Source organism: Phyllobates terribilis, unplaced genomic scaffold (assembly GCF_046119375.1).
Source record: "Phyllobates terribilis strain yellow unplaced genomic scaffold, ASM4611937v1 Scaffold_2__4_contigs__length_985480577, whole genome shotgun sequence".
In the NCBI taxonomy this organism is placed as follows: domain Eukaryota; kingdom Metazoa; phylum Chordata; class Amphibia; order Anura; family Dendrobatidae; genus Phyllobates; species Phyllobates terribilis.
In genome coordinates this window covers 455,139,225-455,283,403 of record NW_027362762.1, presented here as the reverse complement: position 1 = coordinate 455,283,403, position 144,179 = coordinate 455,139,225, and the positions used below count along the sequence as shown (strand labels likewise).

General features: G+C 45.7%; 2 protein-coding genes across 3 annotated transcripts; one reads left to right on the top strand and one right to left on the bottom strand.

Moving 5' to 3' along the window:
* Positions 1–34,155: 34,155 nt before the first annotated feature.
* On the top strand, positions 34,156–50,477 carry HPCA (hippocalcin). Its single transcript, XM_073665654.1, has 4 exons — positions 34,156–34,405; positions 45,996–46,376; positions 47,655–47,760; positions 49,071–50,477. The coding sequence occupies exons 2-4, from the start codon at positions 45,999–46,001 to the stop codon at positions 49,166–49,168; spliced, it is 582 nt and encodes a 193-aa protein (XP_073521755.1). The 5' UTR covers positions 34,156–34,405; positions 45,996–45,998; the 3' UTR covers positions 49,169–50,477.
* Positions 49,893–141,879, bottom strand: TMEM54 (transmembrane protein 54). Of its 2 annotated transcripts, XM_073665652.1 has the most exons (6): positions 141,746–141,879; positions 93,357–93,550; positions 59,878–59,937; positions 59,543–59,731; positions 59,291–59,419; positions 49,893–52,288 (listed from the first exon to the last, which is right to left on the bottom strand). In XM_073665652.1, the coding sequence occupies exons 1-6, from the start codon at positions 141,756–141,758 to the stop codon at positions 52,208–52,210; spliced, it is 666 nt and encodes a 221-aa protein (XP_073521753.1). In that variant the 5' UTR covers positions 141,759–141,879; the 3' UTR covers positions 49,893–52,207. The 2 variants fall into 2 exon arrangements, with proteins under 2 accessions (XP_073521753.1, XP_073521754.1); XM_073665653.1 differs by lacking the exon at positions 93,357–93,550 and having other exon boundaries at positions 141,746–141,870.
* Positions 141,880–144,179: the final 2,300 nt, after the last annotated feature.

The following is a 144,179-nucleotide window of genomic DNA, read 5'->3' as shown; positions in this document are numbered from 1 at the left end:
TTGTACCCCTTGCCAGCCTTGTAACCCTCCACGATCTTGTCTCTGATGGCCTTGGAATGCTCCTTTGTCTTTCCCATGTTGACCATGTCTGAGTGCTGTTCACAAGTTTGGGGAGGGTCTTAAATAGTCAGAAAAGGCTGGCAAAAGAGATCTTTAATCCACACATGTGAAGCTCATTATTCTTGGTGCCTGAACTACTTCTTAATACTTTTGGGGGACCAAACAGAATTCTTGTGGTTTGAGGGGTTGAATAATAAATGACACTCTGAATTAACTTTTAACGTTTTTAAAAAAACAAAAAAACAAAAACAAAATTTGCTGCAGTGCATTTCCCACTTCCAGGCTGATCTACAGTACAAATGTCACAATGCCAAGTTAATTCCGCATGTGTCAACCAGCTAAATCTGCAGGGGGTTGAATACTACTTGTAGGCACTGTATATACCAGGATGGAGGACATTTATATATACCAGGATGGCGCCAGGGTGAGTGACATATATACCAGGATGGAGGACATGTATCATATACCAGGATGGGGCTGGATGAGTGACCTATATACCAGGATGGGGGACATATATACTAGGATGGCCCAGGATGGGGGACATATATACCAGGAAGGAGCCCAAGAAGGGGAACATTACAAGATGGGTGAGGGGGTGCAACTTGTATGTCCTTTTAGGATTTAGAACGCTACAAGAGCCCATACATCAGACCAACATGCAGATGTGGGGTCAGGTCCAAATCTTGCACTGGGGCCTATCGGACTGTAGTTACACCACTGTCTGTCAGTCTGCACCCCCATGGTCCCCACAGTCTGCACTCCCCATGTACCCCTGTTCCCTCATTGCCTCTCACAAGTGACCCCATCTCCTCCATCTTATCCTTTAACTTACTACTGCTTCTAGCTGGCAAAACTCTGTGGCTCCTCCCCTCAAGTCACATGGTCATGACATCATTGTAGGTCTTGTACCACTCTGATGTATTTTATTCAGTTTGGGCTGCATGCTCGCATATTAAATTTCCCCTCACTTCTTAATAAAATGCCAGTTTTGCTACATGGCCCAGAGAAGGGAAAGGGGGTTTAAACATTTTTTTTTTCCTTCCCGATCGCACTGCCTCCCACAACCTGCTGCCGTAGGCATCCACCCTCCAATGCCGAGTGGCTAACATGGCCCTGTGTGTCGTGTCATTGCAGTCTATGGCCCCCTTGACAATCTTGCTGAATCTCATCTGAATGTGAAACACAGTGTGAACAGGGCCCTGATTGCCTAAAGACCTGTCTTGAAGCCATTCTTCAGTGTCACTCTATTGTTAACCGAGATCAGCATCACCTTGGTTTAAAATTTTATCACAGGGGCTTACTGTGGCCGGCAGTATTCAAGGCAACACTCTTGGCACTAGTATTGAGTGCTCAAAAGATTAAAATGAGTTCAGAAGTGGCAGAATTGTTGCTACAATTTACAGTAAAATACATGTAAAGGCCCCGTCACAATAAGCGAGATTGCTAGCGAGATCGCTGTTGAGTCACAAGTTTTGTGACGCAACAGCGACTTCAGCAGCGATCTCGCTACGTTTGACACGTAGCAGCGATCAGGCCCCTGCTGTGAGATCGCTGGTCGTGTCGGAATGGTCTGGACATTTCTTTGATCGTTGAGGTCCCGCTGGGTAGCATGCATCGGTGTGTTTGACACCTTACCAACGACCTTGTTGACAACTCTGACACAGAAAAACATAGGCGTGCATCGTTATACAGATCCTTACGGGTCGCCGCATCGTTGCTGCGTCGTTGGGAAGATCTGACTGATTGACATCTCACCAGCGACCACATAACGACGCAGCAATGATCCCTGACAGGTCATATCGTTGTCAGGATCGCTGTAGTGTCGCTTAGTGTGACGGGGCCTTAAATGGGGTTTCCGACAATCCATCCATATGTAGCAGAAAATATCTGCATGTCATTCAGGACATGCTACTTTAATGGCGGCGGACAATGGCTACCGCGTTCCTGCCCCTGAAGACACCAATCGCATTGTATTGTAGTGTAAACTATATCCTGCGTCTTTTGGTATATATTGTTTCATGTGATGTTTGGCTGTATAACGTGTATATTAGGATGACAGTCAAAAAAAATTTGTGCAAACTTTTAGGTCTCACCCTTGGGAATAATTCCATTTGGTGTGATTGTAACACAGGGCTGGCTCCAGGTTTTTGCAGGCCCTGGGCAAAAGAGTCTCAGTGGACCCCTTTAACACATACACGATTCATTATTGTAACGGGTCTGGGAGGTGGAACCTCTGAGCAACTATACAAAGGGGCAGTCCTTGTAAGGAAGCGGGTGGCTCCCAGGGAAGGCGGGCAGGTAGTCACGGCAAGTGACAGGGACAGTCTCTGGGTAGAAGGGGCAGGAAGTCACGGCAAGTGACGGGGACAGTCTCTAGGTAGAAGGGGCAGGAAGTCACGGCAAGTGACGGGGACAGTCTCTAGACAGGCGGATGGTCACGGCAAGTGACAGCAGGGTAAGAGTATCTAGACGGGCAGGTGGTCACGACAAGTGACAGCAGGGAAAGAGTCTCTAGACGGGCAGGTGGTCACGGCAAGTGACAGCAGGGAAGAGTCTCTAGATTGGCTAGCCGGCAGGTAGCAGGTGAGCGCTCCCAGGTGAGCGGGCAAGAGTCTCTGGACAGGCAGGTGGTCACGGCAAGTGACGGCAGAGCCTCCAGGTAGGCTAGCAGGCAGGTAGCAGGTGAGCGCTCCCAGGTGAGCGGGCAAGAGTCTCTGGACAGGCAGGTGGTCACAGCGAGTGACGGCTAAGCCTCCAGGTAGGCTAGCAGGTAGGTAGCAGGTAAGCGCTCCCAGGTGAGCGAGTAAGAGTCTCTGGACAGGCAGCTGGTCACAGCGAGTGGCGGCTAAGCCTCCAGGTAGGCTAGCAGGTAGGTAGCAGGTAAGCGCTCCCAGGTGAGCGAGTAAGAGTCTCTGGACAGGCAGGCAGGTATCAGGCAGGTATCTGGCAGGTAAGGGGAACGGCGTCCCTGTCTGGCAGGAGGCAGGGACGCCGACGCTACAATTATGCACAGATACCGCAGAGAAATCTAGATATAGTACAATGCCAAAGATTTGAATTGTTACATTACATAGTGATATCTATTGTAAATTCTACAATAGCTCAGAAACCTGCAAATCCCCGCAGCGCACAGTGCAGACCGGACAATATAGTCCTCTATACAGTATTATGGGCCCAATATATTGCTTCATACAAAATAATGGACTCCATATAATGCTCCATATAGAATAATGGACCCAATATAATGCTCCATACAGGATACTGGCCCCCATAAAATGCTCCATGCAGAATACTGGCCCCTACATAACACTCTATACAGAATACTGGCCCCCTTATACTGCTCCATACAGAATACTGCCCCCCTTATAATGCTCCATACAGAATACTGCCTCCCTTATAATGCTCCATACGGAATACTGGCCCCCATATAATGCTCTATACAGAATACTGGCCCCCATCTAATGCTCCATACAGAATACTGGCCCCCATTTAATGCTCCATACAGAATACTGGCCCCCATATAATGCCCAATGCAAGCTGGGCCCCCATATAATGCCCCAAGCAGGCTGGGCCCCCATATAATGCCCCATGCAGGCTGTGCCCCCATATAATGCTTCATGCAGGCTGTGCCTCCATATAATGCCCCATGCAGGCTGGGCCCCCATATAATGCCCCATGTAGGCAGGGCCCCCATATAATGCCTCATGCCTCCTGGACCCCCATATAATGTCCCATGCCTCCTGGGCCCCCATATAATGCCCCATACCTTCTGAGCCCCCATATAATGCCCCATGCTGGTGTCTCGCCCAGGGGGATATAGGGGACTCGGTACCCGGGCCTTTTACCTTGTTTAGGATGTCACGGCAGTCGGCTCCCGGGCCCGTACCCTGGGGTCTCTCTTGAAAAAGGGGTCTTTTTGGTCTGTAACAGTTTTTGTCTCGTGACGCCACCTGTGGTTTCTGGTAAGGGGTACCAGCGCTGCTGCAGACCTCCGGGGCAGGTGTTAGGGCAGCTGGGTTGGTGCGGCTCTCCATAGGCAGAGCACAGCCCCAGGGCAGTGTAGGTGCAGATGGTGATGCTGGGCGTTGAAGTGCAGAAGAGATGGCGCAGCAGGAGTAACTGACAGAGACAGGAGATTCACTTCAGTACCTTTACTGGTGCAGATGTCAGGTACGGTCCAGGGTACTTGGCAGGAAGGGTGCACTTCAGGACTCTCCCTAGTGAGCGGGTATAAGGCCTCCTGGTCCGTTTCTCCCTCTCTAAGCTCCTGGCCAGCCTGCAACTGGGCCTAGCTTCGGTGTTGTGTTGTTCTCTCACCTGTCGCTTGGCAGTAGGACCTTTCTCTGGCAACCACTATCCCTGGACTCTGGGGCCTTCGTGATTCCTAGTCCTTTTAAGGGTTTAGCTTCAGGTCGACCAGGGATCTGTAATCCTCCTGGTATGCCGGTAATCCCTACTGGGTGTAGAGGACCATGTAGGCGCGGACCTAGTGTCCGGTTTGTATCCTGGGGTGAGCCTGTGATGCTCATCTGCCCCCTTAACTCCTCTCTCCTCTCCTCTTTTCCTCCGGCCACACTCGGGGCCCTCAGAACACAGCAGCTCACGTGCTGCTTCTTCACTGGTCTAAGTGCCAGCACACTCTCTCTCTGACTGAGAGACTGAATGCCTAACTCCATCCTCCAGTATATATATCCCTAACAGAGCTCCCTCTGGTGGTCTGAGGTGGAAGCGTGGAGGTGTCTGTTTGTAGTGAGGGCCTCTTGTGGAGAAGTCTGTCCATGCACCCTTTTGGGTCCTGTGGTACCTGTAGTAGCAGGGTGCCACACAGACGCCCCATATAATGCCCTATGCAGGTGCCCCATACAATGCCCCATGCCTCCATACATAAAAAAAAAAAAAAAAAAAATCAAATACTCACTTCACCTCACCTGCTGCCACTGCTCTCATCGCTGCCGCTGCTCCGGACTCCTCAGCTGCGTCGCCGTCTTCCCGCTCTGCGCTGTGACTGCTCAGTAGAGGGCGCAGTGGAAAGACATCATCGTGCCCTCTGACCTGAGAAGTCACAGTGCAGCAGCCGTGGAAGATGCAGGACCTGCTGCGGAGGCACGGGGAGAGGTAAGTATTGTGCCGAGGCGTCCCACGGGTCCCATAGCGCGCCAAGGTGCACGACATCGAGTGGGCCCCCCCCCGCCTGCTTAGGGCCCCGGCACTTGCCCTGGTGCTAATGCGGGGCCTGTTGAAACATACACAAAATTTCATAACATTACAACACTGTTTACTGGTGGCTCAATCATCACAAAACTAACAATTATTTGTAATAAATGTCTTCCAGCAAAGTAAATGTACAATTTATACAATTTCACTTTTTTTAACGAAGCATGCTTTATTTGGTTCAGGATAGTCATGCGATGCTTCTCCACACACTGAAGAATAGACTGTTTCTGGTCTTCTTGAGTGCTCAGTGACAAATTGAATGTACTCATGAGTGCAATGCAGCGTTCAGCGGCATCATTCACGATTTTCAATCCGGCGATTTTTGAGGATGCATCGATGTAACTTACATTGGTGTGCCACAGACAAGGATCTTGATGAAGAAAATGTTGGTTTATTTCCAGTGCAATGAACAGTTTTTTTTGTGTTGGACGACATGAAGTGATGAAGCTTCTTGTGTGACACAAGGTCTTCGGCAAGCTGCATGCGAGTTGAGCAGACATCGTTGCCTTCATTCTGCAGACCCAGTACCATCTCAACCTTTTCTGCGGTTGGAACCTCACTGTCAAAAAAGCCAGACCCACCATGTGAAGAAATAGCAGCAGAGAGACCCCAGCAGAATCCCACCGCTGCCACCAATGATGAGAAATGGCAGCAGAGAAACCCCGCAAAATCCCGCCGCTGCCACCACTTGTGATGGATCCACACCCCGCCACCCGCCTGACGTCACTATTACGTCAGACGGATGACGTGATACGGATCGGCCCTTTGCACCAACATGACGTTCCGCACCCCCTCGAGGACGCGTAAGGTCAGATTGGTACAGTTCTACACTGTCCACATGGGTACAGGAAGGCATCAGAGAGTGAGAAGAGGTGGCCCACTCAGTCACTGACATGGCACCACACTCGCTCACACCCCTGATGGGCTGATAGGCTCCTTCACTAGCTCCAGTGAAGCAGAGCCTGGTCGGCCTGTGAGAGCTGAAACCAGTTTCTATTAGATATAACGGAATTATATCGGGCTATAAACCAGCCCGGTAGCGTGTTTGCTGGACCGAACAATGGACATGAGAGTTCGTGGATCGAGATAAAAGAGCAGCCCAAGGTTAAATTATATATTTAATCGCCTTAGTGGCACACTAGACAATACACTATCTACATAAGGGTTATACATACACAATGGTCAGAGTTGCAAACACAATAGTAGGGGTTTGACATGGGATTATCTTGAATATTCTTCACAAACCATAATCTCACTGAGGGACTACAGGTGTTTGTTGAAAGTTTTTATTCCTGCCTCAGAAACAGGGGTGTTGATTCCTTTGTATGCTATGAGTTCTTGCTGTAATGTCAAGTTATTTTGCGGCAAATTGGCTGGAATCTAACAGAGATACCAAGCCTTCAAGTATAAGCGGACAGTAAAAGTGCAAAATTGGCGGAGATTTTTTAACTCTGTCAAAGTCAAACGAAATTGGTGACGAAACATGAAGATCTTCAGAGCGTATATCACTTTAGCCATCCATCGGGCCCGATGGTAGGCATCTGGAGTGTTGATGTGTACTTCTGGGCTTGCTGACGAACCAAGGAACAGGAGTGCCAATGTTAACAATTCCTTGTAATCAACTCTTGGATGGCATTGTGCAAGTTAGTTGGTGCAACAGTGAACTAGACACTGCCCTAGGTCAGTTGAAACTATAACATCTTTCATTCTAGCTGAAAACTTGGTTTTATCCAGTTAATTCCAGGCCGTCGAAAATCTCTCTAACAACTTTATATTGCTGATGCCCGTCACAATTTATCAAACACGTTTGCAATAATTAACTCGAAAGAAGCTTTGATTGCATTTGTGCAATCTCTCGATGCCAGTGACGAGCCTGTCTGACTCCCTATTCAACATGAGACTGTCTGGATCATGGCCAAGAGACTGAGAAGCAGCAGCAAGCAGGTAGGTTGCTTTTCTATCACTGGCATTAGTTCTGTCTAGAGCTGCAGCAACTTCCAGAGTCAAAATGTTGACAGGTCTCACCGACTTACGTTTCTGGGGACTAAAATGCCCTTCGCCCCCATCGCTATCATTGTCGGAAGCGCCATTGACGCTGCAACTGCTACTACTACTGCAAACTTTCTCTGACTGTAATTGGCTCATAAATCTTCTTTCCTCAACCTTGGCCTGCTTTCGGTCTAATTGGTCCCATGCTTCCACGATGACCTTTTTCTCTTTGAGAAAGCAAGAAGTCATGGTCTTCCTGAAGTTTTATAAGTTTCATGGCATCAGTATGAGCGACATCAAACAAATCATCAAGTTTATTAACTAATTCCTTACTTGTGCTTTGGTTCGCAGTTTAGCATTCTTCTTAACACTCTTCCATTGACCAAACAAACTCTTCACCTTACTGATCTTGTGATATTGTTGCCTTGCCGCGATTCTCGCTTTTACCCAGAACCAACGTACTTTGTTGGCTGCGACCGCTGCGCCAGTAGCACTGGTACATGTTGGTTGCGATTCTGTACAGTGCAGGAAATAAAACCTGGCCAACACCTGCTGATTCGACGGCAGCTTAGAACCGGTAATACAGCCTGCTGTTCCCCCAATTAACCATATTTCTCTAACATTGCAATTTGAAGACACCATTTTTTCTGAAAACAGTGACTAAACCTGTGGGAGGCCTAAATAGCAAACATAAAACCACACTTCATTAAAGTTTGATACGTTGCTGATAGGGATGAGCGAATCCCTGTGTATTCGGCTGTGCACCTTCTCCTTCGCCATTAGCAACAGGGATTGGCTGCCCTGTACTCAGCCTTTCAACAAATTTTATTGTCCGGGACAGTGAATGGAGCGTGAGTGTGCGCTACTGCTCATGTTCATGTTCGCCCTCCGCTCCATTCACTTCCAGTGTGGGCTGTACAGTGGCCGAAATCACATACATAGGAATTCGCTCATCCCTAGTTGATGCAAATCACCCTAGTATCTAAGCATCTATGCTTGCAAATTACTATGATAAATGAGTGAATTTCAGGCAACCATTTAATTAGACAGTAAAAGACACATGGGAGTGGTGTAGGCTGCTGCGTAAATATTTAGAGAATAGACTTACCTAAAACAGTGAATAATACTGAATGTTGTCTGTAATTTGGCAAGTTTACTTTGAAACAGGAAATAAAAGCTAATATTAATAATATTAAATATTCTTTACAAATTACAAATAAGTAAATTGGAGAAAGTTTCAAGGAGCGGTGGGGTCCCTTATTGCTGCTCTATATAAAAACTACCCAAATCCTATTTTAACGGATATTAAGTGTTCAAGGGCTGACATTGAGCCACCTTTTAAATACAAGAAAAAAAAGAAACAATTTTTTAAAGGATATTACAGATAATAATAATAATCTTTATTTATATAGCGCCAACATATTCCGCAGCGCTTAACAGATCATTATGTGTAACAATTATGGGGTGAGACTTTGAATAAAACTAATTTTTATTTATTCTATAGAATACATTGTCACCCTAGTATATACTGTATAATGTATTGTGACACAGTGTGATAAGCATTGACAGTATAATGTAATGTATAGTGTATAAGTAATGTAAAGGTAATGCCTACTGCTGGTAGTGTACAGTGACGCGCCCCCTGGGCCAGTGCTGTTAGGGGATACCCGGAACCGGATCAGATGGGGGTTGTAGTCTCCGAGTGGCGGCGACCCGGTCCGTGCCCAGGGTGTCAAACTCAGTGTGTGGCAGTCTTTACAGATGTTATTGGTGTTCTTAATGTCGACTACGCCACCCGTTGATTTGAGGTCAAAAGGCCGCCGCTGCAGAAGGGTCCGCTGAGGCTGGTGGTGTGTGTGCAGCTGTGATAGTATAACCCCCAACGGGAGGGGTATTAGCCTCAGGGGGTCAGATGTAGAGGATGGTGGTTGTGAAGGTGCAGGATGAATCAGCAAGAAGACTCAGAGTCGGGCTGTGCAGTTCAGGGGTTTTTACTTACGGGTGTTCTTATGGTCACTCTGGCCTGAAGCGACCACCCGAGCCGTGCTGCGTCCACCAGGTCCTGGACTCGGCCAACCCCCAAGTAATTCTGGAGCGTGGTCCTGAGCTCCCTTTCTGACTTTCCCTCTCTTCTGGCCGTTCTCACTAGGGATCCACTTATGTCCGGCTCCCTCGGGTCTCTTGGTGGGTACACCTCTTCTGGGTTCCCTGACCCTATACTTGGTATGCCTTGCTAGTGGATTTAGTGAGGGTCGTGGCAGATCCTGCCCACAACCTCCGGTCTCTGGCTAAGGTGTGCTTTTCTCTCTGCCAGCTTGGGATCCGGTACCCTGGGTGCCAACCCTTCACCCTGCTGTTTGTATTCTGGGGTCTTGGGGTTCCTTCTTCTTCTCTCTGGGTCCTTCTGACTCCTCTCTCTCTCTCTCTCAGACTTGGCCTTGGAGCTGGGCCCAGCCGGAACCACAACTCCCTGTCAGCCCTTCTGGATGAGCTTCTCTGCTCTGCTCCTCTGACTCTACAAAGGCTGACTCACTCTACAAAAGACCCTATCCTAAGATGGTGCCCACCTTATATACTCCCTCTATGTGTGAGCTCAGGTGACCAGCACCCAATGAGCTCCTAGCATTACCCAGACTGCTCCCCCTATCTGCCCCTACACTACTGGGATATTCCACCCCCCTCCCACTCCAGCCAGGGACAGACACTATCGTACCTGCACATATACTGGTGGGAGTACTGTCGATCTGTCCCCCGGAAATGGGATGTATGTAGTGCATGCAGCTATCTGAGCTCAGTTCCACACTCCATCCTTACCCGGGAGTGGAATACCACACCTCTGGCTTGAGGTGTAATACCCCTGCAGCAGCCGAGTCCTCAGGGTGCTACATTCCCCCCTGGTAAACCACAGCACGTCCTCGGGCTGTAAGAGAATAAAAACATCCACAAACATACAATTTTTTTCATAAAACATAAACATATAAAACAATATATATTATCAGCATAAACTTTTCATATAAAGCTTTTCATAAACAACACTCTTGTTCCTCCGGCCACGGTGCAACTTGTGACCGACAGTCTCTTGTAGTAAAAACAACAGTTTCCTATAAAACCGGTAGGGGGCGCCTTAAAAAGCGCAACTATATACAAGGGAAGGTGGCCGCTCTCAGTCCTCGACCAGTGGGGAAAAGGGATGGCTGCTCACAGTCCTCAGCCTGTGGGGAGATGGGACACACTGGAACAGTTCAATTTGCTGGTCCCAACGGGGACTATATTTTAACTTAGCAGCATGGCATATACCCTGACGGGTAACTATGTACAGTCTCTTTACCATACTTTAATGACGGCGTACTCCTGCTCCTCCTTCAGACCCGTCCGGATCCTCTTGCTCCTCTTCACACCGTAGCTCCTCCTCCGTCAGCCGGTGTACATGGAGGGCGTAGGGTCCTTTGGCACACTTGTGCCGGGTGAACGTGACCTCGTCCCCTACATATAGGTCACGACCTCTGTGTCCCTCCGGCAGATGGGACTCCACGTCTCTGCGGGTGACAAAGACGTCGCCGGGGGTGTGATGATCCCTGATGAAACCCCAACCGTGCTGCAGTTGGAATTTAATTACAGTCCCGGTGGCACGGGGACCGTGGGCTGCACGGGGGTTCCTCCTGGTCCGGCTCTTCTGCTCTGCACTCTGTTCCTGCAGCCGCTGCTCTCGGACCCGCCTCTCTCTTCGCTCGCGGTCAAAGACCTCTAACTGCTGCCGGCAGCACTCCGCACGCTCAGCTGCGGCTGCCCGAGTCTCTTGGGTGAATCCCATGAGGTCGCCTCCGGTGGGGTCCCACGCAAACTGCGCTTCCTCCAACGAGAGTGGGGTGATCTTAACGGGCTTCGGAACCGGAATCAGGGGCTCATCTAGGGGTCTTTCTTTCCGGAGTCGGGGATGGTGGAACTCCGGTGGCCACACAAAGGGCTGCCCATCCGGGCACGTGTGCTGGGCAAACAAGTCTTCACCCAGGTGCGGCACGGTGGACGTTGAGGGCGCGGTGGTGGTAGCGGCGCCCGGGTTCACTAGGCCTTGCGACCAGGCTTGGGGCACCCTGAAGGTAAAGGGCACCGTGAAGACGGCGGCGCCCGGGGTTACTTGGCCCAGCGACCATGCCGGTGGCTCAGTGGAGGTAGAGGGATCTGTTGGTACTGCGGCGCCCGGGGGTACTAGACCTTGCGACCAGGCCGGTGGTGTTTCCTGCTTTGCCGCGCTCAGGGTTGAGGCGCGTGACGTCACAGGGGTCGCGGCCGCGGCTTCTGCTTGAGGCCTTGTCTGGAGCGGTGACGATGCAGCGACGGGCACGGCAGGGGGAATTTCGGGCTCTGCGACGGGGAGCTGGGGCAGGCACGCGGTTTCTCGGCTCGGGGTAGTGACGTCCCCTTTACCTGCCTCCATCTGTCCAGCTCCCTTCTCGGCGCCGTCTCCGGCCTTCACTCCTCCTGCACCATCCTCAGAGGCGGTCTGTCTCCTCGTCTCGGGTGGCGTGCTTCGCTGGCGGGTTCCAGCCTGCTGGGCCATCTCTCTGCTCCATGCGGCCAGGACGTCCCGCTGCACTCGGGCCATCCTCTGAGCCAAGCCCTCCAGTGCGGTCTGTGCATGCTCCCGGTCTCGGGGGAGCTGTGCCAGGATCTCCACTAAGCCTAGTGGGGTTGTTGCTTGCAACAGGCTCCTGACCACTGGGTCGGTGCTGCCTGCCTCTCCTTCCATCTCCGGGTACGACTTCTCCGGAGTCCTCTCCAGACTTCTTGTCTCCGGGTGCGCTCTCTCCAGACTCCTCCAGGCTGCACCCATCTTCTCCGTTTCGTTCTGTCTCCGCCCACATTGAAGGTGGTCCCGGGGCAACTTTGTGATTGTCAGTTCCAGGGGCAGTTCTCTCACGCTGATGGACATCTCCAGCATCACAGTCTCTGTTGGTGGGGGCGGTTTCCGCTTTTGGCGCCATTCCTTGACCTGGCCCACGATGGGAGGTGACCTCTTGCCACCCTCTGGCACGCCCATAATGGCGTCCGCTCTTCCAAGGCGGGAAATCTTCTGGAAATGGCGGGAATCGTCTCCCAGTGGCGGGAAACTCCGTGGATGGCGGGAAAAAGCTGCAGATGGCGGGCAACCGGCGGGAAACGATCCGTGATGGCGTCCCATGGCGGGGACCCTCTGGAACCGGTGGGAGACTTCTTCTTAAGGTAAATTTGAACTTCTCTTCAGGCACGCAGTACCCGGTGGTTGTGGGCACGAAATCCTGCCGACTACGCCAAAGTTGACGCGCCCCCTGGGCCAGTGCTGTTAGGGGATACCCGGAACCGGATCAGATGGGGGTTGTAGTCTCCGAGTGGCGGCGACCCGGTCCGTGCCCAGGGTGTCAAACTCAGTGTGTGGCAGTCTTTACAGATGTTATTGGTGTTCTTAATGTCGACTACGCCACCCGTTGATTTGCGGTCAAAAGGCCGCCGCTGCAGAAGGGTCCGCTGAGGCTGGTGGTGTGTGTGCAGCTGTGATAGTATAACCCCCAACGGGAGGGGTATTAGCCTCAGGGGGTCAGATGTAGAGGATGGTGGTTGTGAAGGTGCAGGATGAATCAGCAAGAAGACTCAGAGTCGGGCTGTGCAGTTCAGGGGTTTTTACTTACGGGTGTTCTTATGGTCACTCTGGCCTGAAGCGACCACCCGAGCCGTGCTGCGTCCACCAAGTCCTGGACTCGGCCAACCCCCAAGTAATTCTGGAGCGTGGTCCTGAGCTCCCTTTCTGACTTTCCCTCTCTTCTGGCCGTTCTCACTAGGGATCCACTTATGTCCGGCTCCCTCGGGTCTCTTGGTGGGTACACCTCTTCTGGGTTCCCTGACCCTATACTTGGTATGCCTTGCTAGTGGATTTAGTGAGGGTCGTGGCAGATCCTGCCCACAACCTCCGGTCTCTGGCTAAGGTGTGCTTTTCTCTCTGCCAGCTTGGGATCCGGTACCCTGGGTGCCAACCCTTCACCCTGCTGTTTGTATTCTGGGGTCTTGGGGTTCCTTCTTCTTCTCTCTGGGTCCTTCTGACTCCTCTCTCTCTCTCTCTCAGACTTGGCCTTGGAGCTGGGCCCAGCCGGAACCACAACTCCCTGTCAGCCCTTCTGGATGAGCTTCTCTGCTCTGCTCCTCTGACTCTACAAAGGCTGACTCACTCTACAAAAGACCCTATCCTAAGATGGTGCCCACCTTATATACTCCCTCTATGTGTGAGCTCAGGTGACCAGCACCCAATGAGCTCCTAGCATTACCCAGACTGCTCCCCCTATCTGCCCCTACACTACTGGGATGTTCCACCCCCCTCCCACTCCAGCCAGGGACAGACACTATCGTACCTGCACATATACTGGTGGGAGTACCGTCGATCTGTCCCCCGGAAATGGGATGTATGTAGTGCATGCAGCTATCTGAGCTCAGTTCCACACTCCATCCTTACCCGGGAGTGGAATACCACACCTCTGGCTTGAGGTGTAATACCCCTGCAGCAGCCGAGTCCTCAGGGTGCTACAACAGCATAGGGTAAGACTAAGGCTGTGTGCCCACGATGCGTTTTTGGTGCGTTTTATGGTGCGTATTTGCAGCGCGTAAACGCTCCAGAAACGCATTGCATACCTTATTCCATGACTTCCTATGACTTTCTGCAATTTCTGTGCACATGGTCAGGATTTTTTCTGCGCAGATTTTACTCGCAGAAAAAATACGGACATGACCAATTCTTGTGCGTTTCTGCATGCGTATTTGCCTATACAATGCATTGGAAAAACGCATGGAAAATATGCATGCAAATATGCGTCAAATACCGTCAAAAACGCATGTAAAAACAGCATGCGTTTTTCTGCCAAGGAGATGCAGAAATGCTCAGGAAAATTTCTGCTTCATTTCTGCATCGTGGGCACTAAGCCTAATACACAGGTTAGGACTTAGGATACAAGATAGGTAGGATAAGATAGTGACTGTAGTAATATAATGACATTAGGGTAAGGATAGTGTTAATGTTCAGGACTAGCACATAGTCGGAGGGTCTTAGTGTTAGGGCAAGTGACTGCTTCCTGTGGATAGTGTAACAATGCTACTCACTTGGGAGCGAAATGAGGTATCACAGGAACCGTTTCTATATAAAAGTCCAGCTGGTTTATTGCAGTACTCATAAACCACATCACAGGAAACTAAAATACTGCCTTTGTCCGGCACAAAGTAAAACATAAAGCAAAAAAGTCCATATAATCGGGCTAGATAAGCTGGCCTGGCTTAGATTGCAGCTTCTTAGTCCTTTAGCAACGGCACTCATTCCAGGAGATCTGCACACCTTCATACACACAGACATGTGTGAGACAAACAGGTCTCATTTTACAATGTGAACCACACCCAGGGGTGGAGATATGGTGAGCAGCCATTCAGCTGCTCATAATCAACCTGTCATGGCTGATTAACCCCTTTAAGTCCTATATGTACGAAAGCATTACTCCAGGTTTATCTCCCATCCACTATATATTTATTAGCCACCGTACAATAGTTAGATAGAGACAAGTTCAAGTTGAAGCAGGAAATGTCTATGAGCAGTGCTGCCATTTGGGTGAACTAATAAGAGAAAAGGAGACTAAGGACAAGGGATTAGCGTGACCTGGAACTCACTGGAGAGACAGTGTAGCCTTCCACCTTAAAGGCACGGATAGGACGACGTGTGAAAAAAAACCTAAGCTTGCAAAACGCCTATGGTAACTGACCTAAACAGGACTGAGTTTGTGGGACTAGTGGGTGCTCCCGAGCGGTACACCCAGGGCGCCAGTAGTGGAAGAAACAAGATGTGGAACCGCTGAATACGTAGAGAGACTTGCTAATCAGGACTGTGGTGACAACCTAGGCTGTGAGGCAGTAGGACGAAACAGAGTGTTTCACCGGCCCTGGAACAGACTACAGAGGAAGAAAACGATGTGTGTGAAAATGCTTTCATTGTGAAGGAAAAGTCCATAAGACTTTGCATCCGCTATCCCTTGTGCATAACCCTCATCAAGTTTTCGTTCAGAAAAGACTGTGTTCTCCTCTATTGAATTTTAACGCCTATGGTCCTGACCGGCCCACACCATCAGCCACAGGTGACTTAAACGGGTGCAAGGCCCCCACAGCACCAGCACCCAGTCAGGGCCAATTCTTTCCATCAGTCACAGGCGACTTACACGGGTGCAAGGCCCCCACAGCACCAGCACCAACACCCAGTCAGGGCCCATTCTTTTCTGTAAAGCTCCAGGGTGCCATGGAACAGCAGCTTGTCCACGACTACCGCCCTCAGGCACTTTACAAGTTGGTTGGATGCGAGTTCCTCACATGGAGAAAGCGGGGTGAAAAAGACCCGTGGTGCAGAGGAGAAAGCACCGGAATACATGGGGTCCAAGATGGACGGTCTAAGATGGCACTGAGCAAAGACTGTAAGTTGGTGATGAGTGGCGTGAAACAACAAGATGGAACCTGCCCATCATGGAAGCAAAATGGCCCAAAGTGGTATCCAGCCCTTCATCATACATCTACCGAGGGGAGTGCCACAACCAGAAGTGCCTGCCCACAGCAGGGAGCGACTGCCGTCACAGAGTGAAGTGGAAACAGAAGACCCACCCAGTGAGGTGTGGCCCGAGGAAAAGGGCAGGGACATTCGAGAACCAGGATGGTGAGTCAGGGCAGACTCCACCTAGTGAAAGACGGGGCCAAGATGGGCCTCAGGAGGCAGAAGGGACAGCGCCATTTGTAGAAAGTATGATGGAGAGAGAGCAGCAGAACATGGAGAGGCGTGGATCAGTCCTGGAGAGAGATGGCCAGTAGTACTGTGTACCATTCCACGGGGGACCAGGAAGGTCTGAGTTGAGGCGGTGGCTGGCTCAGCAGTCGGAGGAGGTGTGGCCGGGTGGAATGGGGAAGCAGGAGGTCCAGGAACCAGAGCCCGAACCTAGAGTGAAAGCAGCCGTTTCTGTTTGGCCGAGGCCCTGCAGCAGGGCAGAGCGGTTGAAGCCCTTGCCTGCACAGTGGACCATGAGTACCTCGCAGCCCCCCAAAGAGATGCCCGTTCAGGTGGTGGCCCTGCTACCACGGCCGCAGATGTATGTAGAGGAAGAACCCCTTGCCCTGGACTTAAGGCGAAGTGGGTGGCGGGAGTCATCTGAGGGAAGAAACGGAGATAAGAGTGGGTGCAGGCCCAGCTGGACCTTCCCAGAGGTGGTGCGTTCAGCAACCGGGTAACTCACGGCACGGTGAGGCACTTTGACCCCCGAAGGGGTTACGCTTCATTCAGGAAGCGAAGACCAGGGACCGGTGGAACGTCATCGCCAGCTCCCTGTGCTTTGGACCCACTCTGCAGCAAGGAGAGTGGGTCCAGTTCGTGAAAGAAAATGGGCCATGGCATGGTTTTCCATAGGGCTGGAAGGTGGGGACCCACAGACGACCGCCGAACCTCTGCAGGAAATTCCCAAAGCCAGAGCCCCTACATCCTCGACCCCTACAGGACATGCCAGGAACAGCAGTGGAGAGACCACCTCCAGCAGCTCGGCCTCCACTGCAGGCACGAAGGCCTGTCGGAGATGGCAGATTCTCCGGCCACAGTGTATGTGTCCCTAGGGACATATTTGGCCTGCTATATGGGAAGGTCTGAGGAAAGAGAGACCCCGGTCTAAGAGCGGCCGCACAGCAAAGTAGGTGGCCGGAGGTGAGGAGTCTGCCCTGTGAAGCCCTGGTTGTGCTTTTTGCAGTATAGGAAATGGGAACTGTTCTGTGCTCCTGTGGACTGTAGGTAAAAGACTCATCGTGTAACTTGGACTACTGCCATTGGCTGTGAGCGGCCGAAGATTTTGTGTGGTTCCCCCTCCCCCCCTCCGTTTTGTTTTGTGCATCCCCCTGCTGGATTATGGGACTGTGAACTGTTAAAGGGTCCCAAACCCTTTTTGTCCCTATGGACTTTGCACCTTGTTCCATGAACTTTGCCCCAAGGGACTGTGAGTCTGCAACATAGGCAACATTGTGCAAATAAAGGGACTGTTGTTCATGAAGGGGGAGGGGAAACGAACAACCTGATGTTTCAGCCGGGTCAGGACTTTATGAACTATGGTCCTGGATTGCTGGAGCTGCTGATGTGTTGGCCTGTGGGGCCTCTTTTTAAAAGAACTTGGACACTTTCCTCTGGGTAAAAGGACTCATGTTTGGGGGGAGGAAGGATGGACCACCCGATGTCCCAACCAAGTTAAAGCTAAATTGACTGTGCCCATGAACTGATAGGCTGTGACTAATTTGACCTGCTGATCCTCCAGGCTCTGTTTGGAAAAAGGATCCTGAATTCTAAGTTCTGGGGTCCCAACCTAGTGTGACCGGGGTCAGTGCTGACTGGTAAAGAAAAGGACTCTATATACCCCTGAAAGAAGATACCGTTATTTTATGTGTTTTGCGTTGCATTGGTGTCTTCCAGGTTCCTGAATGGTTGAGGACGACTATTGTTAAAGAGAGGAGGAATGTAAGGGTGGCGGACAATGTCTGTCGCTTTCTTGCCCCTGAAGACACCAATCAGGTTGTATTGTAGTGTACACTATGTCTTGTGTCTTTTGGTATATAATGTGTCATGTGACATTTGCCTGTATAATGAGTATATAATGTATTGTGACATACAGTGTGATAAGAATTGACAGTATAATGTAATGTATAAGTAATGTAAAGGTAAAGCCTAGTGCTAGTAGTTTACAGCATAGGGTAAGACATAGGTTAGGACTTGGATACAAGATAAATAGGATAAGATAGTGACTGTAGTAAGGAAGTGACATTAGGATAAGGATAGTGTTAATGTTCAGGACTAGCCCATAGTGGGAAGGCAAGTGACTGCTTCAAGTGAATAGTTAGATAGGGACAAGTTCAAGTTGAAATAGGAAGTGTCTGTGAGCAGTGCTGCCGTTTTGATGAACTACTAAGAGAAAAGGAGACTAAGGGACAAGGGATTAATGAGACCTGGAACTGACTGAAGAGACAGTGTGGCCTTCTACCTTAAAGGGATCCTTGGATAGGATGACGTGTGACAAGAAACTTTGAGCTTGCAAAACGCCGAAGGTAACAGACCTAAACAGGACTGAGTTTGCGGGACTAGTGGGTGGCCCCGAGCGGTAGATCCAGGGCATCAGTAGTAGAAGAAACAGGATGTGGAACCGCTGAGCAGGTAGAGAAACTTGCTGATCAGGTCTGTGGTGACAAGCTAGGCTGTGACTGACGCACCCCTGGGCCTTCGTCGCGCGGCATCGCGCGCACGGGAGCTTACCCGGAGCCGGATCTGTTGAGGGTTGTAGTCTCGTGGCGGTGACCCGGTCCGTGCCCAGGGAGTCAAACTGAGCGGCGATGTATTAGCGGTAGATGTTGGACGACTACGCCACCCGTTGAATGCAGCGAAGGAGCTGCCGCTGCAGGGCAGACCGCTGAGGCCGGTGGTAGGATTGTGCAGCGTGATAGTATCACCCCCAACGGGAGGGGTATGGCCTCAGGGCAGCCGACGTGGATGATGGGGGTAGCAGGAATCACTCAGAGACGATGCGGTGTAATTCAGGGTCTTTACTGGTGATAAAGATAGACCCTCCCGGAGTACTGGCTAGCGATCGGGGCCTGGTCAGTCCTTGAGCAGATGGGATCTCCCCTGGCCAGGCGGAGTTGTAGGCCTCCCAAACTGACTGTACTCTTCTGGTTACCTTGCTAGAGGCGGGTATAAGTAGCCCACGTCCCTGAGTGTACCGTGTGGTGCTCACCCGTATGGCCGGTGACTCGGGGCCTTCTAGTGGCGTCCGCTCCACGACGGCGGTGCTGGTCCCACGCGTGTGACCGTGCCTTCGGGTTTCTTGGCCAGAGGACCTGAAATCCCCTGCCGGGCGGTTTCTGCTGCTGGGTAAAGATTAGTCCCCACAGCCTCGGACTCCGGGTCCGGTGATAGCTTCTCAGTCAGGGCGAGCTCTGCAGCTGCCAGCCCCTGACACCTTATAGCACTGCTCCCACAGAGCTCCTGATGTTCTTTTTCTAGATCTGCTTCTCTTCTCTGTCTCTACTTCTTCTCTACTCTCTAACCCTGCCTCAGCCCTAGGTTTATATAGGGGAAGTTCTTCCCCTCCCAGGACTGGGCAGGAGGTGTGGCATGCACAGGATCCCTGACCAAGAGACCTCCCACCTGCTCTCAGACATAACATTGCTGTTACTGTGGAAACCAGACCCCTGGGGTGCCACATTCCCCCCTAGTGAAATTTAGTACTCCGGGACTAAACATATTTTTAGAAAAACATAACAAGGTATAAACAATAATAATACAATAAGAAAACACATAAAGATGGTTACGGCGTGTCCGCAACCGGGTGCAGTCTTTGAAGAAAACAAAGGTGTCCATTTCACCAAAACAGGGAGACGTAACCAGGTAGGGGTCTGTCCTGCCCCGAGTCCTTAACAGTCTTTTAGTCCATTCCTGGGTTACGCTCCAACCAATTGTACAAGGATTCCCGGTAAATCCACCAAGGACTCCTAAAAATAACTAGAAACACATAATTATTTACAAGTAACAGACAGGTGACCACAAATAAAACAATTTAAACACTTCAAATCCTCCAACGTGCGGGTAACTGGCCTCTAGTGGCCCTAGTGGACCTACGGAGTTGACTGTCTGGCCCTGAACTACAGGGTGTAGGAGCTGTCAAGGGTAAACTGGGCAGCTGTCTACGGGCTCTTTGGCTCACTAGGGGTACGGCAGGCTCACTATGAGCAGAGGGTTGATCCTCCTGTTCTGCTTGTGTGGAGTCTGCTGCCTCCTGGACCGGCTGCTCTTCCAGCTCTACCTGTTGCTCCGTAGGCACTTGGGATGCTGGTTGGAGGAACGTGAGGACGGGTACCACAACTGCACCATTGACTTGAGTCCAGGATCGAGGGAAGTCTCCGAGCACAGTACTAACCATATCTTCCCTTTCCTCTACGGGTCGAGGGTCTTCTTGCTCTCCTTCTGGGTTCCGTAGCTGTTCGGGACACTTCTTCAGGTGATCCCGGGATACAATGGCTGTGGTTTCCCCTCCGTCTTTACTGATGGTACAAACCTTTGGGTTGTCGTGGCTTGAGGGCAGTACGGTGTACGGGTCCTTCTCCCACTGGTCGTCCAACTTGTGGAGCCGTCTCTTCCTCTTCAAGACCTGCTCTCCGGGTACCAGGGGAACAGCGGGAGCATACTGGTTGTAATTTTTCTCTTGTCTTTCCCTAGCGAGACAGAGACTTCGCTCCACGCTCTCCTGTACTTTCCGGTACTGCTGCTGCCTCTCTGTGTCCCAGTCTGCTTCCGGTGAAGTGTCCTCGGGTGTCAGGACTCCCATCTCCAGGTCAACAGGTAGCTTACCAGGCCTTGCCCTCATTAGGTAAGCCGGGGTACAGTTGGTGGAACCTACAGGGATGTAGTTATATAGGTCCACCAGGTCGGGCAGCTTCTCAGGCCACAGACTGCGTTCTTCCAGGGGCAACGTTTTCAGAAGATCCATTACCACCTGGTTCATTTTCTCACAAAGTCCATTAGTTTGCGGATGATAGGGTGTCGTCCTTATCTTCCGGCAGCCATACAGATTGCAGAATTCCTGGAAGACCTCCGCTTCAAAGGCAGGTCCCTGGTCCGTCAGCACTTGGTCCGGGTACCCGTGTGGACGGCAGAAGTGCTGCTGGAAGGCTCTAGCTGCTGTTTGAGCTGTTAAGTCCTTAACGGGGACGACAACCAAGAACCGGGAGTAATGATCCACAATGGTTAACGCGTAGACGTAGCCACTTCTGCTTGGGGTCAGTTTTACATGATCCAAGGCTACCAGTTCCAACGGCTGCTTGGTGACAATGGACTGAAGGGGGGTCTTCTGGCTGGCACGGTCCTTCCTTCTTAGGTTGCACGGGCCACAGTCTCTGCACCACCTCTCGATGGTTCCCCTCATGCCTACCCAGTGGAACCGCCCGCGCAGCAGGAACTCCAGCTTCTTCCATCCGAAGTGTCCAGCCCCGTCGTGGTATGCCTCCATCACCATGGCTGCGTCTCTTCGTGGCACCACTACTTGCCAGATTAGTTCATGCGTCCGGGAGTTAACCATTCTGCGGCACAACTTCCCCTTGTAAAGGAACAGTCGACTCTTCTCAGCCCACAGTTGTTTGGCTTCCTCCGGAGCGTCTGGGTCAAGGCGGGCATCTGGCTGAGTGAGCATCTCCTTCACCAGTCGGACGGCAGGGTCACTGTCTTGCGTTTCCTCCCAGTTGTAGTGAGGCAAGGGGTTAAACGTAGCGGCTTGCTTACTCCTTACCCGATGGGAATACTGGATAGTCCCATGACGGTGGAACGCGGGGAGTTCGACTTCTTCCAATCCCTCTGGATCTTCTCCTACGTCCGGTAGGTTTGGCATCCTGGACAGGGCGTCCGCGTTGGTATTGGAGCGTCCTGCCCGGTATTTGATTGTGAACTCGTAATTGGACAGACGGGCCATCCATCTCTGCTCTAGGGCACCGAGTCTTGCCGTGTCCAGGTGTGTCAACGGGTTGTTATCCGTGTACACGGTGAACCGGGAAGAAGCGAGGTAGTGCTTAAAGCGTTCGGTGACTGCCCACACCACTGCCAGGAACTCTAGCTTAAATGAGCTGTAATTCTCAGGGTTTCTTTCGGTGGGTCGCAGTTTTCGACTGGCGTAAGCGATTACTCGTTCTTTCCCCTGCTGGATCTGGGACAGTACGGCTCCTAGCCCGATGTTACTTGCGTCGGTGTAGAGGATAAAGGGCTGGCTGTAATCAGGGTACGCCAGGATTTCATCCCCCGTGAGGGCCATCTTCAGCTGGCGGAAGGACTCTTCTTCTAACTTCTCCCATTTGAAGGGCGGCTTCTGGTTCTTGGCCTTCCGGGACTGGCCTATCAGGAGGTCCTGCATAGGAGCTGCCTTTTTGGTGAAACCGGGGATGAATCTGCGGTAATAGCCTACCAACCCGAGGAACTGCCGCACTTCCTTTACACTGGAGGGACTTGGCCATTCCTTAATTGCGGTGATCTTATCAGGGTCGGGAGCCACTCCGTCAGCGCTCACCACGTGTCCCAGGTACTGCACCTTTGGTTTTAGGAGGTGACACTTGGAGGGTTTTACCTTTAGGCCGTAGTTTGCCAGAGCTTCGAACACTTCCGCCAGGTGTTTCAGGTGGTCCTCATAAGTCTTGGAATATACGATGACATCGTCCAGGTACAACAGGACCGTCTCGAAGTTTCTGTGGCCCAGACAGCACTCCATTAATCGTTGAAAGGTTCCTGGTGCGTTACAGAGTCCGAACGGCATGCAGGTAAACTCGCTAAGTCCCATCGGGGTGGTGAATGCGGTCTTCTCCCGGTCCGCCTCTGCTACAGGAACCTGCCAGTACCCGCTAGTGAGATCCAAGGTAGAGAAGAAGTTAGCAGATCTTAAAGCAGCCAAAGACTCCTCTATCCTTGGTAAGGGGTACGCATCCTTGTGTGTGATACGGTTGATTTTCCGGTAATCTACACACATCCTCATGGTGTTGTCTTTCTTTTTGACTAAGACTAGTGGAGCTGCCCAGGGGCTACAGCTATCCCTGATCACCCCAGCCTCCTTCATGTCCCTAAGCATCCCCTTGGCGTGTTGGTAGTGTGCAGCGGGTACGGGTCGATACCTCTCTTTTATGGGAAGATGGTCTCCCGTGGGGATGTGGTGTTCTACCCCCTTGACTCGCCCGAAGTCTAACGGGTGTTTACTAAACACTCTCTCGTACTCTTGAACCACCCGATAGACTCCCTGTCTCTGGTGTGAGGGAGTGGAGTCAGTACCCAAATGTAGTTGCTGACACCAGTCCTCCATTGTTTCCTTAGAGCCGTTACTTTCCTCCGGGAAGATGGAGGCAAGGGTTCTACGGACTGTATGGAATTTTGATTAATGGTATACAATTTGGCTAGCGTGGCATACCGGGGCAGGTACACTTCCCTCTTCCCGATATTTATTATGCGAACGGGCACCCTCCCATGGCGTACATTGACCACCCCCCGTGCTGTCAAAATGGTGGGCCTACTGTCTGAGTAAACTGGTTCTACCATTGCCTGGTAATCTCTACCTCTCAGACCAATAGCTGCCCGGCACCAAATCATCATTTCACTTTTTGGGGGCATGGCAATAGGAAAAGGGTCACACATTCTTACGCTACCAATCTCACCACCGGAGAGTTCTATCTGTTGCCGTCGCATCAGTGCCCGGATCTCTTTCTGGAGCACTCGCTGCTGGCCGGAGCTGGTGTTCTTGGCAACCTGCTCTAAAAGGAAAATCACCTCTGCAAGACAATTTTCAATTACATTAGTTCCTAGAGTTATCTTTGGGTGACTCTCGCGCTTGTCAATGTCTACAATGATCAGTCCCTGTGCCGCCAATTCGACTCTACCGATTTTAATGGTCACCTCTTTAAATCCAATCTGTGGCACGGGCTGACCATTGCTGGCGATGATACTCAAGTCGTCGTCAGGGTAGCGGGTGATATCCGAGTCATTCCAGTACTGCTTGAAGAGCACGTACGGGATAGTGGTAACCTGTGACCCGGTGTCCAGTAGGGCACTCATGGGGATGCCATCCAGTACCACGGGCAAGACTGGACGTCCTCCCACATATTTGTCGCGCCAGTTCGATGGGCCTGATGATCTTTTTCCTGGGGTTTGGCCCTCTACCCCAGGTTGTGCCAGTTTAAAGGACAGTACCTTGCCATATGTTCGGGTTGATTGCAGCGGCGGCAGATGGGTTGTCCGTCCTCGTTGTATCGGTCGCTGGGTCTTCCTCTGGCCGGTGGGGTCCTCCTTGGTCGACGCCACGGGATGTCCTCCGGTCCGGATGCCAGCTGGATCTTCCCTGGAGTGGAAACCTGTAAAGACTGCACAGTTCGGGTTAGCGCGGCAACGCTCTTGGACCTGATGGTGCAGGTCTGGAGCCGGGTCATTGTTCAAAGCCTGCGCATCAGCTCCCACAGGCCCTGCCGACAAGGGTGCCGCCTCCTGGTGGTAAGTGGTAGTGGGGCGTCTGTGGGTTACAACGCCACCTGGTGCCGGTTCTCGGAGCACCCGGATGGCTCTGTCCTTGAACTGTGCAAATCCCAGATGAGGGTCCTGTAAGGCCATTGCCCGCAACTGGGTTCGGTGGGCATTGCAATATAAACCCTCTATAAATTGTTCAGTCAACAGCCTGTCCTCGTGTCCCACGCCGTCAGGGTCGGTCTGCTTAATGGCTCTCAGGGCCTCTTGTAGGTTCAGGGCATAGTCCCTTATACTCTCGTGTGCTCGCTGCTTGCACCCGTAGAATCCAAGCTTGATCTCGGCTGAGGTGCGGGTATCAAAGGTGTCCCTCAGCCGGGTTAGTATCCCTGCAACAGTCCTTCCCCCAGGTGGCCAGGACTTTACCTCCCTTTGGGCTGCCCCGGTTAATTGGGCCACCAGGATGCTCACTTTTTGCTCTTCTGTGAGGGGATACACCTGGAAGAGGCTATCCAGCTTTTCTCTAAAGTCATGCAGGGTATGTGACTCCCCTGAGTACTGGGGTAGCCAGGCCGCTCCCGGGATATAGGGCATGGTGAAAGGCATGACTGCAGCAGCGGTGGCGCTGGCGGGGGTTGAGGCAGTGAAGCTCTCCTCCGTATCCGACATCTTCCTCCCCCCTAGTGGACCGTGGCCTACCTTGCGATGATCCTCTTCCGTAGGCCGCGGCTCCGCAGTGGATCGTCAGGGTTGAGGGCCTTCCGTCGCGCTCCTGTGACGTCGGCGTCTGCTGGGCTCCTTCCAGGACCTTACGCAACGTCCGGACGTGAGGCGGGGCTTCAGTTCTCGCGCGCTTTCGGAGTCCACGCCCCTCTTCTTCCCGCGCGGCGTCTTCAAGATGGCGTCGGATGGCGGGAAAACTTCGCGGATGGCGGGAAGAAGACAGAAGATGGCGCCGGATGGCGGGAATCTTCACCACTGGTAAGTTTGAACAGTCTTTTTCAGGCACGCAGTACGCGGTGGTTGCGGGCACGAGATCCTGCCGACTACGCCAAAAGTTGACGCACCCCTGGGCCTTCGTCGCGCGGCATCGCGCGCACGGGAGCTTACCCGGAGCCGGATCTGTTGAGGGTTGTAGTCTCGTGGCGGTGACCCGGTCCGTGCCCAGGGAGTCAAACTGAGCGGCGATGTATTAGCGGTAGATGTTGGACGACTACGCCACCCGTTGAATGCAGCGAAGGAGCTGCCGTGGCAGGGCAGACCGCTGAGGCCGGTGGTAGGATTGTGCAGCGTGATAGTATCACCCCCAACGGGAGGGGTATGGCCTCAGGGCAGCCGACGTGGATGATGGGGGTAGCAGGAATCACTCAGAGACGATGCGGTGTAATTCAGGGTCTTTACTGGTGATAAAGATAGACCCTCCCGGAGTACTGGCTAGCGATCGGGGCCTGGTCAGTCCTTGAGCAGATGGGATCTCCCCTGGCCAGGTGGAGTTGTAGGCCTCCCAAACTGACTGTACTCTTCTGGCTACCTTGCTAGAGGCGGGTATAAGTAGCCCACGTCCCTGAGTGTACCGTGTGGTGCTCACCCGTATGGCCGGTGACTCGGGGCCTTCTAGTGGCGTCCGCTCCACGACGGCGGTGCTGGTCCCACGCGTGTGACCGTGCCTTCGGGTTTCTTGGCCAGAGGACCTGAAATCCCCTGCCGGGCGGTTTCTGCTGCTGGGTAAAGATTAGTCCCCACAGCCTCGGACTCCGGGTCCGGTGATAGCTTCTCAGTCAGGGCGAGCTCTGCAGCTGCCAGCCCCTGACTCCTTATAGCACTGCTCCCACAGAGCTCCTGATGTTCTTTTTCTAGATCTGCTTCTCTTCTCTGTCTCTACTTCTTCTCTACTCTCTAACCCTGCCTCAGCCCTAAGTTTATATAGGGGAAGTTCTTTCCCTCCCAGGACTGGGCAGGAGGTGTGGCATGCACAGGATCCCTGACCAAGAGACCTCCCACCTGCTCTCAGACATAACATTGCTGTTACTGTGGAAACCAGACCCCTGGGGTGCCACATGACGAAGTATGGCAAAACAGTGTGTACACCGGCACTGGAGTAGACTACAGAGGAAGGAAACGATGTGTGTGAAAATGCTTTCACTGTGAAGGAAACGTCCATAAGACTTTGTATACGCTATCCCTTGTGCATAACCCTTATCAAGTTTCCGTTCAGTAAAGATTGTATTTTAGAACGGAGGTATCCTCTATTGAATTTAACACCTATAGTCCTGACCGGCCCACACCATCGGCCACAGGCGGCCTGCATGGGAGCAAGGCCCCCACATCCAGCCAGGGCTCATTCTTTTCTGTAAAGTGCCAGGGTGACATGGAGCAGCAGCTCGCCCATGACTACCGCACTTTGGCACGTTACACTACAAATTTCCAAAATCAATAGAATGCGTATTCTGTGGAACAGCTGAGGATTATCAATGCAAAGAGTCAGGAGCGGACACAGACAGATGAGGACTGTTGTACAAGAACAATACATGGTCCAATGCCTCATCATAATGCACAAATCCACCAGCTTTGGAGTTGGAATGGGGCCTTCTTACCTCTTTGACCCCTATGCGGCTGCATATACTGCAACCATGGTGTATCCAGCCCCGCAAAGAGTTCATTCAGCTGCAAACCTTGTCAAAATCCACATGTAACACATACAGATTTTGCAGCTGATTTGCAGGAAAATCAACAGATGCAAATTATTAGCCATGTCTGGCCAAACCCAAAGGGCATGTTCTCATATGGAAGATTTGTAGCAGAAAGCAGAGACTGTCTCATACATGCGAAACGGGTTATTTTTGTGTCCTAGGTATGAGTTTTTGCAAACCGAATTCAGATGGATTGGACAGTTATAGAAAAGTCTGCACTAAAGCGTTGTGGGTGCACAATTGCTGTACTGTTATGGGGGCACTGTTGTGAGGCTACCCTTACTAATGAAGACCTGATATGTGTGGTCAAAGCTTGATTGTAAAATAAATAATAGCCTCCCCTAAGCTTTCTTCAGCAATCTTTACAGTGCTGAATGCCCACAAATGTTCGAATAAGGGTATGCGCCTAAACCTTCTTAAAATACATTACTTGTTTTACTTATGGCATTTTAAAAAGCAATATAGGGATTCCTATGGGAAACGCCACAAAAAAGTGCCATTCTTAGGGCATGTTGTGTTTTTAAAAAAAATCATGACCCTAAAAAAGCTATCAAAACATGATGGGCCTTATTTATCAAAACTGTCTAAAAATGAAGCTGCCTTCATTTCTCATAGCAACCAATCAGAGCTTAACTTTCATTTATTTAACTGCTCTTAAACAATGAAAGCTAAGCTCTGATTGGTTGCTATGGGCAAACTCTTAGCTTTGATACAAGAAATGAGACCTAATGTATAAAGTGCCTTTATATTGCTCTATGGATTTATGAAAGCACCACTCCAGCGTTTTTCAGCACTGAAGTGGCTCTTTAAGTGTAAGCCCACTGTCCCCGATCATATATTCACCCTCCAGCGTCTTTTCAGCACCACTGTAGGACCCGTGGCGCCATTTTGTAATCTTGTCTATGAGAGCCAGAACGAGGCCAGAACGAGGCCAGAACGAGGCTCTCACAGACTTGTATTGAAAAGAAACCTCTGCGCAGCTCCATGAAACACTGGTGCAAAAGGCGGGTCACTTTTTGTCTGGAGCCAGACAGGAGCGATGCTGGAAATGGATGAAGGTGGCGGAAGGTGAGTATAAGCCAGGGGGCAGGGGAATTACATTTAGGCCACGTTCACACGATCAGTATTTGGTGAGTTTTTTACCTCAGTATTTGTAAGCCAAAACCAGGAGTGGGTGATAAATACAGAAGTGGTGACGAGTTTCTATTATACTTTTCCTCTGATTGTTCCACTCCTGGTTTTGGCTTACAGATACTGAGGTAAAATACTGACCAAATACTGAATGTGTAAATGTGGCCTTAACCGGTTCCCGACCGCCCACTGTAGATAAACGTCGGCGCTTGCCGGGCTCTGTGCAGCGCCGACGTTTAAAAACGGTGGGTGGTCTCGCAGCGCTCAGGACCCCCAGGGTCCTGCAAGCGCTGCGATTCCGGTGCAGAGCATTAGCTCTGACAGGGAACATCATCGGGACCTGATTAGCCCTTAGCTGTCTTCTATATGCTGTGATCTATAGTGATCGCGGCATATAGGAGACAGCAGGAGGAGAGGGGGTCGTCAACTTACCTCTCCGAAGACCTCCGAGTCCTTCCAGGACCTGGGGTTGCTATGGCAGCTGGAGGTCACATGACCGCCTCCAGCTCTGCCATATATGGTGTCCTGTGTGGCTCAGCTGCAGCTGTAGCCAGACAGGAGACTCTGACTGAAACAGTCAGGGAAGATCTCATGTAATGTAATATATGTCTATTACATTACATGAGATCAGAGATCAGAAAAATAAAAATTAATGTCCCATACAGGGACTAAGAAAAAATGTGAAAAAAAGTAAAAAAAAAGTTTTTAAACTATTAATAAAAAAATCACAAAATAAATAAAAATAAATAAATAAAATATTAAACCAATAAATCCGTATATTTTTACAAAACCAAAAAAAGTACACATATTTGGTATCGCCGCGTCTGAAACAACCCGAGCTATAAAACTGTCACACTAATTAACTCCTTCTGTGCACACCGTAATAAAAATAAATAAAAAACGGAGCAAAAAAATATGCTTTTTCATCATATTGCCAAACAAAAAGTGGAAAAAAATGCGATCAAAAAACAAAATAGAAATAAAAATGGTACCACTGAAAACGTCATCTTGTTACGCAAAAAAAAAGCCGCCATACAGCTTCATCAGCCGAAAAATAAAAAAGTTATAGCGCTCAGAATAAAGCAATGCAAAAAAAATATTTTTTTCTATAAAATAGTTTTATTGTGTAAAAGCGCCAAAACATAAAAAAAATACAGTAAGTGTAGTATCGCTGTAAACGTACTGACCCGAAGAATAACGCTGCCTGATCACTTTTACCACACGCAGAACGGCATAAAAAAAAAACTCAAAAAACAATTCCTGAATTGTTTGTTTTTGTTAATTTTACCTCCCAAAAAACGGAATAGAAAGCGATCAAAAAATGTCACGTCCCCAAAAATGGTACCAATAAAAATGTCAACTCGTCCCGCAAAAAACAAGCCGTCACATGACTCTGTCGGCCGAAATATGGAAAAATTATAGCTCTCAAAATATGGTGATGCAAAAACTAGATTTTGCAAAAAAAGCGTCTTTTAGTGTGTGACAGCTGTCAGTCATAAAAACCCGATATCAATCTGGTATCTCTGTAATCACACCGACCCGAAGAATAAAGTAATCTAATCAGTTATATCACACTAGGAACGGCGTAAAAAATAAATAAAACCAATTCTTCACCTGCTACTGATTTGTTTATTATGTCCCCAAAGATCCCAGTAAGGCTCTGCCCACATTTATCCTGTGCTCTGCGCTGAGCACTTACACCAGAGTTTCCGTGTAAATCTCTGAAATACATGATTCAGCCGGAACCCATGACGGAAGATTCCCTGTAATGAGACAGATATAGGCCACTGTGGACGCCGTCTAGCCTGGGATCCCACGGTGTCATTTGTTTTAGGCGTGCATAAAAGTGCGGTTGGCCACAGTTTTGTGCACTTCTGAAAAAAAGGACACCGCTACACAGAGGCCAGACGGTGTCCAGAGTAACTCTGCTGCCTCATTACAGTGAATGGATCCTGCAGGGGTTTCATCTGAATTACATCACTTGGAAATTTAGATGGAAACCCCGATGTAAGTGCTCAGCCTAGAGCGCCGGATAAATGTTACGTAAAATGTTCCCAATAAAAGCTTCAACTCAGTCCTCAAAAAAAGCTAGTCCCCACTCAGGTCCGTCATCTGTTAAAAATATAAGGGACTTCCAAGTTACTGGTAGCAGAAAGGCTCTGGAAAAGCAAAATGACCCTTGCCCCCCAAAAGAAATTCAGAAAATTTTGTGCTCCCAAATCCAAATGCCTATTCTACAATAATTTGTTCTCCAATTGTCAAATAGCACTCCGTCCCCCCCAGATCTCACCGTATGGCTAAGCGGTACGATACAGCCACATATGGGGTATTGACACTTTTAGAAGAAATTGTGTGACACATTTCGGCACCATTTTTACCCATTGCCCTGTGTGAAAATGTAAAATCTGAGGGTAAAACATTTTTTTGTGGTAAAAATATAATTATGATTTTTTCACTGCCCAATGGTATAAATTTAAAAATTAAAAAATACTCACTACTTCCCTAGATGAATTCCTTGAGAGGTGTAGTTTACAAAATGGGGTCACTTGTGGGGGTTTCTGCTGTTTTGGCATGTCAGCGACTCTTCAAATGTGACATGGTGTCTGCTGCCTATCCCAGCCAACATAGCGCTCCTTTCTCTTCCGAACCCTGCCGTACACCAAAGCAGTGGTTTTCCCCCACATATGGGGTATCGGCGTACTCAGGAGAAATTGTACAACAAATTTCATGGTGCAATTTCTCCGGTTATCCTTATGATAATGCAAAATTAGGGGATGAAAAACATTTTTTATGGGAAAAATGTGAAAATTTTATTTTCACGGCTCAATATTATAAACTTCTGTGAAGCAGCTGGGGGTGCAAGGTGCTCACCACACATCTAGATAAGTTCCCTAAGGGGTCTAGTTTCCAAAATGGTGGCACTTGTGGGGGGTTTCCGCTGTTTAGACACATTAGGGGCTCCACAAATGTGACATGGCGTCTGCTAATTATTCAAACAAATTTTACATTCAAAAAGTCAAATGGCGCTCCTTCCCTTTCAAACCCTGCCATGCGCCCAAACAGTAATTTGCCTCCACATATGGGGTATCAGCGTGTTCAGGAGAAATTGCACAACAAATTTCATGGTGCAATTTATCCTATTACCCTTATGATAATGCAAAATTAAGGGATGAAAAACGGTTTTGTGGGAAAAATGTGAAAATTTTATTTTTACGGCTCAATATTATAAACTTCTGTGAAGCAGCTGGGGGTGCAAGGTGCTCACCACACATCTAGATAAGTTCCCTAAGGGGTCTAGTTTCCAAAATGGTGTCACTTGTGGGGGGTTTCCACTGTTTAGGCACATCGGAGCTCTCCAAACGCAACATGGCGTCTGCTAATTATTCAGACAAATTTTACATTCAAAAAGTCTAATGGCGCTCCTTCCCTTCCGAACCCTGCAGTGCGCCCAAACAGTGGTTTTCCCTCACATATGGGGTATCAGCACGCTCAAGAGAAATTGCACAAAAAAATTTGGGGTCCATTTTTTCCTGTTACCCCTGTGAAAATAAAAAAATTGGGTCTAAAGTAACATTTTTGTGAAAAAAGTTAAATGTTAATTTTTTTTTTCCACATTCCAAAAATTCCTGTGAAGCACCTGAAGGGTTAATAAAGTTCTTGAATGTGGTTTTGAGCACCTTGAGGGGTGCAGTTTTTAGAATGGTGTCACTTTTGGGTATTTTCTGTCATAAAGACCCCTCAAAGTGACTTCAAATATGATGTGGTCCCTAAAAAAATGTTTTTGTAAATTTTGTTGGAAAAATGAGAAATCGCTGGTCAACTTTTAACCCTTATAGCTCCCTAACAAAAAAAAATTTTGGTTCCAAAATTGTGCTGATGTAAAGTAGACATGTGGGAAATGTTATTTATTAACTCTTTTGTGTGACATATCTCTCTGATTTAAGGGCATGAAAATTCAAAGTTTGAAAATTGCAAAATTTTCTAAATTTTCGCCAAATTTCCAATTTTTTCACAAATAAACGCAAGTTATATGGAAGAAATTTTACCACTATCATGAAGTACAATATGTCATGAAAAAACAGTCTCAGAATCAGGGGAATACGTTGAAGCGTTCCAGAGTAATTACTTCATAAAGTGACAGTGGTCAGAATTGAAAAAATTGGCCCGGTCACGAAGGCAAAAACAGGCTCTGGCGCGAAGTGGTTAAAGTAACACCTGACTGCATAAGGCAACTGAGTTAAATCGCCATGTTTCTCTGAAAAACACATTGTGATACAACATAAAAAACAGACTGTTTTTCATCAGAGTGCCATTTTATATTTGTTTTTGGTCGTCGTGGTTGCTTTTACCATTCATGGGTCATCTACTTTTCTCATATGCAAAAAAAAACAAAAAACTAATGCCACGGCCCCACTATCAGTATTCGGTCAGTATTTTTTCTCAAGAGTGGGAGCCAAAACCAGGAGTGGGTGATACCCAATTAAAAAAACTCTGTACGCCTTTGGCCGTTTTTACAAATAGTATAAATGCTGCAGCTTTTCCTCGTGCTTTTTATTCGCATATTTCCTGCAGATGTCTGCACCAAAATATGCAATTCCAGTCTTCTCTCACTGTTATTTAGAGGTTTTATGCTTTTTTTCCTTTTACTTCTCTTTGAAGTAGTGTTTTTAAAGCTTTTTTTAGTACAGAAAAGCTTTGATCCTGCACATAAACGCGCAACTGCGTTTTTTCAGGATCACCATACAAGCCTATTGAGAAAAAAAAGCATGTAAGATGTTCAACAGCGTCTTTAAAAGCATAGTGGGCATGAGTTTACATGACATCACATCCACTTTCCTCGCACGGTTAGAAGCTGCAGATTTTCTATACACTAAAAGGAAAGCAGTATTTATGCTGCTTGTGACTACTGAATCAATTGAAACAGAAAAAAAAGCCCCATACACAAAAAATCAATCCTTTTTTTCCAAGGGTTTTTTTTGTTGTAAGTTTTTTCAGACTGAAAAAATCTATGTTTAAAAAACTTTGTGTGAACATATCCTTATGGTGTGTTTACACACAGACCCTGATTCATCAGATTGATGACACCAGCATTAAATCACCTTGAAAAGTTGCAATATTTTTGCGCAGCGCGGAGTTACTCAGAAATGTTTTCAAGCCAGTTTCGCCCAAATGGGCAGAGCTAAGGAAGAATGAGGACGTGATGCCACAACTTGCCTAATTTATGACAACCTGCGTACCTTACACCAGAAATCTTACTTTAGTCCCTGACTGGAGTAGGATGTGTAGCCAAGGTGCAAGTTACTTTTCAGACGCGCCACACATATTTCAGACGCCTTTCATTACCGGTCTGGATGAATCGAGACTTGACATATTTTGCTGAGTTTTTTGAACAGGAAATTCTCCAAATTTATCCGCAAAACTGTGAATTTGCCTTATTGGGCTACGTTCCCACTATGAGTTTTTGGTGATTTTATTACGCTGCGTATTCTCGAAAAAATGCCAGTAACCTATTTTATTTAAGAGGTGCAGAAAATCAGCAACATCAAAAACTCACCGTGGGAACGTAGCCCTAGAAATCAATTGTTGAGTTTTTGAAGCAATTTTTCAGGATTTAAGCTTTAAATTCAAAAGCCAAGTGTGAACATAACCTTAGCCAGCAGTGGTCTCTGCAAGTACAGTGTAAGGCCTGAAGCTAGTGTGGATGTGCACAAAGTCCCTTGGAAACCTCCAGCCATCATGTACAGTGAGTAACCTGGCGCTTCTACATGAGCAGAACGGTATCTGTGCATCATTCTCTGATCTTACTGAAGCCTCATTCAGTTTGTGCTGAGATCTGGACTGAACCACGTCCCGCATAGGGGGGTGCACTATTTGATATTTATTATTCTGCTTGGTTTATGGTTCCGAAGTCATGACTATTTTACTCACTGTACATAATACATTTCTATAGACTCCAGTAAATGCGGTCAAGTCCTAAAGCCTGTATATAGGATATTGGTGTGGTGGATTGAACACGCGTCCCCCCTTCTCCTCGGCTGTGAGCTGTGCCGGCTCCCGGCTGCTCTGTGTAAGCTGTACAATCCGCTCAGCTGCTCCAGGGAGAAGCACACACTCACATATACCGGGGGTGCTCTACCGGACTCGCTCACCTGGGAAGCACAAGCGGCGGTTACCGGCCTCTCACACCCACCGAGAGCGGGGGCATAGCCGTTATAGAGCAGGCAGCATACCCTGGGGCGCTGGAAGATTACATCTTCATCCGAGGACAGGACACAGGGATAAGGTAAGGCATGGGTACTGTCAGTGTATGTATGTCACGTTGTTATGTGTCCCTGGCAGTGCCATGGATCGTATCATGACGTGTCAGCATGGGTATATATGGAAACTTCTTGTATACCGGCTAGATCCATTCATACATAGGATCCTCAGGTTACTATGAAGAACACTGAGCCCTCCATTGGTCTGTATTGCATGTAGAGATGGTTTGTGACTTGTGCATATATTATATAATGGGAATTATGTAATAAGGCATCATTAGACATGGGCACAGCCTGCCATGGCTCCGCATCCTGGTAAAAGTCTGGATCCTGTGCCTGGTACATGTGGAGCAGCTCCACTCATGGTCTTCTTCATCACCTCTACATGGTACCCACTCACATGGGGGCATCTTAAGGGTTACCAGGGTAATTCCATGCCCAGTCTTTTGTGCAACCCCTACCAAACAGGAGAGTCGGCTCTTTGGGCTCCCCCTGGTACTCCCTCTCCCTAAGGGGTCACATCTGCTGAGTTTGGTGTCCAGAGATACTCCGCACATGCCAGCTGTGCTGAACAGCTGTACCAGACCCTGGGATAATCCGAGATCAGCCAGCCGGTAATGAATTCCCATCACACACAGGGAGGAGGTGACATGCCTGTGTTCAACACAAATATACACCAGGGTATCAGGATCAGCACTGGCCATAAAGCAAGAATAGATGACTGTATACATATGGGAGCCTTCTAGGTCATAGTATATTATTATACATTGTCCATGCGGGGATGTCTTCAGAGAGGTAATTACGCTTCCTGAAATAAAGTGGTTGGCACCTTTGGGGACAGTTTTTCCTTAGTTAAATGCTTGTATTTTTGGCTAAAATTGGGTTCCATGAAAGCTTTTGTACCATTTGCCTTCTACAGCCTCTGTGTTTCACTGCCTATTGCTGGCTGCAGAATGAGTTTTCTGAGAGTCTGTAAGTGAACTCATTCTGACAGTCCAATATTTGTCTTTTTTTGAATTCTGACCACAGATCACATCAAGGTTGAATGTGCAGGGAAACAAAGCCTGTGAAAGCAAAGCAATGCAACATTTTTAATGAAACCAAATCGCAAAAATAAATTTTAGCCCAAAATATATGCATTTTAGTTTAAAAAATTGTCCCTAGAGGTGGATAAACCATATATACTCTAATTTAGCAATGAGCATCCGAACATCGTAATTCCCAGTTACTAACTTCTCCATTAATAACTGGGGCAAATTAATGAAGCTGCCCATATGTAGACGTTTCCATTTTCCACATCCCTGTTTGTACCACCAGCGTTATCAAGTTGTCACATCTGGACATGCATGGTCAACGAATAAGCAAATGTAGAATAAAAAATGACAATAACTTACAATTACCCATTGCTTCACTGCCCCCATAAAATATATAGCCCTAGGCATGAGCCTATGTGACAAATAAGACTGGATGGCTGAGATTGTGTTCGCCTCCCCCTGCTGCAATGACCAGACTTCTGGCATGTAATTGATTTCTACACCATTTCCAAAGTAAACAAGGTTTCCATAGGAATACACTTTATTTTTATTTTTGTAGGAATTAGAAAATAATTTCACAGATCGTATCTGGACAAAGCCTAGTTTCTAATGCTACAGACATTTACCACTGGCTCCTAACCCTGAGATCTTCCTACATGGATGAATCAGAAACTACAAAAATAAGCGATTATAATCGCTACTGTCATTCTCTATTAATACTGACAAAGTGGGAAATCATAATGCATTTTACGCCAAAAATATCACAAATTTTATTTGCGCAACATGTAGTTGCATGCAACTGGCTGCAGATTCCTTATACAGTAGCTCCAAGTACGCACACACACAAAGATTTTTTCTTTGCATGAGAACCTGTAAGAAAATAATCAGAACATGCTCCGTTACGTCCCATATAAGAATACACAGCTTCAATCAATGTTTACAGTGCTGAAAAGATGCACTCTATTTTCTTTCTTGGTCCATAATAAAGACCTGTAGCGACTTTGAGGGAAACTTGTCAAGACTTGCGTTTGCCAGTTTTGATCCAGAGTTTGCTGGATTAAGATGTGCCAAGTCAATTAAAGAGGTTGCCCACTCCTTTAGTATTGATGATCTATCCTTAGGATGGTGCAGAGAGATATACAGCACTCCTAATGCATGTAGATGTGCCCAAGTAGGGATCCAGCCCATAATCAATGTAGATATAGATTTAGGCAATCTCTATAGTTTGACGTTTTCGGTACTACAATTGGACACCTTCATCAGAACTGATTGCCACTGGAAGCTGGAGTCACTGCCTAGGATAGCGCGCGCACTCAGAGAGCGCCATCCCGCAGTGACGTGCGTCGCAGACCCGAGCACTATCCTAGGCAGTGACTCCAGCTTCCAGCGGCAATCAGTTCTGATGAAGGTCCAATTGTAGTACCGAAAACATCACGTTATTATTATAATAATAATATAGAGATTGCCTAAATAAACATACTTTTTCATTCACTGCAACCTTTGTGAGTGCCAAGTTATATCTATCCTTAGATCAGACATTAATGACCTATCCTATCTGGGTCCGACGCCCCGCCGATCAGCTGTTATCGGTTGTGCTCTTTTGCGGAGCTGGCCGTCTTCTGATAATGGCCGAAGCTTGGTACTACACATCTGCCTCCTATTCAAATCAATAGGAGGCGGATGTGCAGTACCCTGTGGCAGCCACTTTCAGAAAGACGGCCAGCTCTGCAAGAGAGCACAACTGCAACCGATAACAGCTGATGTGCGGGGTGTCGGACCCCGATAGATCAAACATTAATGACCTATCCAAATGAGAGGTCATCAATGCTAAAGTAGTGGACAACCTCTTTAAGTTGTGTATTAATTTGGCGCATTATTCAGGTGCTGTGCATCAGAAAATGCTTCAGTCGTGAACTGGAGTACTTTTCTGCTATAATTTACCCCATTTTTGTGGCGTAAATGATAGTGGACCTATTGGGCTGTGTTAGGCTGTGCGCCCATGATGCGTTTTTCAAGCGTTTACACTGCGGAAACGCTTTGGTAACGCTTGGTAAACCTTCCCCCATGGTCTCCAATGCAATTCCGCACTTTCAATGCCCATGCTGCGTATTTTTCCGCAGCGTTTATGCTATGCTCAAAAATACGCAGCATGTCCATTAATTTTGCGGACACGCAGCGTAATCGCGCCATTGACTTGCATTAGAACGCGCCAATTCCGCAAGACTGAATCTGTACTTGCGTAATTGGCGCGTTCTCATGTGCGGATGGTACCCAAGTCTGGAGGAGAGAAGACTCTCATCCATACCTGGGTACCATAGAATCTTTAAAAAAAAGAATTTAAAATAAAAAATAAAGATTATACTCACCTTCCGATGTCCTCCCGGTGTTTTGTCCACGCCATCCGGTCTCTTGCAATGCTCGCGCTGTTGTGAAGGACCTGCCATGACGTCACTGAGTCATATGACCCATCACATGACTCAATGACGTCACCGCAGGTCCTTCACACCACCGCGAGCATTGCAAGAGACCGGACAGAGCAGACAAAACACCGGGAGGACATCAGAAGGTGAGTATAATCTTTATTTTTTATTTTTTACCATTCTTATTCTTTTTTTTAACTATTACTTGGTCACACTATATAAATCCATGCCGGTTGCATGGATTTATATAGTGTGACCAACTTGTCAAGTACTTTTCCAAGTGATGCTCAAAATCGCTTGGAAAACTGCTTGAAAAAACGCATGCGAAAACGCATGTAAAAACGCTGAAAAAAACGCTTTTCTCTGGCAGAAAAAACGCATGTAAATCTGCATGGGTTTTTTTCTGCCAGCTCTGCATCAAATCTGCTACATGGGCACATAGCTAGGCCATACCCTCTACTTAAGATCCAATCACTTTTCAAAAAGATGGCGGAGCTGTTGTAAAAACATGAATGAGTTGGAAAAAAATATTGCTTATCTGGGTGTTGTACAAAAAGTTGCAAGTTTTAAACGCTAGTTTTCTGCTGTCAAATTCTTAATGGGATGTTCTCGAGTTTAAAAGTTATCCCGTATCAATAGAATAGAGCATAACTTTCCGATTGCTGGGTCCGACCGCCATGGCTCCCAGTGATCCCTGGAATTGGTGCTCTGAAGAACCCCGGATGAATGGATCGGATGTTGATCATGCACACTATCGCTCCATTCATTCTTAGGCTATGTGCCCACGATGCAGAAATGCTCCTTTTTTTTTCCTGAGCATTTCTGCATCTCCCTGCCAGGGACATACGGATGTGAAGCGTTCTTCACATGCATTTCCACATGCGGGTTGACAAGCGCTTTCCAAGCGATTTTAGCATCACATGGAAAGTGCTTGACAACTTGGTCACACTATATGAATCCATGCAAACGGCATGGATTTATATAGTGTGACCCCAAAGAATGTCAAAAAAAAAAAAAATAAAAATCTATACTTCCCTTCCGATGGCCCCCGGTGTCTTGCTTCGCTCCGTTCTGGCTTGCCGGCAGCTCGCGATACACTACACTGAAGGACCTGCCGTCACATGACTAAATGACGCCAGCGCAGGTCCTTCAGTCCACCGCGAGTTGCCGGCAAGTGAAGACAAGGAGACCGGGGACAAGGTAATATAATATTTATTTTTTATTTTATTATTTTTTTCACAGGTTCTATGGTACCCGGGTCCGGAGGAGAGTCTCCTCTTCTCCAGACCCGGGTACCATCCGCACATTGAAATGCATGGAATGCGCATCTACAGATGCAGTGATGCGGAATCCATGCGTTCCAATGCAAGTCAATGGCGGCGAAAACGCAGCGCTTCCGAAAAATAATTGGTAGTGCTGCGTTTTTTTCCGCAATGATAACCCACAGCGGAAATTTCCGCAGCATGTGCACAGCACATGCGGATTATCATTGGGGAACATGGCAGGCCTTCTACCATGCGTTTTTTAAGCGTTTCTGCAGCGTTTTTGCCGCTACGGAAACGCTTAAAAAATGCATTGTGGGCACACAGCCTTAATGGGATCGCCGGAGATTGCTGAGCGAAGAATGAACTAGATCGAATGGAGAAGCAGTGCGTGTGATCGACCTGCGCTCCACTCAGCCGGGGCTCTTCAAAGGATCGGTGGGGGCCTTAGCAATCAGACCTCTAATGACTGGAAAGTTATCCCTTATCCTAAGGCTGTGTGCCCACGATGCATTTTTTAAGCGTTTCCGCAGCGGCAAAAACGCTGCAGAAACTCTTAAAAAACGCATGGTAGAAGGCTGCCGGCAAGCCAGGACGGAGCGAAGCAAGACTCCGGGGGCCATCAAAAGGGAAGTATATAGTTATTTTTTACCATTTTATACGGTCACACTATATAAATCCATGCCGGTTGCATGGATTTATATAGTGTGACCAAGTTGTCAAGCACTTTCCAAGTGATGATAAAATCGCTTGGAAAGCGCTTGACAACCCGCATGCAGAAATGCATGTGAAGAACGCTTCACATCCATGTACAATCCACATGCGTTTTTTCTGCCAGGGAGATGCAAAAACGCTCAGGAAAAAATCCGGAGCATTTCTGCATCGTGGGCACATAGCCTAACTCTCAAATTTTAGAATGCCCCTCATGTCCAGTCCTAGAGAGAATTATTCACCCAGCAGGGGCAGTCAGTGCCATACAGGCCTGGCCTGTAGTCATTTGTCCACTGCTGTCCTATGTGAAAAGACATATGTCTGCTTCATGTCAGGGCCTCCCACTGTTCATGGTAATTGCTGGATGCAGGATCTGTGCTTTCTTTAATAAATTGTGCTGAGAATTTCCTCTGTAATCTGTTTGCCTGGATTAGATAGGCCAGTATCCACTGTGTTGTCTCCTGATTTCAGAGCTGTCATGCAGCAGAATACTATTTCTTCCATCATGGGCAGATGGGAAAGAACCTAATTTCATACTCAATTCAGTGGGTTTTAAGTGTGAAGACAATGCTCATAGCAACCAGATTCATCCAGGGTAGGAAAAGAAAACTGTAATCTAGTGAGTTATTAAGACGACAGCTCCACATTCCTGTAATTCTGCTTTTTACAAATGATTTATGTAGTGATTCATTTAGTAAATGGGTCATTGAGTTTACAATATTTTTTTTTAAATGTAGCATATGTAGTATAAGACACCTCACCTAAGTACATTGAACAATTCTTTAGGTCCCGAAATGTGATGGATAAGCCTGCTGAAGAAAAATGTCTATTAGATTTTTTGGACCTACAAAGTGGTTATGGCTTATTCTAACATAGGTGGTATATATGGATAGGTCCTTATTTTTATAATGTATAGAATGACCTAAAATCTGCCTTTTTTTACATTTTTTTTTAGATGTAAGTAGTTAAAAATTGCACTTTATGATAATCAACATTAAAAGACAACATTTAGGACATTTAATCTTCGTTTAAAAGGGGTTTCCTTTACTTTTATATTAATGACCTATCCTTAGGGGGGTCTGAATCCCACCAATTAGTTGTTACCAGCTCCAGCATCTGCTGGATGTAAACAGTGTATGGAACGGAAAACCACAGCCCCACACACTGTTTAGTGGTCACTCCCAGGTACAGCATACTCCTATTATTTGAAAAGGAGCTGATCTGCAGTACCCAGGAGCGGCCACTAAACTGTGTATGGAGCTGCGGTGTTCTGCTCCAGATGCTGTTGGAGCTGATAAGAATTGATTGGTGGGGGTGTTGGTTGTCAGACCCCTCTGACCTGATATTTTTGATCTATCCCAAGCCAAGGATAGGTCACTACCATTATAAGTCATAACGGTAGTGAAAATCCTCTATAAATGTGAATAGTAGGTGTCTTATACCCAGTATTATAATTAGAGTTTTATATAGATCCAAAATTAAGAAAAATAGGCACAGTTAGCAGCTACTTCTTCTTGATAAAGAGGAAAACCTTCTGAATTTTTTCACTTAATTTTCAATTTTTTTTTGCCTTATTTGTATCTGACATCCACGTTGACAAAGATTAACATGTTCAGAATATAAAGGGAATCCATCAGTAGGTTTTTTGCTATGTAATCTGAATGATGTAAAGATAGAGACTCTGATTCCAGTGATGTATCACTTAGTTTACTGGGTGCAGCAGTTGAGAATAGAATGAGTTTTTTTCTCTACTGTAAATCTAGCACAGCTCAGAATGCTGAGCTGTATATAATGTCTCCCACATCACTGATTGTTAGTTTTCGGTGTACATTGTGTATTAGGGTATGTGCACACGATCAGTAAACGCTACTGATTGGACGTGCAAACCGCAGCGTTCTACATTACAAGCAAAATGGATGGGATTTCAAGAAATCCCATGCCCACTATGCGTCTCTGTGCACCTGTGCATCACCCACGGACATGTGGTGCGTCTTTCCAGACTGCAGCATGTCAATTTGCGGCTCCGTGACTAGCGACTCCGTAAGAGAAATTAGATCAGTGCAATGTATTGATTGCGGTGAATCCACATGGTTCAATGAACACATGCGGATTCACCTGCTTGCAGCGCTTTGGACGCAGCATAAAGTATGTTGCGTTCAAAGCGCTGACAGCACGGATCATGTGCATATACCCTTAACAGAAAGTTGCTAATGAGTGATGGGGGTGAAGTTGGACCAGGAGGCACACGACATCTAGTCCTGTAGTGATAATCTCCTGCTGATAAAACAGTGATTTTATTGAAACAGCAACACACAGCCTAGTAAGTGACACGTCTCTGGAATCAGAGTCTCAGCTCCTACATCATGCTGCTCTCAGATTACACAGCTAAAACCTGCTGACAGATTCCCTTTAAAGGGAACCTATGATTAGATTCATACTGCCCGAACCATGGGCCTATTGAATCAGAGCCTGGTTGCGCAATTGCAGCAAGGTGTGTTTATTCTGAAATTATGCACTTTTTCAGAGAAAGCATCATTTTAAAAGCCGGCCAGGGACTATAGGGAGAGAATTGACTAGTTTGATGAGGTTCCCGGAACATCAGGAATCAGGTCTCTTTCTATAATCCCTGGCAGGATTTTCAAATTATGTTTTCTCTAAAAACCTGCAGCGTTTTAGAGTAAAACATACCGGATTCTCCATTCCAGTTAACTGACAGTTCTCTCCCATGTGTGTACATTGAGATAGACCTGTCAATCAATAGGGGAGAAGAGAATCCAACTGGGTAGCTCATCAGACTAGTCTCGTCTCTGTCTAAAGTTTTTGGCTGATTTTTCAAACCATGTTTTCTCTCTAGCGAAGCAGAGTGTAAGTAAAATACATACCTAGCTGCCAGGGTTTGATTCACGCTGCCTGTGGTTTGGGCAGCAGGAGTCTAGTGATAGATTCCCTTTACTAACCCGCCTCTGTCCTGATCATCTACCTATCCTATGAGCATCACACAAACTCTGAGACCAGTTATGGTCTGCAATGTTTACCTTTTCAGTATGTTTTTGAGGAATAGAAGGCAAGCAGCATATAGGCTCGATGAATGGGTTTACTTGGTCAGAATACTTGTATGATTTTATTCTAATTAACAATTATCAAATGGTTCTTGTCTATAGAAAAGTATAAGTTGAAAACTGTAAGTAAATTTAAAAAAAAAAGTAAAAAAAAAAAGTTTCGGCTGTGGGTCCCCCATCTGCCAGTAACCATGGGCGCTTTATTTGGCCCTACAATTACATCCCCCAATGTCTTTAGTGCTTTCAAAATCATTTTCAGGTTTCATTCTAAGGGCTCTTTCACACGTCCATGTTTCCAGTACGTGTGGTGACAGTTTTCACATGTACTGGAGACACATACACACGCAGACCCATTTAAATCTATGGGTCTGCGCACATGTCAGTGTGTTTCCACGGACCGTGTGTCCGTGTGCTCCACACGTTGACATGTCCGTTTTTTTTTTTGCAGATGCACGGTGCGCAAAAGTGTTTCATGCTGAACACACACGGATGACATCCGTGTGTCATCAGTGTGACATGTACCGGCACTTGGGAATCAGCGCTACAGTTAGCGCTGTTCCCAAGCGCCGGGTGCTGAACACTGCTTTCACCATGGTTCCCTGCCGGCGATGTGATCAGCACCAGCAGGGACAATGAAGAGGGTTGTAGTAGTCTGCTCCCACAGTAAGTAGTTGTAGTAGTTTGCTCCTTGTGTAAAAATAAGAATAAAAATAAAATCCATATACTTACCTGTCCGAAGATGTCCCCTGCTGTAATCCATGCGACCGATCAGCAGAGGAGCCGGGGAGAATGAGCCGCTCCAGCGAGCAGAGCTCAGGAGTGGTGTACTGTCACTCACTGAGCTTAGCACAGCTCCGGAGCCACTCGCTGGAGCGAGTCATTCTCCCCGGCTCCTCAGCGTCGGCGGTCAAAGGATTATAGCGGGGGACACTTAGGACAGGTGAGTATGTGGATTTTAATATTTTAATCTTATTTTTACACAGGGACACTGCAGGAGCAGACACTACTACTCTTATCATTGTCCCTGCTGGTGCTGATCGCAGCGCCAGCAGGAACCACGATGAGTGCAATGTTCAGCACCTGGCGCTTGGGAACAGCGCGAACTGTAGCGCTGATTCCCAGGCGCCGGTCCGTGTGATCCTGATGCAGCACACGGTTGCCACACGTGTGACCTACACAGACACACGGAACACGGATATCTCCGGTATTAGTTTTTCCAGTGCCGGAAATATACGGACGTGTGAAACCGGCCTTAGTGTATTAAAGGGCTTGTCCAGGTTTATCACAAAAGTTTATCATGAGACGTTCATGTCCTCTCTGTTTACCTCCATTGAGTGAAGCCATGCATGTCTAGTCGGAATGTGGCCAGGAGTATTCATATCGCGTACTTGCAGTCACATGACCGCTCAGTCTCGCTGCCGACATCGGAAAATCCTCACAGCACATTCTGCACACATTGTGAGGATTCACAAGTATGCAGTCACATAGGGTCTTTCGTGACAAACCTGGACAAACCCTTTAATTAGGTCCCAAAAAATGCCTTGAACCAGATGCCAGTGATGCCATATTGTGTGGATAGGCTATCACTATTCTCGGCAGCTGAAGTCCAGTTTACACTGGGCGATGTGCTGCTGAGAATGATGATTGTGCAGAAAAACAGATCATTTCACCCGGCAAATAACTGTTTTGCTCATCTGCAGGGTGATCGGCAGCCTGTCTAGACTGCATGAGTATGGTGAAAGGACTGTTCTTAGGAACCCTTGTTTATGATAATCATGTAGTGTAAATAAGATGGGCCTTCAGGCTTTGATGCTCATGTGGCAACGTTAACCAATTTTTTTTATCTTGTATCTTTTTTTTTAGATCTGAATACATTCAGGGTTCGTTTTTTTTGTCTTTTTGTACACTAAAAATACATTAAAAAACAAAGTAAAATGCAATCCATGTAAATATGTTTTATATTTTGGAGTCATGCGGCAGATTTGTTGGACTTTCTCCAGAGAGTTTTCTTTTACAATGCAAAGGATGAATGCTGCTGCAAATCTGCTTCTATGGCCACATTCACACGTTCAGTATTTGATCAGTATTTTACCTTAGTATTTGTAAGCCAAAACCAGGAGTGGAACAATCAGAGGAAAAGTATAATAGAAACACATCACCACTTCTGTATTTATCACCACTTCTGTATTTATCACCCACTCTTGTTTTTTTTTTTTTGTTACAAATATTGATGTGAAATATGGAACAAACTACTGCCGCATGGCCTAACAAATGCAGATTTTGTCCCGTGGCATCTGAAATGAAGGCTGCATACAGTAGTTCATACACAGTCCTTTCCTTCAAAAAAAGGAACATGGCTTATAGGCCTGCAGTTCCAAAATGAATGGTGTATTCAGATGAATTTCTACTTCTAGCTTTAGCTTACCGGAGATAAATCACCAAGTTATCAACCATATGCTGGGAACATTGAACGTTTTTTCACTTCATAAATCTGGTACAATTTTTAATGCTGAAAATGAGTATTATGGCTTTTAGATGTTTCCTATCAGCTTTTACTTGTAAGATGACAGTCAGATCTCTACGGACTATGCGGAGATTTACTGTGAGATTGCAAGTCTCCTTACTTAATTATGGCCTTGAGTCTTTCATTTGTCTCAGCGGAGTGAGGTACAGATGTTCCTCCTTACAGAAGACTAATAAGTCATTCTTTACCCTTCTGTGGGTTAATGATGATTGTTAAAAATGGAACGAAAGTATCTGCGATGCTTTAAAGGCAAGCCCCTTAGGAGGTCAGAAGGAGAGACTGATATAACCTTCTTGATCCATGGCCAAGAATCCATAGGACATCAGTGATTTCTACCTGTGTCCTCCCTGCAAATGAGCTACTTACCTTGGGACCTGTCTGTTTGTGCTGCAAACCTCCGCAGTCTCTAAGAGACAGCTGAGCCTTCTTCTTGGCATCCAGGAGTGGTTTTGTGGAATTGTATGGCTCCTGTGCAACATAAGACGATATGACTAGTAGACGGCACAATGAAGTGTGGCTATTGTATAATAATGACTTATGTAGACTCCTCTTTATCCTTTGTAATATTTTTTATTAATATAATATTTGTCTTTGCGTTTTGACCAGGCGATGGGGAAGCAGAACAGCAAGCTCCGTCCAGAGATGCTGCAGGACCTGCGGGAGAATACAGAATTCTCAGATCACGAGCTGCAGGAGTGGTATAAAGGCTTCTTGAAGGACTGTCCATCTGGCATTCTCAATGTGGAAGAGTTCAAGAAGATCTACGCTAATTTCTTCCCATATGGAGATGCCTCTAAATTTGCTGAGCATGTTTTCCGCACATTTGACACAAATGGTGACGGGACTATAGATTTCAGGGAGTTCATCATTGCACTGAGTGTGACCTCAAGGGGGAAACTGGAGCAGAAACTTAAGTGGGCATTCAGTATGTATGACCTAGATGGCAATGGCTACATCAGCCGGGAGGAAATGTTGGAGATAGTACAGGTAAATGGAGATTGAAAATGCATTTTCTAGATAGAGAATAGTTAAAATGCGATACTATGGTATGATTCATATATGAAGTGTTATTTACAGACGGGTATGCACAGACTTGGCTCTGCTTTGAGCGTATACCTGCTGCAGAATATGATGGCTCTAAATAAGTAAGCAGTAAGCATAATAAATGTATAATACCAAGTTTTGTTCATTTTCAGAATAGTAGAAACATTATTTTGTATTTTTCTATTTATATAATATTTTTTATTGATTAATTTATACATGTCTATGAAAAATTGAAGCTATTTGTGGTCCATCAGCTGTTCTGTAGAGAACATCCTGCATTCACAAAGTATACTAAGCAGACAGCCTACACCGATGAACTTATATACCATCCTTACTAAACTCTTAGATGCTTCCATGCAGCATATTGTCCTATAGTAATCCATGCAGCCCCAGGACAATAAATTCTATATACATGGCAATAGTAAACAGGTATATCCTTTTTATTCTATCCTTTACTATGTAATGATAATCAGAAAGGATGGGACAAGCCTTTAAATATAGATTGTGTTCTGTGATGTTAGGAAATAACCCTGCAGGAAAATGGCCTGATTTTCCCTGGCTGCTGATCAGTCAATCGATTGGATAAGATGATTGCATGCTTTATGTAGCATGCTTATCAGTGGCATTATTGTTGCAGGAATGCATACAGGGATAGGGCACGATTTAGGATGTAACATACGTAAAAAAGTCCTCCTATGCAAATGTAAATATTCCCATTAAGGCTGGGTCCACCTTTGTAATTGCACAGCATCTGTGGTGTGCCCGCCATGCGTTCATACCATGTCGACATGTTTTTTAAAATAACTGCAGGTAATAACAGTTCATTGATAATTGTGGCATAGTTATGCAGCGAAACCATCATTCACCATATGGCCATTAACAGTGATAGACTTGCTGTAAACCACATTGATGGAGCACATTCATGGTGCAACCGCAGCTTGTGTATGTATGCTTTTTTATTTATGTGTATATATATATATATATATATATATATATATATATATATATATATATATATATATATATATATATAGCATACATATGTATGTACATTGTAGACCCTATATGTATTGCACGAGGCGCCAGTTTACCGTGTCCGTCTGTTGGTCACAGTATGTATTCATGATTCACTGCTCATGGATTTATTGTATAACCCTCAGCCTAAGCTTTTGGTCTAGCTTATAACATTATGTGCGATTCCTTTCTGACTTCTGTTCATAGGCAATTTACAAGATGGTTTCTTCTGTAATGAAAATGCCAGAGGATGAGTCCACACCAGAGAAACGCACAGAGAAAATATTCAGACAGATGGACACAAATAATGATGGTACGTTGGAAGCATAGAGCAGCCCTTTATCCCAGCTACACAGAGAATGACCTGTCATGTCTGTGACAGCGTGCTTTACATAATGCCTGCTTCACTTTGTATGTGTTCAGAAGCAAATGAGCAATGTTTTCCTATTTCTCTCGTGCCTGGGAAAGAGCATAACTTATTGATCTCCACCACACATGCCATATGCTGCCTCCAGTGTCAGGCTTGCGCCAGAGCAGCTTCTTTTGGCACAGGAACTATGGAAATAGACAGCAGCTGAGCAACAGTAAGTACAACTGGCTGACATCCAGTGTCTGCAAACATGTGCAACACTTGAGCTATTGGGTGATGCGATCTTGTTACTAGGTCACTTGACTTTTGGAAGTGATGTCAAAATGGAACAGTATTTACTTGCACCTCTGGGTTGTTTTATAAGGGGCTAGGAATACATTTTTAGCGCATTGACATTGATATCTGGCATAATGTTATTATGTTTCATATCCAGTACCTTGAAAAAGTATTCATACCCCGTGAACTTTTCCACATTTCTTCACATTACACCCACAAACTGAAATTTATTTAATTTGGATTTTATGTGATATGCCAGCACAAAGTAGCAAGTATTTGTGAAGTGTAAAGGAAATTATACATGGTTTTCTAATTATTTTAGAAACATAAGTCTGAAAATTGTGACATGCGTTCATATTCAACACCCTGAAGGTTGGTATCCCTAAATAAAATTCTGAGTGACCAATTACCTCCAGAAGTCACATAATTAGTAAATTGAGTCCACCTGTGTGTAATTTATTCTCAGTATAACTACATCTGTTCTGTGAAGGTGTCAGAGGTTTGTTTGAAAACATTAGGGATCAAACGGCATCATGAAAACCAAGGAACACACCAGACAGGTCAGGGATAAAGTTGTGGAGAAGAGTAAAGCAGGGTTAGGTTATAAAAAATAGCCCAAGCTCTGAACATCTCACGGAGCACCGTTCAATCAATCATCCAAACAACGAAGGAGTATGGCACAAGCAAGGAGAGTACTAATTAGAGAAGCAGCCAAGAGGCCCATGGTCACTCTGGAGGAGCTGCAGAGATCCACAGCTACTTTGAGACAATATTTCACATAAAATCCCAATAAAATACAATTAAGTTTGTGGATGCAACGGGGAAAAATGTTTAAAATGTCAGTGTATGAAAACTTTTTCGAGGCACTGTAGGTGTAATTCCAGGAAAACACTCTGATTTGCCAATTTTGTATTCTTTGTCTATAGCCAGCTCTTTTCAGCTTCACCCCAATATGGTATCTGCTCATTTCTTTCCAGGTAAACTATCCTTGGAGGAGTTTATTAAAGGTGCCAAGAGTGATCCATCTATCGTACGATTACTGCAATGTGATCCCAGCACAGCCTCACAGTTCTGAACCTCGTTGCAGCTTGGGAAACCTTCATTTCTTCCAGTGGCCGTGCCTCGCCTCTGCATAGCGGCATGTCCCAGAATCCTTTTGGGCATTAGATGGACTTGAATGCACTGCCAACCAATCAGCCCACTTCCTACCCCTTAATTTATTTATTACTCTAAATCTTGTATTATGTTTATTATATGGAGTAACCATGGGTTGCATGGAGAATTTGGGCACAAAAGTGGATGGGTGGGGAGGGCATTTTTAGGTGTGAAATGGGACCAGAGACACCTTGAAAGTTTAGATATGCTACAAAATAGGGTAACTGGCAGTTTTTCTGCTGTGATGGAAACAAGGTGGACTATGTGAAATGAGCAATAGTGGGTAATGGATGCACTAAAGCAGGGAGTTACTATGCACGCTACATTTAATATATTTATTAGGGGAAGGGAGGGTAAGTTATTAGTTTCCTATTTTGTCTAGATTTGCACTTTGCTATGTCTCCTTCCTCTCATTAGAGGGAGTGTGGTTTAACTAGTGTCCTTCTGTTCTGGGTAGATTATCTGTGAATAATAATTTGATCCCACTTCATTTTTCTACAGAATCCTCTCCATTAAAACATGCCATTGTTCACTGTAAACTCATTTGGAGGAGTTAATAATACGGATTTCTATTGTGCATATAATATAAAATTAGAAACCATACATACTAGGATGTAAAGACAATACATACACAAGCCTAAAGGTATATTTAAAGTTTAATTTATTACAGTTTTAAGTAACTGTAGGTTCTAAACATAAAAAAGTGTATGATGAAGCCAAATGACTGAAGTCTCCAAGAATTGTTTAATATTATATCAGCACCGTACTTTTTCACAATAATTGGGCCACTTGATGGCGCCAGCTTACATGCCATAAGCAAATGTGAACAAAAGGCAACATTTCATACCTGTATTTATGAAGGTAACTGAACAGTGAATGAGTATATTCTTGTAAATGTCATCTAAATTTACTAATTGTTACCATTATTCTCACCACAGTGTTGCAGATTTGTTAACTCTTTTGTACTCAGCTAAAATAGCCAAGAATATTGAGGCGTTATAATGTACTGTTGCTCTTATAAGACAACCCTAAAATGGTTGTCCCTCAAACAAAAGTGATGCTTAACCAATAGATAATGCAAAATTAAGCATTTCCTCAATATGATGTGGTTAAAATAAATGTTGCTGTTCTAAGATAAACTTATAATGGTGCCCAAGATGCAGCCTGTGTAGCTGCCTGTGGCTAACTATTGAGGTGCTTTAGCGACTGGTCATGCATGCTCTTTATATTGATTAGACAGAAGTCAGTACGGGGAGGGAGGATAAGTGAATATTCTCTACTGATGCTGCTGGCAGGGACTGTTGCATACTGCTTATTGATGTTATGTTGATCCCGGCCTGTTCAGTTCATCTAAGTAGCTATAGCAAATGTCCTTTAAGCTCACTGCAATAAATCACACCAGTGCAGCACGAGCTCATGTGCCAGGTCATATGTGTTGTTTTCACCGTTTATATGTCCAGCCACTGAGCTTGTACTGCACTAGTGTGATTTATTGAGGTGAGCTCAAAGCTCTTCTGCTATAGCATACATGATCACTATTTAGATTAAAGGAGCAGGCTGAAAGGAGAAGCGTGTACAAATCAGCCTTTAGAAAAGCCACTGCCAGTGGTATCAGTACAGATGATTCCCATATCCTACTTCCCTTTGCTAACTTCTTTGAGTCCAATAGAAACTGCATGCGTAAAGACTCGAGCATCTGTATGGTTGGGCATAGGCAGGAGCACCATTAAAAGTTTATCAAAGCATAGCAACATTTTCTTTTCAAACAAATCCAATTGTGAAAGTTCTTAATTTTGTATTATTTACTATTATCTACTGATTAAACAGCACTTTTATTTGTGAGGATGTCCATTTTAATTTTTTATACAACACCCAGGCACAATAGCAAGAGAAACAAAACTGCTACTCAAGTTGCCAATTCTGTTGCGATGTTTCCGAGGTCCCCTGCAGGTCTATTTTCTGTTTTTCTTGATATACAGGAAATGACTATTCAAGTTGACCCACCTTAACCTGTGATTGGCTGAGGGTCATTTCTTGTGTGTCGAGAGACACAAGGAAGTGGAGACCAATGGGGACTTGGTAAGCCTTGAAATCAGAGCTACAGATAATTGGTGAGCTGAATACCACTTGTTTTTGTTTCTTTTGTTAATCTTACGTTTTTTTAAGAATTTAGGCGGACAAACAATTTTCCAATTTTAGATTTAAATATAGTGAATACAAAAAAAATTCCAGGTAGTCACTTTATTTTGGTAAGTGGAATTTGATGACTTTGGTTTGGCACCATTGGTTCAGATGATTATTTATTAATTATTTTTTTTATTTCTACTGAGAGTAATAAAACATGATTGCCATTATACCTCTCTGTAACCATACTTTGATTATAGCAGTTGTCCTACTGCACAAAAACAATATATTATCCATGACTTGGATAATGGACAATACAGTAGGTCGGTTATAATTCTTATAATAATATGCTTGCAGGAGAATTGTTTGTTCTGTTACTGTACATAATGTTCTATTAAAGCAATTTCCTTTATCACAATAATAGCTCAAGAACTGGGGGGAGCACAGTTATCTATTTTATGAGAAATAGAAATAAAGTCTTGTATCCATGTACCAAATTCTATCCTCAACTTGTATACATTTTTGTGTTTGGAAGCATACACATATTCATATATATTTACATATAGTATTGCTCCAGCATACCATATTCTTAAAACATCCTGGAGCCTAACATAATATTCACTGTACATCATCGTGGAACGTGAAATGAAAGTCCAATCCACTTACAATATTTGCATCCAAAATAGGGGTCCATACACTACAGATCAGCAGTCATTTCTCCAAGTTTGACCGTCCTTTCAGAAGTATGTCTTCCTATATAACTAGTAGAGTTACTGTGTGTCGAATAACACAATTGGCAAACCTAATCACTAGCTATCTTTCAGTCTTTGTAACGCTACAACCAATCACTGTGGCTGCCAAGCATTTCCTCCTCTGCAGCGACACTTCTTTCTTTTAGGGGTATCTGGATTCTGACCTACAAGTTATAAAGTTATACATTTTAGAAGACAATAAACATTCTTAAATAGGTCCTCTAACCCCTTTACCCACCCAAGCCTGTTTACACCTTCCTAACCAAACCAAATTTTACAATTCTGACCAGCGTCACTTTATGATGTAATAACTCTGGAACGATTCAACATATCCCAGTGATTCTGAGATTGTTTTTTTTGATAGTGGTAAATTTTGGTTGATCTGATTTGCGTATATTTATGAAAATATCGAAAATTTGACAGAAATATGAAAATTTTGCAATTTTCAAACTTTTAATTTTTATGCCCTCACACCAGATAGTTAACCCACACAAAATAGTTCATAAATAACATTTAGCACATAACTACTTTACATCAGCATCATTTTTTTAAACCATTTTTTTATGTTGGGAAGTTAGAAGGGTTAAAAGTCAATCAGCAATTTTTCATTTTTCCAACAAAATTTACAAAACCAATTTTTTTTAGGGACCACAACACATTTGAAGTGCCATTGAGGGCCTATGTGACAGACAATACCCAAAAGTAACACCATTTTAAAAACTGCACCCCTCAAGGTTCTCAAAAACAGATTCAAGAAGTTTCTTAACCCTTTAGTTCCTTCACAGGAATTTAAAAAATGTGGAAAGAAAAAAATGAAAATTAAGATTTTTCCCACAAAAATGTTGCTTTAGCCCAATTTTTTTTTCACAAGGGTAAAAGAAGAAAATGGACTGTACAATTTGTTGCGCAATTTCTTCAGAGTACACCGATACCCTATACGTGGTGGAAAACTATTGTTTGGCTGTGTGCCCACGATGCGTTTTTAAGCATTTCCGCAGCAGCACTTCCGCTGCAGAAACTCTTAAAAAACGCTTGGTAGAAGGCTGCCATGTTCCCCAATGATAATCCGCATGTGCTGTGCACATGCTGCGGAAATTTCCACTGCGGATTATCATTGCGGAAAAAAACGCAGCACTACCAATTATTTTGCGGAAGCGCTGCGTTTTCACCGCCATTGACTTGCATTGGAACGCATGGAGTCCGCATCACTGCATCTGTAGATGCGCATTCCATGAGTTTCAATGTGCGGATGGTACCCAGGTTTGGAGAAGAGGAGACTCTCCTCCAGACCCGGGTACCATAGAACCTGTAAAAAAAAGAATAAAATAAAAAATAAATATTATACTCACCTTCTGATGGCCCCCGGTGTGCTTGTCTTCACTTGCCGGCAGATCGCGGTGGACTGAAGGACCTGTGCTGACGTCATTTAGTCATGTGATGGCAGGTCCTTCAGTGTACTGCGAGCTGACAGCAAGCCAGGACGGATCGAATAAAGACTCCGGGGGCCATCAGAAGGTAAGCATATATATATTTTTTTTTTATTTTACGATTCTTTACGGTCACACTATATAAATCCATGCTGTTTGCATGGATTTATATAGTGTGACCAAGTTGTCAAGCACTTTCCAAGTGATTCTAAAATCGCTTGGAAAGCGCTTGTCAACCCGCATGCGGAAATGCAAGTGAAGAACGCTTCACATCCGCTTGTCCCTGGCAGGAAAAACACATGTACAATCCGCAGGGAGATGCAGAAACACTCAGGAAAAAATCCGGAGCATTTCTGCATCGTGGGCACATAGACTTTAGGTGCACGGCAGGGTTCGGAAGGGAAGGATCACCATTTGACTTTTGGAGTGCAAAATTGGCTGGAATAGATAGCAGATGCCATGTCATACTTGCAGAGCCCCTGATGTGCCTTAACAGTGGAAACCCCCTACAAGTGACCCCATTTTGGAAACTACACCCCTCAAGGAACTTATCTAGACTTGTAATGAGCACTTTGAACCCACAGGGGCTTCACAGAAATGTATAACTTTGAGCCGTGAAAATGAAATATTTTTTTTCCCCACAAAAATGTTGCTTTAGCCCCAAATTTTTCTTTTTCACAAGGGTGACAGGAGAAAATGGACTATAAAATTTGTTGTGCAATTTCTCCCCGAGTACACCGATACCCCATATGTAGCGGAAAACGACTGGATGCATGGAAGGGAAGGAGTGCCAATTGAATTCTGGGGTGCAATTTGGGCTAAAATAGATTGCGGATGCCATGTCACATTTGAAGAGGCCCTGACATGCTAAAACAGCAGAAACCCCCACAAGTGACCCCATTTTGGAAACTACACCTCTAGAGGAATTCATCTACGGATGTATTAAGCATTTTTAACCCTCAGGCGATTCACACAATTGTATAATATTGGGCTGAGCAAATGGAAAATTACCATTGTTTCCACAAAAATGTTGCTTTAGCCCCAAGTTTTTAATTTTCATAAGGGGTAATAGGAGAAAATGAACAGTACAATTTGTTGCACAATTTCTACTGAGTATGCCAATACCCCATATCTGATCGAAAACTACTTCTGAGGCACAGTGCAAAGCTAAGATGGGAAGGAGCGCCATATTAGAGTTCAGATTTTACTAGTATGGTTTTAAGTTTCCATGTGGCACCTCAGAAGCTTTGCCAATGTGACAACAGCAGAACCCCTCTGTAAGTGACCTCATTTTACAAATTACAACCCCCAATGAATTAATCTAGAGGTGCAGTGAGCATGTTGACACCACATGTACCTCAGAAATGTATACCATTGGGCGGTAAAGATAGAATAATTACATTTTTACCACAAAAATGTTGTTTTAGCCCTAACTTTTTATTTTTTATAAGGGCTAATAGGAAAAAATGAACAGCTGTTGTGCAATTTCTCTTGAGTGCGCCAATACCCTACATGTAATTGGTAAATACTTTACAGGCACAAGCTCTGAAGGGAAGGAGCGCCACATTGTAGTGCAGATTTTGTTGTGATGGTTTGCGGGTGCTATGACTGCTGGAAGAGCGAGAAACAGCAGATTCCCTGTAAGTGACCCAATTTTACAAACTACACCTCTCAATGAATTCATCTAGGGGTGCATTGATCATATTGACACCACGGGTATGTCATAGAATTTTATACCATTGGGCAGTGAAGAAAAAATAATTACATTTTTACCCCCATATTTTACATTTTCACACAGGGAAATAGGTAAAAAATAGCACCAAAATTTGTCACACAATTTCCGCTGAACGTGGTAATACCCCATATGTGGCTGTACAGTACTGCTTAACCACACCGCAAGACTCTGGAGGGAAGGAGCGCTATTTGACTCTTGGAGAACAAATTTTCATAGAATAATATGCGGACTCCATATACAGAGCCCCTAAGTGCCAGAAGAGCAGAATTCCCCTCTCAAGTGACCCCATTTTGGAAATTACACCCCTCTGGGAATTTATCTACAGGTGTAGTGACGATTTTGACTCCAACCATGTTTTCCAGTGCGATACAACATTTATATCATTTATTTATGTTTTGCCGCTTTTCGTTCACACACGTGATTTTTCTGCTGCTAACTTTTCTCTGGCAGGAAAACAGCTGCGTTTTGGTGCGCTTTTTGGTGCGTTTTTTTGACCACCCATTACTTCCTATGGGTGAAAAAACGCTGCAAATAAGCAGCAAAAACGCAGGTGCGTTTTCTACTGCAAAAACGCTGAAAGAAGTGACATGCTCTATTTTCCAAAACACAACCAAGTCACAAAATACGCAACAAAAAAAAAAACAATGTGTGTGAACAGAGAATTCTGGTTTCTCATAGACTTTGCTGGTACTGCAAAACGCAGCTGAAAATTTGCATAAAATATGCTGCAAAACCCAATGTGTGTGAACATAGCCTAACACAATAAAAAAATATTTTATAGAAAAAAGAATTGGCTTTGCATCACTATATTCTGAGAGCTATAACTTTTTTTTTTTTATAGATTTTTAAACTTTTTCAGTTTTATAGATCAGGTCGTTCCGGACATTGCAATACCAAATATGTGTACTTTTTTCATTTATTTTAGTTTTTACATTTAGATACGTATTTATGAATATAATATTTTTTTTTATTTTTTTTTTATTTTTTTGTGATTTTTTAAAAAAATATTTTTACGATTTTTTAAAAAGATATTTTTGCAATTTTTTTTTTTTTTTTTTACTTTTTTACTTAGTCCCTCTATGGGACTTTAAATTTTATACTCTGATCACTAGAAACATAGCAAAAAGGCAGTGGTATTTACCAGCCAAGGTCTCAAGAAAAATGCACAAACAGAATGCAGCAGACCGCTTTATTAGAAGGTGGTAAGATAGGTGCAGAATACTGATGAACAACAACTCTCAACCCATGGAGGGGGTGATTGCCTCGCATTAGAACTGCACACAGATGAAGCTTGCAATAGGGCACAAGTCACACACATGTAGCACAGTGCCTAGCCAGCAGCCTATTACACTCTCCTATTAGTCGATTAGGCGGGCAGCCCAGCACCCTATCAGTGCATCACATTGTAACCTCCAGCACGGCAATGCATTATACCTGTCAGTTTTACACTGATAGACAGGCCACCGTAGCTGGCAGACCCGATCTCGGCCCCCTCCCTCTCCCAGCCTCCTAAATGTTGCAATCAATATTGATTGCAGCATTTAAGGGGTTAAACAGCTCCTATGCCACGCACAATCACCATGATGGCTTTCTTACCTGGCCGGGGCTCGGTTATCACAGGTACTATGCCATGCACGATCGCCATTAATTACCCATGCGTCATTGGTCGGGAACCCCTACCCCCTACCCGACCATGACGTATAGGTACATACAATGTCTGGAAATTATGGGAAATACAAGATTGATAGACATGTTGATAATAAGGAAATGATGAAAAAATAGATACAAAATTTTCAAAACATCTTGATTTAATAATAATATATATTTTCTTTTATAGCGCCAACTGATTTATTCAGTATCGAGTATGATCTCCACGTGTGGAAAAAATGCATTTACACGTCTTGGCATACTATCAATGAGGTTATTAATGGTTGTCTGAGGCATGTTCTGCTCACTGAATGCACTCGGACACACAAACTATCAAGATCCACTGCTGGCAGCTCCATTTGCAATTGCCGACGATGTTTCAGATGTGCTTGATGTGAGACAAGTCTAGAGTCACAGAGGGCCATGTTAGCATGTTTAGGCCACACAAGTTGCTCATAGTAGTGCGAATAACAAGTGGCCTGGTATTGTCGTGTTGAAAAATTGCTCTTGGGACACTTTCACGTTCCCTCATGAAGACCTCTTCATGGCGTTGCCCTTGTGGTCTCCAGACCAATCTCCAACTATCATAGTGACCAAAACAAAAGTGTGACTCATTGCTAAATAGGATACACCTCCATTGCAGTCTCCAATGCCATCCTGCTCTGTACCATGACAACCTTTGAAAGCAGTCACATGAGGTCAATGGGACCTCTGTATCTGGTCTGATAGCTGATCTGATAGTTTGTGTAGACATTGACTCTTTAGGCTTGGTATGTGACGTTTAATTTCACTTGCAATGCAGAGTAGATCACTATGCTCCTATCTTTGAATTTGACAAGACCATCAAGAGGCCTTCATGATGGAAGGTCATACCCGTCCTACTCCCAGAATTATGAAGTGGGGTGGCATAATGTACGGTAGCTGGACCCCTACAAGTCTTCATTCTAGGTACACTAATTGTGGCATTACACTGATTTGGTCATGGAGCCAGTAGTACGGACATTTCTCAAATGTCCCATGAGCCATTTCTCATCACTACAACACAAGGCCACATGTTGCTGGTGTCTCCTATTGAGCACATCTGAGACATCATTGGTCAGCAATTGCAAAGGGAGCTGCCAGCAATGGATCTGATGATTTACTTGCCCAAATGCATTCAGCATGGCAGAACAGTCCTCCGACAACAAGTAATAACCTTACTGATAACAAACCAATCATGTGAAGCTAAGCTCACACGGGTGTATAAAAAATCGTCGTAGTTACATTCAGAAAAAATGGGTGTTTTTAATTTAAATTGTCAACTGTATGCAGTCCATAAAGGATCCATTTTTATACTTATAAATTTACAAAAGCAAAAACAGTATATTAAAGAATTAAATTGTAACGTAAAAAATTAATGCTATATGGTGTAGGGGTTCACTTTCTCGGGTAGACACTTAGAACATGAAGCCACAGGGTTTTTATCTCAAAAACTGATTAATGTTTATTTCCACTGGTTGTACAGTACCGAAAACAAAACCATAAACATAAAATCCCTAGCGTTGTCCAGGCACTAACTAAACAATACAGACCCTGGCTACTCATACATGGCTGAGCTAGTCTTAGTTTGGTCACACGAAACAGCTATCGTCCATACCACTGATACTTGCAGTTTGGTGCACATGGCCTGTGCAGTCTCTTCTCAGAGAGATTCTGGCTTGTCTCTCTCCACCTCCAACACAACCCACTCTGCTCAGCTTCCCCCAGCTTACTGACCAGTGAACACATGGCCTGGTTCTAGTCATAGCTATCCAGAAGCAACTATTCAAGAACTGTAGTGCTATGATTTAACCCTAGCCTGCCTACCTTTCCTACATTGGTTGATCCTTACGGGATGCAATTTTTTTGCGCCCTCATAGACTTGAATAGGCAAATCTCATCCGACATACAGGAGAAACTATTGCATGCTAGGATTTTTTTTTCTTGTTTTTTCTTGCGCAGACTGTCACTGAAAAAAATGCACATCTGAACAGCCCAATTAAGTAACATTGGTCTGAATGTTGTCCGTTTTTTCACAGGCAGCACTCGGACCAAAAATACAGTCATGTGAACTTGGCCTAAGACCGCGTATTTCTGCGCTAGGTGATCTTACTCGATCCTGAATAAATCATATACTTTGTAAATTTTATCTCCATTTTTTTATCATTTGCATATCATTAACACATTGATTGCCCAAACCTAAAACTGGCGTTGGCAGCAAATGTAGATACCATTTATGGCACCATTTACATTGCCATGGACACAGTTCATTACATTGTCAGGCCGGGAGTTGTTCCTTTTTTTTTTTTTGAGGATGCGATTCTTAATATATCACTTACTTTCTTTCTCTTCTTGTGACACAGATGCACATCCATCAGCTGGAGTACTATAAAGTAGCAGCGTGCACTGAACACCATTTCTGCGGCATCCAGTATTATAGAGATCACCCAGAGACATAATGTAGTGCTCTGTAAGATAAAACAATGGGATCATACATAATATCTCCCTGCACCACGGTTTTATAGGAGATGACCTACTCTACTGCAATCTGTGATCAACATATAGTAATACAGCTGTGCTCCATCACTTACATAGATTCGTGTAGGATCAAAGGGGCATTCATGTGATATCTGTATCAGCTGCAGGTTGGAGAATGTACAAGTAGACAGCAGAGTACGTCCTTCATTGGCCACAGTGATTATAACAGACACAGTAAGGCCTACCGTACAAGCTGCACAGACTACTGCATTAATTATACTCAGAGTCACAGCTGCCCAGCGCTGCAAAAATAAGCACAATGTCAGTAAGTAAGGACACCATTACTGTATGATGTATAATGAAATATTAAACACAGAAGACATTTAATCCCATTAATCCTTCATTCCCAACCTCAAATAGTACCCATACGTCATATGTTCTTTCTCACCAAAGAAGTGTGTGCTAGATACCGCGAGAGAACGATGGCCACTATTCCACAGGATATGCTCTGAGGAAGGAAGGTACAATAATTACTAAGTATCACGGCTGCAAAACAACTCAAGTCACATATTATACTAACAAGTACTAGATCTATTATCGGTATCAACCCATAACTGTGTCAAATAAATCTCAATTATTGGTAAATACAAAATATGGGTTCTAAAGTGGTAAATCACAATAGGTTTCTGTATTAATGAGGACTGTAATACATTTATTTAATTTCCACAGTTTCATAAAGCATACATGGAAACAAAACTAAAATAAAGAATTATGTGGAATGTATAAATGGTTTTGGAGCACGGGTGGGCAATTCATTTTCCCAATGGGCAACCTGAGATACTGTACCGTGACTACTGTGGAGGGCTGAACCAACCGGCCAAACTTATTATTATTGTTTTATTCTAATGTTATCACTTAATATTGAGCAGAATCAAGTCTGTTGACTAGTAATTACTGCTAATACACATTACTGTAGGGCTTATTATAAGTTGTATGCTTACTAGGGTTGAGCGAGTATGTTCTGTCCGAGTATGCTCGGCCGAGCTCAGAGTATTTACAGCTGCTCGGTGATATGGTTAAATCGCTCTCGTGTGCATGATTTGCAACTGTTTGACAGCTTTATTACATGTGAGGAATGTCAAGAAATAGACATTCCTCACATGTAATAAAGCTGTCAAACAGTTGCAAATCATGCACACGGGAGCGATTTAACCATATCACCGAGCAGCTGTAAATACTCGGAGCTCGCCCAAGCATACTCGGCGAAAGGGTTAATAGAACATACTCGCTCAACACTGATGCTTCCCTGTAGAAGCTAATCAAATCCATATAATTTACTGCTTTTTATAAAGTTTATATAAAGCAGTAAATCATACGGCTTCTGTTATTCGGCCCTTGTATTTTGAACAACAGCTCTCAACACAATATGATGCCCCACAGTCCCCACATAGTATGATGTCACCATACAGCCCTCCTACATAGTATGACGTCCCCATAAAGACTCACCACACAGTACTATGTCCCCACAGCCCCACATGCAGAATGATGTCCTCACACAGCTCCCTTACACAGTATGACCTCACTACACAGCCCCAATACACATTATTATGTCCACACACCGCCCTGTTGCACAGTATTATGTCCCCACACAGCTCCCCATTCATAATGTCCCAACACAGCCCTTAAATCTTTGGAGGTCTGTTGTTGTTTAGTTGTCTCACTCTCATCTACTGAGCTTTTACTGTTCATGTATGCATTTTTTAACTGCAATCTGTAGCTAACTAAGGAAGCGGTCACCACTAATTTTGACCTCTATCACTTTTATTTAATATTGCCATCCACTCTGGTTTAGTTGCTCGTTACCGCAGGTTTACACAAGTGCAGCTAATAGTATTTTTGGTTATCTTTTTAGCATGGTGGTGAATTATTTATATTTATTTATTAGTATTGCGCTGTGTACTACTGGCATGATGTAGTAACATCACCGCATCTGTTGCGCTTTCAGACACAATAGTGAAATAGGGGCTGACGGCTTCCTGTTCCAACTTTCCGTTCACTGGTATAAGCATCCTAAAGATGCAGATATACATGAAAGTGAGACGCTGGACAGAGGGCGGCTGCGTGGTGCGCGACGCCACTGCATAAAGTCTTTTGGCTGCCCCGGTCCGCATTAGAATAGCTAAAAGGCCACACGTTGCCCAGGTCTTGTTTGGAGGGTTGTATAATAGGCTTACACAATATGTTCAATTAAAAGGGTTTTCCGGGCTCTAGCTAAACTTCTGCAATAACTCTGACTGTTGATTGCTGAATTCTGACAGCATACAATGTGCACATCACATTGTCACTCTTAGGCCACGGCCGAACTATCAGTATTCGGTCAGTATTTTTTCTCAGGAGTGGGAGCCAAAACCAGGAGTGGAACAATCAGAGAAAAGGTATAATAGAAACAAGTCACCAATTCTGCATTTATCACCCACTCCTGATTTTGGCTCCCACTGCTGAGAAAAAATACTGACCGAATACTGACCAAAGACTGATAGTGGGGCCATGGCCTTACCCTGTATTTCCATTGCGAGAGGGGCAGTCATATGACTGCATGTATGTGATTTCTGCATGCGACGTGCGCTTCTCTCAATGTTCTAGTGAAATTGCAGTAAAATCTAGTAGGCACATGACCGCAACTATGCAAATCATACTCGGGCTGGGAATACAGGTGAAGCGTGACAGTGTGCACATTGCACACTGTTGCAGTTCAGCTATCTGTAGTCACATAGAGTGACTGCAGAAATGTGTCTAGAGCCTAGAAAACCTCTTCAACCCAACATGGCACATCTAATATATTATTACAAACTTTCATTTTACTTTATACATTTGTCACACTGAGGGAAATCTAGCCATTTTTCACATGCATAACTAGTGCTGATACATCAGGTCACATAATCACAGCCTTTTTAAAGGGAATCAATTAGGATTAACCCTCCTAAGCCATCTATATGGGCATATAGGTCATAGGAAGCAGAATAAAATGATATCTTGATATCCGTTATTCCAGAGAAATCCACAGTTTTCTTAATATATAAATGAGCAGTTAAGATCCATGGGCCGGACACAGATCTCCTAGAGAATCTGCCTCCAGGGCTTATTTTAAATGAAAGGTGTTACCAGTGTGAGACATGTAGATTGAGAGAGCAGACTGTCAGTCATTACATGTCTTACACAAGTAATGCCCCCCTTAATTTAAAATAAACTCTGGAGGCAGATTCTCAGGGAGATCTTCGTCCCACCCACAGATCTTAAGATCTCATTTAAATATTAAGAAATACACATCAGATGTCTGGAATGAAACATCACATTGATATTTGCAATGTATCATTTTATTCAACTTTCTATGACCAGCATGAGCATGTGGACAACTTAGGAGGGTTGATCCTACTGACAGATTCTCTTTAATAAAGGAAGAAATATGTTTTATATTTGGCGTGAAATTCTGCAGTTAATAATGTGCAGGCTAGGTGATAACTTATTGACCGAGGACCGACACCTAAAGACAGAACAGGGATTTTTTATCCCTGATGGGACACTTTTATCCTCGTTAAAACAGAACCACATTGCACAGCGCTTGGCAGTCCCATGGTGAATAAATGGAGCAGCAGTCGAGTATGCGTACTGCCTCTCCATTGTTTTCACCAGTTCAACCCCTTCAATGTACTTATATACATTTTTAGTGGCTTTTCAAACTACGTTTTTCAGGATCACATAAATGCTACCACTAGAGGGCATTTGCATAAGACAAAACCTTGAACTATAGTAAAGCTGCTGAGCTTTAAAAAAAATAGGGTAAATGTGCTGCTGTAGAAAAAAGATGGGCACACACACTGAAGTTGTGAACATCATACAAAACAGAATATAAAAAATATATATATGTTACTGTAAAAGTCAGAAGGCCGGTAAAACCTAGGATTTACCGGTCAATCTGGACATTTACCGAGGCCGTCGGTAAAGCTCAAAATGAAAAGTAAAATTGGACTTTTACCTGTGAAGTCTTGGTAAATGTTAACATTTACTGTCGAGCGTGGTAAAAGTCAGAAATATCAGGTGTGAAGATGGAACATCTGACTTTAACAAAGCGCAGTTGGTAAATGTGCACAGTGTAACATACCTGGCGGCGTCCTTGCATGGTGGTCCATCTCCCACTGTGCAAGAGCGCGCACTTGATCTCCAGTCCAGAATGTCTCTCTGGCTTCCCTCCTTGCTGTCTGTTTGTCTGTTTTGGCTGCATAGGGCGACGCCCGCTGAACTTCCTGTTTCTTGTACCTGCTGCGGACACGCCCCTGTTGCACCTTCAGCCTATTGCTGTCCATCTTTGGGTATTTATACCACCTTCTTCCTCAAGATGGCGCCTGAGCATTGTGTCCTGTCAGTTGGCTTTTTTGTCTCTGACATGCCAGGTCCTATCCTGTTTTCCTGCCTGTTTTCCAGTTCTGTGTCTGAACTGTGGTCTGTTCTTGTGAACACGCTTCTTGCCTGTTCTTTCGCCTTCTAGGGGCTGTATTCCTAGATCTGCCTGTCTGTGCCTTGCGGTATCTGTTCCCGTCTGAACAGAGTCCTGTTTGTGTCTCTGCCTTTCGGTATCTGTTCCCGTCTGAACAGAGTCCTGTTTGTGTCCCTGCCTTGCGGTATCTGTTCCTGTCTGAACTGAGTCCTGTCTATGTCTCCTGCCTTGCGGTATCAGTTCCCGTGTCTGAACTGAGTCCTGTCTGTGTACTCTTGCCTGCTGCCTTTCCTGGAGGCTGTATTTCCAGGCCTGTCTGAACACGCTCCTAGCCTGTTCCTCCCGCCTTCTAGGGGCCGATTACCTAGATCCGTTCCTGTATCTTGTCTGTCCTGTCTGAACACGCTCCTTGCCTGTTCGTTCCGCCTCTCTGGGGGCCGTATTCCCAGACCCGCTCCTGTATCCCGCTGCAGTGTCGGTCTCTTCCGTACACTCAGTTCCAGTCTGAACTCTCTCCTATCCTTTACCTGTTTTGCCTCTATGTCCGTTCCTTTCCTTTTTCTGCAGAGTCTGAACTCGTACCTAACTCCTGCTTGTTGTCTCTGTACTCCCGTTTGTGAGTTTGTGGTCCACGTGCTACTTCACTGCAAGTACCCTGTGGGTATCTGGCTCTGCCTTTCCCTTCCTGTCTGTTCCGTGTGAACAGAGCCCTGTCCGTCCTGCTCTGACTCCTTGCTCCGCTCTGACCCTTTTGCTCTCTGCTCCGGCAGTCCTGTCCTGCCCTGCTTCTGCTCTCTGCTCCGGCAGTCCTGTCCTGCCCTGCTTCTGCTCGCTGCTCCGGCAGTCCTGTCCTGCCCTGCTTCTGCTCGCTGCTCCGGCAGTCCTGTCCTGCCCTGCTTCTGCTCGCTGCTCCGGCAGTCCTGTCCTGCCCTGCTTCTGCTCGCTGCTCCGGCAGTCCTGTCCTGCCCTGCTTCTGCCCGCTGCTCCGGCAGTCCTGTCCTGCCCTGCTTGTGCTCGCTGCTCCTGCAGCCCCGTCCTGCTCTGTTCTTGCGCTCGCTGCTCCTGCAGCCCCGTCCTGCTCTGTTCTTGCCCACCGCTTCGGGCGTTCCCTCTCTGCTGTGGTTGTCTACCGCATCTGCGGTTCTGTGACCCAGTCTGTACTGGGTCTTAACCTTTCTGTGCTCCAGCCCGTCCTTTCGGCCAGTACCTCCCTGCCTGCATACTCGCCTGTATCCACCCATCTGCATACCTGCCGTGTTTGCTTACATCCACCAGTCTGTGCCAGCCTAACCTGCCTGTTCCAGTAATCCCAGTGTGGGTCAACCCCCGTGTCCGGAGTTTGACCTGGAGTAGCACCTGGTCCCTCTGCCCGGTTTCTCCCTGGTGCACTGGCGTCGTATGCCGTCGTGCCACCTTGGTCGGATCGGCCAGATACTTAGTCACGCCCCTCCAGGCACTCTCCGGTCCATGGTCCAGTGGAACCACAACACCCGCACACGCCAGTCAGTCCGGGCGTGTGCATAACAGCATGCTCAGGCCATGGTTCCCGTTGAGCCCCACGGCCTTCGCTCTCTGAGAAGTTTTCCAGCGAATACATGCATTAAAAATAAATAAATAATTTTTTTTTTTTCTCAGCTGAGTTCCAGGCTAATTACGCACCCGTCCAGATGGATCTATCTGCTCTCGTTCCTGCGGATCCGCCACGTTACTATGGGGATCCAAGACAAAGTCGTGCATTTGTGGAGCAATGCATGCTACACTTCAAGTTCTACCCTCTATGTTTTCCCACCGATCGGGTTAAGGTGGCATTCATTATGTCTTACCTGGCGGGTGATGCCTTGGAATGGATCAACCCCCTATATGAAACACAGGATCCGATCCTCCTGGACCTAATGGCCTTCCTGGTGGCCTTTCTAATGGTCTTCGATGATCCTAACCCGGAGGCTCCTGCTGAAGCTTCACCTCCCAATGTCCCGGAGCAGCCCCGATGGGTAATGTGTGTGGGTAGCGCAATAGTCCTCCAGCCCAATGAGACTACTGCCCACCCAGAATCCTCACAGGGTGACTACGCTTTCCGGAATACTTCTCCCAACCTCAAGAGGCAGTCCAGACGTGCTAGACGTAGAGGCAAGCCGTCACGCCAGGGTCTGTCCTCCCTGAGACCTCCTGACCCCAACCTTGAAGTCCCTACTGAAGCTTCATCTCCCTGTATCCCAGAGAAGCCCCAACGGGTAATGTGCGTGGGTAGTGCTCCGGTTCTCCTGCCCGAAGAGACTTCTGCCCATCCAGACTCCACACAGGAGAACTTCCTGCACCCGGCATCAGATGCTTCACCCACTTTAACCGGTGTGCATGTCCAAGGATGCTCCAAAGCTGTGGTTACCTCTGAGTCTGTGCACCTCTACTACCTGGCGGAGAACCCCCTGTTGTCTCCTGAATCCTCCGGGATACCACTCGATGACAAATGGAGAGAGACTTCTCTACACTTGGTACTCGATACTTTGTCCGCTTCGTCCTGTGAGCCTGACAATGGGTACCCCAAAGTGGTAGTTACCCCCGAGTCTCTACACCCCTCCGACCAGGCGGAGGACCTCCAGTTGTCTCCAGAACCCTTCGGGGTGCTACCTGGTAGCGAAAGGACAGAGACTCTCCTATACTCTGTACCTGATACCTCGCTCGCTTCGTCCAGTGAGTCCGACCTTGTGTACTCTGAAGCAGAGGTTACCCTTGAGTCTCTACACCCCTCCGACCAGGCGGAGGACCTCCAGTTGTCTCCAGAACCCTTCGGGGTGCCACCTGGTGGTGAATGGACAGAGACTTTCCTATATCCTGGATCTGATACCTCGCTTGCTTCGTCCAGTGAGCTTGACAAGATGTACCTCGAAGCAGAGATTACCCCCAAGTCTCTGTCCCCCTCCAACCCGGTGAAGGACTTCCAGTTGTCTCCTGTAGCCTCTGGGGTGCCACCTGAAAATATGTGGAGAGAGACTTCCTTGTGTGCTGTTCCTGGTACTCCACCCGTTTCGTCTGTTGCTAAGGATGGCTGGATAGGAGGTAGCATCCTAGCTAACCAGATGAGATCAATTTTTCCTGTGGACAGTGGAAGTGATCTCCTTGAAGTGAACGACTGGTCCTCGAATTCCCTGCGGAAGATTCTGGCAGGCCTGAAGAAGAGGGGGCGTAAGGGGGGGGGGTACTGTAACATACCTGGCGGCGTCCTTGCATGGTGGTCCATCTCCCACTGTGCAAGAGCGCGCACTTGATCTCCAGTCCAGAATGTCTCTCTGGCTTCCCTCCTTGCTGTCTGTTTGTCTGTTTTGGCTGCATAGGGCGACGCCCGCTGAACTTCCTGTTTCTTGTACCTGCTGCGGACACGCCCCTGTTGCACCTTCAGCCTATTGCTGTCCATCTTTGGGTATTTATACCACCTTCTTCCTCAAGATGGCGCCTGAGCATTGTGTCCTGTCAGTTGGCTTTTTTGTCTCTGACATGCCAGGTCCTATCCTGTTTTCCTGCCTGTTTTCCAGTTCTGTGTCTGAACTGTGGTCTGTTCTTGTGAACACGCTTCTTGCCTGTTCTTTCGCCTTCTAGGGGCTGTATTCCTAGATCTGCCTGTCTGTGCCTTGCGGTATCTGTTCCCGTCTGAACAGAGTCCTGTTTGTGTCTCTGCCTTTCGGTATCTGTTCCCGTCTGAACAGAGTCCTGTTTGTGTCCCTGCCTTGCGGTATCTGTTCCTGTCTGAACTGAGTCCTGTCTATGTCTCCTGCCTTGCGGTATCAGTTCCCGTGTCTGAACTGAGTCCTGTCTGTGTACTCTTGCCTGCTGCCTTTCCTGGAGGCTGTATTTCCAGGCCTGTCTGAACACGCTCCTAGCCTGTTCCTCCCGCCTTCTAGGGGCCGATTACCTAGATCCGTTCCTGTATCTTGTCTGTCCTGTCTGAACACGCTCCTTGCCTGTTCGTTCCGCCTCTCTGGGGGCCGTATTCCCAGACCCGCTCCTGTATCCCGCTGCAGTGTCGGTCTCTTCCGTACACTCAGTTCCAGTCTGAACTCTCTCCTATCCTTTACCTGTTTTGCCTCTATGTCCGTTCCTTTCCTTTTTCTGCAGAGTCTGAACTCGTACCTAACTCCTGCTTGTTGTCTCTGTACTCCCGTTTGTGAGTTTGTGGTCCACGTGCTACTTCACTGCAAGTACCCTGTGGGTATCTGGCTCTGCCTTTCCCTTCCTGTCTGTTCCATGTGAACAGAGCCCTGTCCGTCCTGCTCTGACTCCTTGCTCCGCTCTGACCCTTTTGCTCTCTGCTCCGGCAGTCCTGTCCTGCCCTGCTTCTGCTCGCTGCTCCGGCAGTCCTGTCCTGCCCTGCTTCTGCTCGCTGCTCCGGCAGTCCTGTCCTGCCCTGCTTCTGCTCGCTGCTCCGGCAGTCCTGTCCTGCCCTGCTTCTGCCCGCTGCTCCGGCAGTCCTGTCCTGCCCTGCTTCTGCCCGCTGCTCCGGCAGTCCTGTCCTGCCCTGCTTCTGCCCGCTGCTCCGGCAGTCCTGTCCTGCCCTGCTTCTGCCCGCTGCTCCGGCAGTCCTGTCCTGCCCTGCTTCTGCCCGCTGCTCCGGCAGTCCTGTCCTGCCCTGCTTCTGCCCGCTGCTCCGGCAGTCCTGTCCTGCCCTGCTTCTGCCCGCTGCTCCGGCAGTCCTGTCCTGCCCTGCTTCTGCCCGCTGCTCCGACAGTCCTGTCCTGCCCTGCTTGTGCTCGCTGCTCCTGCAGCCCCGTCCTGCTCTGTTCTTGCCCACCGCTTCGGGCGTTCCCTCTCTGCTGTGGTTGTCTACCGCATCTGCGGTTCTGTGACCCAGTCTGTACTGGGTCTTAACCTTTCTGTGCTCCAGCCCGTCCTTTCGGCCAGTACCTCCCTGCCTGCATACTCGCCTGTATCCACCCATCTGCATACCTGCCGTGTTTGCTTACATCCACCAGTCTGTGCCAGCCTAACCTGCCTGTTCCAGTAATCCCAGTGTGGGTCAACCCCCGTGTCCGGAGTTTGACCTGGAGTAGCACCTGGTCCCTCTGCCCGGTTTCTCCCTGGTGCACTGGCGTCGTATGCCGTCGTGCCACCTTGGTCGGATCGGCCAGATACTTAGTCACGCCCCTCCAGGCACTCTCCGGTCCATGGTCCAGTGGAACCACAACACCCGCACACGCCAGTCAGTCCGGGCGTGTGCATAACAGCATGCTCAGGCCATGGTTCCCGTTGAGCCCCACGGCCTTCGCTCTCTGAGAAGTTTTCCAGCGAATACATGCATTAAAAATAAATAAATAATTTTTTTTTTTTCTCAGCTGAGTTCCAGGCTAATTACGCACCCGTCCAGATGGATCTATCTGCTCTCGTTCCTGCGGATCCGCCACGTTACTATGGGGATCCAAGACAAAGTCGTGCATTTGTGGAGCAATGCATGCTACACTTCAAGTTCTACCCTCTATGTTTTCCCACCGATCGGGTTAAGGTGGCATTCATTATGTCTTACCTGGCGGGTGATGCCTTGGAATGGATCAACCCCCTATATGAAACACAGGATCCGATCCTCCTGGACCTAATGGCCTTCCTGGTGGCCTTTCTAATGGTCTTCGATGATCCTAACCCGGAGGCTCCTGCTGAAGCTTCACCTCCCAATGTCCCGGAGCAGCCCCGATGGGTAATGTGTGTGGGTAGCGCAATAGTCCTCCAGCCCAATGAGACTACTGCCCACCCAGAATCCTCACAGGGTGACTACGCTTTCCGGAATACTTCTCCCAACCTCAAGAGGCAGTCCAGACGTGCTAGACGTAGAGGCAAGCCGTCACGCCAGGGTCTGTCCTCCCTGAGACCTCCTGACCCCAACCTTGAAGTACCTACTGAAGCTTCATCTCCCTGTATCCCAGAGAAGCCCCAACGGGTAATGTGCGTGGGTAGTGCTCCGGTTCTCCTGCCCGAAGAGACTTCTGCCCATCCAGACTCCACACAGGAGAACTTCCTGCACCCGGCATCAGATGCTTCACCCACTTTAACCGGTGTGCATGTCCAAGGATGCTCCAAAGCTGTGGTTACCTCTGAGTCTGTGCACCTCTACTACCTGGCGGAGAACCCCCTGTTGTCTCCTGAATCCTCCGGGATACCACTCGATGACAAATGGAGAGAGACTTCTCTACACTTGGTACTCGATACTTTGTCCGCTTCGTCCTGTGAGCCTGACAATGGGTACCCCAAAGTGGTAGTTACCCCTGAGTCTCTACACCCCTCCGACCAGGCGGAGGACCTCCAGTTGTCTCCAGAACCCTTCGGGGTGCTACCTGGTAGCGAAAGGACAGAGACTCTCCTATACTCTGTACCTGATACCTCGCTCGCTTCGTCCAGTGAGTCCGACCTTGTGTACTCTGAAGCAGAGGTTACCCTTGAGTCTCTACACCCCTCCGACCAGGCGGAGGACCTCCAGTTGTCTCCAGAACCCTTCGGGGTGCCACCTGGTGGTGAATGGACAGAGACTTTCCTATATCCTGGATCTGATACCTCGCTTGCTTCGTCCAGTGAGCTTGACAAGATGTACCTCGAAGCAGAGATTACCCCCAAGTCTCTGTCCCCCTGCAACCCGGTGAAGGACTTCCAGTTGTCTCCTGTAGCCTCTGGGGTGCCACCTGAAAATATGTGGAGAGAGACTTCCTTGTGTGCTGTTCCTGGTACTCCACCCGTTTCGTCTGTTGCTAAGGATGGCTGGATAGGAGGTAGCATCCTAGCTAACCAGATGAGATCAATTTTTCCTGTGGACAGTGGAAGTGATCTCCTTGAAGTGAACGACTGGTCCTCGAATTCCCTGCGGAAGATTCTGGCAGGCCTGAAGAAGAGGGGGCGTAAGGGGGGGGGTACTGTAACATACCTGGCGGCGTCCTTGCATGGTGGTCCATCTCCCACTGTGCAAGAGCGCGCACTTGATCTCCAGTCCAGAATGTCTCTCTGGCTTCCCTCCTTGCTGTCTGTTTGTCTGTTTTGGCTGCATAGGGCGACGCCCGCTGAACTTCCTGTTTCTTGTACCTGCTGCGGACACGCCCCTGTTGCACCTTCAGCCTATTGCTGTCCATCTTTGGGTATTTATACCACCTTCTTCCTCAAGATGGCGCCTGAGCATTGTGTCCTGTCAGTTGGCTTTTTTGTCTCTGACATGCCAGGTCCTATCCTGTTTTCCTGCCTGTTTTCCAGTTCTGTGTCTGAACTGTGGTCTGTTCTTGTGAACACGCTTCTTGCCTGTTCTTTCGCCTTCTAGGGGCTGTATTCCTAGATCTGCCTGTCTGTGCCTTGCGGTATCTGTTCCCGTCTGAACAGAGTCCTGTTTGTGTCTCTGCCTTTCGGTATCTGTTCCCGTCTGAACAGAGTCCTGTTTGTGTCCCTGCCTTGCGGTATCTGTTCCTGTCTGAACTGAGTCCTGTCTATGTCTCCTGCCTTGCGGTATCTGTTCCTGTCTGAACTGAGTCCTGTCTGTGTACTCTTGCCTGCTGCCTTTCCTGGAGGCTGTATTTCCAGGCCTGTCTGAACACGCTCCTAGCCTGTTCCTCCCGCCTTCTAGGGGCCGATTACCTAGATCCGTTCCTGTATCTTGTCTGTCCTGTCTGAACACGCTCCTTGCCTGTTCGTTCCGCCTCTCTGGGGGCCGTATTCCCAGACCCGCTCCTGTATCCCGCTGCAGTGTCGGTCTCTTCCGTACACTCAGTTCCAGTCTGAACTCTCTCCTATCCTTTACCTGTTTTGCCTCTATGTCCGTTCCTTTCCTTTTTCTGCAGAGTCTGAACTCGTACCTAACTCCTGCTTGTTGTCTCTGTACTCCCGTTTGTGAGTTTGTGGTCCACGTGCTACTTCACTGCAAGTACCCTGTGGGTATCTGGCTCTGCCTTTCCCTTCCTGTCTGTTCCGTGTGAACAGAGCCCTGTCCGTCCTGCTCTGACTCCTTGCTCACTGCTCCGGCAGCCTTGCTCCGCTCTGACCCTTTTGCTCTCTGCTCCGGCAGTCCTGTCCTGCCCTGCTTCTGCTCGCTGCTCCGGCAGTCCTGTCCTGCCCTGCTTCTGCTCGCTGCTCCGGCAGTCCTGTCCTGCCCTGCTTCTGCTCGCTGCTCCGGCAGTCCTGTCCTGCCCTGCTTCTGCCCGCTGCTCCGGCAGTCCTGTCCTGCCCTGCTTCTGCCCGCTGCTCCGGCAGTCCTGTCCTGCCCTGCTTCTGCCCGCTGCTCCGGCAGTCCTGTCCTGCCCTGCTTGTGCTCGCTGCTCCTGCAGCCCCGTCCTGCTCTGTTCTTGCCCACCGCTTCGGGCGTTCCCTCTCTGCTGTGGTTGTCTACCGCATCTGCGGTTCTGTGACCCAGTCTGTACTGGGTCTTAACCTTTCTGTGCTCCAGCCCGTCCTTTCGGCCAGTACCTCCCTGCCTGCATACTCGCCTGTATCCACCCATCTGCATACCTGCCGTGTTTGCTTACATCCACCAGTCTGTGCCAGCCTAACCTGCCTGTTCCAGTAATCCCAGTGTGGGTCAACCCCCGTGTCCGGAGTTTGACCTGGAGTAGCACCTGGTCCCTCTGCCCGGTTTCTCCCTGGTGCACTGGCGTCGTATGCCGTCGTGCCACCTTGGTCGGATCGGCCAGATACTTAGTCACGCCCCTCCAGGCACTCTCCGGTCCATGGTCCAGTGGAACCACAACACCCGCACACGCCAGTCAGTCCGGGCGTGTGCATAACACACAGTTGGTAAATGTGCACATTTACCACGGCTTCTTGGTAAATGTAGCTGAGAAGGGTGTAATAAAAAGTGCAAGCCACCGCGGGAAAGGTGTCTGATTAGGCAGATAAGGCGAGGAAATGGAGGACACAGTGGGAAAGGTGTCTGATTAGGCAGATACGGCAAGGAAATGGAGGACACAGTGCTCAAAGTTTTTATAAATGTAATAAGAGTAAATGGGGAAAATATGGTAATAACAATGAACAAAATCTGCTACCCTGTAAGGTATCTGCTACCCTGTAACATATGTACGTTCTATATATACAGATGTCAATCCTGACTATCCTTAACTCAAAGTTACTTTTACCAACACATGCTGGTAGTTAATTTTACCAACACATGCTGGTAAATGTAAAGATTTACCAATTCGCCCAGGTAAAAGTCCAAAATCATTCGTTTATATGGAATACATCTGACTTTTACCAACGCTGTTGAGAAATGTTAAGATTTACCAAGACTTCACAGGTAAAAGTCCAATTTTACTTTTCATTTTGAGCTTTACCCGACGGCCTCGGTAAATGTCCAGATTGACCGGTAAATCCTAGGTTTTACCGGCCTTCTGACTTTTACAGTAACATATATATCTCAAAGTTCTATGTATCGAACATATCAATATATGTGTGGAGGAAACTTGATGGGTACAACTATAAAAGGTAATCATATAGTCATACACTGGAATATGGAGATATATAATACATATCACAACAAATAAAAGATAATGGCTAAAAGTGGCCAATGGAATTCATGACATATTGATATGTTTGATACATATAACTTTGAGATTTATACATTTTTTTATATTCTGTTTTTATGATGTTCAAAAATTCAGTGTGTTCACCTGTCGTTTTTCTACATTTCCACTGCACACCAACTCTTGTTCCTAATAAAGTTTTTTTTATTGTTATTGTACATTGTCCATGTAATTATTTGACCCCTATCAGAGTATAACAATGGGGCAGAGTTTATCAATACAGTCTAATTCTTAAACCGGCCATGCATATTAGATGGTTTTCGGTCTCCCATGCACAAGAGTTTCCTCTATGAGAAAGTCGCTGGCTGACACGTCGGTCGGCAGCTTATCTCTGGGAGAACAATGAGATCGGCAGTCTGAAATCGAACATGCTTGATTCATATCTTCCCGATCATCAGTCAGCCGACGCTCCCATACACATTAGACTGTCGACCAAACTGATGTTATCGGAGGATTCAGTCGACATTAGTCTAACGTGTATAGTGTCCTTTAGACAGTGCACACTTAGACTAAACAGTCCTTAAATGCGTCCTAAGGGCTCTTTCACATGTCCGTGTTTCCAGTACGTGTGGTGACAGTTTCCACATGTACTGGAGTCACATACACACGCAGACCCATTCAAATCTATGGGTCTGCGCACATGTCAGTGTGTTTTCACGGACTGTGTGTCCGTGTGCTCCACACGCTGACATGTCCATTTCTTTGGCGGAAGCACGGTCCACAAAAGTGTCTCACGCTGAACACACACAGATGACATCCGTGTGTCATCAGTGTGACACGTACCGGTGCCTGGGAATCAGCTCTACAGTTAGCGCTGTTCCCAATCGCCGGGTGCTGAACGCTGCCCTCATCATTGTCCCCTGCCGGCACTGTGATCGGCACCAGCAGGGACAATGATGAGAGTAGTAGTGTCTGCTTCCGCAGTGTCCACCTGCAGAAATAAGAATAAAATAAAAAATCCTTATACTCACCTGTCCTAAGTGTCCCCCTGCTGTAATCCATGCGACCGATCAGCAGAGGAGCCGGAGAGAATGAGTCACTCCAGCGAGCGGCCCCGGAGCTGCGTTCAGAGAGTGACAGGACACCACTCGCTGAGCGCAGCTCCAGGGCTCGTTTGCTGGAGCATCTAATTCTCCCCGGCTCCTCTGCTGATCGGTCGCATGGATTACAGCAGGGGTCACTTAGGACAAGTGAGTATATGGATTTTTTATTTATTCTTATTTTTACAGTGGACACTGTGGGAGGAGACACTACTACCCTCATCAATGTCCCTGTTGGTGCTGAACGCAGTGCCGGCAGGGAACCATCATAAGACCAGCGTTCAGCACCCGGCACATGGGAACAGCGCTAACTATACCGCTGATTCCCAGGCACCGGTATTTGTGATCTTGATGCGGCACACGGGTGTCACACATGTTTTTTACGGACGTGTGAAACTGGCCTAAGACAGTATAGTCTACATTTCCAGCATTTTTAGTTGGCTTATTTTGTGCCAGAAATGTAGGCCCCAATTTTAGTGCGTTGTTTCGCACGTAGTATCACACTTTAGGCCACACCACTCTTCCTGTAAACCACACCATTTTTCATTAGCAAGGTCATGCCCTCTTGTCTGACAAGTCATAAAAAGTGTCTCAAACACGTAATAAATATGATGCTAGTCATGAAACTCATTTTTTGTGCAAATTACATCAGAATTCTGGTACAGTTAGCTAGCTAAATCTCCTCAGATATGCTTTCATCTAGCAACACTAATATATTAAAACCTATTTATAGACACATGTAGGTTTATTGGTTTCTACTTGCCCCCTGAAGCCTTTGTTCCCTGTTTTATAAAATAGGGACTGATAACATTAGAGGGCAATGCTCATATTGATTTTTTCTCTGCGAGACGGGAAAGTATAACTTGCTCCGATTTTTATTTATCTAGTCTAACAAGCTTTTCAATTGCAAAAATGGCCCTTGACATCTGATGTAATTTTTTGCTAGGTTTTGATGAAAACAAGGAAGGAGATGGTTAACTGTAGCTAGTAATCAATAAACAATGTTCTATGGCATAATATCACTCTATAATGTGATTATGCTGATTGTTGCAATCACTAAAAATACACAATGACATAGTATATAAAAAATAAAAATCTATAAAGAGAACGTTTCACCAAATTTTCATGTTGAACTGGACACAGGATGTAATAGTGGCTGTAGAGCGGAATAAACTTTTTTATTTTTTATTTTGCCTCTCTGTTGCAGAGATATTAAGAATCAAAGTATTTGGCATGTAATGAGTTAACTTTTTTAAAGTCCAAAAAGGGGGTTTATGAGATAGTTTTCACTGGAGGTGTGTACCTCTTCCCCCTGCATGATCATCACCAATCACAAGCAGGTAACAACACACTAGAGAAAGAAGAACACGCCCCCACCATAGCTTAGAGCAGATTTCTCAGTGTGTGAGATGTAATCACACTTATGTCTGCTGTACTCAGCGCAGGCCCACAAAGTAGCAGTCTGTTCTGGGCTTCTCCTGAGTGAGACATAGTACACTGCTCAAAAAAATAAAGGGAACACTCAAATAACACATCCTAGATCTGAATGAATTAAATATTCTCATTGAATACTTTGTTCTGTACAAAGTTGAATGTGCTGACAACAAAATCACACAAAAATCATCAATGGAAAGCAAATTTATTAACCAATGGAGGCCTGGATTTGGAGTCACCCACAAAATTAAAGTGGAAAAACACACTACAGGCTGATCCAACTTTGATGTAATGTCCTTAAAACAAGTCAAAATGAGGCTCAGTATTGTGTGTGGCCTCCACATGCCTGTATGACCTCCCTAAAACGACTGGGCATGCTCTTGATGAGGTTGTGGATGGTCTCCTGTGGGATCTCCTCCCAGACCTGGACTAAAGCATCCGCCAACTCCTGGACAGTCTGTGGTGCAATGTGACGTTGGTGGATGGAGCCAGACTTGATGTCCCAGATGTGCTCAGGTCTGGGGAACGGGCGGGCCAGTCCATAGCTTCAATGCCAAACCGGTCATGCTGAAGGATGTTGCAGGCAGCAGATCGCTCTCCACGGCGTCTCCAGACTCTGTCACATGTGCTCAGTGTGAACCTGCTTTCATCTGTGAAGAGCACAGGGCGCCAGTGGCGACTTTGCAAATCCTGGCTGTGAGCACAACCCCCCATCTGTGGACGTAGGGCCCTCATACCACCGTCATGGAGTCGGTTTCTAACCGTTTGTGCAGACACATGCACATTTGTGGCCTGTTGGAGGTCATTTTGCAGGGCTCTGGCAGTGCTCCTCCTGTTCCTCCTTGCACAAAGGCGGAGGTAGCGGTCCTGCTGCTGGGTTGTTGCCCTCCTACAGCCCCCTCCACGTTTCCTGGTGTACTGGCCTGTCTCCTGGTAGAACCTCCAGCCTCTGGACACTACGCTGACAGACACAGCAAACCTTCTTGCCACAGCTGGCATTGATGTGCCATCCTGGATGAGCGCACTACCTGAGCAACTTCTGTGGGTTGTAGAGTCCGTCTCATGCTACCACGAGTGTGAAAGCACAACCAACATTCAAAAGTGACCAAAACATCAGCCAGAAAGCATTGGTACTGAGATGTGGTCTGTGGTCCCCACCTGCAGAACCACTCCTTTATTGAGTGTGTCTTGATAATTGCTATTAATTTCCATCTATTGTCTATTCCATTTGCACAACAGCATGTGAAATTGATTGTCAATCAGTGTTGCTTCCTAAGTGGACAGTTTGATTTCACAGAAGTTTGATTTACTTGGAGTTATATTCTGTTTAAATGTTCCCTTTATTTTTTGAGCAGTGTATTACTCTGCTCTGATCTTACTGCAGAGTGATTACAAGTTGAGCACAGTAGACATAAGTGTGATTGTTGACACCTTTCTGGACAGAAAGTGTGGGCAGAGGGGCAGGTCAGCAAAGGTGACAATGCTATGAGAGGAGAGCTAATAGAAAGGTTTGTAATGTGACAGAGAAACTCAGCTGTGCTGCCCCTTCTCCACAGGGACCAAATCTGAAAGCTGTTCATCTGCGCTATCTCATCATGCATGAGGTTAGACCAAGGTAAGAAACCTAAGCTATGGTTGAGGAATGTTCTTCTTTCCTTTGAGTGCTGCTGCTTGCTTATGATTGCTCAGTATGATAGGAGAAGTTCAGTGCCTTCAAAAAAATATTCATACCTCGAAAACTTTTCCGCATTTTTTCATGTTATACCAACAAGCTAAAATTTATTTATTATAATTTTATGTGATATACTGGGGGGCTTGGCGAGCTGTCATGCACTTCCCAAGAAGACACCATTGACTTAATGTTGAAATATGTCTTATTAGCGTTAAGTTATTATAAAAAGAAGTTATCCCTTTGGCCGTGGTCTGTGTGAGGTTCCTGCAGGGTTAACTGCAAGGCTGGCCCCTAATGGGAGGCGGATTCCTAGGGGGAACCAGTGGGGAGTTTTTAGGGCTATAGGAACTAAGTGGGAGTTAGTGTTGGAGAGGAGGTGAAAGGGAGAGCACAGGTGGACCAGTGCTGGAATATACAAGGCTCAACATGAAGAGGAACTAGCTACAGAGGCGGCAGGACATCACAGGCAAGTGGGAACCCCCTGCAAGGTAAAGGCTTACAAGTCCGGAAGTCAGACAGGCCAGCAGAAAGGGAACCTTAAGGGAAAAGGTGGCACCCTGCTGTGCATTCTGATACGGGGAGCAAGGACTGTATGAGCGGCCCCTGGGACTAGACTAAGCAAAGAAACAGGGTAAGAGGTTTATAGTGACACAACTTGACCCGTATGACCTACAACCAGGAAAATGCAGGCATTCCAAGTGTCACCCTATTCCTTCGCTGTACCTGTTACCAGGAACAAAATGCTAACTGTAACTCTGGGGAAGGAGCCAGTGTATTGTATAAAAGGCAATGGAGAATGCATAACCTGTTTGTCACATATTAACTAGGGGCTGTGGACATTACCTGATCCCTCGAACTAGGGGCACCCTAGTCTATCCCTGTCCCCCGGATGGTGGAGACGCCTACCTATCTATGCTCCTAACTTAATCCTTATCTGTCCCCCCCCCCTCCCCCCACCAAGGGAGGTGAGGGGCTGAAGTGTATAGGAAAACACTAACCAGATAGACAGGGATAAGAGAAAACTAAAATCCTACAAATACACTCACAAAAAAACAGAGTGGGAAACAGAGGAGGTATAGGAAGGGGAAACCAAATGTGAGAGGATAAGGATAAACATGCAAACCAACTCCACTCAGCAATCTCAAAAAACCTCTCCAACCACCAACTCCAAACACTGAACTTTCTCCTTCACCACCAAACCAGGAAATAGCACTATCACTGGCAACTCCCAAGTGCCTGTGGCAAGCATATATATCAGAGGGGTGTGGCCAACAGAGAACAGATGAGACAATTCAGGGTGGAGAGCTCCAGATCCACTGAACTGATTAACCCTTGCCATGGTAGAGCAAACTTGAAAAAAACCCGCACTGTTTAATACGATGGTGAAGCAGTTTGTGTAACCAGAGGCTGCAATCTTCTAGCCCTCTCTGTCTCGGTATCCCCGTGATACTGTTACTCTCTGTTCACCAGTTTGGCCATACATAAAAAGGACATTGTTTGTAAAAGCTGGTTTGGCTTCCTGATTGAAAGGGTTAAAGGGAACGGTACTGCACCAAGTGTATCAGAATTTGAAGTAATGTCACACATCCACACTCTCAGTACTCAACTTTCTGTAAGTGGCCCCGGCGTCAAAAAGGTGGCTCACTCACACGACTATAGCACTGGGCCCAGTTACAATACCCGTTCAAATCGCCATTACAGCTATGTGTTTAGTTAAGAGTCCAAAATCCTGCTAACAGGTCTTCTTTAAATTGATTATCCACAGTGTTGTTTCATGGTCCAAAATTCTGTGCTGATTAATTCTTCAGTATACCTTTATAGGCTTCGCTGCTTCACTTTTCTTATGCAGGGTTCCAAATTCTCTGCTAAGATATAGTTAAAGAGAACCTAGTGACAAGTTTTTGCTCCTATTTAATTCCCGTTTCCCTCCTGAGTATTTCATTTTTTTTAATGCGCCAGAAGTATGGGTGTTTTTATTTAGTGCTAATGTTTATTGGCTTTACCAAAGAATGTTGGAAGCGTATGGTGGTTTTAAATGCTAAACAATAAAAAAACAGTACACTCAGGAGAGCAGGGAGCCAAAACTGGCCACCTTTAACTTGGTGACAGGTCCTCTTTAAATGATTAATGCCTGCAACCACTAGAAAGAGCTTTCTGTATACTGTTTATACATTGAATAATATAATATGCATTGAGCTCCCTCTAGGGGTGGCTGCAGGTAAACATATGTTTATCATTTAAAGTGAACTTGTCAACATGAAAATACAGTCCAATCATCCAATCTGCAGGCAGTAATTTAGAGAGCAGGGGGAGCTGAGCAGGTTGATATATAGTTTTATAGGAAAAGATTAAATATAACGTGTTTTATTTATTAAATCCACGCTCATTCTGGGCCTTTCATTCAAGTGATTGATCCTAATCAGTAACTGACAACCCGGGGCATAAGGATTGGGGTTGCAGAGAATGGTATTATTACTGGAAGGGCCCAGGACGGGGGACATCATTACTGGAAGGGGCCCAGGATGGTGGAAATTATTGGAAGGGGCCCAGGATGGGGGACATTATTACAGGAAGAGGTGAACACCCATTTCTCTATATGATATAGAATGCTACAACGGACCATACATCTGACCAACATGCAGGTAGGGGTCCTGGCCCAAATTTTGCACCAAGGCCCATCAGACTCTAGCTACACCACTGCTAACAGCCTTCCATGTATGTGTGTACACAGAAATAACTGTCAGTCACTAGATAGGACCACCTACTTAACTAAAAAGCCCAGAATTAGCAGAGATATAAATTAATAAAATACAGGTTGCAAAGAATAATTTCCTAAACATACATACATACATACATTTCTGCTCAGTTTTACGAGATCTAGAACATGCTGCCTGCAGATCGGACTACATTTTCAATATCACAGGTTCCCTTTCACTATGGCTACGTAAAGGATTTAGAGCCCTGAATCTGAAACTTACATAAAGATAGACAAGAAATTAATCAGATTTTTTTTTTTGGTACCAAAAAAAAATTATATTCAAGGTTGAATATTCATTTTGAGGACAGCCTTCTGTAAAAAAAAATAAATAAAAATAACCTCCTTTTCCTAGCCATCATTACAATAGCGCTAGCCCCTATCAAATTATCCAAATTGACCAAACCCAAAATCGTTTGTTATGTTTAGGGACACATAATAAAGAAAAACACCCATAGACAATGATGCCATAGCACTAACTGCTATACATTTATGCAAATTGGACTTTTAAAGTAGACCTATCACCTCCACACATAATATGATATATTACAGTAAGGAGACTATAGATATAAATTAACATGAAATAAATTACCTTTGGAAGAATTACTTGTGTTATGAAATAAGTTATGGGAGCGGCCATCTTGGGATTGGCTGCTCAGCGTGCTGTGTTCTGAGACACGCCCCCAGAGGCTGGTTGCTAGGCAGCGCCTCTGGTCAGCAGCAGTATAGTGACCCTAAGAGCTAATTTATCAAATGGTTGTAATAGAAAGGGGGACAATCTATATAAAGGGGTCTCCTGCCTATATATACTGTGTGTAGAGCCAGAGAGAAGGCTACAGCGTAACCACAGCATGTATCACCCATATCTGCTAATAAAAATCCACATTTACATCTCCTGGCTAAAAATGGAGCAAGTTGAATAATAGAGTTGAAGCAGCGCTCAGTGGAAATAAGTGAAAAAGGCTGAATTCATCCAGATCAGATGGGGGAATAAAGTCTGTATCACTTATTTTCAGTGAAGAGCTGCTTCCATTCTTATTTTTTTCTAATTTGAAGGTTTGGGGCTGGTCGCAATCTCATTTAAAGATTTTTCTGTATTTTCATGACTATGAAAATTGTACATTCACACTGAAGGCATCAAAACTATGAATTAACACATGTGGAATTATATACTTAACAAAAAAGTGTGAAACTGAAAATATGTCTTATATTCTAGGTTCTTCAAAGTAGCCACCTTTTGCTTTGATGACTGCTTTGCACACTCTTGGCATTCTCTTGATGAGCTTCAAGAGGTTGTCACCGGAAATGGTCTTCCAACAATCTTGAAGGAGTTCCCAGAGATGCTTAGCACTTCTTGGTCCTTTTGCCTTCACTCTGCGGTCCAGCTCACCCCAAACCATCTCGATTGGGTTCAGGTCTGGTGACTGTGGAGGCCAGGTCATCTGGCGTAGCACCCCATCACTCTCCTTCTTGGTCAAATAGCCCTTACACAGCCTGGAGGTGTGTTTGGGGTCATTGTCCTGTTGAAAAATAAATGATGGTCCAACTAAACGCAAACCGGATGGAATAGCATGCCGCTGCAAGATGCTATAGTAGCCATGCTGGTTCAGTATGCCTTCAATTTTGAATAAATCCCCAACAGTGTCACCAGCAAAGCACCCCCACACCATCACACCTCCTCCTCCATGCTTCACGGTGGGAACCAGGCATGTAGAATCCATCCGTTCATCTTTTCTGCGTCGCACAAAGACATGGTGGTTGGAACCAAAGATCTCAAATTTGGACTCATCAGACCAAAGCACAGATTTCCACTGGTCTAATGTCCATTCCTTGTATTCTTTAGCCCAAACAAGTCTCTTCTGCTTGTTGCCTGTCCTTAGCAGTGGTTTCCTAGCAGTTATTTTACCATGAAGGCCTGCTGCACAAAGTCTCCTCTTAACAGTTGTTGTAGAGATGTGTCTGCTGCTAGAACTCTGTGTGGCATTGACCTGGTCTCTAATCTGAGCTGCTGTTAACCTGCGATTTCTGAGGCTGGTGACTTGGATAAACTTATCCTCAGAAGCAGAGGTGACTCTTGGTCTTCCTTTCCTGGGGCGGTCCTCATGTGAGCCAGTTTCTTTGTAGCGCTTGATGGTTTTTGCAACTGCACGTGGGGACACTTTCAAAGTTTGCCCAATTTTTCGCACTGACTGACCTTCATTTCTTAAAGTAATGATGGCCACTCGTTTTTCTTTACTTAACTGCTTTTTTCTTGCCATAATACAAATTCTAACAGTCTATTCAGTAGGACTATCAGCTGTGTATCCACCTGACTTCTGCACAACACAACTGATGGTCCCAACCCCATTTATAAGGCAAGAAATCCCACTTATTAAACCTGACAGGGCACACCTGTGAAGTGAAAATCATTTCCGGTGACTACCTCTTGAAGCTCATCAAGAGAATGCCAAGAGTGTGCAAAGCAGTCATTAAAGCAAAAGGTGGCTACTTTGAAGAACCTAGAATATAAGACATATTTTCAGTTGTTTCACACTTTTTTGTTAAGTATTTAATTCCATATGTGTTAATTTATAGTTTTGATGCCTTCAGTGTGAATGTACAATTTTCAAAGTCATGAAAATACAGAAAAATCTTTATATGAGGTGTGTCCAAACTTTTGGTCTGTACTGTATATGTCATAGAGAGAGAGAAATACAAATATACCTGTATACTATATATTATACAGGTATGTTTGTATATGTATCTCTTTCTATAGAGAAGAGAGCTATAGGTACACAAATATATCTATGTAATATAGTACTATACAGTGCCCACAAGTAGTATTCAACCCCCTGCAGATTTAGCTGGTTTGATAAGATGCAAATAAGTTAGAGCCTTCAAACTGCAAACGAGAGTAGGTTTTATGAACAGAAGCATAAATCTTACAAACCAAAAAGTTATGTTGCTCAGTTGAATTTTATTAAATTTTAAACATAAAAGTGTGGGTCAATTATCATACAACCCCTATGTTTAATATTTTGTGGAATAACCCTTGTTTGCAATTACAGCTAATAATCATCTTTTATAAGACCTGATCAGGCCGGCACAGGTCTGTGGAGTTATCTTGGCCCACTCCTCCATGCAGATCTTCTCCAAGTTATCTAGGTTCTTTGGGTGTCTCATGTGGACTTTATTCTTGAGCTCCTTCCACAAGTTTTCAATTGGGTTAAGGTCAGGAGACTGACTAGGCCGCTCCAACACCTTGACTTTTTCCCTATTGAACCAGGCCTTGGTTTTCTTGGCTGTGTGCTTTGGGTCGTTGTCTTGTTGGAAGATGAAATTACGACCCATCTTAAGATCCTTGATGGAGGAGCGGAGGTTCTTGGCCAAAATCTCCAGGTAGGCCGTGCTATCCATCTTCCCATGGATGCGGACCAGATGGCCAGGCCCCTTGGCAGAGAAACAGCCCCACAGCATGATGCTGCCACCACCATGCTTGACTGTAGGGATGGTATTCTTGGGGTCGTATGCAGTGCCATCCAGTCTCCAAACGTCACGTGTGTGGTTGGCACCAAAGATCTCGATCTTGGTCTCATCAGACCATAGAACCTTGAACCAGTCTGTCTCAGAGTCCTCCAAGTGATCATGAGCAAACTGTAGACGAGCCTTGACATGACGCTTTGAAAGTAAAGGTACCTTACGGGCTCGTCTGGAACGGAGACCATTGCGGTGGAGTACGTTACTTATGGTATTGACTGAAACCAATGTCCCCACTGCCATGAGATCTTCCCGGAGCTCCTTCCTTGTTGTCCTTGGGTTAGCCTTGACTCTTCGGACAAGCCTGGCCTCGGCACGGGAGGACACTTTCAAAGGCTGTTCTGGCCGTGGAAGGCTAACAGTAGTTCCATAAGCCTTCCACTTACGGATGATGCTCCCAACAGTGGAGACAGGTAGGCCCAACTCCTTGGAAAGCCTTGCCAGCCTTGTGACCCTCCACGATCTTGTCTCTGATGGCCTTGGAATGCTCCTTTGTCTTTCCCATGTTGACCATGTCTGAGTGCTGTTCACAAGTTTGGGGAGGGTCTTAAATAGTCAGAAAAGGCTGGCAAAAGAGATCTTTAATCCACACATGTGAAGCTCATTATTCTTGGTGCCTGAACTACTTCTTAATACTTTAGGGGGACCAAACAGAATTCTTGTGGTTTGAGGGGTTGAATAATAAATGACACTCTGAATTAACTTTTTACGTTTTAAAAAAAAAATAAAAAAAAAAACAAAAACAAAATTTGCTGCAGTGCATTTCCCACTTCCAGGCTGATCTACAGTACAAATGTCACAATGCCAAGTTAATTCCGCATGTGTCAACCAGCTAAATCTGCAGGGGGTTGAATACTACTTGTAGGCACTGTATATATTACACAGGTACATATACACCTGTCTATGACATACACGTGTGTGTGTGTGTGTGTGTGTGGGTGGGTGTGTGTGTGTGTTCACACTGTGCGGCGGTAATGAGGCAGTGACCCAAGGAAAGTTCAACTTAAATGTCTTTATTTGCAGAACTTATAACTTAAATGCAAATGGTGTCCTCCAGATCACAGCCGGGTGTTCCAAACAGTCCATATAAACTGGTTGCCATGGGCGACAGCTATGCAGTCTTGCTCTGAGGTGCGTCAGTTGCTTTGACTTTACCAAGCCTGCCATGCACAGAGCCTCCCGCTCTGCAGGCTTGCAAATAAACCACTGACACACCCAAACCTTTGCTGCAGGTTTTTAAACGAAAACTGTGGACATGAGCCACATGCAAGACCCGGGCTGGAGGCAGTGGACCGCCCCACTGCCATCCTGTAGTCTGCTCCAAGAATAAAAGCCCATGCCAGGTTTTACTAAATCTGCCTTGGTCAAATAGCTTGACCAAGTCCAAACTTACTTTTATTCTGCACTGCAACCACAGCTGTGCCTGTGATTGCAATGCACTCCAGCGGGTTCAATATGTTTCTATGCGAATTCTGGGGGATAAATACCGTCCCTCGCATATAATTCCCCTCACTGCCTCACAATATATATACACACACACATACTACATACAGATATATAAAAATACACACACTGCACATATATATACACTTGCACTGCACACATGCAGTAAAGACCAAAAGTTTGGACACACCTTCTCATTTAAAGATTTTTCTGTATTTTCATGACTATGAAATTGTACATTCACACTGAAGGCATCAAAACTATGAATTAACACATGTGGAATTATATACTTAACAAAAAAGTGTGAAACAACTGAAAATATGTCTTATAGTCTAGGTTCTTCAAAGTAGCCACCTTTTGCTTTGATGACTGCTTTGCACACTCTCGGCATTCTCTTGATGAGCTTCAAGAGGTAGTCACCGGAAATGGTCTTCCAACAATCTTGAAGGAGTTCCCAGAGATGCTTAGCACTTGTTGGTCCTTTTGCCTTCACTCTGCGGTCCAGCTCACCCCAAACCATCTCGATTGGGTTCAGGTCTGGTGACTGTGGAGGCCAGGTCATCTGGCGTAGCACCCCATCACTCTCCTTCTTGGTCAAATAGCCCTTACACAGCCTGGAGGTGTCTTTGGGGTCACTGTCCTGTTGAAAAATAAATGATGGTCCAACTAAACGCAAACCGGATGGAATAGCATGCCGCTGCAAGATGATGTGGTAGCCATGCTGGTTCAGTATGCCTTCAATTTTGAATAAATCCCCAACAGTGTCACCAGCAAAGCACCCCCACACCTTCACACCTCCTCCTCCATGCTTCACGGTGGCAACCAGGCATGTAGAGTCCATCCGTTCACCTTTTCTGCGTCGCACAAAGACACGGTGGTTGGAACCAAAGATCTCAAATTTGGACTCATCAGACCAAAGCACAGATTTCCACTGGTCTAATGTCCATTCCTTGTGTTCTTTAGCCCAAACAAGTCTCTTCTGCTTGTTGCCTGTCCTTAGCAGTGGTTTCCTAGCAGCTATTTTGCCATGAAGACCTGCTGCACAAAGTCTCCTCTTAACAGTTGTTGTAGAGTTGTGTCTGCTGCTAGAACTATGTGTGGCATTGACCTGGTCTCTAATCTGAGCTGCTGTTAACCTGCGATTTCTGAGGCTAGTGACTCGGATAAACTTATCCTCAGAAGCAGAGGTGACTCTTGGTCTTCCTTTCCTGGGGCGGTCCTCATATGAGCCAGTTTCTTTGTAGCGCTTGATGGTTTTTGCAACTGCACTTGGGGACACTTTCAAAGTTTGCCCAATTTTTCGGACTGACTGACCTTCATTTCTTAAAGTAATGAAGGCCACTCGTTTTTCTTTACTTAGAATTTGTATTATGGCAAGAAAAAAGCAGCTAACAGTCTATTCAGTAGGACTATCAGTTGTGTATCCACCTGACTTCTGCACAACACAACTGATGGTCCCAACCCCATTTATAAGGCAAGAAATCCCACTTATTAAACCTGACAGGGCACACCTGTGAAGTGAAAACCATTTCCGGTGACTACCTCTTGAAGCTCATCAAGAGAATGCCGAGAGTGTGCAAAGCAGTCATCAAAGCAAAAGGTGGCTACTTTGAAGAACCTAGAATATAAGACATATTTCAGTTGTTTCACACTTTTTTTGTTAAGTATATAATTCCACATGTGTTAATTCATGGTTTTGATGCCTTCAGTGTGAATGTACAATTTTAATAGTCATGAAAATACAGAAAAATCTTTAAATGAGGTGTGTCCAAACTTTTGGTCTGTACTGTATATACACACACACACACACACACACACACACACACACACACACACTGCATATGTTTACATACAGTTCTCAAATGCACCGTACACTCATGCATGCACTTTTTCACATATATGCAGACATTTCACACATATATACATACACACTGACCATAAGAAATAGATAACACCCCTCTTTTCTGGCACATATCTTCTTTCAGCGGTTAGTTTTTGTTGCTGAAAATATTTTTCTCCTCCTAAGGTGCTTGTGGTGACAGTGGAGAGGGGCACGATCACTACTCCAGCAGGCTTCAGTGCTGGACAGGGTGGGCAGGGGAACCAGGAGGTGAAGGAGCAACCACAAGAGCAGCCTCCAGCTCACTGCCTGGTGAGTTATGGAGCACCATCAGCACAGACCCAGAGCTGCATGTTGGACATCCAGCTCAGTCACAGTGCCTGGGCTCAGACAGGCAGACTGCACTGCATCATAGGAGAGTGAGGTCAGCACAGCAGATAAGTCGGGGAATTCCCCACCCTGGCCTGGAGGTGACTTGAGGCTCATGCCCAGTAAGGGAGTTTTTCTACCACTTGGTATATGCCTTGTTTAGAATGTTTTGGTCAAATTCTAAATGTTATTACATCTGCATTTAATTTAATTTAAATAATAAACAATTTAGTGATAGGTCCTCTTTAACATTAATAAATGTCATAAAAAATGTTTTAGTAATACACATAAAGGAAATGTTCCCATACCTGTAATACTTGGAATATTCATATGCTAGCTTTTCATGTTACACCTGACCTTCAGTGTATTGATCTCCAGTTAAGTCCAGAAATATTTGGACAGTGACCCAAATGTTGGCACTTTAGCGGTTTACCAAAACAGATTCAATATGGGCTTGAAGTACAGACTCTCAGATTTAAATTGTGGGTATTCACATTCTAATTGGAGTAAGAGTTTAGGAATTAGGGCAGCACGGTGGCTCAGTGGTTAGCACTGCAGCCTCGTAGCGCTGGGGTCAAATCCCACCAAGGACATCATCTGCAAGGAGTTTTTATGTTCTCCCCATGTTTGCGTGGGTTTCTTCCGGGTTCTAGATAGGGATACTGATAAGGAATCTAGATTGTGAGCCTTAACGGGGACAGTGCCGATAATGTCTGTAAAGTGCAGTGGAATTAATGGCGCTATATAAGTGAATAAAATAAATAAATTACAGCTCTTTAATATGTAGCTGCCTCTTTTTAAAGGGACCAAAAGTAATTAGACAATTATCTCAAAAATTCTTTAATGGCTTCACGAGTTGTTCCCTCATTAATCCAACATCAATTAAGCAGGTAAAAGGTCTGGAGCTGATTCCAGGTGTGGCATTTGCATTTGAAAGCTGTTACTGTGAATCCACAAAGGAGCTCTTAATGGAAGAGAAACAGACCATTATAAAGCTGAAAAAAAAAAATAAGAAATCCATCAGAGAGACAGCAGAAATTTTAGGAGTGGGAAAATCAACAGCTTGGTACATTCTGCAAAAAAAAAAGTGTGCACTAGTGAGCTTGGGAATTCAAAAAGGCCTGGACGTCCACAAGACGACAATGGTGGTTGATCGCAGAATCCTTTCCATGTTGAATGAAAACCCCTCTACAAAATCCACACAAGTGAAGAACACTCTTCAGCAAGTATGTGTTTCAGTATCTAAATCTACCATAAAAATAAGACTTCATGAGAGCAAATACAGAGGGTTCACCACAAGGTGCCAACCATTAATCAGACTTAAAAATAGAAACGCCAAATAAGACTTTGCCAAATAACATCTAAAGAAGCCAGCCCAGTTCTGGAAAAGTATTCTTTGGACAGATGAAAAAAAGATCAACCTGTACCAGAATGATGGGAAGAAGAAAATATGGAGAAGGCTTGGAATGGCACAAGATCCAAAGCACACCACATCTTCTGTAAAACATGGTGGAGGCAGTGCGATGGCATGGGCATGCATGGCTTCCAATGGCACCGGGTCACTAGTGTTTATTGATGATGTGACTGAAGACAGAAGCAGCCGGATGAATTCTGAAGTGTACAGGGCTATACTTTCTGGTCAAATTCAACCAAATGCAGCAAGGTTGATTGGATGGCGCTTCACAGTACAGATGGATAATGACCCAAAACATACTGTGAAAGCAATCCAAAAATAAAGATAGTAAAAAGCTGCACTCACCATTTCGTTAAATAAAAAGTCCTTTATTTCATCATGCAGATAAAATCTGTGGAAAGCAGGGAGAAGGAATGGACAACAGCTATTTCACGCTTAGGTTAGAGCTTCTGCGGGTCCATGTGATCCAAGACGGAAACCGTTGGCATAGCCGTTGGCAGTTATCTGGGCATTGTGGATTTGTGGCTCATAGGCAGTGATTACAGTTATGAAAAATTATGCATCTTCTTCCGCTGCTAGCGCCGGCACTGAAAATGTATGTTTCATCAATATTGGATTTATGCAAATTTTGATATTAAATATTTCCTTTCAGAGACATTAAGTCTGACCTGCCTTATTGTAGCATTTTCGATGCAGGAAAATAAAAGTGTTACTTGAATCCAACCTGCATCTCTTGCGGACAAAACGGCTTCCACTGCCCTGTTTATATATAAACACATGTACCCTTTTATTGTCCAACTCTTTGAAAGAGTTCTCCTGTCTATTTTAAATCTCTTTGTCAATGCACCAAAAGACATCCTCCTTGGCACTTGGCTTCTAAAGGAAATCCCGCATTTTAATTTCCTACTTCTTTATGCCCATTATAAGTCTGTTTCTAAGAGTGTCAGCTGGATTGCCAGCTCTTGTCTTACTGGAAATCTGTGTGATAAGAAAAAGGAGGGGGGGGGTGAGTGACTTCAGGGATTTTTAATATTTTCTATTACAACCTTTGTTTGAGAACCACAGTGCATGCTGGGATACTTAATCGAAGTGTTATCAGGGAACAGAGGCCTGAAACGAAGTGCCCTCAGTAACGCTAATTTCAGTGCTGGGCTAGTCACTGCTCTGTCCCTGCTAACTGTGCGATGTGCACAATCACAGCATGCACCCTTTGTTGCCGGCTTAAATCTGCAGTAACGAGCCGGCAACAGAGTGGTGTCAGAGTACCCGACATGCAGAGACCAGCGCCACCCAAGAAAGTGACGTCAGTGGTCTCTGCAAGCCGGGTATTGTGACACCGCTCTGTTGCTGGCTTGTTACTGCAGATTTAAGCCGGCAACAAAGGGTGCACGCTGTGATTGTGCACATCGCACAGTTAGCAGGGACAAAGTGGGGACTAGCCCAGCCCCTGAAATCAGCATCACTGACAACGTTTCATTTCAGGGAGAAGGCTGAGGCAGTGGACGCAGCCTCGGGCCCCTGATGACACTTCATTTGAGTATCCCAGCATGCGTTGAAATTCTCAAACGAAGTGTCATCAGTAAGGAAATAGGGAAAAAAATAGAAAAGTATATTAGAAAATAGTTTAGATTATGGCATTAAATAGATAGGGGTTTAGAGTGAAAATAACTTTGCCTTTGGACCTCCCCTTTAAGGCAGAAAGATCCTCAAACAAGCTACAACTGAGTTCAGCTGAAGTAAAGACTTGGCTAAGCATCAAAAGGGAGGAAACCCAGCGTTTGGTGATGTCCATGGCTTCCAGACCTCAGACATTCATTGCCTACAAAGTATTAAAAATAAACAGTTTATTTATGATAAAGTTAATTTGTCCAATTACTTTTGAAACCCTGAGATAAGGTGCTTCGTAGAACAACGGTTGCAATTCCTAAATGTTTCACAGGATATTTTTGTTCAACCCCTTTAATTAAAGCTGAAAGTCTACACTGCAATTGCATCTCAGTTGTTTCATTCTAAATCCAAAATAGTGGCATGCAGAGCTGAAATCACAAAGATCCGGTCACTGTCCAAATGTTTCTGGACCTAACTGTATGTCCTGTACTTTAGGACATACTCAATGAGTTTTGGCAGACGTATTCCAATATATACCACAATACACACCACACTCATGTATGTTTTTGCATAGGATTAATTACATTAATTTCTTTTAACTTGTGAATATTTCAGTAAAATCTTCTAGCCAGCCCTTTGGATTTCTAAATGGCACTTCTCTATATTGTTGCAGCATCTGACACAGCTGAATACAGCTTGTTGCTGAGCAGTACCACATATATAGCATAGTATAGCGGTATTATTAATTTATAATAAACATATACCATTCAATGTACCTCAATGAAGTTGGGCTACGCAGAGGCTCATACCTAAAAAGGTTTTGCATGCAGCATTAGCATCTTATAAAACATCTCCATGTAGCGCCTCAGGATAACTCTAGACTGGAGGCCTATGCATAGGTCAGGATGCTCCAGCCAACCTCAAAGATGGTATTTTTACAATAACAGGGGCTGCGTTCCCATTTAGTGAGTTATTGATGTTGCAGATTTTCTACCGTACTTCTCACTATTATCTAAATTAGGTTACTTTTTTTTTACATGCGTCTTTATTGCGTTTTTGGTCTTTCTTTGGTGTGTCTTGTTTTGAATAAAGCTTTTTTGTTTTTGATACTTCCTGATATTTGGCTTTGACAAAACGTTATTGATGCAGTCATGTGAGGTTATGTGTTTTTGCGGATTCACAACACTGCACCGCAGGTCACTTTATGCAGAGTGGGCATGAGATTTCTATAAATCCCATCCGCTTTTCTGGAATTGTAAGACGCTGCGGTTTTTTTTTTCCGCAGCAAAAATACACATTGCAAAAACTCCCCAAATACTCATTGTGGGGACTTAACCTCACATTGTTAAAACCTATTTTAAAGGAGTTTTCTGGACTGAGAACAAAAGTCTGCAGCTACTGCTGATAGCTGAATCATGACAGTTTGCAATGCACACATTGTCACTCTTTCCTTGTATGTCCCGTGAGAGTGGCCGGTCAAGTTTCGGCATGTATGTGATTTGCAAACTTGCGATCATGTGCCACCTAGACTTTCCTTTAAATGTTTAAATGGAACATTGAGAGCAGTAGAGAACAGTCTAGCCGACACGTGACTGCAAGTATGTAAATCACATACAGGTTAATTGCGATAATGTACGCACTGCACACTGTCATAACATGCCAGTCTGTCTGCAGTCACATAGAGTGACTCAAGACTTTTCTTCTCAGCCCGGAAAACCTCTTTAACTAATAAGTAATTAAAAATTTTTAAAATATTGCTAACACCCTGAATGTCTCCTATTTATATTAGTCATACAAGAGACACCTTAGAGATTTCCGGTGTCACAGGAGGAGTCTGCTGGTTCTTCTCTTAGAAATCTATTGTTAAACGGAAGAAATATTATTTCACAAGAGTTAGGCGACTTATTGTGACACTATAATTACTAATAGCTGACATTGTTTTACAGCTTGGATTAAGCTGAGATTTCAAATGGGTTATTGTATGATATTGTATTCTCATAATTAAGAAAACATTTTTTTAACTTAACAATAATTGAGTGATATTCACAAAAGAATGTCAGAAAAGTGAATCAAAGACGAAATCACAATACTATTTCACATCATGCATTTCCCTTTTCCGATAATGACACCTAATCAGTGTGTTGTTCTATAATTCATTATATTTAAAGTTAAGTTTCAGGTTTGTTGTAAATCAAATTGTTGGCTTAAATAAAAAATTACAAAAAAATGTTCCTTCCTCCCTAAAAAAGACCCCCTAAAACAGCCCTGATAAATATGTTTACTGAAAATTAAAAAAAATTCAGGCCCTGATTCATCAAGACCGGTGATTTTCTTGTCGGGTTTGACGAGGGTCAGACGAACCTGATTCATAAAGATTCATGAATCTGGATCGTGTGACTAGTGACGTTAGCCTCCATTTGCCACACCAGAAATCTTACTCCAGTCAGTGACTGGAGAGAGATTTCTGACGTAGGGAACATCACAACTCGTCATGAATTAGGCAAGCTGTGACGTTACTCTCCCATCCAGCTTCGCTCATTTCGGCAGAGTTGGGAGAAACTGAGAGAAACACCAAAAGTCACAAAATGTTGGAATAACTCAGAGTTTCATTAAACTTTTGTGACTTTTCAAAGCTTTTATAACATTTTTTTGGGCGTAAAAGGTTTAATAAATCGAGGCATTAGTTCTTGGTGTTGATGAAAAAAGTAAAAGTGGAAAAATGAAAGATGGCAGATAGTGGTAGGTAGGGGAACAATCCCTAGATGCACATTATACTCACTGTAGTTATGAACCTGGATATTGTAACAAATTGCTTTAACCTACCAGAATTGCAGAGGTCACAGCAGTGATGTTGGTTACAGAATACTGTAGTGATACACTGTCCACCAGTTTTGACACATGTCTCAGAACCAATCCATGGACTATAGCTCCAACTATAAAATTAAGGTGCCCAGTTACAATCAGTGCCAGGCCCTGTTTCATCAGAACTTTGCCAAACAAGGTGTTATCCAGGGCCTCTGTGGAAAAAGAGGACTTTATGTCAAATATTAATAAATCATCAATATCATATATACAGTCCATATTTTGAAGAGTATTTTACTTTAAAATGAAACTAAAAATCTCAAGTATTCAATGTTATTAAAACAATGATAAAAGGATGTACAAAATAACGTGTTTCTCAATAATGATGAGTCTTTTTAAAAAACATTCCAGGGTAATGTCAAATTGGAGACATAAGTCTTACCTATATTGTCCCTATAGACCAGTGTTTCCAAAACCCTGTCCTCACGGCATGGGCGTAACCAGCTGCCCCCCCCCCCCTAGAAGCAGGGACGCGGATTATAATGAGGGCAATCTGGGCTGCCGCCCGGGGCTACAGGGTGTCTATGGCCAGATTGCCCTCATTATATGTGCGGCGCCGCGGCACATACCGGCAGACAATTTTAGCATCACTTGGAAAGTGCTTGACAACTTGGTCACACTATAGAAATCCATGCAACCAGCATGGATTTATATAGTGTGACCGTAAAAGAATGGTAAAAAATAAAAAATAAATATATACTTACCTTCTGATGGCCTGCCGACGTCAGCAGTCGCGTGACCCGTCACGTGACTAAATGACGTCACGGCAGGTCCTTTTCAGACCATCGCAAGCTGCCGGCAAGCCAGGACGCATCGGATAAAGACACCGCGGGCCATCAGAAGGTAAGTATAATATTTATTTTTTATTTTATTCTTTTTTTACAGGTTCTATGGTACCCGGGTCCGGAGGAGAGTCTCCTCTTCTCCAAACCCGGGTACTATCCGCACATTGAAATGCATGGAATCCGCATGTACAAATGCAGTGATGCGGATTCCATGTGTTCCAATGCAAGTCAATGGAGGCGAAAACGCCGCGCTTCCGCAAAATAATTGGTAATGCTGCGGATTTTTCCGCAATGATAATCCGCAGCGGAAATTTCCGCAGCATGTGCACAGCACATGTGGATTATCATTGGGGAACATTGAAAACCTTCTACATAGCGGTTTTTAAGCGTTTCTGCAGCGGAATTGCCGCTGCGGAAACGCTTAAAAAACGCATAGTGGGCACATAACGTAAAAAAAATTATTATAATTAATATTGTGCCAAATTAATTTCAGGTGAACTATCACATGATCTTTCACAGGGGATCATGTGACATGTGATACATCACGTGTGTGTGTGGGGGGGGGGGGCACGCCTTCTAAACTGCCCGGGGCCCTTAGATCACCGGCGGTTGCGGCCAGCGAAAGTTCCCTCTGCGGAAAGTTCCGGAACTGCGCAGTGTCACTGCATGGGGTCCGGCCGGGATTACCTTTAACGCACGCTGAGTGACACAGCACGCCGCAATGCCGCATGTCACCTGATCAGGGTCCTGACTCCTGAGGCGTGCTGACGTAGCACGCTGCCTGCCTCCCCTGTTTCGTGTCTCTGAGAATTCCGCCGGAGCGGGGCGCTTGTCCTGTTACTGTGGGCCGGCTGCCAGTGACTGTGGCAGCCAGCCAGTGTAAATTACACAATACACTCACTCACTGTGTAATTATTGAAATTTGGAAGGGCCTGGGGCCTGGGCCTTTGGAGTAGGAACCGGACCTGGAGAAAGGACAGGTGGTTAATGCTGGGCCAGCTGGGGGGACGTTAACTATTATAGCAATAGCACTATTATATATAAATAAATAAAATATAAATAAAATCCCGCACCCCGAGTGTCAGCACGATTATCCCGCACCCCGAGTGTCAGCGCCATTATCCCGTACCCCGAGTGTCAGCGCCATTATCCTGTACCCCCAATGACGGCGCCATTATCCTGTACCCCCAGTGTCGGTGTCATCCTGTACCCCGAGTGTCAGCGCCATTAATCCGTACCCCGAGTGTCAGCGCCATTATCCTGTACCCCGAGTGTCAGCGCCATTAATCCGTACCCCGAGTGTCAGCGCCATTAATCCATACCCCGAGTGTTGGTGTCATTATCCTGTACCCCCAGTGTCGGTGTCATCATGTACCCCCAGTATCGGTGTCATTATCCTGTACCCCGAGTGTCAGCGCCATTAATCCGTACCCCTAGTGTCAGCGCCATTATCCTGTACCCCGAGTGTCAGCGCCATTAATCCGTACCCCGAGTGTCAGCGCCATTAATCCTTACCCCGAGTGTTGGTGTCATTATCCTGTACCCCCAGTGTCGTGTCATCCTGTACCCCCAATGTCGGTGTATTGCACAGGTGACAGAACCTGTGGCAATTTCTGATGCCTTAATAATAATTCCGTCACCTGTGCAATACAAAGGAAATCCTGAAATGATAATCTGTTGGGGGCCGTGAGGACTGGAGTTTGGGAAACACTGATCTAGACAGTCCAGCAATGTGCATATGCTATATGGCAGCTTAAAAGGATGGTAATCATCCTCACACAGAGTGAGACATGCAATGATTAAAGATGCAGGTCTGAAACGGGTTTGCTGACAATACATTCTGGATGGGTGGTGACCCAAAGTGATGTTTTTATCAATACTTTTTTCTATAATAAACTTGGATTTTTTATTTAATTCTGACGCTGGAACGCTATTTTCTACTATTTATCTCTGGTGCACAACTGGTTCCTGGCAGTGGACTGCAAAGTGGGTGAGCTGACTCAAATCTAGTTTGTTTCATAATATGCTACACTTATAAAAAAAAATACACTTATAAAAAACCATATGCCTGATTTAATGATAGCCGAACGTAAGTAGCATAGTTGTGCTGCATGTGATTACTACAATCTATGGCTCTGCAGGGCGCTACCTTTGAATAACTCTTGTGTTTTTTTTCTATGTATTTGCTGCCAAGACTGTAATGTGAACAACCAATTATTCTACATTAGTACTAGGGTTTTAAATGTATGCAGGTTTTCTACAAGCTAGGGAATGCAACTGTATGTAAATGATATGCTGTTTTAAATGGCTTTTGTTTTGTTTTGTTGTATAATAAATATGTTATCTCTTAAAGGTGTTAGCTGGGACATTTATAGGACTTCACACTGACTCCTTACATGCAGGAACCTAAAAGTCAGTAATTCAACGGAAATACACTGTTAGGATACTGTTGATTTCACAATCCGTATCTATGTAGTAAACTTGGATGTCTTCTCATATCTATAAAGTATGCATGCAGTGGCGTAACAACCTTGGTCACTGCTGTGAGGGTGAGGGCCCCGCCGATGCCAGCCCCTACTTCAGTTGGATGTGCGACCTCTCTGCTGAAATGTATTGCAGCGCACGAACTCGCCGCGTCCGTGCACCGCAATACGCGATGACGGCCAATCAGAGGAAAGCAGCTGACGTCTGCGTGCACTTGACTGGGGGCGGACGGCAGTGACGTCATGCTCTACCATCGCTTGGACACTGAAGTCAGCAGCTGGCGCCGCGCGGCGGAGAAGCGGGGGGAAGGTGAGTAGAAGTTTTTGGTTTTTTTTCTATGCATTGAACAACAGTGGTGCTTGAAAAATGAGGGACATACAGTACAGACCAAAAGTTTGGACACACCTTCTCATTTAAAGATTTTTCTGTATTTTCATGACTATGAAAATTGTACATTCACACTGAAGGCATCAAAACTATGAATTAACACATGTGGAATTATATACTTAACAAAAAAGTGTGAAACAACTGAAAATATGTCTTATATTCTAGGTTCTTCAAAGTAGCCACCTTTTGCTTTGATGACTGCTTTGCACACTCTTGGCATTCTCTTGATGAGCTTCAAGAGGTAGTCACCGGAAATGGTTTTCACTTCACAGGTGTGCCCTGTCAGGTTTAATAAGTGGGATTTCTTGCCTTATAAATGGGGTTGGGACCATCAGTTGTGTTGTGCAGAAGTCAGGTGGATACACAGCTGATAGTGCTACTGAATAGACTGTTAGAATTTGTATTATGGCAAGAAAAAAGCAGCTAAGTAAAGAAAAAAGAGTGGCCATCATTACTTTAAGAAATGAAGGTCAGTCAGTCCGAAAAATTGGGAAAACTTTGAAAGTGTCCCCAAGTGCAGATGCAAAAACCATCAAGCGCTACAAAGAAACTGGCTCACATGAGGACCGCCCCAGGAAAGGAAGACCAAGAGTCACCTCTGCTTCTGAGGATAAGTTTATCCGAGTCACCAGCCTCAGAAATCGCAGGTTAACAGCAGCTCAGATTAGAGACCAGGTCAATGCCACACAGAGTTCTAGCAGCAGACACATCTCTTCAACAACTGTTAAGAGGAGACTTTGTGCAGCAGGCCTTCATGGTAAAATAGCTGCTAGGAAACCACTGCTAAGGACAGGCAACAAGCAGAAGTGACTTGTTTGGGCTAAAGAACACAAGGAATGGACATTAGACCAGTAGAAATCTGTGCTTTGGTCTGATGAGTCCAAATTTGAGATCTTTGGTTCCAACCACCGTGTCTTTGTGCGACGCAGAAAAGGTGAACGGATGGACTCTACATGCCTGGTTCCAACCGTGAAGCATGTAGGAGGAGGTGTGATGGTGTGGGGGTGCTTGCTGGTGACACTGTTGTGGATTTATTCAAAATTGAAGGCATACTGAACCAGCATGGCTACGACAACATATTGCAGCTGCATGCTATTCCATCCGGTTTGCGTTTAGTTGGACCATCATTTATTTTTCAACAGGACAATGACCCCAAACACACCTCCAGGCTGTGTAAGGGCTATTTGACCAAGAAGGAGCGTGATGGGGTGCTACAACAGATGACCTGACCTCCACAGTCATCAGACCTGAACCCGATCGAGATGGTTTGGGGTGAGCTGGACCGCAGAGTGAAGGCAAAAGGGCCAACAAGTGCTTAGCATCTCTGGGAACTCCTTCAAGATTGTTGCAAGACCATTTCCGGTGACTACCTCTTGAAGCTCATCAAGAGAATGCCAAGAGTGTGCAAAGCAGTCATTAAACCAAAGGTGGCTACTTTGAAGAACCTAGAATATAAGACATATTTTCAGTTGTTTCACACTTTTTTGTTAAGTATATAATTTCACATGTGTTAATTCATAGTTTTGATGCCTTCAGTTTGAATGTACAATTTTCATAGTCATGAAAATACAGAAAAATCTTTAAATGAGAAGGTATGTCCAAACTTTTGGTCTGTACTGCATACCAGAATGAGGAACATATACCAGGATGGGAGACATATACCAACATGGGGGACATATACCAGGATGGGGAACATATACCAGGATGGGGGACATATACCAGGATGGGGGACATATATACCAGAAAGGGGATCATGATGGGGGTTATATGTACATGGAAGGGGCCCAGAATGACATTACTATATAATGATGGAGGGGGGCAACTCATATATCTTTATAGGAATTAGAATACTACAGGGACCGATACATCTGACCAACATGCGTGGGGGAACCCAGGTTCAAATTTTGCGCTGGTGCCCATCAGACTCTAGTTACATCACTGCATGCTTGGTTCTGGTATCGTATCTATGTAGTAAACTTGATCCTGGTACCTTATCTATGTAGTAAGCTTTGCTTTGGTATTGTATCTATGTGGTAGGCTGGGTTTTATTCCCATATCTATGTAGTAAGCTTCAATCTGTTCCCATATCTACATAGTAAGCTTTGCTCTGTTCCCATATCTATGTCGTAAGCTTGGTTTTGTTCCCATACCTATGTGATAAGCTTGGTTCTTGTACTGTATCTATGAAGAAAGCTGGGTTCTGATCTTATATCAATGTAATAAGCTTGCTTTTCTTCCAATATCTATATAATAAGGTTTTTTTGGTACAGTATCTATGTAGTAAGCTTGTTTCTGGTACTGCATCTATGTAGTATGCTTAGTTCTGCTACTTTATCTATTTACTTATCTGTTTTCATTACTCGTATCTATGCAGTAAGCTTGAATTTGTTGCCGTATCTATAGTAAACTTGGTTCTGTTTCCTCATCTATATAGTAAGGCGGGATCTGTTTCCATATCTATGTAGTAGGCTGGGTTTCGTTTCCACAATTATCTAGTAAGCTTGGTTCTGTTCCTATGTCTATGTAGTAAGCTTGGTTCTGTTACAATATCTATAGTATTTAGTAAGTTTAGTTCTGTTTCCATTATGTATGCAATGACTAAGGATTCTAATCCGAAACGCGTTTGCCCGCCTATATGATCCCTGGATAGGGGTTGTGACTTTTTTACTCTTTTGACTATTTTGTATGACCTTTTAAATTACACTATTAAAGAATTAATTTTATGGAAGATCCGGACTCTGGAATTTTTTCCTTTTCTCCTTGACTTACCCTGTGGCACTGCAGGTTTCCGTGCCAAGGACTTCTAAATGGTGAGCTGACTCTTTTTCTTTTTGTTCTATTGGGTTGTATGTATCTTAAAATGGTACCACTGACAATTATCCCACAAAAAATATTTCCCTGATAAAGCTTCTTAAATGAAAAAATACAAATTCAATAATGAAAAAAACATAAAAAGATATGTGGACATTAAGGCCAAATTAGGCCTGGTCCTTAAGAGGTTATCCAGGACTAAATTATTTTTTTACTATAAACAAAAAGACTAAAAGTAGTTGCAAACTACCTGCCTGTTCTCTTCGTCGGCAGCTAACATTCAGCTACTTCATGTCAGCAGAGCAGCTCTTCATCTTCCGGGCTACTTTCTCAAGGGGCATGACTGCCAACGTCATGCTGATTGACAGCCGGCTTCCCGCAGTTAGGCAGCATTACATTGGCAGGTACGCCTCGTGAACAGAGCAGGACGAATGAGAAGCCGCTGAATAGTCAGCAGGAGTGGTCTATGCCTGCAGAGATCAGCATAATAGGCAGGTAGTTAGCCACTACCTGCCTGTTAGTTTTTAGGCCCACAGTAAAATAAAAAAAATAGTCCTGGATAACCCCTTTAAGGGGTTAATTATGCAACAATGCATCCCCATTTCCAATATTATGTCATGACAAGTCAGATTTGTTGTTCAGGAATCCTTACAACATCTTTCAAAGATTTGATAGGGTAGAATCATAGAATGGCAGAGTTGGAGGGGACCTCCTGGGTCATCTGGTCCAACCCCCTGCTCAAAGCAGGATTCACTAAATCATCCCAGACAGATGTCTGTCCAGCCTCTGTTTGAAGACTTCCATTGAAGGGGAACTCACCACCTCTCGTGGCAGCCTGTTCCACTTATTGAGCACCCTCACTGTCAAAAAGTTTTTTCTAATATCTAATCTGTGTCTCCTCCCATTCAGTTTCATCCCATTGCTTCTAGTCTTTCCTTGTGCAAATGAGAATAAAGATGATCCTTCTACAATGTGACAGCCCTTGAGATATTTGTAGACAGCTATTAAGTCTCCTCTCAGTCTTCTTTTTTTCAAGCTAAACATTCCCAAATCCTGTAACCGTTCCTCATAGGACATGGTTTGCAGACCGGTCACCATTCTGGTCGCTCTTCTCTGAACTTGCTCCAGTTTGTCGATGTCTTTTTTAAAATGTGGTGCCCAAAACTGGACGCAGTATTCCAGATGAGGTCTGACCAAAGAGGAGTAAAGTGCGATAATGACTTCACGTGATCTAGACTGTATGCGTCTGTTAATACATCCCAGAATTGTATTTGCCTTTTTTGCTGCTGCATCACACTGTTGACTCATGTTCAGTCTATGATCTATTAGTATACCTAAGTCTTTTTCACATGTACTGTTGCTTAGCTCTATTCCTCCCATTCTGTATATGCTTTTTTCATTTTTATTGCCCAGATGTAGTACTTTGCATTTTTCCCTGTTAAAAAAACATTCTGTTAGTTACTGCCCACTGCTCCAGTTTATTTAGGTCTTTTTGAAGCCTCTCTCTCTCTTCTCTAGAGTTAGCTATCCCTCCTAGCTTTGTGTCATCAGCAAATTTAATCAGTTTACCCTCAATTCCTTCATCTAAGTCATTGATAAAGATGTTAAACAATACAGGTCCCAGGACAGAGCCCTGTGGTACCCCACTGGAGACATTCATCCAACTGGATGTGAAGCCATTTACGACCACTCTTTGAGTCCGATCACTAAGCCAGTTATGAATCCACCTAAAGGCCCCGTCATACTTAGCGACGCTGCAACGATCCCGACAACGATACGACCTGTCAGGGATCGTTGCTGCGTCGCTATGTGGTCGCTGGTGAGCTGTCAAACAGGCAGGCTCACCAACGATCAGGGGAGCAGCGACATCGTGGAAAGAATCTTTCCACGATGTCCTGCTCCTGGTTACGAGCCTGCTGAAGCAGGAGCAGGCTGTTAACCATGGTAAACATCGGGTTACTAGGGGCACACGCGCACCTAGTAACCCGTTGTTTATCATGGTTACCACTCTGCTACGGTGAGCGGTTATCGCTCACTTTAGCAGGTTCGTAACCATGATAAACAACGGGTTACTAGGTGCGCGTGTGCCCCTAGTAACCCGATGTTTATCATGGTTACGAGCCTGCTAAAGTGAGCGGTAACCTCCCGCTCACTGTAGCAGAGTGGTAACCATGATAAACAACGGGTTACTAGGTGCGCGTGTGCCCCTAGTAACCCGATGTTTACCATGGTTACCAGCCTGATCGCTGCTCCCGCTGGTCACACACAGCGATGTGTGCTGACCAGCGGGAGGGCAACGACCAAAAAATGGTCCAGGACACTTTGCAGCGATCAGCGACCTTACAGCAGGGGCCTGATCGTTGCAAAGTGTCACACATAGCGACATCGCTGGTGAGGTCGCTTTTGCGTCACCAAAACCGTGACACAGCAGCGATCTCGCTATGTGAGACGGGGGCTTAACAGTTGCCTTGTCCATTCCAAATTAAGTTGTCACTACGCCTTTCTGAGAAACATATAACTAACAGCTGAATATTTTTTTTTATCCAAACAATAGGGGGCAGCACAGTAAATTATATTTTCTCTAAAAAAAAGTTAGAAGTAGCACATGCTCCACTTAACTTACAATGCAAAGACATCTCTATAGGATGGAATGGTTCATTCCTGAACATTAAATCAATTATCTATTTTGGCAGTTTTTTTATGTTAGAGGTAAATTGCACATTCCTTTAAACCAGGGGTCTCAAACACGCGGCCCGCGGGCCGCATGCGGCCCCTGAGGCTGCTTTATGCGGCCCGCAGGCACAGACCCCTTGATGATCCCGACCAGGTCCAGGAGGAGCCGCCGACAGCAGCGCTGCATTGCCGCACAGAGACTGTTTCCCAGCACTGCATTTCCAATGCCAGCCGCTGGCCAATCAGAGGCCAGCAGCTGATATCTGCGTGTCGGCGCAGCGAGTATGACATCATTGCCACACGCAGATATCAGCTGCTGGCCTCTGATTGGCCGGCGGCTGGCATTGGAAATGCAGTGCTGGGAGACAGTCTCTGTGCGGCAATGCAGCGCTGCTGTCGGCGGCTCCTCCTGGACCAGGTCGGGATCGTCAAGGGGTCTGACTCTGTGGTGTCTGCGGGCCACATCTGCAGGAAGGACGCCGAGGGAACGGAGGACAGGTGAGAATCATCTTTCTTTTTTTTCTATTTTATGTGTGTGAAGAACAGGGGGCACATAGCCACAAGATGGGGACCTGGATGGGGCACATAGCCACAAGATGGGGACCTGGATGGGGCACATAGCCACAGGATGGGGACCTGGATGGGGCACAGAGCCACAAGATGGGGACCTGGATGGGGCACATAGTCACAGGATGGGGACCTGGATGGGGCACAGAGCCACAAGATGGGGACCTGGATGGGGCACATAGCCACAGGATGGGGACCTGGATGGGGCACAGAGCCACAAGATGGGGACCTGGATGGGGCACAGAGCCACAAGATGGGGACCTGGATGGGGCACATAGCCACAAGATGGGGACCTGGGTGGGGCACATAGCCACAAGATGGGGACCTGGATGGGGCACATAGCCACAAGATGGGGATCTGGATGGGGCACATAGCCACAAGATGGGGATCTGGATGGGGCACATAGCCACAAGATGGGGACCTGGATGAGGCACATTAGTACAAGATGGGGGCCAGGATGGGGAACATTGCCACAAGATGGGGACCTGGATGGGGCACATAGCCACAAGATGGGGACCTGGATCGGGAACATTGCCACAGGATGGGGACCTGGATGGGGCACATAACCACAAGATGGGGACCTGGATCGGGAACATTGCCACAGGATGGGGACCTGGATGGGGCACATAGCCACAAGATGGGGACCTGGATGGGGCAAATAGCCACAGGATGGGGACCTGGATGGGGTACATAGCCACAAGATGGAGACCTGGATGGGGCAAATAGCCACAAGATGGGGATCTGGATGGGGCAAATAGCCACAAGATGGGGACCTGGATGGGGCACATAGCCACAAGATGGAGACCTGGATTGGGCACATAGCCACAGGATGGGGACCTGGATGGGGCACATTAGTACAAGATGGGGACTTGGATGGGGAACATTACTACAAGATGTTTGCCATTATTACTATATGATGCTAATTGTAAGACAATATTACTGAATGTGGCCAATTGGGGGAAACAAAATTGTAAAAATCAAAAAAATAAAAATAAAGCATGAAAAAATATTGGGCACTAAAAATGCTGTTTTATATGTAAACTAAAGTAAACACAAAAAAGTGCACGTTTATTATCGCCACATCCATAACGACCCAAGCTATAAAAAAATAAACACGGCAAAAATGTTCAAAAGGTGTATACAAAAAAAATGGTATCACTAAAAATGTCACATTGAACAAAGAATGCGGCCCCCCAAATTCAAATTTTTTCCATGTGCGGCCCATATACCCAGCCGAGTTTGAGACCCCTGCTTTAAACTCTTTGCTTTGGATTTTATGCTTTTGATTACATCCTTATAGCAGCTTCTTTAGTAACCTTTGGCAGTAAACCATCCATGCATCACTGGGTCTGTTAATCATGTACACAACAGTTTCAATACAAATAGCATTGGTTAAGTAACAATGGCATCCCACCTAGAGACTGAAACAGGCGTTGAAAAGAGTTGATGAAGGGAAAGTAACATGTTTACATCTCTTAACAGCCCCCAATCCACAGGTTACAAAGAATGAATGAGTATTGCCCTACCAGGGGGTAATTCCTTCTGGAATGTAGGAATACTGAGTGGGAGTGAAATTTAGAGGTTTCAAAATGGAATAAAATATTTACCTTGTATATAAAAGTTTGAGCAATTTTTTAGTCACCCCAAACTAGAGATACCTACAGCATATGGTAGGATCTGTGCAATGGTTGCACCCATCAGTGTCATATCATTCTGTCTGATGTAATCTATGATCACAAATTTAAACTGAACTCTTTTTAGAACTCTAAGGGCTGATTCATTAAAACCGGTGATTTTCTCAGTGGTCTTGATGAGGGGGCGTAGTGTAGTCAGATGCTCCAGATTCATAAATGTGCAGCTTCTGATGAATGGCGTGAGTCGCTGTGCAACTCCATGCGCACAACAGAAATCTTACTCCAGTCACTGGCTGGAGTGAGATTTCTGGAACAGGGAACGCCACAGCTTGTTATAAATTAGACAAACCATGGTGTCACACCCCCACCGCACCCTGGTCCCATGTCACTCCGCCCATTTTGGCAGAGCTGGGAGAAGCTAGTGTGAAAACACCGAAAGTCACTAAATGTTTGTGCAACTTGCAACTTTTCAAACCAATTTACGTCAGAATTCTGTTGAAATTGCTTTGATGAGTTGGGGCCTAAATGCACCCATGCACAGAAAGTTGATGAAAATGGGAAATTTCAACACTGCTGCATACTGCTTAAATTTTTTTAATAAAAATTGTGGTTATTTAAAGGGATTCTTCTATAAATGGACATTTATCAACTATTGACACATAGTGTATACAATAAAACTTGTGCATTGGGCAACAACCAATAATTATAACCATGAATGCAGGAAGGGATGCAAAGAAACAATGATCAAAAAATATAAAACAATATTTAACCCCTTCATGACCGAAGCATTTTACGATTTGCGTTTACGTTTTATTGCTCCCCTTGCTCCCAGAGCCATAACTTTTTTATTTTTCTGTCAATATGGCCGTGTGAGGGCTTGTTTTTTGCGGGACGAGTTGTACTTTTGAATGACATCACTAGTTTTACCATATCGTGTACTGGAAAAATTCCAAGTATGGTGAAATTGCAAAAAAAAGTGCAATTCCACAGTTGTTTTTTGGTTTGTTTTTTTACCGCGTTCACTGACCTGCCATTATTATTCTCCAGATCATTACGAGTTTGTAGACACCAAACATGTATAGCTTCTTTTTTATTTAAGTAGTGAGAAAAAATCCAAAGTTTGCTAAAAAAAAAAAATAAAAAAAAAAAGCGCCATTTTCCGAGACCCGTAGCATCTCCATTTTTCGGGATCTGGGGCCGGGTGAGGGCTTATTTTTGCGCGCCAAGCTGACGTTTTTATTGATACTATTTTGGTGTAGATACGATGTTTTGGTCGCCCATTATTGCATTTTATTGCAATGTTGCGGTGACCAAAAAACGTAATTCTGACATTTAGAATTTTTTTCTCGTTACGCCGTTTACCGATCGGATTAATTATTTTTTTATATTGATAGATTGGGCAATTCTGAACGTGGCAATACCAAATATGAGTTTGTGTGGTCTTCTTTTTATTGTTTTATTTTGAATGGGGCGAAAGGGAGGTGATTTAAACTTTTATTTTTTTTAATTTTTTTTAAGATTTTTAAAAACATTTTTTTTTACTTTTTGCTTGCTTCAATAGTCTCTATGGGAGACTAGAAGCAGCACTTGCCTGATCAGCTCTGCTACATACAGGCGATGAGCATATCGCCTGTATGTAGCAGATTTGCTCACTTGCTATGAGCACCGACCACTGGGCGGCGTTCATACCAATCTGGCCATGACAACCACAGGGGTCTGCTGCAGACCCCAGGTTGTCATGCCAACCCATCGGTGACCCACGATGGGCGTGGTAAGAGACGTGCATCCGGTTTGCGCAAGTTAAATGCCGCTGTCAGAGATTGACAGCAGCATTTAACTAGTTAACAGCCGGGGGTGGATCGCGATTCCACCCGCGGCTGTTGCGGGCACATGTCAGCTGTATAAATCAGCTGACATACCCGGGTTCAGTGTGGGTTCAGTGCGGGCTCAGCGCCGAAGCCCGCGCTGAATAGGGGGATGACGACGTGGTGCGTACTATTACGTACCACGTCGGAAAGGGGTTAAATGAGAACTGTACTTTCAACACACTTTTCAAACATACACTTATGAGTGGCCAATGACTGAAATGATAACCAGAACACAAAGCAGTGGAAAAGCTGGGTTACTTTGATTATGGTCCGTTTACACAGACTGAAACCGAAGCAAGATGTAATGGCCGATCATTTACTGATCGGTGGTTGTATGAATGCCTGTTTACACAGACAGACGAAGTAAACAATATACTGGATTGTTCATTGCGCATAGGCTGCCGTTGTTCTCAACAGTGCGAGTCTTGTTAACACATGCAGCATAAAAGATCATTTCACATGATGACTGAGTGTTTTGCTCATTCACCAGGTGATCGGCAGCCTGTTTAAATGGCAAGAAAATGGTGAAATGATTAACTCAGCTTCCCAACTGTACAAAGCATAAAAATTGAGGAAAGAAAAGTAGAATTGCATTGCTCATCTGCCATAATAAACAAGCAGACAAGTTAAATAAAAGTTGATGGGAAATAGAAGACTTTGGAAACAAGTCTTAGGGGAGAAGAGGAGGTTATAATTGAACTGCTTATCTATTATGGAAAAAAACAGCAGGTAATTGCATATAACAAGACAATGACTTAACTAAAACAGTCATAGACAGATCTGGGCATGATATAACAGCTTTCCTATTGCGTGCTGAGGCTGTGTGCAGAAAGAGATTCTGTGTCACACTATGTGTTAGAGCTGGACCCAACATCAGGCTTGTAAGGACACCACCTTTTCCTATCTATCTATCTATCTATCTATCTATCTATCTATCTATCTATCGTAGTTGGGAGCTCTGTATGTAAAATGGAGTAGCGTGGGGGGCTCAGAAGGGAAAGTAGGGCAGCATGGGGGGCACAGTATGGAAAGTGAGCCGTGAGAGATTGTCTGGAGCAGTGAGTGAGTCCTTTTTCTTAAAGGGAACCTGTCACCAGGTTTGCCCCATATGAGATACAGCCACAACCTTTCAGCCCTCATATACAGCATACTAATATGCTGTGTATATGCCCCTGATCTAGCCTGCAACAAAATAAAAGCATCTTTTATTATACTCACCTGCGAGGCCGTTGGTTATGAGGGGTGTCGCTGGTCCTGGTCTGGCGTCTCCCTTTTTTTTTCAATACCGTCTTCCTTCTGTGCTTTGTGTGGATGACACATGCTACGTCATCCACAAAGTGTTCCCCGGCATTGCGCTCCTGTGCATGTGTACTTGTCTGCCCTAACTAGGGCAGAGTAAAGTACTGAAGTGCGCATGCGGCTGGACTCTTTGACCTTTCCCAGCGCTTGCACACTGCAGTACTTTTCTCTGCCCTGGAATTAGGGAATGATAGAGGACAATATAGGGTCTTATAATTAATTGGGAGGGATAGAGAAGGCAATACAGAGTCTTATAATAAATTGGAGGATGAGGTGAGAGAGGAAAATATCGGTCTTATAATGAATTGGGGGGAGTCAGAGGATAATACAGAGTCTTGTAAGGAATTGGGGCGTTAGAGAGGACACAGGGCAGGAACTGGTAATGTATTTGGGGAAGGGTTACCAACCATCCAGAAATTTCTGGACAGTCCATAAAAATAGAGCACTTTTTTCCCTGTCCATAAAAAAATTGATGTGTCCGTGATTTTTTTTTTAGCTGGAGAAATTTGTACCGATTTTTATTACTGTATTTATCACCCTTTTACAGTTTACAGTGAATGCAGCTGATGTCTTCATATAGGCTGTATGGTCGGTAGACATGTATCACTTAATCGTAATTATTTATTATGGTCATCTAATGCGTCCATGAAAAAAAAGTTGGCTGTCTTTGATTTTTTTGAGAAACTGTCTAGAAAAAATAGAAATAAAGTTGGCAACCTTGATTTGAGGGGAGAGTCACAGTGGCTAATTAATTTATATTTTTGGCATTGGAAAAAGTGTCCAATTATAGTTAATAGTCAATTCAATGGTCAATTTATATTTTGAATGGTGCTTGACTATATTGCTTGGGGCCCATATTTGTATTCAGATGTAAGGAAGTGGAGGTGCTGCCCACACACCCTTTTAGGATATACAGTGGGGGAAAAAAAGTATTTAGTCAGCCACCAATTGTGCAAGTTCTCCCACTTAAAATTTCCACCAAAACTTTAAAAAAAATTCTTTCCAAATCTGACAATGTGATTTTCAGGATTTGTTTTCTCATTTTGTCTCTCATAGTTGAGGTCTACCTATGATGTCAATTACAGTCCTCTCATCTTTTTAAGTGGGAGAACTTGCACAGTTGGTGGCTGACTAAATACTTTTTTCCCCACAGTATGTATTGTGATATAATGCACTGCACTGTTTAAATGTGATTTTTGCTCTTTGACAATTTGCATGCACTTAGTTTCGAATAGAGTTAATAGTTGGGACTAGCCCAGAATGGGACGAGCTATATGGGAAAACAGAGGACAACTTCCTGATAGTCAGTCAGTTAGAGCCCAGTGTTCAGCAGAGAAAGACCTAAGGTCTGACAGTTGGCAGACACACATGTGATAGTGTGTTGTATGTGAAGAGGGAAGACCACAGGACATCGGATAATACGTCCTAAGAACCAAGGAAACGTGAAGAGATATTTGAGTGAGAGATTTGACAGAGATATTTGGCAGGTTGGAACCCAGGCCAGGGAGGCCACCTAAACAATACAGAACTTAACCCAGGGCAAGTAGAAGGCCCACTTAAAGGGGATTGAGCGAGAAGGGATTTCATCAGCAGGAATATAGTGAACAGTTTGCTACAGTGAAAGGGAACTCACTTGTGTGTATTGAAAGGAAACAATATTAGGTCTTAAACTCTCCTACGGAGAACAATGGACTTTCAAGGTTCTAGTGAGGAGTCGTACCAACGCACCTCAAGCAAAGGGGTCCTCATCAGTCAGTTGGGAACTGAGAGTTGCTGGGTGCCACTGTAGCATTACACCTAGACCCATGCGTCCCTCTCAGGGGAAGACAAAATATCCCATAATCGTTTGCTGGTTATCTGATGTATATAGTTCTTATCAAGTTCATATTCAATAAAAACAAATTTAATGTTGGACTTTGGTCTCCCTCAATACGTTCTTTAACATCTGGTCCTGGTCTGCCCAGTATAGCTGCACCACGCAGTCTGCAGAGGTATATCGCCCAGGTAACAAGAGCACACACAGCCAGGACCCCCAGTTTCATGTAACGTGCCAGGGCATGAAACATAAGTACCTTGCCCACAGCTACCGCCCCGCGCCACATTACACAGGGACGCAATGTGGGGGATTTTTTAATCAAGAGGCAAATTTCTATATACATATGTGACCTTGTTATTATCAGGGCTGCAGTGATCAGTGCGGCAAGATGAGTCATTGCTAGAAGATGTCGACATGAAGGTCTGACCAGATGAAGAAGAAACAAAAGAAAATGGTACAGATTCATCAAAGCAATTTCGTCAGAATTCTGGCCTAATTTGCTTTGAAAAGTCGCAATTTTTTTATTCAACGCAGTTGAGCAAAAATTTTGTGACTTTTAGCATTTTCATGACCGTTTCTACCATCCCTGTCAAAATGGGGGAAACTAGGTGGGAAGAGGGCGCGACAGGGGTATGGACAGGGGCGGACCTACCGCCCGTGCAGCCGGTTCATTGAACGGGGGCCCCCGAGGGAGAGGGGGCCCCTCAAGCCTCCAGCAGGGCCGCCATCAGGGCATGACTGCCCTGACTCCAGCATGGGGCCCGGCCGGTCGGGGCCCCCTCGGAGCCCCCCTCTTGTGCGTCTCCTCATGGGGACCCCCGCAGGACCCCCCGCCATCACATGACCGGAGATGTCCCTGCGCTCAGCATGGGCCCCCGGCCCCATGCTGAGCGCAGGGACATCTCCGGTCATGTGACGGCACCGGCACAATACTTACCCCTCCCCGTGCCTCCGCAGTGTTTTCCGCGTCCTCTGACTGTGACGTCTCAGGTCAGAGGGCGCGGTGATATGTTTTCACCGCGCGCGATCTCTCCTGAGCAGTCACAGCGCGAAGACGCGGGCGATGCTGAGGAGTCTGGATCAGCATCAGGTGAGGAGAAGTGAGGTGAGTATTTGATTTTTTTTTTTTATGTATGGGGGCATGGGGCATAATATGGTGGGGGGAGAGTGGGTGTGACATCCTGCATGGGGCATTATATGGGGGGGTGACATCCTGCATAGGGCATTATATGGGGGGAGAGGTGACATCTTGCATAGGGCATTATATGGGGGGAGAGGTGACATCCTGCATGGGGCATTATATGGGGGGAGAGGTGACATCCTGCATGGGGCATTATAAGGAAGGGGGGTGACATCCTGCATGGGGCATTATAAGAGGGGGAGGGGGGAAGTGACGTCCTGCATGGGGCATTATAAGGGAGGGGGTGTGACATCCTGTATGGGGCATTATAAGAGGGGGAGGGGGGAAGTGACGTCCTGCATGGGGCGTTATAAGGGAGGGGGTGTGTGACATCCTGCATGGGGCATTATAAGGGAGGGGGTGTGACATCCTGCATGGGGCATTATAAGAGGGGGAGGGGGGAAGTGATGACCTGCATGGGGCATTATAAGAGGGGAAGGGGGGAAGTGACATCCTGCATGGGGCATTATATGGGGGGAGAGGTGACATCCTGCATGGGGCATTATAAGGGAGGGGGGTGTGACATCCTGCATGCGGCATTATAAGAGGGGGAGGGGGGAAGTGACGACCTGCATAGGGCATTATAAGGGAGGGGTGTGACATCCTGCATGGGGCATTATAACAGGGGGAGGGGGAAGTGGCGTCCTGCATGGGGCATTATAAGGGAGGGGGGGTGTGACATCCTGCATGGGGCATTATATGGGGGGAGAGGTGACATCCTGCATGGGGGCATTATATGGGGGGGTGACATCCTGCATGGGGCAATATAAGAGGGGAAGGGGGGAAGTGACATCCTGCATGGGGCATTATAAGAGGGGAAGGGGGGAAGTGACATCCTGCATGGGGCATTATAAGGGAGGGGGGTGTGACATCCTGCATGGGGCATTATAAGAGGTGGAGGGGGGAATTGACATCCTGCATGGGGCATTATATGGGGGTGGGGGGGAGTGTGACATCCTGCATGGGGCATTATAAGGGAGGGGGGAAGTGACATCCTTCATGGGGCATTATAAGGGAGGGGGTGTGACATCCTGCATGGGGCATTATAAGGAGGGTGGGTGTGTGACATACTGCATGGGGCATTATGAGGAGGGGGGGTGTGACCTCCTGCATGGGGCATTATAAGGGAGGGGGTGGTCTGACATACTGCATGGGGCATTGAAAAGGGGGGAAGTGACATCCTGCAAGGGGCATTATAAGGGAGGAGGGGAGTGGTGACATCCTGCATGGGGCATTTTATGGGGGGTAGAGGTGACATCCTGCATAGGGCATTAAAAGGGGGGTGTAATCCTGCATGGGGCATTATAAGGGGGAAACAGCCTGCATGGAGCGTTACATGGGGGCCAATATTCTGTATGGAGCATTATATGGGGGTCAGTATTCTGTATGGAGCGTTATATGGGGGACAGTATCCTGTATGGAGCGTTATATGGGGACCAGTATCCTGTATGGAGCATTATAAGGGGGTCAGTATCCTGTATGGAGCATTATATGGTGCCCATAATACTGTATGGAGGACTATACTGTCCGGTCTGCACTGTGCGCTGTGAGGATTCGCCGGTTTCTGAGCTATTGTAGAATTTACAATAGATATCGCTCGTGTAATGGGGCATTATAAGGGGGGAACAGCCTGCATGGAGCGTTATATGGGGGCCAATATTCTGTATGGAGCATTATATGGGGGTCAGTATTCTGTATGGAGCGTTATATGGGGGACAGTATTCTGTATGGAGCGTTATATGGGGGCCAGTATTCTGTATGCAGTGTTATATGGGGGCCAGTATCCTGTATGGAGCGTTATATGGGGACCAGTATCCTGTATGGAGCATTATATGGGGACCAGTATCCTGTATGGAGCATTATAAGGGGGTCAGTATCCTGTATGGAGCATTATATGGTGCCCATAATACTGTATGGAGGACTATACTGTCCGGTCTGCACTGTGAGCTGTGAGGATTCGCTGGTTTCTGAGCTATTGTAGAATTTACAATAGATATCGCTCATGTAATGTAGTAAGTGAAATCCTTGGCCTTGTACTATATATATATTTCTCTGTGGTATGTGTGCATCATGAATCATGGTATGTGTTAAAGGGGCCCACTGAAACTCTGTCGCCCAGGGCCCACAAAAACCTGGAGCCGGCCCTGGGGGTAAGTATAACAAGTTTTATTTTTTTTAAATACAATTAATTAACTAGGAGTGGGGGGAATCAGAGATGCACGGGGGGATGAGAGATGCACGGGGCCCACTACAGTCTGTGTCCGCCCCTGGGTATGGAGTAAGATTTCTAGCAGGGCACATGCCTCTTAATGAATCAGGAGCATCTGACGAGTGGCATGCACCTCTGTGTGCCATGCCAGAAATCTTAATGAATCAAGCACGTGTGACTCCAACATGCCACCTTATCAAGACTGACAGGAAGTGGTGGAAGCGGAGCCTGCCGTGTGCTGCAAGAGTTGTGCTGTGTGTGGAGAGAGCTCCTGGGAAGGGAGGAGAGCCAGGCGGAGGTGACCGAGCGGACCGGGAGGACCAGTAGGAGGCGACCGGAGGGACGAGCGCAAGAGAGCGCTGTGGCAGCGTGCAGTGCCGGCCAGCGGAGGGTGCCAGGTGGTGGTGACCAGGAGGTGATCAGGAGGACCGGTAAGAGGCGACCGGAGGGACAAGCGCGCTGTGATAGCGTGCAGCGTCCCTAGAGGAGGTGAGTGAGGGGCAGGAGGCCGCGATAAGCGGCCCTACTGAACCCAAGTGTGTACTGTACTGTATTGTATTTGTATCTGTATTGTAATTGTATTGTATTCCCTAGTCCATATTTAATTGATTACACCCCCGTCCATATTTAATTGATCACCCCCGTCCATATTTAAATTGATTCCCCTGAACACCCCCGTCCATATTTAACTGATCCCTCTGACCACATTAAATTGACCCCCCCGTCCTCATTTAATTGATCCCCGACCACCCCCCGTCCATATTAAAGTGATCCCCCTGACCACATTTAAATGATTGACCCCCCCAGCCCATAATTAATTGATCCCCCTTGTCCTATTTAATAGATTCCCCTTGTCCACTTTTACTCATCCCCAGTCCCTATCTATTTGCCTTATCCCCCACCATATTTAATTAACCCCTGTCCATAATTAATTGATTGATTCCCCTGACCACAATTAATTATTTCCCCAGTCCATATTTATTGATATTATTGATACTTATTGATCCCCAGTCCTTAGTTAATTGACCCACCGTCCATACCTATTTATTTGCTTTACCCCCCATCCTATTTAATTAAACCCCCTGTCCATAATTAATTGATTGAATCCCTAGTCCACAATTAATTATTTCCCCAGTCCATACTTATTGATCCCAGTCCATAGTTAATTGACACACCGTCCACACTTAATTAATCCACCTGACCCACTCAGCTGATCCCCCGTCCATACTTAATTGATACTTAATTGATCCCCCGTCCATACTTAACTGATCCCGCGCCGATATCTAATCGATACACTTGCACATCCCTAATTGATCCCCGTCCATACACCTATATATAAATAATTGTGTTTTGTACTTGTACATATATACTGACTGTATCCCCATATTTAGAATGACGTCCATGTTGGCCGGAGCCGTGCAGTGTACATCTTGCGCAATGTATGCATTCCCTGAGCTACCGCTCAGGGATCCATACTGCTGCGAGAGATGTGAGCATATCGTGCACTTGGAAGCCCAAATCCTGGATCTAAGTGCTCAGATAGCGGTACTGAGGAGCATCGACAACATGGAACGGAGTTTGCTGCTCACCGAGCAGACACTCAATGGGTCAACACTGGGGGTGGAGCTTAGTGGGGAAGTGCAGGCTGAACAGGCAGGGAGCTGGGTAACAGTTAGAAGGGATAGAGGGAAGAAGTATAGGAAGGCTGGTTCAGAACCGGCATTATTGGAGCACGACAGATCCTCTGACCACCGGGGGAGTGTATGCTCCAGTAATGAGGGGGAGGGGGGAAGTGTAGGGCAGGCTAGACAGGTCCTGGTAGTGGGTGACTCTATTATTAGGGGGACAGACAGGGCAATCTGTCACAAAGACCGGGATCGCCGAACGGTGTGCTGCCTCCCTGGCGCTCGAGTCCGGCACATCGCGGATCGGGTTGACAGGTTACTGGGTGGGGCTGGCGAAGACCCAGCGGTCATGGTCCACATTGGCACCAATGACAAAGTGAGTGGTAGATGGAGGATCCTTAAAAATGATTTCAGGGATCTAGGTAGGAAGCTTAGGGCAAGGACCTCCAAGGTAGTTTTCTCAGAAATACTACCAATCCCGCGAGCCACACAGGAGCGCCAACGGGAGGTTAGGGAGGTGAATAAGTGGCTAAAGAGTTGGTGCAAGGCAGAAGGGTTTGGGTTCATGGAGAACTGGGCCGACTTCGCTGTCGGCTACAGGCTCTACCGTAGGGACGGGCTGCACCTCAATGGGGAGGGTGCAGCGGTGCTGGGGAAGAAGATGGCTAATAGGTTGGAGGAGTTTTTAAACTAGAGACGGGGGGGGAAACCAAGGAAATAGGTGGGATGTGAGGCAAGCAAGGGGGAAGGGGAGAAGTGAATATAATGAGGGTGGAGAGGGGGGTGGGGATAGTACAGTTAGATCGTTAGAGAAGAATAGGATGCTAAATAACCCCAAAGTTTTATCTTGCATGCTGACCAACGCAAGAAGCCTGACCAATAAGGCGGATGAGCTGCGGGCGCTTATATCGGAGGAGAGGTATGACATCGTAGGTATAACAGAGACTTGGCTAGACGATAGCTACGACTGGGCGGTAAATTTAACAGATTATAGTTTATTTAGAAGGGACCGGAAACAGGGGAAGGGCGGAGGAGTCTGCTTATATGTAAAGTCACGTCTAAAGCCCAGACTAAGGGAAGATATAGGAGAGGGAGAAGAGGGGGTCGAGTCCATGTGGGTAGAGATAGAGGGGGCAAAAAATAATAATAAAATATTACTGGGGGTCTGCTATAAGCCACCCAATATAACAGAGGAGAATGAGAAACTGCTATTAGGACAAATAGACAAAGTAGCAAAACATAATGAGGTGATTGTAATGGGGGACTTCAACTACCCGGATATTGACTGGGAAACAGAAACCTGTAGATCGCAGAAAGGAAAAAGGTTCTTGACAAATATCAAGGATAATTATCTCTCCCAACTAGTGCAGGAACCAACGAGAGGGAAGGCAGTGTTGGACTTAATATTGACTAATAGGCCTGATAGAATAACTGAGGTACAGATAGGGGGGCACCTAGGTAATAGCGATCATAATATTATCAATTTCAAAATGCCCTTCAGTAGGGTTATCAATAAGGGAACAACTAAAACATTAAACTTTAGGAGGGCGAAGTTTGATCAGCTGAAAGAAAACCTTCAACTTATAGACTGGGACAAAGTTCTTAATCAAGGAAATACGAATAGTAAATGGGAAACCTTCAAAAGAATTCTGAATACTCAGTGCGAGAGGTATATACCGTATGGGAATAAAAGGGCCAGAAATAAGAGGAAACCAATATGGTTGAATAAGAACGTAAAAGGGGCGTTAAATAGCAAAAAAGAGGCATTCAAGAGATTAAAACAGGAAAACAGCAAGGAGGCACTAATGTGTTACAAGGAAAAAACGAGAACCTGTAAAAAAGAAATAAAAATAGCAAAGGAGGAAACAGAGAGACGTATTGCTAGGGAAAGTAGATCAAATCCCAAACTGTTCTTTACATATATAAATAGTAAAAGGATTAAATCGAATAATATTGGACCGATAAAAAGTGATGAAGGCAAAATCATAGAGAAAGATGAGGATAAAGCTAATCTATTAAATAAATTTTTTCGTCAACTTTCACAAAGGAAAAAGAACTAACAGGCGAAATGAGAAGTGACAAACTTAATCCTCCACTAAGTATGACAAATCTAACCCAAGCTGGGGTACAGAAACGCCTCAGTAACATTAAAATAAACAAATCACCAGGACCTGATGGCATACACCCACGGGTACTAAGGGAACTAAGTAATGTGATAGACAGACCGTTATATCTTATATTTAAGGACTCTGTTGAGACTGGGTCTGTACCACTTGATTGGCGACAGGCGAATGTAGTGCCAATATTCAAAAAGGGAGCAAAAAGTAACACCGGAAACTATCGGCCGGTGAGTCTGACGTCCGTTGTGGGCAAAATTTTTGAAGGCTTTATTAATGAGGTAATCATGGAGCATCTTGATGCTAATAATCTATTAACCCCGAACCAACATGGATTCATGAGGAATCGCTCCTGCCAAACAAACCTGATTGACTTCTACGAGGAGGTTAGCTCTCGAGTAGATCAGGGGGAACCAGTGGATGTCGTGTATCTCGACTTCTCAAAAGCGTTCGATAGCATGCCACATAATAGGTTGGTATACAAAATGAGAATGATGGGGCTGGGGGAAAATGTCTGCAAGTGGGTAGCTAACTGGCTAAAGGATAGAAGGCAGAGGGTGGTTATAAATGGAATATACTCAGATTGGGTAAGCGTCACTAGTGGGGTACCACAGGGGTCTGTACTAGGCCCAATGTTATTTAATATCTTTATTAACGACATAGTCAACGGGATAAATAGTAAAATATCAATATTTGCAGATGACACAAAGTTATGTAAAACAATTAATACAAAAGAGGATAGTGAAGACCTACAGAGGGATTTGGATAAGCTGGGTAGGTGGAGCATTAAATGGCAAATGAGGTTTAACGAGGAGAAATGTAAGGTCATACATATGGGAAGGAAAAATGGAAGTCACCAGTACTCACTGAATGGGAAATCATTGGGGAATTCAGAGATGGAGAAGGACTTGGGCATCTTGATTGATAGCAAACTAAATTGGAGTGCCCAAAGTCAGGCCGCTGCTGTAAGGGCAAACAGGGTAATGGGATGTATCAGAAGAGGTATAGCTGCAAAGGATGAGAACATTGTTCTTCCACTGTACAAAGCACTGGTCAGACCACACTTGGAATACTGTGCTCAGTTATGGGCCCCAATATATAGAAAGGATATAAATGAGCTTGAAAAGGTACAAAGGAGGGCAACAAAATTAATAAGGGGAATGGAGGGACTGCAATACCCAGAGAGGTTGGCAAAACTAGGACTATTCAGCCTGGAAAAGAGAAGGTTGAGGGGGGACATAATAAATGTGTACAAATATGTTAGGGGACAGTATAGAGATCTTGCCCGAGATTTGTTCAAAAGGAGGGATATTACGGTAACAAGAGGGCACTCACTAAGACTGGAAGAGAAAAGGTTTCAGCACCAGCATAGGAAGGGGTTCTTTACGGTAAGAGCAGTGAGAATATGGAATTCACTGAGTGAGGAGACGGTAATGTCGGATTCACTAAACCAGTTCAAGCGGGGACTGGATGCTTTTCTAGATACCAGGCAGATTTCAGCATATACTTAAAAATAAAATAAAATAGAAGGTTGATACAGGGATTTATTCTGACTGCTGGTTTCAGAGTCGGGAGGGAATTTTTCCTCAGGTGAAGATTGGCTAAATCATTTGGGGTTTTTGCCCTCCTCTGGATCAACTTTAGCAATTACAGAACTAACAGGTCGAACTTGATGGACGCAAGTCTTTATTCGGCTTTACTAACTATGTAACTATGTAACTATGTAACTGGCGAGAAAATTGGGGCCAATTGTCTCTAATCAGGTGAGACATCTCCACTAAGTTACTGGATGTAAATATTTATTCTCCATCCCGAATTTATGACTTGCTGAGAGATGATGGGTGTAATACTCTTGTTTATAAAATTGCCAACCTATTATGTACAGTGCCGTCACTTAGTATATAGTGTAATAAATTGCTATGATTATCACTATTCCTTAGTATATAGTTTACTCTCTTATTATGCATAGCTCCATCCCTTATTACATAGCCTCCTTCATTATTATTTATAGTGTTTTCTTTTATCACATAGCTCCTTCCTTTTTGAAGTATAGTGACGCACCCCCTGGGCCTGTGTTGTGCAGGGGAACCCGGAACCGGGCCTGTTGTAGAATGCTGGGGGTTGTAGTCTCCGTGTGGCGGTGACCCGGTCCGTGCCCAGGGTGGTCAAACCAGTGGCAGTCTAAATGTTGTAATAAGTGTCCGACTACGCCACCTGTGGATTGCGGTCAGTGGGGACCGCCGCTGCGCTGCCGACCGCTGAGGCTGATGTTGGTTGCGCAGCCGAGTATGGGACAACTCCCCACGGGAGGAGTATTGCCTCAGGGCAGCTAATGTGAGAGATGATGGGAGTGATGGCGCGAGCGTCCCAGTGCTAATGGTGCTGGTGTGGCAAGGAATCACAGAGACGTGAGGTGCAGTTCAGGGTCTTTACTGATGGTACAAGGCAGACCCTCCCGGGAGTACTGGCTAGTATAAGGGGCCTGGTCAGTCTGCGAGCAAGCAGGAGTTCCCCTGGCCAGGTGGAGTTGTAGGCCTCCCCGTTTATCTGCACTCTTCCTGGCTACCTTGCTGTCAGCGGTTACAAGTAGCCCACGTCCCTGAGTATACCGTGTGGTGCTCACCCGTATGGCTGGTGACTTGGGGCCTTCTGTTAGCCTCCGCTCCTGGATGGCGGCGCTGGTCCCTTCTTTGTGACTGAGCCTCCGGGCTTCTATGGCCAGAGGACCTGGAATCCCCTGCCAGCTGGTTTCTGCTGCTGGGTGTATATCAGTCCCCACAGCCTTGGACTCCTGTGTCCGGCTTTAGTAACTTCAGCCAGGGCGAACTATATCTCTGCTCACAGCCCCTGGCCTTCTGCCTCTGCTCCTACAGAGCTCCTGTTCTTGCTTTCCCTGTGTCTGGAACTTCACTCCAGGCTCTGACTCTGTCTGCTCTAATCCCGCCCCAGACCCAGTTTAAAAGGGCAGATTCCTCCCCTCCCAGGTCTGGGCGGACCGTGTTGCATGTTTAGGGATCCTGACCAGAGAAACCTCCCACTTGCTCTCAGACACTCAGACATAATATCTCTATTACTGTGGCAACCAGACCCCTGGGGTGTCACAATAGCGCCGCCCCTTATTACAAAGCATCCTCCCTTATTATGTACAGTGCTGTCCTTTATTACGTATATCGCCATCCCTTAATAAATAGTGTCCTGGTATACGGTGCGGGACCAGTCATAAGATCCCCATCAATCACTCAAAAGACCTATTAGAAGTGCGCAGCTCAAAAAACAGGAGTGCACCTACACACAGCTAAAAGCGGACGCAGGAGAAAGCTATAGTTCTTTCTTCTGAACTGCACACTTCTAAGAGGCCTTTTGAGTGATCTCCCCACCAGCCCCGGCATTGCACTTTCAACTGTATTGACATCCTGTCCTGGATGCAGATAAGGTTGAAAGTAATGATGGAAGAGGAGACGTCAAGTCCCTCCTCCATCATTCTTCCTGTGCTTTTGACATCTCAGTGCAGCAGACGCACGAGGATGTGAATACATTAATACATTGTGCCCGCTACCATTTGGAGAGCTTTTTGGGGGCCCTCATATTATTTGAGGGTTTATCAAACCATTTGGGGGGCCATCATACCATTTAGAGAGCTATGTAGGGGACCATTATACTATTTGGAGGGCTATGTGAGGGTGAGTACACTGTTTGGAGGGCTGTGTGGTAGCCAATTATACTATTTGGACAGTTGTGTGGTGGCCAATATACTGTTTTGAGGGCTGTGTGTGGGGTCAATATACTGTTTGGAGGGCTAGTGGGGGGCCATTATACTGTTTGGAGGGCTAATGAAGGCCATTATACTGTATTTGGGCCATTGTACAGTGTGGAGGGTTGTGTGGTACATCATATTGTGTGGAGGGTATAGAGGGCCACTATACTGTATGGAGGTTCACTATATTGTATGGAAGGCCATCAAACAGTGTGGAGAGCCAACATACTGTGTTGAGTTCACAGTGGGGGCAACTATCTGTGTTTTGGGGGCACTTTTAATGGCATAATACTTTATTGGGGCTATGAGAGGGGTATATTAGTAAGTGGGAACACTAAGGGGCAAAATTATCTTTATTAGATTTGACGCTAGATCATTATTAATCAGTGTGCTGTCTGTTGCACACATGAACAACACAAACACTAAAAATAAAGCTGACTGAATGAGGCCATACAGTACATATCAGCCAAACAAGTGTTGGACTAATGCCCCATGCACTTTAGATAGCTGTGTCTGAACGAACGGAAAGCTATCTTGCCAACTCTTGCCCCATCTCCCCAACTATGCTGAGCGCTCCTGTGTTTTCTATTAGAAAGCTGCTGCAAGACATCTTTGGCACTGGCTTATCTCTTAAAGAGCAAAAGTATCTGAAATCCAAAATCTGACATGGCGGATCATTATCTCACCAACATCATCAGTCACAAGCACCAATTACGCTGTTGGCTGAACCAGTCGACATCAGCAGGTTCGGCTGATGTTAGTCTAATGTGTATGTGTAATGTGTCTTAACTCATATCTAAAGGGTACATGCACTCTTATGGTATGCACATGGCAGATTTTGGACACTGGCATACCTGCATTGTATTTGAAGCAGAAGACGCTTCAGGAAAATACTGTTTTTTTTTCAATATATTTTGCAGGTTTTTTTTTATTATTCCATACATAATATAGTGGCAGAAGCTTCCAGAAGAATGGGCTGGTCACTTCTTGTTTTATTTATGCCCAAAGCAGTTAAAAGAAGTTACAAAAGGCAGAACATATGAACAGTAAGTTGTTTTTACATTGATATGTATACGTTCATACGGCATGGATTTATATAGTGTGACCAAGTTAATAGTTTAAAAAAAGAATAAAAATGGTAAAAAAAAAACCATTATACTCACCTTCTGATGGCCCGCGGTCTTCTCTCCGGTGCGTCCGGTCTCTTGTACGGCTCGTGGTAGTGTAAAAGGACCTTCCATGACGTCATTTAGTCATGTGACAGGTCACGCGACCGCTGACGTCAGCGGTCGCGTGACCTGTCACATGACTAAATGACGTCATGGAAGGTCCTTTTAAGCCATCGTGAGCCACCGGGGAGCCAGGATGCACCATAGAGAAGACCGGGGGACATCGGAAGGTGGGTATAATGTATATTTTTTATTTTAAATTCTTTTTTTTACAGGTGCCATGGTACCCGGGTCTGGAGGACAGTCTCCTCCAGACCCGGGTACCATCCGCACATTGAATCGCTTAATATCCAGCGTGTGCACATGCAGTCATGCGGATATTAAGCGATTCAATGCAAGTCAATGGCGGCAATTAAGCTGCGTGTCCGCAAAATTAATAGACATGCTGCGGATTTTTCTGCAATGATAATCTGCAGCGTAAATTTCCGCAGCATGTGCACAGCACATGCGGATTATCATTGGGGACCATGGGCCACATATTACCAAGCGTTTTTTAAGCGTTTTCGCTGCGAAAATTCCGTGGCAAAAACGCTTGAAAAACGCATAGTGGGCACGCAGCCTTAGTCTGCCTTACAAGTAGGGGACGTGACTAGTGGTGATTGAGTATGTTCTGTTAACCCTTTCGGTGAGTATGCTCGGGCCGAGCACCGAGTAGTTACAGCTGCTTGGTGTTATGTTTGAATCACTCCCGTGTGCATGATTTGCGACTGTTTGACAACTTTAATACATGTGAGGAATGTGTAAGAAACAGACATTCCTTACATGTAATAAAGCTGTCAAACAGTCGCAAATCATGCACACGGGAGTGATTGAAACATAACACCGAGCAGCTGTAACTACTCGGTGCTCGGCCCGAGCATACTCGCCGAAAGGGTTAACAGAACATACTCGCTCATCACTAGATGTGACTATTTAAAGTCCCTAAGGCAACGTGAAAGCCACATACGGCCCAGAATAAACCTATTATAAAAAGTCAAAGAGTAAATTAATGTAAAGGGTAAAAGGAGTAAGAGTGTGCCATAATTTCAGTTTAATGCAGCTGTATGTGAAAAAAGTTTCCAGCATTCACATTATATCAGATTGTAACCATATATATTGACTTAATGCTATCATAGCTTAGGATGTATACAGTCATGGCCAAAAGTGTTGGTGACGCGCCCCTGGACCTGTGCCAAGTAGCGTTGCGCACGCGGGGGCCTACCCGGAGCCGGATCTGATAGGGGTAGTAGTTTCGTGGCGGTGACCCGGTCCGTGCCCAGGGAGTCAAACTAAGTGGCAGTGCTTGTCAGAAGATGTTATATTGCTCGACTACGCCACCCGTTGAATGCGGTTATGAGACTGCCGCTGCAGGGCAGACCGCTGAGGCCGGTGGTACGGTTGTGCAGCGTGGATGGTATAACCCCCAACGGGAGGGGTATGGCCTCAGGGCAGCGGACGTGGATGATGAAACACTCAGAGACGGTGCGGTGTCGTTCAGGGTCTTTACTGGTGGCAAAGGTAGACCCTCCCGGAGTACTGGCTAGCGATCGGGGCCTGGTCAGTCCGTGAGCAGATGGAATCTCCCCTGGCCAGGCGGAGTTGTAGGCCTCCCCAACTAATCATACTCTTCTGGCTACCTTGCTAGAGGCGGGTAAAAGTAGCCCACGTCCCTGAGTGTACCGTGTGGTGCTCACCCGTATGGCCGGTGACTCGGGGCCTTCTGGTAGCTTCCGCTCCACGACGGCGGTGCTGGTCCCTTGCGTGTGACCGTGCCTTCGGGTTTCTTGGCCAGAGGACCTGAAATCCCCTGCCGGTCGGTTTCTGCTGCTGGGTAAGGATTCGTCCCCACAGCCTCGGACTCCGGGCCCGGTCAGAACTCTTCAATCAGGGCGAGTTCTACAGCTTCCAGCCCCTGATCTCTTTTAGCACAGCTCCCACAGAGCTCCTGATCTTTCTTTCCCTAAAGCTGCTCCACTACAGACCAGACTGTGTCTCTGTCTGTGTTCTCTCACTCTACTCTACTCTACTCACTAACCCTGCCTCAGCCCCAGCTTTATATAGGGGAAGTTCTTCCCCTCCCAGGACTGGGCAGGAGGTGTGGTATGCTTAGGATTCCTGACCAGGAGACCTCCCACCTGCTCACAGACGTAATATGGCTATTACTGTGGAAACCAGACCCCTGGGGTGCCACATTCCCCCCTAGTGAAATTTAGTACTCCGGGACTAAACATATTTTTGTAAACAAAACAAGTTATAAACAGAAACAGCATAACAAAGAAAAACACATTATGATGGTCATGGCGTGTCCGCAACCGGGTGCAGTTTTTGAAGAAAACAAGGGTGTCCATTTCACCAAGGAACAGGGAGCCGTAACCAGGTAGGGGTCTGTCCTACCCCGAGTCTTTAACAGTCTTAGTCCTTTCCTGGGTTACGCTCCAAACATATATACAAAGGATTCCGGATAATCCATTAAAGACACCTATGAAACAACTAGAGATACATAATTATTTACAAGCAACAATAAACAGGTAAATACAAATAAAACAGTCTAAACACTTTAGATCCTCCAACGTACGGGCAACTGGCCTCTAGTGGCTCTAGTGGACCTACGGAGCTTACTGACTGGTCCTGAGCTACAACATGTAGGAGCTGTCAAAGGTAAACTGGGCAGCTGTCTACGGGCTCTTTGGCTCACTAGGGGTACGGCAGGCTCACTATAAGCAGAGGATCGATTCTCCTGGTCTGCTTTTGTGGGGTCTTCTGCCTCCTGGACCGGCTGCTCTTCCAGCTCTACCTGTTTTTCCGTAGGCACTTGGGATGCTGGCTGGAAGAAGGTGAGGACGGGTACCACAACGGCGCCATTTACTTGAGTCCAAGACCGAGGGAAGTCTCCGAGTACAGTACTAACCATCTCCTCCCTTTCCTCTACGGGTTGAGGGTTTTCTTGATCTTCTTCAGGGTTTCGTAGCTGCTCGGGACACTTTTTCAGGTGATCTCGGGAGACAATGGCTGTGGTTTCTCCTCCGTCCTTACTGATTGTGCAGACTTTTGGGTTCTCATGGCTTGAGGGCAGTACGGTGTACGGGTCCTTCTCCCACTGGTCGTCCAACTTGTGGAGCCGTCTCTTCCTCTTCAAGACCTGCTCTCCAGGTACCAGGGGAACAGCGGGAGCATACTGGTTGTAAGTCTTCTCCTGTCTTTCTCTAGCTTGACAGAGACTTCGCTCAACGCTCTCCTGTACTTTCCGGTACTGCTGCTGCCTCTCTGTGTCCCAGTCTGCTTCTGGTGAAGTGTCCTCGGGTGTCAGGACTCCCATATCCAGATCAACAGGCAGCTTACCAGGTCTTGCTCTCATCAGGTAAGCCGGGGTACAGTTGGTAGAACCTACCGGGATGTGGTTGTATAGGTCCACCAGATCAGGCAGTTTCTCAGGCCACAGACTGCGTTCTTCCAGGGGCAATGTTTTCAGAAGGTCTATCACCACCTGGTTCATTTTCTCACAGAGTCCATTGGTTTGCCGATGATAGGGTGTTGTTCTTATCTTCCGGCAGCCATACAGAGTGCAGAACTCCTGGAAGACTTCCGCTTCAAAGGCAGGTCCTTGGTCCGTCAGCACCTGCTCTGGGTATCCGTGTGGACGGCAGAAGTGCTGCTGGAAGGCTCTAGCTGCTGTTTGAGCCGTTAAGTCCTTGACCGGGACCACCACCAGGAACCGGGAGTAATGATCTACGATTGTGAGGGCGTAGACATACCCAGATCTGCTTGGAGCCAGTTTCACATGGTCCAGGGCTACCAGTTCCAGTGGCTGTCGGGTGATGATGGGCTGCAAGGGAGTCTTCTGGCTGGCACGGTCCTTCCTTCTTAGGTGGCACGGTCCACAGTCTCTGCACCACCTCTCGATGGTTCCTCTCATGCCTACCCAGTGGAACCGTCCGCGCAGCAGGAACTCCAGCTTCTTCCATCCGAAGTGCCCAGCTCCGTCGTGGTATGCCTCCAGTACCATAGCCGCGTCTCTTCTTGGCACCACTACTTGCCAGATCAGTTCATGCGTCCGGGAGTTAACCATTCTGCGGCACAACTTCCCCTTGTAAAGGAACAGTCGACTCTTCTCAGCCCACAGTTGCTTGGTCTCCTCCGGAGCGTCTGGGTCAAGGCGGGCATCTGGCTGAGTCAGCATCTCCTTCACCAGTCGGACGGCGGGGTCACTGTCTTGCGTTTCCGCCCAGTTGTAATGAGGTAAGGGGTTGAACGTAGCGGATTGCTTACCCCTTACACGGTGGGAATACTGGATAGTCCCATGATGGTGGAACGCGGGGAGTTCAACTTCTTCCAATTCCTCTGGATCTTCCCCTACGTCCGGTAGGTTTGGCATTCTGGACAGGGCATCCGCGTTGGTATTGGAGCCTCCTGCCCGGTATTTGATCGTGAACTCATAGTTGGACAGGCGGGCCATCCATCTCTGCTCCAGGGCACCGAGTCTTGCCGTATCCAGGTGTGTCAACGGGTTGTTATCCGTGTACACGATGAACCGGGAAGAGGCGAGGTAGTGCTTAAAGAGTTCGGTGACTGCCCACACCACTGCCAGGAATTCTAGCTTGAATGAGCTGTAATTCTCAGGGTTTCTTTCGGTGGGTCGCAGTTTTCGGCTGGCGTAAGCAATTACCCGTTCCTTCCCCTGCTGGATCTGGGACAGTACGGCTCCTAGCCCGATGTTACTTGCGTCGGTGTAGAGGATAAAGGGCTGGCTGTAATCAGGGTACGCCAGGATTTCATCCCCCGTGAGGGCCATCTTCAGCTGGCGGAAGGACTCTTCTTCCAACTTCTCCCATCTGAAGAGCGGCTTCTGGTTCTTGGCCTTCCTGGACTGGCCTATCAGGAGGTCCTGCATAGGAGCTGCCTTTTTGGTGAAACCGGGAATGAACCTTCGGTAGTAGCCTACCAACCCGAGGAACTGCCGCACTTCCTTTACGCTGGAGGGTCTTGGCCATTCCTTAATCGCGGTGATCTTATCAGGGTCGGGAGCCACTCCGTCAGCACTCACCACGTGTCCCAGGTACTGCACCCTTGGTTTCAGGAGGTGACACTTGGAGGGTTTCACCTTTAGGCCGTAGTTTGCCAGGGCTTCGAACACTTCTGCCAGGTGTTTCAGGTGGTCCTCGTAGGTCTTGGTGTAGACGATGACATCGTCCAGGTATAACAGGACCGTCTCGAAGTTTCGGTGTCCCAGACAGCATTCCATCAACCGTTGGAAGGTTCCTGGTGCGTTGCAGAGTCCGAACGGCATGCAGGTAAACTCGCTAAGTCCCATCGGGGTGGTGAATGCGGTCTTCTCCCGGTCCGCCTCTGCTACAGGAACCTGCCAGTACCCGCTAGTGAGATCCAAAGTAGAGAAGAAGTTAGCAGATTTTAAAGCGGCCAAAGACTCCTCTATCCTTGGTAAGGGGTACGCATCTTTGTGTGTGATACGGTTGATTTTCCGGTAATCTACACACATTCTCATGGTGTTGTCTTTTTTTTTAACCAAGACCAGTGGAGCTGCCCAGGGGCTACAGCTATCCCTGATTACCCCAGCCTCCTTCATGTCTCTAAGCATTCCCTTGGCTTGTTGGTAGTGTGCAGGGGGTACGGGTCGGTATCTCTCCTTTATAGGAGGATGGTCTCCCGTGGGGATATGATGTTCTACCCCCTTTACTCGCCCGAAGTCTAACGGGTGTTTACTAAACACTCTCTCGTACTCTTGAACCACCCGATAGACTCCCTGTTTCTGGTGTGAGGGAGTGGAGTCAGTACCCAAATGTAGTTGCTGACACCAGTCCTCTATTGTTTTCTTAGAGCCGTTACCTTCCTCTGGATGAGATGGAGGCAAGGGTTCCACGGACTGTACAGAATTTTGATTGATGGTATACAATTTGGCTAGCGTAGCATACCGGGGCAGGTACACTTCCCTTTTCCCGGTGTTTATTATGCGAACGGGCACCCTCCCATGGCGTACATCAACCACCCCCCGTGCTGTCAAAATGGTGGGCCTACTGTCTGAGTAGACGGGTTCTACCATTGCTTGGTAGTCTCTACCTCTTAGACCAATAGCTGCCCGGCACCAAATCATCATTTCACTTTTTGGGGGCATGGCAATAGGGAAAGGGTCACACATTCTCACGCTTCCAATCTCACCACCGGAGAGTTCCACCTGTTGCCGCCGCATCAGTGCCCGGATCTCTTTTTGGAGCACTCGCTGTTGGCCGGAGCTGGCGTTCTTGGCAACCTGCTGTAAAATGAAAATCACCTCTGCAAGACAATTTTCAATCACATTAGTTCCTAGAGTTATCTTTGGGTGACTCTCGCGCTTGTCAATGTCTACAATGATCAGTCCCTGTGCTGCCAGTTCGACTCTACCGACTTTAATGGTCATCTCTTTGAATCCGATCTGTGGCACGGGTTGACCATTGCTGGCGATGATACTCAAGTCGTCGTCAGGGTAGCGGGTTATATCCGAGTCATTCCAGTACTGCTTAAAGAGCACGTACGGGATGGTGGTGACCTGTGACCCGGTGTCAAGTAGGGCACTCATAGGAATGCCATCCAGTACTACAGGCAAGACTGGACGTCCTCCCACGTATTTGTCACGCCAGTTCGATGGGCCTGGTGATCTTATTCCTAGGGGTTGGCCCTCTACCCCAGGTTGTGCCAGTTTAAAGGACAGTACCTTGCCATATGTCCGGGTTGATTGCAGCGGCGGCAGATGGGTTGTCCGTCCTCGTTGTATCGGTCGCTGGGTCTTCCTCTGGCCGGTGGGGTCCTCCTTGGTCGACGCCACGGGATGTCCTCCGGTCCGGATGCCAGCTGGATCTTCCCTGGAGCAGCAACCTGTAAAGACTGCACAGTTCGGGTTAGCGCAGCTACGCTTTTAGCTAGCTCTTGGACCTGATGGTGCAGGTCTGGAGCCGGGTCATTGTTCAAAGCCTGCGCATCAGCTCCCACAGGCCCTGCCGACAAGGGCGCCGCCTCCTGGTGGTAAGCGGTAGTAGGGCGCCTGTGGGCCACAACGCCACCCGGTGCCGGTTCTCGGAGCACCCGAATGGCTCTGTCCTTGAACTGTGCAAAGTCCAGATGAGGATCCTGTAAGGCCATTGACCGCAACTGTGTTCGGTGGGCATTGCAATATAGCCCCTCTATAAATTGTTCGGTCAACAGCCTGTCCTCGTTTCCCACGCCGTCAGGGTCGGCCTGCTTAATGGCTCTCAGGGCCTCTTGTAGGTTTAGTGCATAGTCCCTTATATTCTCATGTGCTCGCTGTTTGCACCCGTAGAATCTAAGCTTAATCTCAGCTGAGGTGCGGGTATCAAAGGTGTCCTTCAGCCGGGTTAATATCCCTGCTACAGTCCTCCTCCCAGGTGGCCAGGACTTTACCTCCCTTTGGGCTGCCCCGGTTAGTTGGGCCACCAGGATGCTCACTTTTTGCTCTTCTGTGAGGGGGTACACCTGGAAGAGGCTATCCAGCTTTTCTCTAAAGTCATTCAGGGTATGTGACTCCCCTGAGTACTGGGGTAGCCAGGCTGCCCCCGGGATATAGGGCATCGTGAAAGGCATGACCGCTGCAGCGGTGGCGCTGGCGGTGGCTGTGGCAGTGAAGCTCTCCTCCATATCCGACATCCTCCTCCCCCCTAGTGGACCGTGGCCTACCTTGCGATGATCCTCTTCCGTAGGCCGCGGCTCCGCAGTGGATCGTCAGGGTCGAGGACCTTCCGTCGCGCTTCTGTGACGTCGGCGTCTGCTGGGCTCCTTCCAGGACCTTACGCAACGTCCGGACGTGAGGCGGAGCTCCAGTTCTCGCGCGCTTTCGGAGTCCACGCCCCTCTTCTTCCCGCGCGGCGTCTTCAAGATGGCGTCCAACGGCGGGAAAACTCCACGGATGGCGGGAAGAAGGCAGAAGATGGCGTCCAACGGCGGGAAAACTCCACGGATGGCGGGAAGAAGGTAGAAGATGGCGTCGGATGGCGGGAATCTTCACCACAGGTAAGTTTAAAAGTCTCTTTTTCAGGCACGCAGTACCCGGTGGTTGCGGGCACGAGATCCTGCCGACTACGCCAAAAGTTGACGCGCCCCTGGACCTGTGCCAAGTAGCGTTGCGCACGCGGGGGCCTACCCGGAGCCGGATCTGATAGGGGTAGTAGTTTCGTGGCGGTGACCCGGTCCGTGCCCAGGGAGTCAAACTAAGTGGCAGTGCTTGTCAGAAGATGTTATATTGCTCGACTACGCCACCCGTTGAATGCGGTTATGAGACCGCCGCTGCAGGGCAGACCGCTGAGGCCGGTGGTACGGTTGTGCAGCGTGGATGGTATAACCCCCAACGGGAGGGGTATGGCCTCAGGGCAGCGGACGTGGATGATGAAACACTCAGACGGTGCGGTGTCGTTCAGGGTCTTTACTGGTGGCAAAGGTAGACCCTCCCGGAGTACTGGCTAGCGATCGGGGCCTGGTCAGTCCGTGAGCAGATGGAATCTCCCCTGGCCAGGCGGAGTTGTAGGCCTCCCCAACTAATCGTACTCTTCTGGCTACCTTGCTAGAGGCGGGTAAAAGTAGCCCACGTCCCTGAGTGTACCGTGTGGTGCTCACCCGTATGGCCGGTGACTCGGGGCCTTCTGGTAGCTTCCGCTCCACGACGGCGGTGCTGGTCCCTTGCGTGTGACCGTGCCTTCGGGTTTCTTGGCCAGAGGACCTGAAATCCCCTGCCGGTCGGTTTCTGCTGCTGGGTAAGGATTCGTCCCCACAGCCTCGGACTCCGGGCCCGGTCAGAACTCTTCAATCAGGGCGAGCTCTACAGCTTCCAGCCCCTGATCTCTTTTAGCACAGCTCCCACAGAGCTCCTGATCTTTCTTTCCCTAAAGCTGCTCCACTACAGACCAGACTGTGTCTCTGTCTGTGTTCTCTCACTCTACTCTACTCTACTCACTAACCCTGCCTCAGCCCCAGCTTTATATAGGGGAAGTTCTTCCCCTCCCAGGACTGGGCAGGAGGTGTGGTATGCTTAGGATTCCTGACCAGGAGACCTCCCACCTGCTCACAGACGTAATATGGCTATTACTGTGGAAACCAGACCCCTGGGGTGCCACATTGGCACCCTTGAAATTGTTCCAGAAAATAAAGTATTTCTCCCAGAAAATTATTCCAATTACACATGTTTTGTTATACACGTTTATTTCCTTTGTGAGCAACACAAAAAAAAAAACAGAGAAAAAATGGCAAATTGGACACAATTTCATACAAAACCCCAAAAATGGGCTGGACGTAATTGTTGCCACCTTTCCAAAATTGTAGGTAAACAACTTTATATCAAGCACGTGATGCTTGTTCAAACTCCACTGTGGCAAGTGACATCTGAAACCAGAGCAGTTGACTCAATCTTTACATTGTGTGTTTGTGTGTTCCATACTAAGCATGGAGAACAGAAAGAGAAGACGAGAACTGTCTGAGGACTTGAGAACCTAAATTATTATCACTGGGATTAAAGGTCTTGTCTACTACTTGTTATTCCTCATGTTTGGCCCTGTTAAAATAAAAACACTTGTACTAAACTGCCATGCCAGTGGCATTCCAGCAGTTTCATGGGGCTCACATGAGGTTGTGACGTTACACAGGCCCTGCACCCAATCAGCTCCGGCTTCACTGTCTCCGCTTTCGGACATATTAAACATCAACAGGAAGCCAGGGCTATGGATGCTCTCTGACTTCCTCTTGATGTTCGATACGTTCGAACGCGGGAACAGTGACGCCAGCGCTAATTGGGTGAAAGGCTAACATGTCATAACAACCGTACGTGATCCCCGGGAACGTGAGTGCCAACACTGATGGAATGGTGCTGGTACCGGAGGTGAGTATATGTATTTTTATTTTAATGCGTCCAAACATGAGGAATGAGAAGGGGTTGTCCTAGTAGTGAACAACCCCTTTAAAAGGTAATTAACATTTTAAGCTATGGAGGTAAAGGTTGTCGTAAATATCTGACAGAAAATTATTTTATATGGGTGAGGAATATTATCTATAACCAGTCATTACCCTCAGAGCTAACAGGGACGGGATTCTAAAAAATGCAGATATTGATGGGTTCGGTGGACACTCCAATGTGCATGGGAGCACCGGACAACTGATTGTCAGGGGAGATATCGATCCGGCATGTCTGATTTCAGACTGCAGATCGCTCTTTTCTCCCGCAGATAAGTCACGACGGCTCTCTCATAGAGAAGATGAGTGAATATTTCAAAAAAACATTTAGTGATGGGTCAGCTTATCCACAAACTCTCCAAAATTCATTAGAAATCATTAGATTAGGGAGCATTTTAGCTAGTTTTTGAGGCATATTATACTATCTATAGATAGCATTGGAATAAATGTTTAAAGGAAATAATGTATGCATTAACACATTGAGTGCAAGTGAAAGATTTACTGAAGTCACATTCCCATTTGAGGATATGAGATTGTCGGTTAGGTCAGAATAGATAGAAAAAATACTACTAATACTTTTTTGTGTTTTTCTAGAGTTATTTAGGAATGTAAGAGCTAATAAAGGGAGGGCTAGTGAGGAGAAGCTGTACCGAGAGGGAAATGTTCTAATCTGAAGGTATTTATAGAAATCGGCTTTGGATAAAATGTATTTTTCAGTAAGTTCTGAGAAGCAATAAATCTTTTTGTTTTTTATATAAATCTTCTATATCATTAATTCCAGCAGAAGACCAAGAAAAAAGAGATTAGAAATACTAGTCTCAAGAAAGAGTCAGTGGATTGAGAATCTAGCTGAGCTGACAATTACTATTTTTCATAGTAAGTATATTATAATAGAAGGGCGATGGAGGTTTTTAGAATTATGATTCATTTGATGATAAAAGTACATCTTTAGGACCTAAATTTGGAAAAAGCAGATACTTCAATTTGAGACCATAGATTTTCTTTGGATGGAGACCACTTATATTTCATCTTGTCTAGTATGTCTGCTAAGTGAAAATTATGTCAATTTGGTAGTCTCCAGAAACCTTATTATATGTCATTATGTTGTAATATTTTCATGCAATTTATTCATTTGGAAGTGTAATTTGTTAATGATGTATTAAGGTATAGATAAATGGGTATTTTATATAATGTCATTGTACCACACCATGAAAATTCATACTTGGAGAAGATATTTAATTATTTTTTATAATTATTGCACCAGTTAGTCAAAGGGGTCCCTTAAATGGGTCTAATAAATAGAATACAAAGAATAGCCTATCAAAACAGGCATGAATACGACCATCCAACAGTATAAAAAGTTACATACTTTATTGGGAAAATAGTGAAGAAAAATCTAAAAAACAGGACAGGAATCCACAGAATGTAAAGAACAAAGAAAGCAGAGAAACAGAACATTGGGATGGAGCAAATTGCAGACACTAAAGTATGGTAATATACTCATGTTGGTATCAATAAAGATAAAAGTTCATAGACTTAAAATTATACAGTACAGACCAAAATTTTGGACACACCTTCTCATTTAAAGATTTTTCTGTATTTTCATGACTATGAAAATTGTACATTCACACCGAAGGCATCAAAACTATGAATTAACACATGTGGAATTATATACTTAACAAAAAAGTGTGAAACAACTGAAAATATGGCTTTGATTACTGCTTTGCCCATTCTTGGCATTCTCTTGATGAGCTTCAAGAGGTAGTCACCGGAAATGGTTTTCACTTCACAGGTGTGCCCTGTCAGGTTTAATAAGTGGGATTTATTGCCTTATAAATGGGGTTGGGACCATCAGTTGTGTTGTGCAGAAGTCAGGTGGATACACAGCTGATCGTCCTACTGAATAGACTGTTAGAATTTGTATTATGGCAAGAAAAAAGCAGCTAAGTAAAGAAAAACGAGTGGCCATCATTACTTTAAGAAATGAAGGTCAGTCAGTCCGAAAAATTGGGAAAACTTTGAAAGTGTCCCCAAGTGCAGTTGCAAAAACCATCAAGTGCTACAAAGAAACTGGCTCACATGAGGACCGTCCCAGGGAAAGGAAGACCAAGAGTCACCTCTGCTTCTGAGGATAAGTTTATCTGAGTCACTAGCCTCAGAAATCGCAGGTTAACAGCAGCTCAGATTAGAGACCAGGTCAATGCCACACAGAGTTCTAGCAGCAGACACATATCTTCAACAACTGTTAAGAGGAGACTTTGTGCAGCAGGCCTTCATGGTAAAATAGCTGCTAGGAAACCACTGCTAAGGACAGGCAACAAGCAGAAGAGACTTGTTTGGGCTAAAGAACACAAGGAATGGACATTAGACCAGTGGAAATCTGTGCTTTGGTCTGATGAGTCCAAATTTGAGATCTTTGGTTCCAACCACCGTGTCTTTGTGCGACGCAGAAAAGGTGAACGGATGGACTCTACATGCCTGGTTCCCACCGTGAAGCATGGATGAGGAGGTGTGATGGTGTGGGGGTGCTTTGCTGGTGACACTGTTGGGGATTTATTCAAAATTGAAGGCATACTGAACCAGCATGGCTACCACAGCATCTTGCAGTGGCATGCTATTCCATCCGGTTTGCGCTTAGTTGGACCATCATTTATTTTTCAACAGGACAATGACCCCAAACACACCTCCAGGCTGTGTAAGGGCTATTTAACCAAGAGGGAGAGTGATGGGGTGCTAAGCTAGATGACCTGGCCTCCACAGTCACCAGACCTGAATCCAGTCGAGATGGTTTGGGGTGAGCTGGACCGCAGAGTGAAGACAAAAGGGCCAACAAGTGCTAAGCATCTCTGGGAACTCCTTCAAGATTGTTGGAAGACCATTTCGGGTGACTACCGCTTGAAGCTCATCAAGAGAATGCCAAGAATGTGCAAAGCAGTCATCAAAGCAAAAGGTGGCTACTTTGAAGAACCTAGAATATAAGACATATTTTCAGTTGTTTCACACTTTTTTGTTAAGTATATAATTCCACATGTGTTAATTCATAGTTTTGATGCCTTCAGTGTGAATGTACAATGTTCATAGTCATGAAAATACAGAAAAATCTTTAAATGAGAAGGTGTGTCCAAACTTTTGGTCTGTACTGTACAAGAGATGCAGGAAGACTCTAGTGAGTGGCAACAATGAAAAGATGGAACCAGCTGTGAAGTTCAGTGGCAGCTAATATTAAAAAAAATCCAAAATGGAACAACCACCATGCTGACATTCAAGAGCAATACAGTGGGGAAAAAAAGTATTTAGTCAGCCACCAATTGTGCAAGTTCTTCCACTTAAAAAGATGAGAGAGGCCTGTAATTGACATCATAGTTAGACCTCAACTATGAGAGACAAAATGAGAAAACAAATCCTGAAAATCACATTGTCTGATTTGGAAAGAATTTTTTTTCAAATTTTGGCGGAAAATAAGTATTTGGTCAATTACAAAAGTTCATCTCAATACTTTGTTATACACGTATATTCTTTGTTGGCAATGACAGAGGTCAAATGTTTTCTGTAAGTCTTCACAAGGTTGGCACACACTGTTGCTGGCATGTTGGCCCATTCCTCCATGCAGATCTACTCTAGAGCAGTGATGTTTTGGGGCTGTCGATGGGCAACACGGACTTTCAACTCCCTCCAAAGGTTTTCTATAAGGTTTAGATCTGGAGACTGGCTAGGCCACTCCAGGACCTTGAAATGCTTCTTACGAAGCCACTCCTTCATTGCCCTGGTGGTGTGCTTGGGATCATTGTCATGCTGAAAGACCCAGCCATGTTTCATCTTCAATGCCCTTGCTAATGGAAGGAGGTTTGCACTCAAAATCTCACGATGCATGGCCCCATTCATTCTTTCATGTACACGGATCAGTCGTCCTGGTCCTTGGCAGAGAAACAGCCCCAAAGCATGATGTTGCCTCCCCCATGCTTCACAGTCGGTATGGTGTTTTTTGGATGCAACTCAGCATTCTTTCTCCTCCAAACACGACGAGTTGTGTTTCTACCAAATAGTTCTACTTTGGTTTCATCTGACCATATGACATCCTCCCAATACTCTTCTGGATCATCCAAATGCTCTCTAGCAAACTTCAGACGGGCCCAGACATGTAATGGCTTAAGCAGGGGGACACGTCTCGCACTGCAGGATCTGAGTCCCTGGTGGCATAGTGTGTTACTGATAGTAGCCTGTGTAACGTTGGTCCCAGCTCTCTGCAGGCCATTCACTAGGTCCCCCAGTGTGGTTCTGGGATTTTTGCTCACAGTTCTTGAGATCATTTTGACCCCACGGGGTGAGATCTTGTGTGGAGCCCCAGATCGAGGGAGATTATCAGTGGTCTTGTATGTCTTCCATTTTCTAATTATTGCTCCCACAGTTGATTTCTTCACACCAAGCTGCTTGCCTATTGCAGATTCAGTCTTCCCAGCCTGGTGCAGGGCTACAATTTTGTTTATGTTGTTCTTCGACAGCTCTTTGGTCTTCACCATAGTGGAGTTTGGAATGTGACTGTCTGAGGTTGGGGACAGGTGTCTTTTATACTGATAACAAGTTCAAACAGGTGCCAGTACTACAGGTAATGAGTGGAGGACAGAGGAGCCTCTTAAAGAAGAAGTTACAGGTCTCTGAGAGCCAGAAATCTTGCTTGTTTGTAATTGACCAAATACTTATTTTCCACCAAAATTTGAAAAAAAAATTCTTTCCAAATCAGACAATGTGATTTTCAGGATTTGTTTTCTCATTTTGTCTCTCATAGTTGAGGTCTACCTATGATGTCAATTACAGGCCTCTCTCATCTTTTTAATTGGGAGAACTTGCACAATTGGTGGCTGACTAAATACTTTTTTGCCCCACTGTATAAAGGAACATATCAGAAATGCTTGTCGCCTATGTCACCGAGAGCAATAGATCGCCACATTATATAACAGCGCACACACAAACATATAATGCATAAATAGCAGCATAATACCAACCACAGCAATGGGGAAATTAAGATGTCTACCCCACCCAATAAGACAGCCATCATGTGCCATGAATGGATCAGGCACACCTCCTGAGCATGCTCCATTCATCCGTACCTGATGAGCACCATACATATAGAGCACTCGTTGACAAGGGGTTCAAAATGACCTTTTAGCATGTTGAACTGGCCACATCATGGGATACTGGTTGCAGAGATGAATTTTTAAGGTTGAAAAAGACAGAAGTCCATCATGTTCAACCATAACCTAAAATGTTGATACAGAGGAAGGCAAAAATCTCATGAGACAGGTGCCAATTGCCCCATATTAGGGGAAAAATTCCTTCCTAGCTTAACATAGTAATTATTAATACTATAAATAGGCAAAGCTTTTATTTTTCATCTCCTTTGGGGATATATTAGCTTGTAAAGTTTTGATTTTTATCAGTCCTTAAACCAAGGGGGAGTTAGCACTGATTTGTCTCTGGGGGAAGTTACTTTTTCCACCCAATGACACTGACCAGACATAAGTAGGAGGTGTCATAAAGATAAAAAATTACACTTCCCTAGAGAAGGTCAGACCTGGCTTTCTCTGTGTGAAACATGTAATAAAACATAGCCCTGCTCTCCTCACTGATCGGACTGCTGGCACCTACTGCGATTACACAGAGAAAACCATGTCTGACATTCTCTCAGGACATGTTCTTTTTTTACCCTGCATGACTCCTCCTTCTTATGATTGGTCAACGTCATTCAGGGTAAAAGAAGCCACCCCAGAGACAAATCTCTGCTAATTCTCCCATGGTTGAAGGAGAAATTGGAATCTAAACTTTACAAGCTAATATCTGAGATGAATTATTATCCTTGCTTATATAGTGACAGCACTTTACAGACATCATCATCACTGTCCCCATTGGGGCTCACAATCTAAATTTTCCATCAGTATGTCTTTGGAGTGCGGGAGGAAACCGTAGAACCCGGGGGAAAAATACACAAACATGGGGAGAATATACAGTACAAACTCCTTGCAGATGTTGTCCAGGGTGGGATTTGTACTCAAGACCCCAGCGCTGCAAGGGTACAGTGTTAACCACTGAGCCACCATGCTGCTCTGAGATGAGAAATTTTAACAAAAATAAAAGCAACATTTTATTCAGGTCTGCAGCCAGCCTCTATTGTTTGATATGGCCAGTTAAAAGAAGCACTCCCATGAATATTTTTCTTCGCTAAATGTGTGTATGTGCATGTAATGTAATGTATTATACGTACCAACCGCCACTCTTTCTGGGATTCAGTGCCATTCTGCTCCACTTTTCAGTGACATCACCGCTCTGCAGAGACTTTCCGGGTCACACTGCGTTCTGCATGCCTCAGAAGTGGCTCTAACAATGTAAGCCTATGGAGCGTCAGAACGAGGCACCATAAGCTATCATTGTAAAAGAGACTTCCGGCTCACGCATAGAGCATAGAGTAAGTCAGATAGTCTGAATTGTCGTGATGTCACTGAGAAGATGAGCAGATTTCGATTTAATAAAAATAAATCTAATATTTGATTTACTTTCACCCATCAACATCAAATAGTATCTGAGTGACTCTCATATTTATATTACTGTCCATTGTTAGTCCATTCTTCTAAGCTTCTATATCTCTACTGTACCTTTGAGATAGTAGTGAACACGTTAGTGAATGAACATTTCAGCCGTTTTATTGCTGCCATTATTGAGTGTGGCTGGTAGCATGATAAGCGCGACAGGACTGATTGCTAAGTGAGCCATCTGTGAAAGGTACAGGGTCGCACTGATGCCTAACGTTAAACAAACAATCTGTAATTATTAACAAGATCCATGCAAGTTTGTGGTCAAAAGCAAACATTACTTTTTTTGTGAAACCCCTCTTAAAACTACAGAGGATTTTAGTCAGAGTATATTATTTTGTTTGATTTTCCTTTAAAATCAAGTACTGATAATTCTATTTAATTCTATGAAAATATGCTCTATAGTCGTTAATGTGATTAATAGTTAAACATCGCAACAAAGGTAAAGTATGTCCAGTAGTTCACTTTTATACGGAGTTCTCCAAATTTGTATAAATACTGTTAACAGAAAAGAGCACAATACCCTCACACTCTGCAATGAACTTTCATTTGCAATTTGCTGCCCAAGAACAGATCTCAGGAACACGGGAACATCATTTAATATTTTAAAAATATTTAGTCAGGTTTCATATGACCATAATGCGGCTGCCATATTCTCCAGGTTCCACTTGCGTCTCTATAGGGTCTAGACGCATCTAATATGCCTTTAAACACATTAACTTTTTGTTTACATGTACAAGTTCTTCCACAACTAATTGTGCCACAAATCTGCCTCAAATCCATTAAAAATCAGCAATAAATCTACATTTGTAGAAAGTAGAAATCTGCAGACTGCAGCATAAATTGCCATACTGCTGATTTATGGTCTGCACTGTAGTAGACGCTGCAGATTTTACTCTGTGTGTATATGCATTGGTAAATTCATATCCACTTTGTTACTATTGATATATGCTAAAAAATGCAATGTATAGGTGCTCATTCACACTGTGATCATTAACAAACATAACCTTGGATAAAAACAAAACAAGCAAATATCGTAAGTAAATAAGTAAATAATAACAGTACATGTAAATAACATAGTATATCTATATGCAAATTGCCTCTTCAGAGAAAAAGAGGACTTGGACTCTATAGCGCCACCTATTGGAAGCAGCAATCCTACAAGTCACTAGATATAGTATATCTAGAGATAGAACCACCCTGATTGGGTATACCTTGATGCAGTGGGAAGGCTTTTACACTCTCCTCCGGACCTGGGTACCATTGAAAACTGTAAAAAAAAGAATAAAATAAAAAATAAATATATACTTACCTTCTGGCGGCCCACGGTGCGCTCCTCCTTGTTTGGCAGCAGTTCGCGATGGAATGAAGGACCTGCGCTGACGTCAGAGTCATGTGACAGGGCACGCGACGCTGACGTCGGCAGGTCCTTCACTCTACTGCTGCCGGCAGCCGGGACGGAGGGAATCAAGACTGCGGGGGCCATCAGAAGGTAAGTATAGATATATTTTTTTTTTTTTAACCATTCTTTAGGTCACACTATATAAATCCATGCCGGTTGCATGGATTTATATAGTGTGACCAAGTTGACAAGCACTTTCCAAGTGATGCTAAAATCGCTTGGAAAGCGCTTGTCAACCCGCACGCGGAAATGCAAGTAAAGAACGCTTCACATCCTCATGTCCCTGGCAGGAAAACGCATGTACAATCCGCATGCGTTTTTTTCTGCCAGGGAGATGCAGAAACGCTCAGGAAAAAATCCTGAGCATTTCTGCATAGTGGGCACATAGCCTTATTGGCCACAGTGTGAATGAGCACCTACCCATCGCATTTATACCAATATGTGTTCCAGCTCATTTCTTTGGTTTTGCTTTAGTTTTTTTGTACATACAGGGGCACGGCACCCCTTTTTGGGCTGTGAATTTAGTCTATATAGCTTTCCACAGGCAGATGTTTAGACGGTCAGGCCTGGTCCTGCTCTGGCCCTGTCTAATAAGGGGCACAGAGAGAGCTTTAATACTAGAGATAGGGAATACCCAGATTGGGTACACCTTGTCACTGTAGGATGGCTTTTATGCCTTTTTGATCAAAATAGCATCAACTAAGTATCCTATGTTATTTACATGTACTATTACTATTTATATATTTACTTGCTGCAGGGTATTTGCTAATTTTGCTTTTATCCTAGGTTACATTGAAACATACTGTGGATTTTGAGTGGTCAGTTTTGATGTTGCAAGTTTTCTGCAGTATTTCTGTACCTATTACAGGGCCCCACTTACAATTAGATTACTCCATTGCATTTTTAGTGCATTTTTGATTATGTGGTTTTTGTCTCTTTTGGGTATGTCATGTTTTAAAGAAAGTTGCTTTGTTTTTGATACTTCTTTGGTATTTTCATGATACTTTATTGGTACAGTGGTGTGGGGATTATATGCTTTTTTAAAGGGTTTCTGCATAAGAAATGCACAAAAAACACAAGTGTTTTTTGTCAGGCTCTGCAACGGCAAGGCACTAAAAACACATGAGTTTTTTAACTGTGGATTTTCCACGTCTGATGCAAGTGTATGGGAAAAATCCGCAACTCTAAAACTATAAAACTCTAGAATCTATATAAATCCCATCCCCACTTTGCTGGAACTGTAAAATGCTGCAGTTTTGGCGCAGCGAAAATATGAAGCATCAAAAACGCGCCAAAAGCTCATCATGGGAACTTAACCTAAAAGAAAATGCGCATATAAAAACTTTCCTACAAACGCTACAATGACAATGTCTCGAACTACTAAAACTAAGTAAAGACAATAAAAATGTCCTGAAGTATATAAACCCCAAGATCCTGAGAGGTATTCAGAACCATTTTACAGTATGTAGTAATAGATTGATTTTTCACTTATTAGAATGCACTGGGAACATTAATTTACAGGCATAACACGGCATTCTTTTTCATCACTATTTGTATCAGATAATGCTGGCAGGATCAGACTTGTTTGAAGATAGATACAAATTTTTAACAGTAAGAATGAGAAAATAAACTGAATTTGCTTGAAACAATTGTTTTGTAAACCAGAGAACATTTAAGGTATCATTTGTTTATTACTGATCAATCTATAGGTGTTATATCCTGTTCACATCACGCATTGTATCTCTCTCTATATGTGTATTAATCCAGATACAAGTATCAATCAACATTTCTCATCTCAAGTTTACATGCAATTGTTCAATAAGTTATCTCCCTAAAATCACCTTAAGCATTAGGATAATTCTAGATAAATGACACATTAAATGCAAATACCCTAAAAGGAAGATATCCTGGATATTTGAGAGTGATGGCAGAATACACAAAGTGCTGAAAAGTCCTTGATTGTATAACTATTAGCAAATTGTATTAGCACAGTGCAAAAATGGCAACTTACTGGGTCCACACATGGCTGCTTTGTAGTGATGTGTTTCTCTGTGGTCTTTCTCTTTGAAGTCTCAGTTCTCTGTTGGGACATTTTTCACTCTGGGATCCACCTCAGGGCGGCTCTACCTTTCAACCAGTCTGACTAGTTTCCAAACTCCACCTACAATATGCTTTTGTGTCTGGGTACTATGTGGATTCCTGGCATGACAAGCTGCTTTCTTAGATAATATAGTTGTAGTTTATTATTTTAATGCACACTACTTTATCAGTGCAATATGAATATAATCTACAGAACTATAGCTGTTCTATTGTGTTCCTTTGAGCAGCTCTGGAGAGGGACAGAAGCGCATACAAAATAGGGCAATACTGTCGGGTAAGGGATAGGTATAAGCGATGGTAGCGCTCACCTAAAGGTTTTGTGTGTAGGCACAGACACCACATATAAAAGGTGTGGAAAGCCGCAGATGCTGCCCTTTGGCTGGAGGAAAGGGTTCTTCCAGAGGTATAATGGCAAAAATGGAAGCTGGCATGTTTAGGCGGGCTGCGCTGTGGTAATGTAGAGCCTTGGGATTCCAAAATGTTTTTTATTAATACCAACGCATTTCTGCGCCAGACCGGCGCCTTTCTCAACGTATGAAAACCAAGTGACTCTCACTTGGTTTTCCATACCTTGAGAAAGACGCCAAACTGGCGCAGAAACTTGTTGGTATTAATAAAAAACATTTTGGAATCCCAAGGCTCTACATTACCACAGCGCAGCCCGCCTAAACATGCCAGCTTCCATTTTTTGCCATTGTGTTACTTTGATCACTCTAATCATTGGTGTAACCTAAAGCTTCTGTACCCCCATTGCAAAATCTGTTACAGGGCCCCCACTTACTATTATAAAACTGTTGTAATTATATGTGGCACATATGCTTTTGTTCCCTTCACCCCCTATACCTGCACCCTGACCTTGTCTAGACCAGTGTTCCCCAACTCCAGTCCTCAAGAGCCACCAACACTTCATGTTTTCAGGATTTTCTTAGTATTACACAGGAAATAATTACATCACCCAATACAATACTAAGGAATTCCTGAAAACATGATGTGTTGCTGGCTCTTGAGGACTGGAGTTTGGGAACACTGGTCTAGACCCACTTTTGTTGTCAGTATGGTAACGAGGTTGTCCAGTAGCTTATCTATCTATATAATTGTCTTATCCCGTCTGTCTGTCTGTCTGTCTTTCTGTCGGTCTGTCCAGGAAATCCCGGGTCGCTGATTGGTTCGGCCGCGGCCAATCAGCGACGCGGCATTTCAGAAAAACATGGCGGCCATTAGCGGCTCATGTGCGGCACGGAGGTCAGTGGCGATGCAGCCGGGAGATGCAGCCGGCTGCTCGCAGCATAAGTCCCCCGACCGCAGGCGCCGCTGACCTACATGCGGCTATCGTCGGAAGATCAGCGGCTATGGCCGCTTATCTCCCGAGGACAAGTGTGATGCCCCTCCCCTCCCCTCCCCTCTCCTCTCCTCCCGTCCCTCCCCCCGCTCGATCAGGACCCCGGCACCCGGCGTCATACTTACCCCTCCCCGTGCCTGCGCAGCAGCTCCTGTGTCTTCCACTGATACTCTGTGACGTCTCAGGTCAGAGGGCGCGGTGACGTCTTTACACCGCGCTCTCTCCTGAGCGGTCACAGTGCACAGCGGGAAGATGCCGGCTACGCTGGAGTCCAGAGAAGCAGTGAGGTGAGTATTGGATTTTTTTTTTATTGTATGGGGCCATAGGGGACCTGCATGGGGCACTATGGGGGGATGTGACATCCTGCATGGGGTATTATATAGGGGGGATGTGACAGCCTGCATGGGGCACACTATGGACTATGGAGAGATGTGACATCCTGCATGGGGTATTATGGAGAGATGTGACATCCTGCATGGGGTATTATATAGGGGGGATGTGACATCCTGCATGGGGCACTATAGGGGGATGTGACATCCTGCATGGGGTATTATATAGGGGGGATGTGACTTCCTGCATGGGGCATTATGTAGTGGGGATGTGACATCCTGCATGGGGTATTATATACGGGGGATGTGACATCCTGCATAGGGTATTATATAGGGGGGATGTGACACCCTGCATGGGGCACTATGGAGAGATGTGACATCCTGCATGGGGTATTATATAGGGGGGATGTGACATCCTGCATGGGGCACTATAGGGGGATGTGACATCCTGCATGGGGTATTATATAGGGGGGATGTGACTTCCTGCATGGGGCATTATATAGGGGGGATGTGACATCCTGCATGGGGTATTATATGCATGGAGTATTATATACGGGGGATGTGACATCCTGCATGGGGTATTATATAGGGGGGATGTGACTTCCTGCTGCATGGGGCATTATAAGGGAGGGGGGGATGTGACATCCTGCATGCGGCATTATAAAGGAGGGTCGGGA

What these genes read in the sequence shown, in the direction of transcription:
- HPCA (XM_073665654.1), top strand. Translation starts at nt 45,999, where the DNA reads ATGGGGAAGCAGAACAGCAAGCTCCGTCCAGAGATGCTGCAGGACCTG. An exon ending in AAATGTTGGAGATAGTACAG is followed by an intron (nt 46,377 to 47,654) that starts GTAAATGGAGAT and finishes TTCTGTTCATAG; the next exon opens with GCAATTTACAAGATGGTTTC. An exon ending in GATGGACACAAATAATGATG is followed by an intron (nt 47,761 to 49,070) that starts GTACGTTGGAAG and finishes ATTTCTTTCCAG; the next exon opens with GTAAACTATCCTTGGAGGAG.
- TMEM54 (XM_073665652.1), bottom strand. An exon ending in TTGATCCTACACGAATCTAT is followed by an intron (nt 59,420 to 59,542) that starts GTAAGTGATGGA and finishes TTTATCTTACAG; the next exon opens with AGCACTACATTATGTCTCTG. An exon ending in GTCACAAGAAGAGAAAGAAA is followed by an intron (nt 52,289 to 59,290) that starts GTAAGTGATATA and finishes TATAACTTGTAG; the next exon opens with GTCAGAATCCAGATACCCCT.